This window comes from Chenopodium quinoa, unplaced genomic scaffold (genome assembly GCF_001683475.1).
Source record: "Chenopodium quinoa cultivar QQ74 unplaced genomic scaffold, ASM168347v1, whole genome shotgun sequence".
Lineage (NCBI taxonomy): Eukaryota > Viridiplantae > Streptophyta > Magnoliopsida > Caryophyllales > Amaranthaceae > Chenopodium > Chenopodium quinoa.
This window is the reverse complement of record NW_018745684.1, coordinates 8,915,433-9,045,685: the sequence shown is the minus strand read 5'-3', so window position 1 is coordinate 9,045,685 and position 130,253 is coordinate 8,915,433. Positions and strand designations below refer to the sequence as shown.

Below are 130,253 nucleotides of genomic sequence, written 5' to 3'. Positions count from 1 at the left end.
TGGCAAAGAGTGCAAATGTTTTTTCAACTTTTGAAAAGCCGCCTCTGCATTCGGCCCCCATTCGAACATAGCCTTCTTTTTTATTGCTTGGAAGAAATAGAGACATTTGTTGCCTGACCGACTGAGGAATCTCCCCAATGCTGCCAGACAACCTGTTAATTTCTGAACTTCCTTTACAGTGCGGGGCGACTGCATGTCTATAACCGCTTGTATTTTTTCAAGGTTCGCCTCTATCCCTCTTTGGTCAATCAGAAATCCGAGGAACTTTCCAGACTCAACACCGAAAACACATTTTTTAGGATTTAGCATGACATAGTGCCGCCTGAGTGTGGAGAATGTTTCTCGGAGGTCTGCCAGGTGGTCCGTTTGAAGTTTGGATTTGACTATCATATCGTTGATATACGCTTCCACATTCCTTCCAATTTGATTAAAGAAGACATAATTAATCAATCTCTGGAAGGTAGCAGGCGCATTCTTCAGACCAAACGGCATCACAGTGTAACAAAATAGCCCCTGATCAGTGACGAAAGCCGTCTTTTCTTGTACCTTCTCCCATAGGGGTATTTGGTGGAAGCCTGAGTAGGAGTCCATAAAACTCATCAAGGCATGGCCGGCTGTAGAGTCGACCAGGCTATCAATCTTTAGGAGAGGATAACTATCTTTTGGACATGCCTTGTTCAAGTCGGTGTAGTCCACACACATGCGCCAAGTTCCATTCGGCTTCTTTACTAGGACAACGTTGGCAACCCAGTCATGGAAGTAGCATTACCGAATGAACTTAGCTTCTAAGAGTTTTTTAACCTCGGCGGCAGCCACCTGGCTTCTTTCCTCACCATGGTTCCTTTTCTTTTGCCTTACCGGCTTCTTTCCTCACCATGGTTCCTTTTCTTTTGCCTTACCGGCTTCTTTTTGGGATCCACAACGAGTTTATGTACGGCAAGATCCGGGCTGATGCCTGGCATCTCGTCCACTTCAAAGGCAAAGATGTCTTTGAAGTCCTTTAAGAGTTGGTGCAAATTTGCACCAAGTTCAGCAAAAGCAGTCGTCCCAACCTTAGTAGTTCGGTCAGGACGAGAGTCATCTAGGACAATGTCCATGTGTTCTCCAGCCGGCTGGGGACGAAGTTCATCCGGCCTCTGACCGGGCAGTGACTGCTATTTGTCTTTTTTCTCGGCCACCAGTTGGCTGACCTTTCTCTTTTTGCCGGCTGTTGTTGCAGCAGGCGCAACTTCTTCACTGGGGCCGACGACCGCAGTGGTCTTGACATCAGAGAGATAGCACTCCCTGGCCATTTTTTGGTCTCCTCGTAGGGAGCCGACTGTTCCATCATCCCTCTCAAACTTAAGAAGCATTAGAGATGGAATGAGCACCGCTTTAGATTGATTAAGGGTAGGGCGCCCCAAAATCATGTTATAGGCCGTCAGTTCTTCCGACCTACCGAACCACCATGTGTCATCCCTTTCCCTTTTCGCCCAGGCGGACGAGTAGGTCTATCCGACCTACCGGATGTACTACACCACCCCCAAATCCCACTAAGGGATGAGAGACTTGGTGCATACTTTCAGATTTGTACATGAGCTTGGTCAGGCACTTGAGACTGATAAAATCAGAAGAACTCCCAGTATCAATAAGAATGCGGGCGACTCTTTGGTTGGCCACTTTGCATTCGATGACCACGGGGTCATCATGCGGTCTCTTGACCTGTCCCCGGTCCTCTTCAGTAATTATGACTTCGGGGAAGGGGTCCTTGGACGCCTGTCCCTCGTCTACTGAATTAATATCGAGGCCCCGGATGTAGTCCTTGTTACCCCGAACGGTCAGGCCATCTCCAGCGAAACCGCCTGCTATTGTAAAGATCGAAGTTTCATCCGTATCTGAACTATTAGCAGAACTGGGCTTCTTTTTAGGAGGCTCCCTAGAGTTTGTTTGTAGGGTAACCTTTGACCTCAGTACATAAGACTTTAGTACCCCTTTATCAGCCTGTCGGTCCAACAAACGCTTGAGACTATAGCATTCGTTGGTGTCGTGACCGATATCCTCATGAAAGTGGCAATATTTATTCTTGTTCTGATTTTTTGCAGAACCTTTAGCCGGCTTCTCAATGGAGACCCTGTCCTTTATCTCCATGAGGATGGAGTAGCAGTCCTTATTATATTCGTACTTTGGGGAGTACGTCTTCCCTTCTTTCTTTTTCTTCTGGGATGGCTGTTCAGAAGGCTTAGCCACCCAGACTTGTTTTCTTTTCAATTCTTCTTTTTTAGCCGGCTGCTGAGGCCGACTCTCTTTCTTGTCGAACCTCTTTGAGTCCGACTGTTTTCCGACATTGCAGAGCTCGGTCGCCTGTATATAGGCGTCCGTCTCTATCAATGCCTCTTGGAGGGTAGCAACCCTCTTCCTGACGAGGTCGAACTTGAAGGCCGACCCGTCCTTCAGACCCTTGAAAAAGTCTGTGTAGGATACCTCATCAGACAACCCTTGAATCTGAATTCTCATCAGATTGAAGCGCCTGATATACGAGCGCAACCCTTCTTTCTCTCCCTGTTGTATGGTGCCCAAATCAAGGCTCGTTTTCTTAGCAGGGATGTTCGTTGAGAAGTTGGACGCAAACAGGTATGCAAGCGTCCTAAAATTATTGATGCATCCGGCTGGAAAGTTGCCGAACCACTGCTGGGCGACGCCCTTCAATGTGGCCGGGAATCATTTGCACCAAGTGGCGTCGTCCAACCCTGTAGATACATAAGGTTGGTGTAAGCCATTAGGTGGTCCTCAGGATTGGTGGTACCGTCATAGGTGCCTACCAATACATTTTTTACCTTGGCCGGCTGTGCGGCCTCTGTTATTTCTTTGGAGAAAGCCGTAGGCTGTTCCCCAAGTCTCTGCAGCCTAAGCTACCAGACCAGAGGCTGGACTGTAGGTGCCGCCTGTCCCCCAAAAAGGGTAGGCTGCACGTAAAATTGTCCAGACGGCCCGTATGGCTGTTGGGGCACATACGGGGCCGCCTGGTACATTTGAGGAGTGGACTGGGCGAACGTGCCGCTTGTCTGACCCCTCTGGGGTAGATTGGAATACCTCATTGAGGTATTCTGAAAACTATCATTAAAGTTTGCCGTGGAGGCCGACTCTGATAGTTGCGTATTCTTCTTTTGCTGGATTATCATCCGAGCATCGAAATATGTTTTCTTGGAACCATCCGGCTGAATATGTCGGATAGCTTTTCTGTTTCCTGGCGCAGGAATTTGAAGTCCGGCCAAGATTGTCGAGGGCTTCGGCCCTACCCTTGGCTTAGGGTAAGGAGTGGGCTCTCGGTCCTTGACTGGCTTGCTTCTCCCGGAATGAGAGGTCTTTTTGACCGACTGTTCCTTGGTAGAAACAGTCGTCCGTTCAGCAATGAGATCCTTGATCTCCCCTTTGAAACTTGTCATGAGATTCCTGAGCTCGTTTCTAGTAATGGGGGTGGATCCCTCGGCCTCCTGGGGAACAGTCGGCGGATCGGCTGTTTCACTGGGCCCTGCTTGGCTGACGGTCCGCTCCCTCCTTTCAGTGGGGCGGACGCGCCGAGTCCTTAGGGTCCCGTCAGGTGTCGTGTGAGTGACAACTTCAAAATCGTCATCTGTGTCCTAGTCTGAGGTGACCAGGACGTCGACCAAGGGTCGCTTCTCACTTAGACTCGGTACAGGTTCTTGTGAAGCCATCTTAAATGTACTCTCCCCACAGACGCCGCCAAATGTTTCGGGGTTTTTTTATGTACTGCGGGAGAGTTACAAATCCAAGACTGACCTCTAGAAGCCTGTACCTACAAAATAACGGAGACTCCTGTTGATGGGAGCTCCGCCTCCGACGATCAAGTTAGAACGTGTTTGAGGAGTTTAAGTGCGGAAAGTAAAGTCTTTCTTGGGGTCCAAGAGAGGATCTGCAATGTGAATTGCTCAGTTTTGGGGTGTCAGGTGTCTGACTAGTTCTCTGCTTTGAGAGTAAGAGTAGGTGTGAGAGTCAATCAGGGTTGATATGAAGCTCTCTGTATGTGTTTGAATATTTCTGAATAGGTGTTTCCCCCTAAGGAAACACCTTATTTATAGTCTGGAAGACTGTGCCCAATACTAGGTTCCAGGAAAACCTAGGACTGATTGGGCTTGCCTGGGAAGTTGGGCTGTTGCAGGCTGCTTTTCTTGACAGGATTTTCTGTCTTCCATGTGTCGTGGCCTAATAGGTCCACTTTGGACCTCTTATGAGGTGACACGTGGCGGACCCTGATTGGTCCACGTGGAGGACACGTGGCAATGCATGATTGGTCCACGTGGTAGGGAAAAATCCCCTAATCTTATATATCATAAAATGTGGTCAAAGTTATTTTATTTTGACCACATGAATAGTAAGTGAGTCGAACTTTCAGAAACGAAAGTAGTATTTTAGATAGATAAATTAATTAAACAAAAAAAGTCACACAGGTGCATCAAAGATACGTTTAAAACAAACAACCTTCATCACAAGAACTCAATCAAATTTAATTCTTCAACCACTACACTCATGTAAGACTTCTTCCCATAATGCACAAGCTGCTAAAAGAAGTAGAGGAAAACCAATTTTATCCTTCGCATTGTCATTGCTCAAACTCTAACAATATGTGCCCCTTTAATTTAAGAGGAAATTTAAATTTTTAAATGGCATGAGTTAATTAAACTTATAAATAATGGATAAATTATCTCAACAAATAGCTTATCTCATACTTCATCTATTTTAAAACAATTTTGACTCTTCTTTTTTGATTGTTGTAAGATAATTGACATACTATCATAAATGGTAAGAACTCGACCATCATTTTTATATTATGTATACCATATGTACTAATTACTATGATCCACTAACTTTTCATACTCTCACATGTTTATATTTTCAATAATAAAAAAATTCGCTAACTTTACTTTATACTCTATACGAAGTATTAAAGAACTCATTTATTTCCCCTTTATAATTTCTTAAACTATAGATGTCCAACAATATTAACCTCATAATAAACTTAAAAGGCCAAGAGAAAATGCAAAAGGGTTCTGTCCCTCGCTCTAGGGTTCCTCGTTGACTTGGTGCCTCGTCCTTGATTAGGGCTCTGTTCCGTTAGTAAGGTAGTGTTTCTCTGTTCGTTTTTCGATTTCCTTCTCGCTTTGCCGTACCATAGAGTCACATTTGCTCAAAGAATGGGAGAAATTCAAATTGACCGATGAAGAAAATGTAATTGTAGGAATTACGATTGATAATTTGAATGAGAGTGATGTGAATACTCAAATTTCCCTAATGCTGGTTGGGAAATTATTGACTAATAAACCTTTTAATGTTGACACTCTGAAACGAACCTTAATCTCAGTGTGGAGAGCAAAAGATGATGTAGCGATTCGAATGGTTGATTCTAATCTATTTGTTTTCCAATTCTTCAGTGTGGAAGCAAAGGATCGAGTTATACAGGGTAGCCCATGGTTTTTTGACAACAAACTTGTTGTTCTTAAAGAGATTTCTGGAGAAGAACAGCCTTCGAAGGTCTCCTTCTTGCACTCCCCCTTCTGGGTGCATCTTGAAGACGTTCCCTTTAACAAACGCATTGCTGTTGTTGCTACAGAGGTTGGAGATTGCCTGGGAGGTTTTCTAGAATTTGATGATACAGACCCTATTGGCTGGGAGAAAGTTACGCGAATCAAGGTTTTGCTTGATATTAATAATCCCTTGCGGCAAGGACTAAGAATTGTTACTAGTGTATCTACATCAAAGTGGGTGGGGTTGAAGTATGAGAGGCTGGCTGATTATTGCTATTTCTGTGGCAGATTAGATCACACTGAGAAGGATTGTTAATTTCTTGATTGCAGTAATGCACCAAAAGAGGAAGTTGTTTTTCAATACGGACCTTTTCTTCGTGGATCACCTCACAAAAGGTCGCTCACCTCTCAGAACGTGCTAGAGAGGCATTACTTTTAAAGACGATTAGAGAGCAACAAATTTCCAGGTGCCCTAGCTACAATGATCCGGGAACTATTAAGCTAGGGTCCCCTGGGGCTGCTATAAAGCTACTCTTTGAGTCCCCGCAACCAGCAAAGAGCATCAAAAGTGTAGGGAACTTGGCTTTGAAGATAACTGAAGGTAACATTGTTTAGCAGGGAGAAACAATTGCTACAACCTTTGACCCCGAGTTGAATAATGTGGAGAATGAAGAACAAGTCCCTCTTCTTGAAGGTGAGCAAACCACCTCTGAGCTGATTGAAGAAGAACAACACGCAACTATGGAATATGATGACACACCGGCTGCAAAGCTTGGTTTGAGAAAGTGGAAAAAGCTCACTCGAAACAAGGAGCAGAGTACTTCTAGTACAAAATTTTGTGAGCAAAGTGGTCGAAAGAGACTCCATGAAAATATTAGTGATGTTGAGAAGATTTTACCAGATCATGAGAAGAGAGCAAAGCTTGATATGAAAATTCTCATTGACTCTGACTGTTTTAAAGTAGCGGGAGTTGGCGTTACCCAACCCCGCGAACAGCAATGGGTTGCTTATGTTGGAACGTTCGGGGATTTGGCAACCCCTGAGCTATTCGTGCACTTCATAGGTGGTGCAACTCCCTTGCCCCGGACCTTGTCTTTCTTTCTGAGACAAAGATCGGTAAGTCTGCTTGTGAAAATAAAAAGACCTCTCTTGGTTTTGATTGTGCTTTTAGTCTTAGTAGTGTTGGGTTGTCAGGTGGTTTGTGTTTGTTTTGGAATAGCAATAAAGTGAATTTTTCTTTAGTTTCGTTTTCTAATAATCACATTTGTGGCGATGTGAGCTCGATAGAACTAGGTAGTTGGAGGTTTGTTGGTGATGATGATTTAGAGTGTTGTATGGTGTGCGCTCGCGCCCATGTTAAGCGCGCCCGCGCAAGGTAGGCGCGGCCGCGATGAGAGCGCGCCTAAATCGCGCACCTCTTTGGAAATCAGCATTTTGGATGAAAGTGGGTGGTGCGCCCGCGCGGTTGTTGGCGCGCTAGCGCGGCCTGGTGGCGCGCCCGCGCTGTAGGCCGCGCTAAAACCGCGCCCCTCACTGACTTCAAGTTACATCTCGCAGGTTCTTTGGAAGGAGCGCCCGCGCGGCCAGGAGGCGCGCGCGCGCCGATTTGTGTCGTGCCCGCGCTGCTTTCTATTTGCTAACAGTTATTTCTTTTATTAAAAGGATGGTTGAGAGATCAGAAAGAAACATAGAACATTTTTACTTTTTCTCTCCAAAAAGGAATTCTCCACATTTTCTCTCAATCTTCTTGCAAACTATTGTGAGAAAAACTCTTGAAATTTAGCCTTCTTTGTGAATTATTCATTGTATGTCAATTTTAGTGCTAAGAACGAAATTTTCTGTTAATTATATCTCAAAGTGGATTTTCGGTTTAACCCAAGCACCGTGTGGGGGAAATAAACCTCTTTAGGAAAGTGTATACACGCCTTTGATAGTGTATCAAGGTTTGAGTCTTACGGGACATCATTATTCTCATGTTCATGCATGTTGTCATCAGCTTGGAGGAAAGGCAAGTTTGATCTTTTCACACTAGTGTAATCTTTGTAAATTTCTGTAATTTCTTAGACTTTTCTAATACTTGATTGAAATACATTGTGTTGTATTTGTTATTTACAATTTATATTGTAATCATATAATTAAGGATTTGTTCCCACACATGTTTTTCTTCATTGAAATCAATGTAATCCTAACAATCTAAAGAGGTTTATTAGAATTTAATTAAGTATGTCTAGTGTGAAGGAATTGACTACTAACTTTGTCAAACTTAAAAAGTTTGATGGTGTTGAATTACGAAGATGGAAGAAGAAAATGTATTTTCTTCTTACTTCTTTGAATGTTGCCTATGTGATAAGTACTCCGAGGCCGGGTGAACATGAGAATGAAACCTTAGAATCCGTTCTGGAGAGATCGAAGTGGGACAACGACGATTTCATATGTCGTGGTCACATTTTGAATGGGATGGGGGATGATCTTTTTGACGTCTACCAAAATGTAGCATCGGCCAAGGAGCTTTGGGAGTCTTTGGAAAGCAAGTACATGGCGGATGATGCTTCAAGTAAGAAATTTTTAGTTAGCAATTTGAAGAACTTTAAATTTGTTGATGGTCGGTCCATTATGGACCAATTTCATGAATTGCAACGTATTTATAGTAGCTAGGAACAACATGGGATAGCCATGAATGAGTTATTTGTTGTTTCAAGTATTATAGATAAGTTACCCCCTAGTTGGAAGAATGTTAAGCATGATTTGAAACATAAAAAGGAGGACATGACACTGTCCGGTTTGGCCACCCATCTTCAAATTGAAGAAGGAATTCGTGCCATGGAAGGTGCTAAGGATGGAAATCCTAACACATCTACCGTTAATATGGTAGATGAAGGAAGAGCTAGTGCATCTACTAGTGGAAAGAGAAAGAATGACAATTCTTTCAAGAATAAGTCCAAAAAGAAAATGACAAGTAACAAGTTTACTTGTTGGGAATGCGGTAAAATTGGTCACCGCAAGAAGTACTGTTTTTCTTTTAAGAAAAGAATTGAAAAATCCAAGGAGGGCCGTGCTACCGAAAGCAAGGACCCATCCATTAAAGGTAATCCTTTTCATGAGGTTGAATTTAATTCCGGTTTGGACTTAAATACAATGGATCCTAACATTTTTATGGTGCAGGATGATGACTCACGGTGGATTGATTCGGGGGCTTCAAGGCACGTGTGCAAGAGTAGACATTGGTTCAAAACCTTTTAAAAGGTTGTTGATGGAGAAAACCTCTTCATGGGGAACAACTCTACCATCAAGGTTCTTGGAAGAGGACAAGTTGAGCTAGTGTTTAGTTCGGGGACTGTAATTATTCTAGGAATGTTTTGTATGCTCCTGAAATTAGCAGGAATCTTGTATCTGGGCCTACCCTGAATAGTCTTGGCTATAAGCTAGTATTTGAAGCTAATAGATTCATTATTACTAGGGGTGTAACATTTGTTGATCGTTGCTATTTGAATAATGGTTTGTTTAAACTCTCATTGAAAAATAGTGTTGTTTTGGATAATTTATGTTTGAATGTTGATGTCAATGATATTCATGTTGATTTGAATTTGTTTGACTTATGGCATTCTAGGTTAGGACATGTGAATTATAATAAAATGTTTTTCATGTCAAAGCAAGAATTGATAGCTTCTTGTGATATTTCTCCTAATAAATGTTCTACTTGCATGTTGAACAAGATTACTAGAACTCCTTTTAAGGGAGTTGAGAGAAGTTCTAATATTTTAGAACTGATCCATAGTGACTTGTGTGATTTTCATAGTATTCCTTCTTTGGGGAATAAAAGATACATGATTACGTTTATAGATGATTATTCTAGGTTTTGTTATGTGTATCTTTTACACTCCAAAGATGAAGCTTTAGTAAAGTTTGATATTTATAAAAGGGAAATAGAACTGCAAGTAGAGTCATTAATTAAGAGAATAAGAACTGATAAGGGAGAGAAATATTATGATCCAGTTTATTTCCAATCTTTGGGTATAATTCATGAGACTATAGCGGGTTATGCACCACAATCAAATGGTGTAGCTGAAAGGAAAAACAGAACTCTTGAAGAAACGGTTAATTCCATGTTATCTTACTCTGGTTTGAGTGAAGGGTTCTGAGGTGGAGCAATGTTGACAACTTGTCACATTCTTAACCGGGTTCCCACTAAGGGAAAACAATCTACTCCTTATGAACTATGGTACAAAAGAAAGCCAAACTTGAAGTATCTCAAGGTTTGGGGTTGTAGGGCAATCGTAAGAGTGCCTGGTAACAAAAAGAGAAAGCTCGGTGAAAGGGGCTTGGATTGCATTTTTATAGGTTATGCTGAGCATAGAAACACCTATAGGTTCTATGTAATAGAACATAATGACTATATATCGACTCATTCGGTTATTGAGTCAAGAGAGGCAATTTTTGATGAAAATCGATTTTCATCGATGAGTAGACCGAAAGATCTACAAATCAGTGCCAACAATAGGGAGATAGTAGAGTTGAATGATTAATTTGAACCTCATGAAGATACATTCGATAATGAGAATGTTGAAACTCCTCAAGTTAGGAGAAGTACTAGGGAAGAAGAACTAGGAACCCTCTTGATGACTTTATAATATATTTAGTTGAAGGTTCTAGGGATGTCCTTAGTTTTACTATTCCATATTGTTTTAATGTGGATATTGATCCAAAGAGTTATAGCGAGGCCATATCTTCTCAAGATAGTGCATTTTGGAAGGAAGCTATAAATGATGAGATGGATTCCATCATGGGAAATAATACCTAGGTCTTAGAGGATTTACCTCCCAGTTGCAAACCTCTTGGTTGCAAGTGGATTTTCACTAGGACAAGGAGACTGGATGGCTCCATAGTGAAATTTAAAGCCAGATTGGTTATCCAAGGCTTTAGGCAAAAACATGGTGTTGATTATTTCGATACCTATGCACCGGTTGCAAGAATTACCTCCATAAGGTTATTGATTTCAATGGCTTCAGTATATAATCTAGTGATTCATCAAATGGATGTCAAGACGACATTCCTTTATGGAGATCTAGAGGAAGAAGTGTATATGAAACAACCCAAAGAGTTTGTTTTGGAAGGACAGAAAAATAAGGTGTATAAATTGGTTAAGTCATTGTATGGACTTAAACAAGCACCAAAGCAGTGGCATTGGAAATTTGATGACACAATATTGTCTTTTGGATTAAAAGTGAATCAAGCAGATAAGTGTATATATAGAAAATTTGATGACAAAGGTCATGGTGTCATCATTTGTCTATATGTCGATGATATGCTTATCTTTGGTACAAGTTTACAACAAGTAGAATTGACCAAGGAATTCTTATCCTCATTTTTTCAAATGAAGAATTTGGGGGAGGCAGATGTCATTTTGGGCATCAAGATTATTAAGGACAATGGTAGACTTATTTTAAGTCAATCTCATTATATTGAGAAGATGATCAAACAGTTTAATATGTTTGATAAGTGTCCCGTGAACACCCCCATGGAACCTAATGTTAAATTAGTCAAGAATTCAGGGAAAACGGTTTCCCAATTAGAATTTTCAAGGATAATTGGATCCTTGATGTATGCCATGACAAGTACAAGACCAGATATTGCATTGGCTGTAGGGAAACTTAGTAGATTTACTAGTAACCCGGGTGTACAGCATTGGTTTGCAATTCGGAGGGTCTTAAGGTACCTTAAGGGTACGTTAGACTATGGTCTGACTTATAGTGGTTTTCCGTCGGTTTTAGAAGGGTTTTCAGATGCTAGTTGGATCATTTACAAAGAGGATGACTCTTCTGTTAGTGGTTGATATTCATGTTTGGGGGAGGTGTCATTTCATGGTCTTCCAAGAAAAAAACTTGCATTGCGGATTCCACTATGGAAGCGGAGTTTATTGCTCTTACTTCAGCTAGTAAGGAAGCTGAGTGGTTGAGGAATCTCATGATAGAATTGCCTTTATTGCCAAAGCCAATGCCACCGGTGGCAATCCATTGTGATTCTAATTCGGCGTTGATAAAAGCCTATAGTCAAGTGTATAATGGTAAGTCTCGGCATATTTCACTTAGGCATAGCCTAGTGAAAGAGCTTATCAATGATGGGGTCATAAATCTTGACTATGTTCTAACAAAGTTAAATTTGGCGGATTACTTTACAAAGGCAATGCCAAGACATTCCATCATATTTGCTATGAATGGAATGGGTTTATGTCCAAAAACACGAATTTGTGAAACCCAATCTAACGCTTGAAGAAACATCAAGTCTTAGATTCAATGTGGTTGAATTGCATCTTTGTTGTTTGTTAGCAATGTTTGTGACCCATATTGCTATGATACTTGTGATGTTAAAGGTAGCGTCTATTAAAGTTCTCAAAGATTTAGAGTTGAGAAGCTCTAAATGAAGGTGTCTTATCACAAGGGCACTATTACGTATATGAGAACCTACCTATATAAGTTCGAGGTTTAGCCGCTTCAAGAAGTCTAAATGGACATATAGACTTTGATGAACTTATGAAAGATACGGACACATGGCTGTTTAAAACTGTCATATGATGATTAATTCGATTAATCTTGTGTGTACTTCACCTTCGAATGGTTGGATATATCCGTGTGATTCAATCCGTATGGAAATCATGGGATATGATCATCGTAAGTGTGTTGTACTAGGTGTCAATTCATTCGTAGGGACATTGGCATTGATGCATGAGATGTGGCTAAATTGATAGAAGTGGAGAATGTTTTAAAGGAACAATCTAAATGGGGGAGGATTGATGATGATTTAGAGTGTTGTATGGTGCGCGCTCGCGCCCATGTTAAGCGCTCCTGCGCAAGGTAGGCGCGTCTGCGATAAGAGCGCGCCTAAACCGCGCACCTCTCTGGAAATCAGCATTTTGGATGAAAGTGGGTGGCGCGGGCGCGCCAACAACCGCGCCCCTCACTGACTTCAAGTTACATCTCGCAGGTTCTTTGGAAGGAGCGCCCGCGCGGCCAGGAGGCGCGCCCGTGTCGATTTGTGTCGCGCCCGCGCTGCTTCCTAGTTCTGCGATTATTTGCTGACGGTTATTTCTTTTATTAAAAGGATGGTTGAGAGATTAGAAAGAAACACAGAACATTTTTACTTTATCTCTCCAAAGAGGAATTCTCCACATTTTCTCTCAATCTTCTTGCAAACTATTGTGAGAAAAACTCTTGAAATTTAGCCTTCTTTGTGAATTATTCATTGTATTTCGATTCTAGTGCTAAGAACGAAATTTGTTGTCAATTGTATCTCAAAGAGGATTTCCGGTTTAACCCAAGCACCATGTGGGGGAAATAAACCTCTTTAGGAAATTGTATACACGCCTTTGACAGTGTATCAAGGTTTGAGTCTTACGGGACATCATTATTCTCATGTTCATGAATGTTGTCATCGGCTTGGAGGAAAGGCAAGTTTGATCTTTTCACACTAGTGGAATCTTTGTAAATTTCTGTAATTTCTTAGACTTTTCTAATACTTGATTGAAATACATTGTGTTGTATTTGTTATTTACAATTTATATTGTAATCATATAATTAAGGATTTGTTCCCACACATATTTTAAGTGTTTTTCTTCATTGAAATCACTGTAATCCTAACACTTGGCTTATATGGCTGGCCGGAGTCCTCAAATAAACATAAGACATGGTTGTTGATCCGTGATATTTGTGAGCAGTATCAGGGACCCATTCTCATTGGTGGTGATTTCAATGCAATTTTAAGCTTCGAGGAAATTGAAGGGGGGGCTGATATCTCTAGGAGGGATATTACTGCATTTCGGGATACCTTTAATGCCTGTGATCTGCGTGACTTGGGGTTTGGTGGGACTTGGTATACTTGGGAACGAGGGAAGGAGGAAGGGAAGGTTGTGCGGGAGAGATTGGATCGTTCTGAGGTAATACCAGTTGTGTTCTTTATTCCCTGAAGCTCATGTTGAACACTTGGTCAGGTTTAAATCGGACCACACCCCGATTTTGGCCCGTCTCAAGCGGCCAAAACGCAAGAGAAAAAGTGGCAAGAAGTCCTTCAAATTCGAAACCGGGTGGCTACTTGATAACACATATGACACAACTGTGAGAAACGCTAGGGATGAGTCGTCTGGATTGCTAATGGAGCAGAGGCTAAAGCTGCTAATGGGGGCTTTGAAGAGATGGAGTAGCAAAAAATTCGAGAATTTAGACAGACAAATCAATGACACGGAGCTGCTTTTGAAGGAGGCGCAGGGTAGGGCAATGAATGATGAAAATCTGAAATTATGCTCTTCTTTAATGGCAAAGCTCGATGATCTGTTCGATAAGCAACAAGCGTACTGGTACCTTCGATCCCGTGTTTATGAAATCAAAGATGGTGATAGAAACACCAAATACTTTCACCATAAAGCTTCTCAGAGAAGAAAGAAGAATGAGATTAAAGGGTTGTTCAACAAAGAGGGCGTATAGTGCGAGAATGAAGATGATTTAGAGCACGCTGTAACTGATTTTTATGAGGAGCTTTTCACCTATTCAATGCCTTCTCAGGAGGGGCGTTCTAGGGTGCTCGAGTCAGTTGGTGAGGTCGTTTCTGAAGAACAGAACAGTGAATTACTCCGGCTTTTCTCCAAAGATGAAGTTTTTACTGCTATCAGTGCGATGCACCTCTGTAAAGCCCCGGGGCCGGATGGTATCCATGCCATATTTTATCAAAAATTTTGGCACATGTCGGCGATGATGCAACAAATTAGGTGTGCGGGATTTTGCATGGTGCCTGCTCTCCGAAGCCGATAAATAAAACGAATATTGCTCTCATTCCGAAGGTTAATTCCCCCACTTCTATGTCTGAGTTTTAGGCGATTGCATTGTGTAATGTTTTATATAAAATTGCTTCAAAAGCAATTGTCCTCCAATTGAAGAATATTCTCCCAGGAATTATTTCAGAAAAAAATCAGAGTGCTTTTGTTCCGGGTCGATTAATTACCGACAACGCTCTCATAGCTCTGGAGATCTTCCACACTATGAAGAAACGGAGTACGAGTAGAAAGGGGTCAATTTCTCTGAATTTAGACATGAGTAAGACATATGACAGGGTGGAATGGTCTTTTCTTGAGCAATTATTACTGTAGATGGGGTTCTCTTGGTATTGGGTTAGAGTTGTTATGCAATGTGTGACTACTGTTTCGTACTCTTTTATTATAAATGGTGCAGTTTATGGTGATTTGACCTCTTCCCGAGGACTGAGACAGGGTGATCCGCTTTCTCCATATTTATTTATTCTGATTGCGGATGCCTTATCAGGTATGATTTGAAAGGTTGTGGAAGATAGATCTTTACATGGTGTTCATGCTAGTAGGAATGGGCCGGTGATATCTCACCTCTTTTTTACAGATGACAGTTTACTCTTTGTTAGAGCCAACCGAGTGGAATGCAAAAAAAATTGTTGATATTCTCAACTTGTATGAAACATCTTCCGGGCAGAAAATTAACTATGAGAAGTCGGAGGTATCTTTCGGCAAAGGCGTGTGTGAGTCGAAGCAAAAGGAGTTGACTGATCTTATGGGAATGAGAATAATTGATGCACATGAAAAATACTTGGGAATCCCTACTATCATCGGAAGATCTAAAAGTATTTGCAGCATTAAAAGACCGAATATGGAAGAAACTCCAAGGGTGGAAGGAGAAACTTTTGTCAAGGGCTGGGAAAGAGGTGCTTATAAAATAGGTGATCCAGGCAATTCCAATCTATCTTATGGGCGTTTATAGAATTCCCTCTGGAATTATAGATGAAATTCGTTCCCTCACGGCAAAATTTTGGTGGGGGAGTTCGGATGGGAGGAACCATGTTCATTGGCGTAATTGGGACTTTATGTGCTCACCTAAATGTCTCGGGGGTCTTGGCTTTCGGGACATGGAAGTTTTCAACCAAGCTTTACTTGGTCGACAAGCATGGCGCCTAATTCAAGCTCCTTCATCTCTTCTTGCTCGGGTGTTAAAAAAAACTCGTCTTTTCTTGATTCCTCTTTGGGTTTGCTTGGTAGTTATTCTTGGAAGAGTAGTTGGGGATCGAAATCCTTGGTGAAGGAAGGTTTGATTTGGAGGGTAGGGAACGGGGTTGCCATTGACATATGGGATGATCCTTGTATGACGGATGATAAGGACGCTATATTACAAGTGAAAGAGTTGACAATGTCCAAAAGGTGTGCGATTTGATTAATAGTGAAGGTAAAGAGTGGGATTATGACCTGATGACTTTTGTGTTTAATGAGAGGGATGCGAATTGCATTATGTTTATCCCTCTTAGCTCCTGCGAGACAGAAGACTCTTTGACCTGGGCTTTCACCATGGATGGAGTTTACTCCGTCAAAACCGCATACCTCCGTGGTAAATCATGCAACTTAGATGATTTCCACAATGCTTGGGTTATGATTTGGAAGCTTGATACTACCCAAAAAGTACGCCATTTATTGTGGAGGTTATGTACTGCTTCTTTCCCTGTCCGAGCTTTGCTTAAGAGAAGGCACATGATTGAAAATGACCCGTGGTGTGATAGCGAATGATAAAGTATTCATCGGGATCGAGATCTCGCACTTGGCCATTATTGGCAGAGTTCAGAGACTTATGGCTGATTACAACAAATATAATGCTAAGATATATGGCAGTATACCTAGAGCAAAAAAGAGCAGCTTGAAGAGGTGGATTGCTCCTAGCAGTGAGGTCATCAAAGTGAATTGTGATTCCTCTCTTGCGATTGAAGGCTGGATTGGGCTTGGGGTTTTGGCAAGAGATGAAAAGGGGGTTGTTTTGTTTGCTGGTTGTAGGCGCATGCGTGGGAGGTGGCCTGCTATTGTTGCCGAGGCGATGGTGGTGCGATTCGCTGTCACTTTGGGGCGTAGATACGGTTTGAAGCATCTTGTTGTGGAGTCAGATTATCAAGGCATAATCTCAAGGCTTCAAGCTACGTCTACTTACTTCTCCGACTTTGACAAATCCTTGATGATATTCTTGTTTCTAGTATGCATTTTGATTTCATTAGTTGGTCACATGTTAAGCGCGAAGGTAACTATGTTGCACACCATCTCGCGAAGTTAGTGCCGTTTGGGGTTCAGCAAATTTGGGAAAATCATTGTCCTAGTGAAATTGCCCCGTATGTACTTATGGTCTCTTTGTCCTTAAACCATGATTAATAAAGAGCACTAGCTTTCTTTCAAAAAAAAAAAAAACTATAGATGTCCAAAAAAAAACGTGTCAATTATTCTAAAACAAAAAATATATCGTCAACTTCAGTATGTAAAATTGTATTTTGTATATTAGTCAGCTTGTTCAAACAAATTACTTTAACTACAGTGACAAGTTATTCGATTTGGAATGATTTGGTTCAGATTATATTTACGGAGTACCATTTAACCAATTTCGGATACCGTTTAGGTCCGAGTCCACTATTTCGACACCGACTCAGCTAATCGACCAGAGTCGTCATAGGACAAATCCGGCACCTTCCCAAATTAACCGGTGCATCAATTTCAGTTCTTATTTTCTACAATTGATACCAACGTAAGTAAAACTTTAAACAATGCCCAAAACTATTAACAAGCACAAGAACAATTTCATCATCAACTGAGAGGTCAATTGCCCCAAAAATACCAAAAAATTCTCAAAATTGCAGAAAAAATGGAAGAACAAATGTGCATAGATTGCCTTAAAAATCGAATTCAATCAGATTTCTCCGACAAATTATTCTTCTCTTACGCCATTTCTGATTCCGCTCTTCCCTTCGCTTCTAGGGCTGTTGTTCAAGTAAATTTTCAATTTTCCTTTTTTTTTTTTTTTTTTTTTTTTTTAATTTTTTTTTATGATTTTGTGTTTTGGGTGCTAATTTTTTTGTAATTTGTGATTTTCTAGATGTCGAATTCAAGTGGGGAGGAATCATCTAAATTTATGCTGGTGTATTTACCTCGGCAAGAAGATGACTGCATCACTAAATACGTGTAATTCTCTACTCTTTACATTTTATACATATATATTAATGTGTTTTTGCTATCCGTCTAGAATTAATTGTTACTCGTGTGCTGATAGTGTAATCTGAACTAGTAATTTGATTGCGAACCAGGACGGAGTGAGCATGAAAGTTGGAGGACACAAAATATGAGTCATTTTCTCTTATCTAGTTATGCTTTGCTGCTTTAGATTGTTGGATGATCATCCATGTTATGGAACTTATGTTAAGGATTATACTTTAAAAGCTATAAAATGTGGGATTTAACTTGAATGTGATTATGGGTTTATGGCTATATCAATTGAATGTTGTAATAAGTTTGATGTTAGGTGAATTGGGCTTTTGTCAAAAGGGATTTATTTCTAACTTTATCTTTGTCTTTGTGTGTCTGGGATACTCCATATGTCCCAGATACTCCTTCTGTCCCAAATATTTGCAACATTTTAGTTAGACACGCTTACCGATGCGTAATTTTATATTAAATATATATTAGTAAATTTTTTTTAAAAATTAGCATTTGGAATATACATTATGATAGATCCAACAACACTTTAAATACATTTGCTTTCATAAATAAACAAAAAAAAAGGGTCAAAGTAAGGTGTGTGAAAAGTGCAAAGTCAAAACGATGCCAGTATTATGGGACGGGGGGGCTATAATATAGTTATGATGAAAGAATTCTTTCTATTACTGTCTATATTCAAAAGCTTTGGTGGGATGAAGGTTTGAATGGCTGAACAACGGCATCACTCTACTAGATTTGATATACTACATAGTAGAAGTAATAAGTTGTTACATTTCCTTTGACTGTTTTGTCCTTAATGGTAGTTAAAGTGCTTCTTTGATATAGTACAAAGTAGAAGTAATATATTGTGTCTGTGTATGGAATGGAGCCTTTTTGTTTCCGGGAGGGGGGGGGGATTGATCTAGCTTAAGGGCTCATTCCCAGTTAATGAGAAGCTTGGTGAAGGCACTGAAGTTTACTTGGTTGATATAAGATGCCCAAGCTATGGGTTTACTCATGTTCTTGTCACAGCCAAACATTATTTTATTTTACTTATATTTTCTTTCCTTGTGTCTCATCTCATGTGAAGTCTTGATATAGGGATGATTGTATTTTGGATGACGATGAATGCATTAAAAACGTAAACAATGATCAAAGTAATGACATAGAAGTCTCTGGCGACAACAGCTTTTCGCTGTCTTCTCCTATGTGTAAAATGTCCACCCCATTGTTAAGGACTGGAATGAAGACTGGAGTCTGCAGTCTTTATTGTGAGAACTCTTCTTGTCACTATTCTGGTAGGTTATCTTGCTTAAGAACTATTACTGCAATTGCACCATGTGCTTTTGTTGGACATTGTACCTTCTCTGCATTTGAGAATATAGCTTCCAATTTTTCATCTGGATGGTTGGAAGATGACATACTGTGTTCTCTCAGTGTCATGATTGAAGGTAAAGCAACATGTCGTGCTAGTCAAAATTTTCTTAGATTACTTGGAATCCCTTCATTTTGTGATGATCAAGTCCCTGGTTGTTTGAGGCATCCAAATCTGGTACCGGTGTTGGGAATGCTAAAGGTGCCTAGATATACCATTGGAGTTTACCCTAAGGCTCCTTATACGTTGGAAAACATTCTCCATTACAGTCCTGAAGCATTGAATTCTGAGTGGCATACAAGATTTATGATATACCAGCTACTCTCAGCCCTCTATTATATCCATGGTTTAGGGCTTACCCATGGCAACATCTGTCCCTCTATGGTGATGTTGTCAAGTTTTTCATGGACCTGGTTAAGCATATGTGATAGACCTCACGTAAAGTATGTATTAGGTGAAGATGATGAAGAATCCTTGGCCTCACCCCTCATAGGAAAAAGTTGTTCCACTCCTGATTGTCTTTCTAATAGCCTTTTTGCTGATCTGAATCTTTCCTCATCAGTAGATTGGCCCACAGAATTTTATAAGTGGTGGAGGGGAGATCTCAGTAACTTTGAGTATCTACTTGTCTTAAACAAACTAGCTGGAAGAAGATGGGGAGACCACACATTTCATACAGTTATGCCGTGGGTAATAGATTTCAGTGTCAAGCCTGATGAAAATTATGCTGTAGGGTGGAGGGATTTAAGCAAAAGCAAGTGGCGTCTGGCAAAAGGTGATGAACAGCTGGATTTTACATATTCAACATCTGAAATTCCACATCATGTTTCAGATGAGTGCCTTTCTGAATTGGCTGTTTGCAGCTACAAAGCAAGGAGGTTACCTCTGAGTGTCCTGCGTTTGGCTGTACGTGCAGTGTATGAACCTAATGAATATCCTTCCACTATGCAAAGACTATACCAATGGACTCCTGATGAGTGCATTCCAGAGTTTTATTGTGATCACCAAATCTTTTATTCTCTTCACTCTGGTATGAGTGATTTAGCAGTGCCTTCATGGGCTGGAAGTCCGCAAGAATTCATAAAATTTCATCGTGATGCACTTGAGAGTGAGCGGGTTTCACGTGAAATTCATAACTGGATTGATATCACCTTTGGATACAAAATGTCTGGTCAGCCAGCTGTAGCTGCCAAGAATGTCATGCTGCCGTCATCACAACCCACAATGCCAAGGCCAATAGGGCGTCGTCAACTATTTACTCAACCACACCCTGTTCGCTGTGGCAATACCAAGAGAAATAGAGTCAGTTCTACTGTTGGGGGGGCTGTCTCTATACATCATGAGAACTTAGTTGATAACGAGAAACCCTCATTCGATGGAACTGATTACTTGAGCAAGATAGAAGAAGCTGCTGCATTTTGCCAACATTCTAGGCATTTAAGTCCCATATATTCAGAGAAAGTTGTGAAGAGTTTCTCTGCTGACCAAGAGTCATCTAATCAGGATAGCAAGTGTCATGTAAATGATGTTACTAAAGCAACTGACAACAAATCCAGCTTTTGTATGTTGCCTAAAGTGGATTCCAATAATATCCTTGAGTATCTTGAGGAAGATGATAGTTCTAAAGGATATCAAGAGTTGTTGCTTTGGGCTCAACAATCTTCCCGTCAGAACAAACTCTCAACATCTGTTGCAAAGGATATCTTTTCTCTGGGCTGTGTTATTGCAGAAGTTTACTTGAGGAAGCCTCTATTTGATTCAGTTTCTTTATCCACATACGTGGACAGTGGTGCTTTACCTGGAATTTTGAGAGAACTTCCTCCACATGTGAAAATTTTTGTTGAAGCATGTATCCAGAAGAATTGGAGAAGGTACACCTAATTTATGTTCTCAAATACAACTTAGAGCTAATCAGATAATGACCTTATTGTCTCTCTCCACTCTTAAAATCATTCATATTATTCTAGCGCAAATCTCTCTTTTATTCATCTAATTGTCTTCTATTTTTTTTTTATTTTTCAGGAGGCCTTCCGCCAAGAATCTTCTGGAATCTCCATTCTTTCCAGTAACAGTCAAGTCCACATATATTTTTATTGCTCCCCTTCAGCTCTTGGCAAAGGATGGGTCACGTCTACATTACGCTGCTAATTTTGCCAAGAAAGGGGCCTTGAGATCCATGGGGACGTTTGCTGCCGAAATATGTGCTACTTATTGCTTACCTCTAATGCAGAACTCTTTATCAGATGTTGAAGCTGAATGGGCTTGTGTACTTTTTAAAGAATTTCTTAGATGCCTGAAACCTGAAGCAATCAAGAGATTGGTGTTGCCTTCCATTCAGAAGATTTTACAGGCTAGTTATATAATTTAGTTTATTTAAAATTGCAATTTGTCAGCATTTTATTCTTCTGCTACTGATATGCTTATTTCAGGCAACAGGCTATTCACATTTGAAAGTTTCCCTTCTGCAAGATTCATTTGTGCGTGAGGTATGGAACCATGTTGGGAAGCAAATATACCTTGAAACAATTCACCCTTTGATCATATCAAACCTGCTTAATTCTCCTCATAAAAACTCTGCATCTGCTGCGTCCGTACTATTAATTGGGTCCAGTGAAGAGCTTGGTGTACCTATTTCCATTCAGCAGGTTAGCTATAGAATTTTATTGTCAATCTTCTCATTTTATGGACATTTTGTTATTTAGTTATGCAGAACTGAGCAATGGCTGGTTATTGCAGACAATCTTGCCTTTGATGTCTTGTTTTGGCAAAGGACTTTGTGCTGATGGAGTTGATGCTCTAGTTAGAATTGGTATAAAATAGTTAAACTTTGGAAATAGGTGCTTGATTATGCTAACTGATAATGGTGCCTTGACTTCTGAGCTTGAGATGTCCTCTGATTTTCAGGTGCTGTTTTGGGCGAGAATTTTATTGTCTCACAGATTCTTCCGTTGCTGAAAAATTTTGTTCGTTCCTGCGTTGATACATCTTTTATCAATAAGCCCGAGCCTGTGCAGAGTTGGAACTCTTTAGCTCTTGTTGATTGTCTATTTGTGTTAGATGGTTTGATCGCATTGTTGCAGAAAGAGGTGGTGGTCAAGGAGCTGCTTGAAGTACTGGCCCTTTCTTTATAACTAATTCTATATTCGTTCTTGATTTAATTTTTCTCTCCTTATTAATCGTGTTTGCGTGCTAACATTCAGGGCCAAAGTTGCTTGTTTGTTGTGATTCTTATGCGAGGCAACCTGGAACTTCCAGTACTTCAGGTTTTTTATCTGCAATTTTACTTCAATTCTAAGATTTTTGCACGAGCAAAATTTGAAGTTAATGGTTTTGTGAGAGTGTGTTTAATGTCAGAGAGGGGCAAAATAGTTTTTTTTTTGGAGATGAGAACCCAATAATCTTGTTTGTATAACAATTAAGGTTACCACTATGCTATACTTGCAGCAGCCTTGATTATCAAGGAATCTGAGAGCTAAAGTTTTTGGTTAATTATTACGACCTTATGTACGGAATATTTCAATGATAGAACTTTTGCATGAGGTTTTTGGAAATTAGGATCCTGTTAGAGAGGAACTTGAAAGTGTAGCATGGTACAAAGAAACATTGCATAGAGTGCTTGGCTATGTGGCACGCAGCATATTTCCCTTGATAGTCATCCCTTGAACCCTACACAATTCCATACTGGAGACGATACAACAATTTACTTCATAGCTTGTTGTGCCCATTGTTCTGTCCCTATCCCTGTTCCCTTTTTTTTTTTACCCTGTCCCTGACTTGGTGCAACCAACATGTTAGGACTTGAGTGGGGAAATGAAAATTTGTTTATCTGTATAATTTTCTTGTGAATTTTTCTTAGGATGTGTGATAAGGATACAGAATTCCAATGACATGGAAATGGAACTAATCCAATGGTTAACAAAGCACATGTTCAGTGCTTGTTTTTCTGTGATCCTTATGTTACCTAGTAGCAAGTTTTTTTACTGTATCATATATAAATTTCAACTCTCTCCTTTTGTTTTTCTTTTTAAGCGGCTCTTCCAAATTTTAGTAGAAAAATCACCCCGGGTCTCTTGTTATATTTTTATTTCCTTCCGCTTTTTGGAGAAAGCAAGATATTTATTAAAGCGAATTCCTGTATTTCCTTATGGTACTGGCCTTCCATTTATGAAGATACAACAACCTTGTTTTTATTGATAAACTCTGCCCTGCCTTTTCTTCAAATATTAATTGCCTGGACAAAGGCTATGCCAAACACAAGGCCTTTGCCTGCTTCTTAAACTTTGGTAGTTGGCAGGATTGTAAAAAAACAAATTGATAAGATTGAGGTTTCCTTATTTTACTAGTTAACCCTTGTGATAAGAATATGGGCCAAAAGATTTTTTTATTTTTATTTTCAAAAGTTTGTATTATTCTGTGGCTTTTGTCAAACAACTATTTGGAGCTGCTTAGTCTTTGCCCTTGTTACTCTAGCAAGTTGAATGATATGCCTTTTTTGACGTTGTTTCATAGTCTCACACTCAGTACCAATAAATTAATATGTCTCGTGCGTTGTTGAGGCATTGAGGAGCTCCAGTGGCTTGCCGATCATATTATTAAATGGGTTCAGGAGCTTACTTCTAAGCCCTCTTTGAGATGCTCTTTATTTGATAGCTTATGGAATTGATACAAACTGAGCAGTTAATCCTGAAAATTTTCATTACCTAAATCTTTACGTCTCTTTTTGTGAACGTATGCATTTAAATACGCATGCTCCTCCTATATTCTTCAGCTTCTCCATCTAAATTCTCATACTTGGTTGTATTAGGCTTTGTGTGGCCTGCATTTCATTTTCTATGTATGAGAAATAATCCTTTCTTGCTTTTTCCACTATTGTGTTCTTTTTTTCTGAAGTCCTGTATGCATTTTGAGTGTCAAACTTCTTGTTTATGTGATAAATTGTTCTAGTCTGTTTCCAGGCTGCTGCTGCTACTCTCATCACTATTTGTCAGCAGATTGGTCCAGACTTAACAGCTTTGCATATCATACCTCAGCTGAAAGAGCTGTTTGATGAGCTTGCTTTTTCTCGTGAATCATCTAGTTCACCCCCCTCTCTGGGAAAAAACTATAAGATCTCCAAACACAGCTCAGACAAGGAGGCACAAATTGAAAGCCGCATGGATCTAGCGTGGGTGTCGAGCACTTCTCCATTAAACACTAGTGCTATTTTTAGATATTGGAATTGTGGTCTGCTTATTGTTGTTTTAAGATTTACTTGGATGTATGCAGGTTGCTTTTATATCCTTTTCTTGCAACTCTTCTTGGCATAGAGAGACTGCGGCAATGTTGTGCTACGTGGCTTCTGCTTGAAAAATATCTCCTTAAGCATTATAACTGGAAGGTGGGGTTATTTTTTCCTTGTATGTTTGTATTTCCTTTGTCAAGTTGATACTGATTTCATGGTATACTTACATTTCGTTTTTCTAAATTCATTATGATTTAGTGGGAATTTACAGGAGATTCATCTAGGAGCAGTTCAGGAAACTGTGATTCTAGAAAAGCCTTGATCAAAGAAAGCGTTAAGTCTAAGTACAATCCAACCAAACTGCTAATGAACGGAGTTGGATGGGCAGTACCACAATCTCAGGGAAGTAAAGGAAGCAATGATATGGTACTTCATAAACGCTTTTACGAAACTCATCAAAACTCAGCCGAAATTAACTCAGAAACTTTTAAAGTTGGCAAATGTGAACCATGGTTCTGGTTCCCTACTCCTGCTACTACTTGGGAAGGGCCAGATTTTCTTGCCCGTGCTGGCACTTCAAAAGATGAAAGTCCATGGAAGATTAAGGCATCAGTAATACACTCTGTCCGTGCTCATCATGGAGCACTGAGGTCTTTGGCTGTGGATCAAGATGAGTGTACTGTATTTACTGCAGGAGTTGGTCCTGGTTTTAAGGGAATGGTTCAAAGGTGGGACTTGTCAACTGTTGATTGCGTGTCTGGTTACTATGGGCATGAAGAGGTTTGCTTCCTATTAAACTTTTGCATCATTGGTGGTTTTCCCGTTTTGTTCACTGTTTATTCAACAGCTCATTGGTAGAAAGAGATGCCCATCTTGATAACTTGAGAAGGATATATGACAGATTCAAACAATGATGTTGATGTAGAATTCATAGGTCTAGAATAACACATTCTGTGAAGTTCATATTTGGTGTTCTCTGGTCAGTGGACAACTTGAGTATCAAATTTTGTCCATTGTCCTAGATTTATTTGATTAATCAAGATGAAAGAACTGATAACCGGGATAATGCGGCTTGATTTTTTATGGTATATACGTCCCCTTGCTCACAATGAGAGCTTAATTTCAAAGGATTTACATTAGACATGAACATCTTGGACAGACTTATCAGCTGTACGGAGTAGTTTAAGCTGTTTGACTGAATAAGAAACAAACAAGGATTTGATCAAATCTCAAGCTATTTGGCTGACGAAGTACCTGTAAATAAGAATGTGCATGGTCTATACTTGTAAAATAGAATTATGCATAGTATTTTTGCCATTTTGCACAGCTGGACTCGTGGATTTATCAAGTAAATTTATAAGCATCAATAACTGCAAGAGCTTAATCATAAATTGCAATTTTAAAATGTTCTTACAAGGCATCCGTAAGATCTATTTCAAGCTAGGAATCTTTCAAATTTGCCTTATTAGGAAGTAGTGAAAACTGGAATAATATCAGCACTTTTCCGTAGGATGTCATCCAAGACAGTTATTGAAATATTGTTGTTGAATATTTTTTTGCTGTATTTTTTTTCCTTAATCATATAGTCTTTCCTGCTCTTTCTTTAATCTATACACTGTATGTGACTTTTCAGCTGTTTTACTGAAGCTTGATGAACTTGGATGTCTGATTGATATTTTCTACTTCCAGGTGGTGAATGACATATGTATCCTTCCTTACAGTGGGAGGGTGGCATCTTGTGATGGGACCATACATGTTTGGAATAGCCAAACTGGAAAAGCAATAACAATAATTTTTGAATCATCTGCCAATATGACTCAAACTTCTGGACTTCCATCTTCTGCAGTGAGGGTCAACACTGACCAAGCTAGTATGCTGAACTCATACCCACATTCTGGTGGAATTTTTACCAGCATTGATAGTACTTTGTATACCTGCATGCATTTCTTAGAATCTATGGAAAAGCTGGTAGTTGGTACTGGAAATGGTTCTCTCAGGTATAGGGAAAGTGGAAGTAGTTTCCATCTTTACCAAATCTCTGGACTTTTTCCTGGTTATTGAGAGTCTTTTGCTAATATGCAGATTCATTGATCCTGCTGTCGGCGAGAAGCTTCATATGTGGAACAGTGAATATGCGAATTATGGATTCCCTTCCCTTGTTTCTGCCATATGCTCGTGTGGTTCTGACAAAATGGAATATGCTTCTTCTCACTCTTGGATTGCGGTGGGACTGGGTTCTGGTAATTGCAGGCTGCTTGATGCCAGAAGTGGCAATGTCATTGCCTCCTGGCGTGCTCATGATGGATATGTGACAAAGGTATTTCTTGGTAGAAAATATGTCTCTTTAGATTGCAAATTACTTATGTGAATGACTTGTTCATGCAGCTGGCTGCACCAGAGGATCATTATCTTGTTTCCAGCTCTCTGGACAAAACCTTACGAATCTGGGACCTCAGAAAGTAAGTCTTGAGTTGGGTGGTCTGTGTTGTATTACATTCAAGTGCTATGATGCCTTCATGTCGTTCATGATATGTAATTAGCTGCACTTGCTTAATTTGCTTTTTTTGGGGAGTTAGACCGGTTGTACTTTTCTCTAATATAGGCTGCTCAATTTTTTTTATTTTTATTTTTATCTTGTACGTGTGTCATCTATGAATTTTCAACTGAGGTGAAAGCTGTATAAATATAATTTTGCTCATGAAATTATAATTACAATTATGCATTAAAATAAAGCCTACCAAACATATTTTTCAAAATCTTGTATGTCAATTCTTAGGAACTAATAATAGGACTACCAAATCTTCCTCTAGCTGAGACAGCAGTTCTTCTCCTATGCTAGCACCTCAGGTCTTGATTATTGATTCAGTGTGGGATGAAATCATACCTTTTCAGTTTGCTTTCACTCATTCTCTTGTCACTCCGTTCTACCTCTCTTTCCATTTTGTGTAGGGTAAGTGTTAAATGTTGTGTGATTGATTGTGTAGGGTAAGTGTTAAATGTTGTGTGATTAGACTTTGCTTCTATCCTAAAAGAATCCAACTAGTCTAGTTGAATATAAGATAAAATCTAAAGCAATACAGAGTGAAGATTGTTTATTAAGATCTTTCCAAGTCCCAAATGAGGAGATAGACTAGCACCTTTTTGGTGGATTTTATGCCCACCCTCATACCTCATTGCAGGCTGGCCTTTTGTAAATCTGTCTTTCCCAAGTGAACGCCCTTGAAATAGGGATCTGATTTGATTGGGCTTTGAAAAAGAAATCCTTTCTTCTAGGTAAAAAAAAAAAAAAAAAAAAAAAAAAAACCCTTGTTGAAGATGGTAGAATGGAAAAGTTATTATTTGAGATGTCTTGTAGTTCTGTTCTTCCTTAAATAATAAAAATTTAAAAATGCTTAGTGGGCTTATGAACTTGGCTTTATTTCTTTATACAGTAATACAGTAGCATTTAGAAAAACAAGAAATGAAACAATGAATTAATCTTAATTAATGCTATGTAGTTCATCATTGCAAAATTCACTGTGGTTGATGAACTACATACTGTATATCCATTCTGCTTCATGATTTGAATAAATTATAAATTAGGGAACCATGCCAACATGGATTATCTTGAGATTTCATCTTAATATCACATATATTCATCTTCAGAAAGGTTTGCTTCTTCCTTGGCGTGCTATAGGATTGGTTGTTAACAATCACATGGCTCAAAAGGGTTGGGCTTCATTCCACAAGAGAAGCTTCTTGAAGCAAAAACCTCTTTCCCTAGGCTAGGTAACAACTTACAGCCTGCTAACTGACAAAACTCTCCCTCCCAGATCTCCCCATTGTGCTTGATGCAAATATCACCTTTGTTTTGAGTTATGTTTTGAAGTCCCTTACCTTTGTGTTCACTGGCCTTGAATTCAGCGTTCTACTTAATCTCCCATCACTTGCATCCAGATCCCATGGAAAAAGAGTGACCATGAGACATCAAATTTCACATATCCCTGGTGTCCTAGATTTTGTACAGTCTCAGACTCTCAGTTCCCTCATCGGCTGATGCTATTGGGAAGTTAGAGCCATGGATTTAGCATGACTAGTTTTCAAATTGTACAAGCACGGCATGGTCAGCTTGCCTTGAAATGATTGTTCATCTAAAAGCGTTACTCTTGTTTGTGGACACTGTTAAGTGCTGCATTATACTGAACTGCAGCTCATTTATTAATTGCTGGATTTGCTTTCTGTTTTGCAGGAGTTTGCCGCCACAACCCATTGTCTACAAAGGTCACAGTGATAGTATATTAGATTTTTCTGTTTGGGGCCAAGATATAGTTTCAATTGCCAAAAATAAAATTGGACTCTCCTCTCTGGCTGGAGCTGTGGATGAAGTAAGTACTAAAACTGTTTTAACTATTGACATACAACACAGACTAAGGAATATATTCAGAGTAGGAGACTGGACTGTAGGCTGCAATTTCTTGTACTTCATACATTGTGTATTAAACCAAGCAAGCTTGGTGGAGTTGGTGAGAAATTCACCTTGTAACTTTAAAGTCACAAATTCAAACCCCACCAACTACATTTGCTTGGGAGTAGGGGGTTCCCTTACCTCCCTCCTCTACTCTCAATCGTTAACCTGCGTAGCTAAGTTGGCTTAATTTGTGAGAGGTGCTGGTTTAGTAGGGCCATATTTTTTTTTTTCCTGCTAGTTTGTTGAATTTTTCTTTTCCGCAGTATGGCCAGCATCGTATTGTTCGTCAGGCTCTACATATAGCAGACCGAGGGTTCCAAAACATGTCTGTGTTGTCTAGCATAGCTATTCTTCCATTTTCACGACTTTTTCTCGTCGGAACAGAAGACGGTCAGCTGAAAATTTGTTCTTGAATTGCTGTTTATGGCTCTGCTAGTTTTACACAATCGAGAGCTAGATTCATCAAGGACGAATACACCATGAACAACACACGGATAGGAAATAGTAAATTTACACCAAGATCGGAGTTTGCATAATTCATTTCAATTATTAATTTTTTTGTATAGCTTGCTTGTATCATTCATTTGTTTGTTGTTTCCCTCTCCATTTTGTTGTGTTGGGAGTTTTTAGGGGTGGGAGAACGGTAGATGGTTTTTGGTTTCATCAACATTTTTGGTGTGTTTTAGTTTATTACTTATACCAGTATATTTTTACTTTAGAGGAAATTTACAGTAACACGTGTATCCTTACGTTTTCATTTAGTGTAAATTTTGTAATTTAATTATATCATTCTTACATCTATTTTTTATTTTTTATTTTTAATGTCTTTATATTGAGATTTGCTTTAAATTGTCTGCATGATACTCGAGTTTCCTCACTAAACCTGACATATTCCTTGAATGATGAACATTTATTCCTTAACTGCTCTGTCTGAATTAGCATTAACAACCTTAGGGTGGAGGTTTCACGTTGCATAGGCCGAGGCGTGTGAAGAAACTCACTGAGTCTCACAACTCGCACTTGAAGAAAATCTCCCATGTCCATTTTCATTCCTTTCAAAAACACACTTTGCCTTTATCTTTTCACTAGGTTCACATTCTTCTCATTATATAATATGCATTGCAGAATTGATGGTGAATTTTCCTTTCAAACAACCTTCCAAGAATAAAAGGTCCAAATTTTGGGTTGAAAGGGATGGATTTGCAGATTACATCCCATTTCAACCCAAAACCAACCTACCACATCTCCTGCTATGTGGCTCCTTCAATCTCTGGAGTTCGATCTTTTAACAGCACCCCTTGTTCTAGGTGATATATTATTACTTGCCTTTTAACAGCATCCTTTGTTCTAGGTGATATGTTATTACTTGCCGTATCACCATCCTTTATTCTCCCCTTGTCTACAAATAGTAGAATTTTAACTGAAACATACTTGTAGTTACTAACCGAAACATAGTTTTCTGCACTGAAATATCCCTGTAAGTACATTCTCAAACGATCATGCACAATGATAATAATTATGCATAATACATAGAGCATAACACTCAACTATGCACAATGTAAGAACTTGACCAACTAATTCCTACACTACCCCATTTTGCTTAAAATTGTTAAAATCTTCCTATTAATATAAAGACCATATATGTCATCTTGCTCTTCTTCAAGAAACAAAACTGCAAGGTCGTTCAACAACCGGAAGAAGATACACCACTAGGAATACTAGCTTCCAAAAGTGTGTAGGCCCATTACTTCATCTGTTCAACCTCATTGGCATTTTCTGCATGATTGAAGGACCTCCTGCATCGTTGCAGTAACTGAAGAGATGTTTTTGTGGTCATAAAAACAGGATGACAGCAGAAGGAATTCCTTTACTTGGGAAGTATTGCAAAAGCCGAAACCACATTTTGAATATCAATCATATAGTCTTCAATCAGACATCACCCACAGGGTCCATCACTTCACTTGAATCAGAAACCATCTTTTCTCTTTCCTGCTCCAAGTCATATATCTTGTCGCTCATACCTTCCTTCCTGTAAGCCTCTATCATCACAGTGAAAGTATCGTCATCTGGCTGGCAGTGTTTCTCCTTCATCCTCTTATAAACCCTCTCCATTTCCATTAAATCCTCAGCCTTTGCACATGCAAAAATAACAGCATTGAAAAACGATGTGTTTTCTGGTATTTCCAGTCTTCCAGCCAACTGAGCAGTACTCACAACTTTATGAAAGACACCTGCATTGGCATATCCCCGAACAAGACAACAGATAGTCTTAGTGTCGGCTTTCATGCCCTCAGCACGCATTTGATCGAATGCAAATTCCATGTTTTTCAGATCTCCTACATCAGAAAATGCCTCAATCACGTTATTGTAAGTGGAAGTTGTCCAAGGGAATTCAAGCTTGCGCATGTATTCCATCACCGTAGACATTTTATCATACATGCGCTTCTTCCCATAAGCACCGATTAGGATGTTAAAAGTCCTAGTTTCTGGTTCAATCCCAAAATCCCTGAACTTCTCATACCACCTTTCCATCATCTCAATCTGACCCATGTTTCCAAACAAGGCAATTATAGTGTTCATAGTCCACACATCAGGTTTGCAAGTGGGATTATGAAGCATTTCAGACAAAATCTTCTCCATTAAATCAAATCTCCCAGCTTTACCATATCCACCGAGTACAATGTTCTGAGTGACCGTATTGGGAATTACTCCTCGGTCATTCATCTCCTTATAGAGGGACTCAACTAAATCAAATTCAGAAGCATCAATACAAGCCTTAATCAAAGTACTGTAAGTGAAAACATCAGGCTGACAGAGAGGAAGCTCCTTCATCTTATTAAGAGTCGCAAACGCCTCATCAATCAAGAAACTGCGGCAATAAGCAGCAAGCAAGGCAGTATATAGCTCAACTGTAGGTTCAAGCCCTTCTTCTATCATAGTAGCAAAAAGTTCCTGGGCTCGTCGTGGTTGTCCTGATTTTCCAAGCAGTACAAGGAGTTTCATGTAGGTTCCTTCTTTTGGTTGATAGAATGATTGTTCTCTCAGCATCTCAAACACCTAATCAGTTCAAAATTTCAAACCACCTCTATAATTTCCATTCACAAATATGATATCCTTCCTTTCCTATTGCTCATCAATAACAATCATTCATGCAGAAGAATTATAAAACAATTCAACCAAAAAAGTTAAAAAATCAACTAGACTTCTTCTTAGTCACAATAATAATACACACTACTCAAATCTAAATTAAAGCATTAACACAATGTTAACTGTCATATGTAAAGCTAAGTGACAAATAGAATGTTCGGATCGGGTCATATCAGGTCAACAAACTAATAGTCATGTGGGGTTATTTGGTCAGTTTTTGACAGCTCTAATTACACGTTCTCCAAAGTCGAAAAGCAGTAAAAGTAGAGGAGAGAAAAGAACCTGAAGAGCTTGAAGCCATTGTTTCTTAAGGATAAGGTCAGAAAGAGCTTCAGTAACAGTATTAACCCAAGCCTTAGCTTTAGCCTTACGATCAAGCCTCTTCTTGACATTCTTAATCTGGGTTCTTCTCTTTGGAATTGAACCCTGAGAAATTGCTGGAAATTCCCCTTCTTTCCAAATTTTCTTCTTCTTGTTTTTGGGTTCGGATACTCTTGAGCTGCGAGAGGTAGATGAAGCAATTGCGCAGCGGATTATTATCGGGTATTTGGTTGATAAGTTAGTGGGGTAAATGGGTTTTTGTTGAGGATGTAAAGGAGTGAGAATGAGGGAAGATATTGAGGAGAGAGAAGTTGTCGCCATTGCTGCACTTGTACAATGTTAATTTCTTTAAGTTTGTGGATTTTAGTATTTTTATGGAGTTGTAATGGTCGGCTAGTCCGGGATTTGACTCAACTCGACTCGAAAAAGTAGTGGTTGTTTGGTTATAATATAAGAAGTGAAAATTTCTCTAAACTTTTAATTTAGGAAATTTTGACTTTTGCTACCACAAAAAGTGTTGACTTTCACTTTTGCTACCTCTAAAATTTTTTTATTTATTTTACTACCACTAAAATTCACTGTTGTTAAAATTAGCTACCAGAAAACGAAAACTGTTACATTTGCCGTTTTTGGGCCCCACTATAGCTACCCAACTTTCCTTTCTCGTCTTCTCTCTCCTAGAACCCTTTCTTTGTCTTCTCTCTCCTAGAACCATCTCCATTGAATGCTCTCAACAACCTTTCTGAATTCACCATCTCCATTGAAGTGTATTTTACTATCACTACAGGTCACCATCTCCATCTCTAACATTTCTGAATTCTGCAAATTGAAGCGCGTGGAAGGTCTTAGTGAAGCTGGTGCGAGGAAGCGTCATCTGCATTGTGGGAAGTTGAAGAGTTGCCTGAAAACGACTGTTGGAAGGTACGCTTAACCTAGTTACTTATAGTGGTCCAACAATGGTGGTTTTTTCGCAATAATGCATTGTAGTTGGTGTATTTTTGGTAGAATATGCAATTAAACCTAGGTTACTGACATTTGATTATTTAAAGCGTTGATTAAGTAATTTAAAATTGATGCTTTGACATTCATGTGGTAGGGTATGTGTTTCGGGGTTTTCTGATGTCCTGCGGGAGAGTTACAATTCCGAGACTGGAACCGGACGCCTGTACCTGCAAAATAACGGAGACTCCTGGGAGCTCCGCCTCCAACGGTCAAGTTAGTACTTGATTAAGGAGTAATTAATGCGGAAATTAAAGTGATTAGGTCTCTCTAGGTGAGAGTGATTAACGTAGGTAATCTGCTTTGTTAGCGAGATCAGCCGGTTATTACTGTGTGTAATTAATGTGTTTTTTTCCGCAATATTTCTGTGTTCCCCCTTAATGAGGATTAAGGGAGGTATTTATAACCTTGGAAAAGTGCCCATCCTAGGTTTAGGTTAACCTAGGGCCGATTGGGCTTCCCTCGGAAGTTGGGCCTGGGTGGCCGGTTTCTCCATTAGGCATGGAGTATGCCACATGTCGTGACATAACAGGTCCAAGGTGGACGAATAAGCGCGTGCCACGTGGCAAGCCCTGACAGTTCCAACTAGGGGACACTTGGCAGGTCCTGATTGGCCCACGTGGCGCATTCCGATTGGTGGGAGCAAAATCCCCTAATCATTTGCCCCTCACAGGTGGCACGTGATTGGTCACGTGTTACCTGTGACAGGTGTCGCACTGTAACAGGCAGCGACCTTCTACAGGTGTCAGTCGGCCAAAGGACGAGAGATTTTCCCGCCCAAATTTTGAATTCTGAAAGTGACCCTTCGCCTTCTCACTTCGCCTATATAAGGGAGAGTTGTCTTGAGTCATTTTCACACTTTGAGAACTTTTTGAGAACATTCGGACCCCTGAACTTGCTCTGACATTTCGGACCTTTTCTGCCTACCGCCTGTTCTGACAAGCCGACTGCATAGGATTTTCAGAACTTCATCAACCGTCACTCGTTCAGGTAACTCAGTTCTCTTACTCTTAATTTTCTTTTTATTTTTTGAAATGGCACCACGGAAGCACACGACACGACCTAGGTTAGTGATCAGCCGGTCACCGGGGACGGCTGAATCTAGGACTAGGAGTGCCGCCTGCCCTTTTCCGGACCCATCTTTGCCCTTTATACAAAGTCCGACTGTATCTGTGTCTATGCAGAGCAGGATGGCCAGAACGAAAAAGACAGCTAGGATCTCAAATTCAGACGGCTCCTCCCACAGGGTGCCGCTTAGTGAAACATCTGACCAGGCGCCAGATGTGGAAGTGAAACAAGGCGGCCTGGATGCCGGCAATTCTGTGGGGGGAGTCATAGTGACCCCTTCCCATTTAACAGTTAACAAATCTGCTCCTTTTCAAAGAGAGGAGGCGGGCCCCTTCGGGAGAGGGGAGGAGTCGTCCTCTTCAGACTCGTCGGAGGACGATTCCGAGTCAAGCTCTTCTGGCCATGCTTCTTTGGGTACATAAGAGAAAAACAGCCGCCTGCAAGAGGCGAGACTTTCTCACGCAGTTGAGAAGGGGGACAATTGGGCGGAACCATCCGCCTCTTACCGAGAGCTAAATACCCCCTACTACTGCACGGTACCTCGGGGCCGAATCACAGCCATGCAAGAGAAAATGGAGAGCTTTATTGCAAACCACACCATGGGCCCCGACTTTCTAGTGTTTGTGCCAGATCCAGAAGACACAGTCGTCTGGCCGGCTGGTTCCAGTTATGAAAGCGCCTGCTTTGGCTGCTACGAGGCGGCCATCAAGGCAGGGCTGCGCTTCCCATTACATCCGGTTGTTCAGCGGATTTTGGATGGGTATGAGTTGGGGTTATGGCAGTTAGCCCCAAACTCCTGGGTCAACGTACTCGGCTATGTGGCCGGGTGCGAACTGCACGGGGTGGAGCCGAGCTTCGAGGCTTTCGCCCATATGAACTATCTCAGCCGGACCCCTAAGACAGGCGGTACCGGCTGGTATCAATTAACAAGCCACAGGGGATACCTCATGACGAGAGGTAAAGCAAACAAGTGGAAGGACTGGCGGAGCACCTTCCTCATCATTGAGAGTTCAGACATTGAGCTGAACAAGCGCTTCAATAGGTGGAACAGGAATCCGCCTCTTCTTGCAGGCGGCCGTAGCATGCCGCCTGTTCCCCCCAAGGCTAAGAAAGAGATCCTTGATAAAGGACTCTTTAAAGTAGGGTCGAGGGTCGACTCTACTTCAGGGGTACGAGAGCAAGTACCCCTGCACTACGTCCCGAGCTTCAAGTGGCTCTATGACGAGTACTTTTTGGCCGCCTGTGGCCTCAGCAATCGGTGCTCAAGAGGTAGTCGGCCTATCGAATACTCTGTTGTTCCATACATTTCTTGTTATGACTTTTATTAACTTTGCTGTTTGTTTTTGCAGCTGACGCCATGAGCAAAATCACCGCCTCCAAGACTGCGGCGGCCATGTTGCGGGCCTCCATCATGCAACAAGCTTCAACCGACTCCCCCAAAAAGGGGGCACCCTTGGTGAGCTCCGAACCTTTCACCCTCTTTTTGGAGTGTTTATGCATATACTGACTTTTTTCTTCTGTTTTAGACGGGTGCTCCAAGAGCTTCATCTTCCCAACAGCCGGACCCCAAGGCCCGGAAGACGACTGTTGGGAGCTCTCCTGGTTCTTCCAGGAAACAGGTGGCGGCTGAGAAATAGCCGGCCACTTCTTCTAAAACTCCAGCTGGGCCGCCTAGAGGTATGAAGTTGTCCTTGTAAATTTTAGACTTGCCCCTTTTTTACTAAGTCTAATCCGTTTGTTTATGCTTGATGCAGCCGGCCCCCAGGAGCCTGACTTGGTAGAGATGGCCAAGTCTATGATCAGGGCAGTTCCTCCAGCCGAAAGGGAGGCGGTCAGGGGTGTCGGCACCCTTGACCTTGACGGGATTGCAGGGGTCCTTGCTGAGGTATACTTAGCATATTTTTGAGTATTTGAATTTCTGGACGCCTGTTTTGTTTTTTGATTGGAAACTGACGCCTGTTTCTTTGTACTTAGGCCCTGCTCCGAGTGAACGGCCTTCGCAAGCCGCTTGATCGGAAGAACAAAGAGGTAAAGGCTGCAAAAGCTATGGCCGCCTCTGACTGTGATAAGGCAATGTTTCAAATTGCCCAAAATGAAGTACTGACCATTGATATTATTTATTATCAGGCGCAGGCTACCGCCGCTGTTTGGGCTCAGTTAGAGGCGGCCCAGAAGAAGAATGACGAGCTGGAGGCGACCATCACAAATCTCAAGGCCGAGCTGAAACCTCTTCGCCTGAAAATGTACTCTTACGATGCCATGGAGAAATCCTTGGCCAACGTAAAGGAACGCCTGGTGACCCAGGAGAAGAGTCTTACCCAAGAGCTCTCGGAAAAGGCCGAGCAAGAGAAGAAAGAGCTGGTCCGGGAGATGATGGAAGACTCCGCTCAAATCCAGCGCATGACCTGGGGCCGCCTCTTCCCCAGTGCCGACTTTGCCTCTTGGGAAAGAACGTACCGCTAGTGTTCGGATACATATCATCAAGAGATCCTGGCGGCTGCTGAAGAAGAGGCGTTGGGGGAAGCGTTGGAGGAGGAGGAGCCGGTAGTGGCGCTTGTGTCGCTTGGGGGTAAGGCATCAAAAAAGGATGCAGCTGAAGCCGAGTCCAGCAAGAAGAGTGCTGACCAGGCGGCAGCTGCTAATACTGAACTGCCCCCTTCTTAAGCTTTATGTATTCTTTCCACGGCTTGCGTGCCGTTTGCTTTGTATTTACCCGGCCAGGGGGCCGGGGCTTTGAATATTTTGCTGGTCTTTAATGACCGGCTTATTTTTAATGAATTTTTGTTTTGCTTCAAATTTGTCTAAGTATTCCATATCTAATATCCAATTGTTCACTAGACCGACTGTTTTACATGGCCGAATGTTGCAGACAGGTACGGAGAGTTAGTACGCCGCCTATGCCCCTGGACGACTGGTTGTCTGTTTCCAGGATAGACGATCAGTCGGCCATTTATCCAATCAGTATTCGAACTATTTTGTCTGGATCCTTTTTAGGCAAGCGGTCCTGTCATTTGTAAATTTAACCAAGTAGGAAAGTGGTCTGACCAAGTAAATAGAGCATTACCTAGTTGCCAAGGAACTGAGTAGTAGAGATAACAAGCGGTGGGTACCGGTTGTTTCCCTTTTTTGCCAATGTTTGTTGGCTTTTAACTCATAATTTGTTAACCTAGCAGGAGTAGTGGTTGAGAGCCCCTGTTTGTTAAAAACAGGCGGACGACTCATACCTTTTAGGCTCCATACTAAGTTTGAGTGACTATTAAGTTAACATAGGAGTTACTTAGTCTTCGTCACAATCTAGATTGAGTAGTAGAGGTACCAGGCGGCGGAGGCCGGCTGATCCCCTTGATTTGCCGATGTTTGTTAGCTATTAACTCAATAGGTTACCTAGTAGGAATAGGGGTTTGAGTGCCCCTGTTAGCCAAAAAACAGGTGGTCTACTCAAACCTTTTAGGTTCCTTACCAAATTTGAGGGAGTGACTATGAGTTAACGTTGGAGTTACTCAGTCGCCGTCACTTTTGCTTGAGAAGTAGAGGTACCAGGCGACGTAGGCCGGCTAGACCCCTTGATTCGCCAATGTTTGTTGGCTATTAACTCAATAGGTACCCCCTGCATTTATCCCAAGTAATACAGGCGGTCATCTGACTCAGATGTCAACTGCTACCACTGGTTTGGTTAGTGATAGAGTTATCCTTGTCTCAAAAACGACTACGTGGTTGCCCTTGGGGACAGTCGTATAGGTGTCGTGTAATTAGTTTATAGAACAATGTTCCACCCAAAAGGGAGCTGCTCTCTGCGACGAATTTCATCCGGAGGGATGCCGTCGGACGCCTGCTATGATGTTGGGACAGGTCGTATTAGTTTTGTAGATTTGATCAGTTGGCTTGGCGCCTGGTCTGATCATTCGGCCTGTGGCCTTGGTAAGTTCTTGGTGAACGTATGTGCTAAGTAAAAGGAGGGTAACCGCCTGTTAGGCACAGGGTTGGCCAGGCCCTAATCTTTTTAGCTAAGTATTAGGGGGGTGGCTATGTGTTTGGAACCAGTCGGCCATCTTCTTATGGAGAGTAGCCGACTATATGCCCAGACGACATGCCCCTATTGTGAGTAAAATACCCAATGGAGAGTAGCCGACTGTAAAGTTACAGACGGCATGCCCCTCTGAAGATAGAGTGAAAAACTCAATGGAGAGTAGCCGACTGTAAAGGTACAGACGGCATGCCCCTCTGAAGATAGAGTGAAAAACTCAATGGAGAGTAGCCGACTGTAAAGGTACAGACGGCATGCCCCTCGTAAGTAAAATTAAACACGGAGAGTAGCCGACTATTTGTTAGTAAGCGTGCCCCTCTTAGTACAAATTTGAATAGTAAGTGCACTTTTATTAAGTAGCTCTTGACTATTTACATCATTCAAAAGAAATATTTCTTAAGATTATCTACATTCCAAGTTCGAGGCAACGGTTGTCCGTCTGGTGTTTCCAGACGGTAGGTGCCGCCTGAGTGTGGCGAAAGTTTCTCGGAGGTCCGACAGATGATCTTTCTGAAGTTTAGTCTTGACAATCATATCATCAATGTATGCCTCGACGTTTCTCCCAATCTGATCAAAGAACACAGTGTTTATCATTCGCTGGAAGGTAGCCGGGGCATTCTTAAGACCAAACGGCATGACCGTGTAACAGTATAACCCCTGATCAGTGACGAAGGCCGTCTTCTCTTGATCTTTCTTCCATAAAGGAATTTGATGGAAACCAGAATAGGCGTCCATAAAGCTCATCAAAGCATGGCCGGCTGTTGAGTCGACCAGGTTATCAATTTTAGGCAGAGGGTAACTGTCTTTGGGGCACGCCTTGTTTAAGTCTGTGTAGTCTACACACATTCGCCAGGTGCCATTCGGCTTTTTAACAAGCACCACATTTGCAACCCAGTCTGGGAAGTAACATTGCCGAATGAACCCTGCATCAAGTAATTTTTTCACTTCGGCGGCTGCCGCCTGACTTCTTTCTTCGCCATGGTTCCGTTTCTTCTGCCGTACCGGCTTCTTTTTTGGATCCACAACCAGTTTATGTACCGCCAGATCAGGACTAATGCCTGGCATTTCATGGACTTCGAATGCAAAGATGTCCTTGTATTCTTTCAAGAGTTTGTGAAACTCGTCACCAAGGTTTCTCAGAGCAGTCGTCCCAACTTTGACTGTTCGGTCAGGACGTGAGTCGTCTAAGATAAGGTCCGCATGCTCACCAGCCGGCTGAGGGCGGAACTCATCCGACCGCTCCTCTGCCAATGATTGCTATTTTCTGTCTTTTCTTGCGGCCCCTGTCTGGGATGCCTTTCTCTTTTTGTCGCCTGCTTCTTGAACAGGCGCACTCTCCTTGACATTGTCAAGGTCTGTTTTTTCACCGCTTGACCCAGTAGCCATAACAGTGGGCTTGACATCCGAGAGATAGCACTCTCGGGCCATCCTCTGATCTCCCCTTAGGGAGCCGACTGTTCCATTATCCCTCTCAAACTTGAGCAACATAAGAGACGGGATTATAACAGCCTTGGAATTATTCAGGGTAGGTCGACCCAGAATCATGTTGTAGGCCGAGAGTTCCTCTACTACCAGGAACCGGACTACCATGTGTCGTCCTTCCCCTTTTTCGCCCAGGCGGATGGGTAAATCTACTCGTCCCAGTGGGTGGACGACTCCTCCTCCAAACCCTACTAAAGGGTGGGAGGTCGGATGTATGCAATCAGTCTGATATTTTAGTTTCGACAGACATTTGCTACTGATGAGATCTGAGGAGCTTCCGGTATCTATGAGGATTCGGCCAACTCTCTGGTTGGCCACTTTACATTCAATAACGAGAGGGTCGTCATGCGGCCCCCTTACCCCTCCTAGATCTTCAGTGATGACAATCTCAGGAAATGAATATTTGGACGACCGTTCTTGGTGAACGGAATTTACATCTAACCGCCTGATATTTTCTTTGTTGCCCCTAATAGTGGGGCCGCCTCCTGAGAAGCCGCCTGCAATGGTGTAGACGACTGCATCATCTGTATCAGAGTTGTCGGCCTGCTGATGCTTTTTGGCCGACTGCTTTTTTGAGGAAGTGTTCCCCGTAGATTTCTTGACATAAGTGTGAAGATCACCTTGCTCAGCCAGGCGGTCTAGATACCGCATGAGACTGATGCAGTCATTGGTGTGATGACCAACATCATCATGATAAGCACAGAATTTATCTTGGTTCCGGTTGTTTGCAGAACCCTTCATGGGGACCGGCTTCTCAATTGAGATCCGTCCCTTGATTTCTTTTAGGATAAACTGGTTATCCTTGTTAAACGCATACTTTGGGGAGTATGGTTTGAATTCTTTTTTCTTTTTCTGGGTCGGCTGTTTAGAGGAATCAGCCGCCCAGACCTCTTTTCTTTTCTCATCTTTGTTTGACGACTGTTTCTGTCGTCCTTCTCTTTTGTCGAACCATTTCCCGTCCGACTGTTTTATCGTACAAAGATCAGTCGCCTGTATATAGGCTTCTGCTTCAATCAAGGCCTCTTGAAGAGTCGCCACCCTTTTTCGAACCAAATCAAATTTGAAGGTAGACCCGTCTTTGAGACCTCTGAAAAAGTCAGTATAAGCTACCTCATCCGGTAACCCTTGAATCTGTATCCTCATCAGGTTAAACCGCCTGATGTAAGAACGAATCCCCTCCTTCTCGCCCTGCTGAATTGTTCCCAAATCAAGGGTCGTTTTCTTCGCAGGGATGTTCATTGCGAAGTTGGAGGCAAATAAGTAAGCAAGCGTCCTGAAGCTATTTACACAACCAGTCGGCAGGTTGCCGAACCATTGCTGTGCGATTCCTTTGAGAGTCGCTGGGAAACACTTGCACCAAGTGGGATCATCCAACCCTTGAAGATACATCAGGTTGGTGAATGCCATCAGATGGTCTTCTGGGTTAGTAGTGCCGTCATAGGCGCCTACTAGTACATTTTTCACTTTGGCCGGCTGAGCGGCTTCAGTAATTTCCTTGGAGAAGGCCGACGGCTGTTCACCAAGTCTAAGCAACCGTAGCTGCCAGTCCATAGGTTGGACGTTTTTTGCTGCAGGTCCACCAAACGGAGGTGGCTGCAAAAAATACTGTTGTTGCGGCACAAATGGTAAGTTTGGTACCGCCTGGTCGCTATGAAAGCCGGACTGACGGGAGGTGCCGCCTGACTGACTCTCATGATACGACTGAGTATGCCTCATCGAGGCATTTCACAAACTGTCTTGAAAGTTTGAAGTAGAGGCCGACTCTGACAATCGGTCACTCTTCTTCTGCTCTAGCAGTAGCCGAGCATCTGTGAATGTTTGCTTCGACCCGTCCTCCTGAATATGACGAACAGGTTTCCTATTTCCTGTAGGATAACGGAATTTTGTGAAATCAAGGGCAGGTGGCTCCCGCTTCCTAGATTTAGGATGAGGAGTCGCCTCTCGCCCTTGAACTGGCTTCCTCTTCAGTGAAGTGGAGGGTTTCTTGGCCGACTGCTCCTTGACTGGAGCAGGCGGCTTCTTGTTGATCAACTCTTGAATCTCTCCCTTGAAGTCCCTCATGAAGGTCATGAGTTCGTTCCTTGTGATGGGAGCAGACCCATCAGTCGGCTGTTGCCGAACAGGCGGTGCGCCTGCTGGCTCGCTTCCTGTTTGAAGATGCTCCCGTTCCCTCCTTTCGGTATGACGGGTACGTCGGGCCCTTAGGGTCCCGTCTGAAGCTGTATGAGCTTCAACTTCAAATTCACTTTCGGTATCATGGTCCGACTGAACTTGAGGGTCGTCTAGGGGACGCCTCTCTTCAGGAGTCGGTACAGACCTGGATGCCATCTCAGAAGTACTCTCCCCACAGACGGCGCCAAATGTTTCGGGGTTTTCTGATGTCCTGCGGGAGAGTTACAATTCCGAGACTGGAACCGGACGCCTGTACCTGCAAAATAACGGAGACTCCTGGGAGCTCCGCCTCCAACGGTCAAGTTAGTACTTGATTAAGGAGTAATTAATGCGGAAATTAAAGTGATTAGGTCTCTCTAGGTGAGAGTGATTAACGTAGGTAATCTGCTTTGTTAGCGAGATCAGCCGGTTATTACTGTGTGTAATTAATGTGTTTTTTCCGCAATGTTTCTGTGTTCCCCCTTAATGAGGATTAAGGGAGGTATTTATAACCTTGGAAAACGTGCCCATCCTAGGTTTAGGTTAACCTAGGGCCGATTGGGCTTCCCTCGGAAGTTGGGCCTGGGTGGCCGGTTTCTCCATTAGGCATGGAGTATGCCACATGTCGTGACATAACAGGTCCAAGGTGGACGAATAAGCGCGTGCCACGTGGCAAGCCCTGACAGTTCCAACTAGGGGACACTTGGCAGGTCCTGATTGGCCCACGTGGCGCATTCCGATTGGTGGGAGAAAAATCCCCTAATCAGTATGGGAATACAATAAGAATGCTTTTTTTGCTTTATTGAATTGATTTAGTTACAGTGAATAATTAGCGTACCTTCCAACAGTCGTTTTCAGGCAACTCTTCAACTTCCCACAATGCAGATGACGCTTCCTCGCACCAGCTTCACTAAGACCTTCCACGCGCTTCAATTTGCAGAATTCAGAAATGTTAGAGATGGAGATGGTGACCTGTAGTGATAGTAAAATACACTTCAATGGAGATGGTGAATTCAGAAAGGTTGTTGAGAGCATTCAATGGAGGGTTGTAGGAGAGAGAAGACAGAGAAAGGGTTCTAGGAGAGAGAAGATAGAGCAAAGGGTTCTAGGAGAGAGAAGACGAGAGCAAAGGAACGTTGGGTAGTTATAGTGGGGCCCACAAACGGCAAATGTAACAGTTTTCGTTTTCTGGTAGCTAATTTTAACAACAGTGAATTTAAGTGGTAGTAAAAAAAATAAAAAAAATTTAGAGGTAGCAAAAGTGAAAGTCAAGACTTTTTGTGGTAGCAAAAGTCAAAATTTCCTTTAATTTATGCGAATTAAAGGCTAAAGCCTGTAATCAAATTTATAGATTTTTTTAAAGTTGTTTGACTGGTCACGAAGGAAGTAAATTCTCATAGAAATTTCAACTTATCTAAGGATACTAGATGAGTAAATTCCTATATTTTGTGGCTATTGAAAATTCCTACTTCGTAGGAAGTTCTATTTTCCCATTTCACCAAATTTTATTCAACCAAACACCTTATTCATTTTGCAATTTCTAAGAACTCCCAATTCCCATGTCTTTTTATATAAATCAAACAACAATATAAGTTTATTATTATTATTATTTAAAATTTTTGGAATTTAGAGCGTGCTGTCATCATTTGACAATTAGAGTGTGTTCGGCAAAATTAGTTGTTGTAATAGATAATACCTATGTGAGTGGGTGTTGTTATTCGTCGCTCGCAATTTACCACCCGTCGCTCGCTTTTTGTGCAATTTTTTCCTAATTTGCCCCTTGCTTATAAATAGTCACGAAACTCACGGACTTCACATTTGACGCTCGTATTTATCTCTCTAAAATTCCTATTCTTTCTCAAAAAATCATAATTCAAAATTTTGTTTTTTTAATTTTTGGAAAAAAATAGTTTGTGAAATTTTAAAAATCAAAACCCAAAAAAACAACAAACCAACAACAATCCGAAAGCACTGCAATGGCTGACGGGCGGCGGATTCGGCTGACGTACGGCGGTCGTGGCAACGGTAGCGGCGGCGGCGGCGGCGAGCAGGTAAACGTCGTTTTTTTTTTAATTTTTTTTCTGGAAAACAGGGACATGGGACATCCGGAAATTTCAGGCGGATGTCCCTGTTTTCCAGATTTTTTTTTTTATTTTTTGTTGTTTTTTTTCTCGGTTATTTGTTATTCATTTTTATAATTCCAGAATTTAATTTGATGTTGTTGTTTATTAAATTTCTTGTTGGTGTTGTCGTTGTTTTTAAATTTTTTTGTTGTTGTTGTTGCTGTTGTTGTGGTTGTTGTTGTTGTTGCTGATGTTGTTGTTATTTGTTGTCATTATAATGTCATTATAATTATTATTGTTATTAGTATTGTTATTATTAAATTTAGGCTTTGTAATTAGGATTATTAGTGGGTTTTTAGCGAAATATTTTAGTAGTGATGTTGGTATTTTTGTTTGTGAAATTTTGTTTTTATTGTAGGTTGGTATTTTTGTATTTTTTTTGCGAGTAATTTTTTGTTTGTGTAATTTGTTTTTGTTTGTGGTTCTTTTTTATTGTTTGTGTGTTTTATTGTTGTTTGTCATTTATTATTGTTTTTTGTTTTAGGGTTATTTATGTTTTTAATGTTTTTTTTTTTTGGGTTGTGTATATTATTTTTGTTTGTGATTTTGTTGATTTTGTACGTATTTGCTATAGATTGAGGGTTCGGAATCTCGTCACGCAATATCTAGACATTTGAATGCGTCAGTTAGGCGGGACTCAAGCCGTTTAGGAAATACGGCCGAACCGTTTGATCACAAGCAACAATATGGGTCCGCTGGTAACTGGTCGGGGGAGCATCAGCCACAAAGCAGCCTCCCCATGTACTCGTCAGGTGGAGTGCCTACATCTGATGATGAGGACGACGGGCGGTCAAGTCAGGGTGACCGCGATTCAGAGTATGACCCTCTGGATTATCATACGGTGTATAGGGGTCAGACTGGGAGGTTTGTGAGCAGTAGTCAAACCAGTCAGCCTTCCACCAGCGCAGCAAAGGCATGGGTAGTGCACGGGCCGATGCCAGGTGGTCTTGAGGACAGGACCGTTATCCCTAGTTTTGGGGGGCACGTGGCTGCGTATATATGGGGCGGGCAGGAGCGTAATGTTTTGCGCTGTTTGAGCAGGACACAGTTGTGTTCTGAATTGGTCACCTGGCGAGGTCGTCTTGCGCAGGAGCATCTGGAGCTGATTGACGATAGTGGTCTGTCGCACCTGCCTGGGATCATGTTCAGGGGTTTTGACTGGCCATTGATATCAGCTTTTGTTGAGAGATGGCAGCCTGATACGAACACATTTCATATGCCATTCGAGGAGATCACCATCATGCTACACGATGTGTACAACATTCTAGGGCTTCGTGTAGATGGTGGCCTGGTATCTGCTACTCCGGGCACAGACATCCTACGGGACCCGTATCTCGGTTACCCTGGACATGATAGCAGAGAGCTGAACGAGAAGCACGGTACGAAGACCATTTGGCAGGGTAGTGGGGTACTGACCGAGAAGATTTTAAAGTCGACCTTGGAGGCGTAGAGGCCCTTCAGTGTCCATTATACTGCGAACATGTGGTTACTACTTGGCGGTTGTCTATTCTCGGACAAGAGTGGTAACCGTACGCATCCGTCCCTCCTCAGCGAGCTTGTTGTTGATGAGATGTCGGTGACTGACTACTCTTTGGGGCTCAGCGAATCTAGCGTATTTGTATCGGCAGTTGGGTACGACATCTAGAAAAGATGCCGATTCGATCGCCGGTTGTCTCACGCTTTTTTAGGCGTGGATCTACGAGTACTTTCCGTGCTTCCGGCCTCAGCAGGGTATCTTTACTAGGGAGCTCAGTGTTTCGCGCGCGTCTGCCTGGGATGTGGGAGCAGGATGCCCCAACAAGAGCATGGATCGCCTCCTCGCCTTTCGGTCTAGGTTAGATCAGTTGACCGACAATGAGGTCAACTGGCTCCCCTATGGAGTTGATGCTGCACGACGCGTGCCCGCCACCTTGTTTATTGGCTGCCTCCAGTATCGATCTATCATTGAGCCATACATGTCTGATCGAGTGATCCGGCAACTGGGGTTTGTCCAGGACATTCCGAGGACTATTATCAGACCTGAGAAGGCTAAGAGACCGACGAACTTGAAGATGTATCGGGTTGAGTTTCCAACCGAGATGACATCGGTGATGTGGTCTCGGTTTGTCCCTGGGTCGTCGTTCAGTGTTGTTCTAAGTGCCTTGACTAGACTCGGCGGTGGAGGTCCTACGGTCGCTCCTGGTTACATGCAGTAGCTGTATCAACTTTCCCATCCTCGTATTTCTCCGGGTGGGTCGTCATCTGATAGAGGTCACCGACTTCCAGAGAGGACTAACACGGACTATGTAAGCACTTGTGTTTTATTATACTTTAAATGTCATATATACAATTGTGGTTTATATACTTACTGTGTTCTTTTCTTATTTGCAGCGGATGGGTCGGTCGATGGAGGTTATATGTCGGTCACTGGATGAGCCTGGTAGCATGACGCGTGACACCAGGGCAATGGCTGAGCAGCTGGTAGAAGACTGGAAGACGATGATGGGGTTGTGATGACACTTGTCTTTGTTTTCCTTTGTATTTGGGACTGTAACTATTTTTATTTTATTTTTTGGATTGTGATGACACTTTGTTGGATTTTGTTGTTATTTTGTTGAACCAATTTTTTTTGTTGAATTTTTGTATCATTACTTTTATTTATTGTTTTATGTTACATAGTGGCAACTCTTCAACATAAGTTCATAAATCTTCTTATCATAATTACATAAAGTTGTTCAACGTAAGTACATAAATCTGGTTAACATAAGTACATAAATCTGTTCAACGTAAGTACATAAATCTGGTTAACATAAGTACATAAATTTGTTCAACGTAAGTACATAAATCTGGTTAACATAAGTACATAAATCTGTTCAACGTAAGTACATAAATCTGGTTAATATAAGTACATACATCTGTTGAACGTAAGTACATAGATCTTTTCAGCTAAATAGTGCATCCCACATGTTCCTTCGAGCCTGATATTGCTGATCCCATCCATGAACACTAGGCTCGTGGTTCTGTATCCACCATCTTGCGATCGGGGGAAGAGGTGAGTTCTTTGCAAGCTCAAGACAGATGAAGTGGGAATCCTCAACAATAGCGATCGCAAATTCCCGGGCGGGTGCTCTGACCGTGTTCAGTGCACGCGGCGGTAAGATAGTGAGGCAATGGTAATACCAGGTCGGTACGGTACCGACACCCAGAATAATAACCATTGCGTTGAATCAAGTAGCAATAGGAAATAAATCTTGAATTGCAACCATCCAGTGCCGTGAATCAACAACCCCGCCTTCCCATCGGATACGTTCCACATTCAGTAACACCCTTCCTAACCCGTATATCCTTTCGTACAAGTTTCGGTGAGCGCCGACCTCGTTCGCTATAATTTCCCAAGCATCATACCAGCGCGCTTGATCACCGAGGAAGAAGTCGGCCACACAACGAAATCCACAGTTACCATCGCCAATGACATCCTTCCATGCCGTGATGTAAGGCAACATCGGTCCTGGAAGCAAGTGCAAATACCTGCATTGGCTGATGTCACCTTGATCTTCTGTTCCTGCACAAAATTTTATGTTTTCATTATTAGTACGTTACAAGTTAAAGTACGTGTAAATCACAAAATTAATAGCAAGTCGTACCTGGTTGTTGCGCACCAACTTCAGTGTTTCGACGATCCACATGTTCGAAGTAACTGAGATTACATTTGGTGTCGTTGTTTCTTCGGCGACCTCGAACATTGAGGTTTACTTGTGGTTCTTCGAGGTTTGTATGGTCCGGATGCAGCTCCTCCTCGATGATGCGAGACACATTTCTAAGCACAGCACGATCACTACCGACGACCTCATCAACCAGGGAACGGAAATGTGCAGCTTCCTCGTTCGAGTCGTTAACAAACTCCGGTTCATTAACACTATCGCCAATAACCAACGTCTTCCAGAACGGATGAATTTGCCTTGTGTACAAGCCTGTTTCGGCAACCAGCGATTCATGTATCTAGCAAGCACAAGGAAAACCATGGGTCACAAGCATTGCACATCCACAGCGCTCATGCACCTGGTAACTCAGCTCTCTCATCCTTCTCATCTCGCCATCCAGAACTTTCAAACGATGGTGAGACACCCTGCTGTTAATACGAGACAGTGGCAACTGTCTGTACATCTCACCAATCTTCGACCTTGACACCTCCAAAGAATTACGAATGGCAATATGACAATGTACTCAGGCCCATACGGTATCCAAAGAACCTGCCAATGATCAACATTATAAACAAAATCGTTAGGATTTACCAATATTAGAACTACGACGAAGCAAATGCGACAACTATGAAATTCAAAAAACAAACCTGTCGAGGATTCAAACCACATCTTAACGGCCGAATGTTGACTCTCAACTCTGCAAGTGCTCGTGTTACCGAGGTGCATAACCTGGTTCGTCCCAAACGTCACAAATTTGATCTTATGACAAAGCCAGGTTCTCTCGACATAACTAATCACATTTGGGAAACTTGCCCACCGAGTTTTCATTCTATCTACAGCTGAGTTATAATGCGCCTCGGTCGCAGCATCCATGATACGTTTCCAAGCACCGTTTTTGAATTGCCTCCCAATCTTCTTGTTCTTGAACATATTAGTGACCCGAGCCTCCATATCTTTGTTAATGTGCCATCGACAAAGCAAATGCGACGTCCCGGGAAACACTTCTCTCAATGCAGCACAAAGACCCAGCTCACGGTCTGTCAGAAATACCGACGGCTCCTTATCATACCTGATCAGCTCTCTCAATCTCTGTAGAACCCACCGGTAGCTTCCCGTGCACTCGTTGCGCATGAACACATAACCCACAAGGAAATTCTGATTTGTGGGTGTCACCCCAACTATCTCAAGGAACGGCATCCCGTATCGGTTGGTCTTGTACGTCGAATCCATACCCATCACATGTGGGTACGTGCGTAGTATGTTCACCGTGATCGGGTGCACCATAAACGCATGTTGCAGAACGCCGACATCATCAGACATGACCCAGTAAAGGTATTGGCTTTGTCTCGCCAAATGCAAAAATTGTTGAACGCCTCCTCTCCCGTCGAACATCTCCGCCCTCAAGTCATTCCGGTAATTGTAGATATGTCGGATGTTTGGATGATCGTTGGGAAATTGCTCTGCAATCGTCGCCATGATGTTACGCGGCGCAACCTTCGACTTCGTCATGTCGTGGACAACCTTCTTCCCATCCGGGCTGAGGCCACTAATCTTACGATGACCCTCCGGATATACAATCATTGGGTGATTATGGGTCCTAGTTGCATCGTTTTTTGCCCGGATCCTCCAACTATCGGTCACGAACACATAGTAAATCTTGATGTAGAACGGACAACCAATAGCTTTGGTTTTTGTGTCCCTCCGATTTGCGTTCTCGAGATCCCTCGGCTGGCTTTTTCGGCCCCTATCACACCTCAAATACCGGTAAGGCCGACCATCTCTGATTTTGCAATTAGACGATATAACAAGAACAAATCCCAGATTTAGGGCAACAGCATCCGCCCAGTTAACGGCATCATCGAAAGTTGGAAAAACCGTGTCCGTGACAAAATGCTCACTATAGTTCACACATTCGGCGCCGTCTTCGTACTCCGAACCCTGTAATGATAAAAAAAACCAATAATATAAATAAGGGTATTTTCATTTTTACCACCTTCAAATAATGACTTTGTCGAATTTACCACCTCCAAAAAAAAACATTTACTTTACCACCTCATAAAAAAATTAAACATCAGTTTTACCACCTCATCTGAGCTCAGGTGACCGAAAACGCTTGTGGGGCCCAGTTAACTGTCACTTCCCTCCAATTTAATTCTTTTAAAATCGATTTCCCTCTGTCTCCTCCTTTTCTCACCTTCCACCTTCCATAATCAATGCCTCACCAAATTTTCACTTCCTCATCAATTTTCGTCTCTCTTTCCTTTGATTTTTCTTGATTCTCATTGTAACTGCTTCTCTCTCCTTTGAATTTTCTCTTTCTCTCTGTAAAAACTGAAACCCTAGATCAATTTGGGTGGTTGAAATCGAGCAGGAACCACAAAATTGCAACACATCAGCTTCTCTTGTCATCTTCCACAGGGTGAGGGGACCAAAAGCTTGGTAATTTGCTGACAGAAATCGAGATTCCTGACTACAAGAGGTACTTTAAACCCTTTATTAGTACATTTCGTTGGATTTATGGTTGTCAATTGGGGTAAAGTATGCCTTTTTGGGGAATCTGTGAATTAAAGTATTATAAACCCTAATTATGCGAATCTTTGACTGAATTAGAGTGTGCATTTGTTAAATAATTAGTTAATTAGATTTACTTGGTTACTGTTAATTTAGTGCATAGTCAATGTGAATTGCTTTTACTTGCTGTAATTGGTGAATTGGTTTTTGTTGTTTACTGTAATTACTGAAATTGGTTATTGTTGTGTGTGCTTTTGTTGGTGTTGTTACAGAATGGACACAGTGGACTTAAAAATTACAGTAGGGGGTGCCTTTATACCTTCTTTAGCTGGTAAAAATAGGAGGGTGTTAACTTGGGATGGTGGGTGGGTTTATTGGATGAGAAAGGTGGAAAAAAATAAGATAGATGTACACTTTTTGAGGCAAGCAGCTATACATGGGTTTGTGTATGTGAATGTGAAGGTTCCTAGGGGGTATAGTTGCTGGTATAAACAAAAGGGCAAGTCTTGGGTGAATGGTAAAAGGGAGCTTGTTGATGGTGAGGTGAATGGTTTCCTAGAGTCGGTGAACAAAGAGGGGGCATGTGAGATGTATGTTACCAGTCATGAGCCAATTGAAGGGACTAACAAAACACCCTTCAAATGTATATCTGGGAATGAGCTAACCCCTGCACAAAGGAAGGAACTGAAAAAGAGGTTTGGTGGGCCTAAAGTATACAAACCCAGCCCAGAACTTAGTAAGCCCACTGAAGAAGAGCCATTTAGGAGAAGCCCTAGGTTAAAAGGCATTGTTATACATGACAGAGAGGCTGAGGAGAGGCTTCCTAGGGCAGAGAAAGTGAATGCTAATACACATAAAGGGAAGGGTAAACTCACTGCTGCAGATAAGGGTAAGGCTAAGGTTGGGGATGAGACTGGAAATTTTGCTAATTTAGTGAGAAAAATAAAAGAAAGAGTGAGGAGCTTAAGGGATGACAGTGATGTGTTTAGTGATGAGGATGGTGATACAGAGTCTTCTGATTCTGAGTTGAGTGATTTTGAGTTAGAAGTTGATGAGGGAGAGGAGGACTTATACTCTGATGATGATGAACAGTGGTTGAAGAAAAATGTAGACCATATTAACAGTGAGGTGAAAGGCAGTTTGAGGGGAGTTACTGAAGGAGGGGATCAAAGTGATGATGAGGACACAGGGTTTGACATAGAAAGAAATCTACAGAAAATTGAAGTGAGGGTTGAAGAGGAGGCAACTTGTGATTCTGATGAGCTAAAGAGTGTGGAAGGTGATTCAGATGATGATCAGGGTAGTGTTACTTGGTTTAACCCTGAGACAGACTTTGAAAGGGCTATCAAATTTGTAGTTGGTCAAAGGTTCAGTGATGTGCAAACAATGAGAAAAGCTTTGAGACAACATGCAATTGAAAATAGGTATGAGTATTACCTTCTTCACAATGATTCAAAGAGGCTAACAGCATATTGCAAAAGGAAATGCAAGTGTGTGTATAACAAGAACAGTTGTAGGATAGTGAAGTGTACATGTAGTAAGGGTGTTAGGTGTAGGTTCAAGTTTTATGCAACAAGGCTTGTGAAATCAGAGGCTTGGCAAATTAAGACACTAAGGCTGAAGCATAGGTGTGTTAGGAGTAAAATGAACAACAAGGTGACAGCAGAGTTCCTTGCTGACAGGTACTTGGAGGAGTTCAGGGGCAACCCCAGATGGAAGATTAAACAGATTCAGGACAGGGCCTTGAATGACTTGGGGATCAAAATTACATACTCCAAGGCTTGGTTGGCTAGAAGCAGGGCAAAGCTTATAATATATGGCTCTTCATCAGAGCAATACTCAAAGGTTTGGGACTATGGGAAGGCACTGCTGAAATGGAACCCAGGGAGTGAGTGTAATGTGGTGGTGGATGATATTAATCAAATTGAAAGACCAATTTTTATGAGGATGTTTGTGTGCTTAGTTGCACTTAGGGATGGATTCATTTCTGGTTGCAGACCAGTAATTGGGGTGGATGGGTGCCATCTAAAAGGGGCATACCCTGGGCAGATCTTGGTTGCAGTTGGAAAAGATGGCAATAATTCCATCTTCCCAATTGCTTGGGCAACTGCAGAGATTGAGAACAAGGACAGCTGGTGCTGGTTTCTGGAGAGCTTGCTCAAGGCACTTTGTGTGTATGACCAAGGAGATGGCTTGACTTTTATGTCTGACAGACAGAAAGTAAGTGGGTTGTGTTTGTGTTTAAATTACTTTGCTTTATTTGAATTTTCTGTACACTAACTTGTTAGTTTTGCCTTGTGTGTAGGGTCTCATAGAAGCATTTGCAGATGTGGCCCCCAAAGCTGAGCTCAAATTTTGTGTGAGGCATATTTGGTCAAATTTCAAACTGAAATTTCATGGTGCAACTTTCAAGGAATTGTTCTGGGCTGCTGCTAGGGCAAGCACTCTGGTAAGCTTCTATTTAGGTTCTTTTATGTCAGTTTTATGGTGAGCTATAATGTATGCTAGGAACATTTAGTTTTGCACATATTTACATGTCTTTCTATTTTGTGAAAACTGTATGCCATGTGTCTATGTTGTGTTGAATGGTTGTCATGTGTGTGGTTGTATCAGTTTGAGTTTGAAGTTGCTATGGAAAGTATCAATTTTTTGGATGAAGAAGCATACCAGTGGTTGTCAAACATTGACCCCGAGCACTGGTCAAGGCATGCTTTCTCTACAAACTGCAAGTCTAACATGTTGTTAAACAACATGTGTGAGACATTTAATGCAGTGATTAGAGATGCCAAAGACAAGCCTATTCTAACTCAAATGGAATGGCTTAGAAGATATATGATGAAGAGGAGTAATGACAAATAGGAGGCAGCAAAGTCTTGGGAAGGTTTACTAACCCCATTTGTCAACAAAGTCTTTGATGGGTTGGAGAAGTATGCCATGACATGTGAGGTTACAGCTTCAAGGGATGAAATTTATGAGGTGAAATACAAGGATGATCAGTGCATTGTGGATCTGCAAGAGAGAAAATGCACTTGTTATAGATGGGAGTTGACAGGAATACCTTGTGTCCATGCATTTGCTTGCATAATGGACAAAAGGGATGATCCTGAGTTGTATGTGCACCCACATTACTATAGGGTGACATACTTGGCTGCATATGAGAACCCAATACAGCCAATGCCTGGCCCTAAGAATTGGGAAAAGGTCAAGCTCAGACAGCCTTTGCCACCTATGCTGAAAGTGCAGCCAGGAAGACCTAAGGCAAATAAGAGAAAGCTTGAACCAGGGGAGGGCACTTCTGCAGCACCTGAGGGCAAGAAGCCAAAGGTGATGAAACAATGCAAGAACTGTGGTGGGTTTGGCCACTTTGCCAAAACATGCAAGGCTGAAGCAGCACCAGAACAGCCTAACCCACCTGCAACAAATCCAAAGGGTGGGAGGCCACAGATGCAGAATCCTTGGCTTAAGGAACAGAGAAAGAAAAGTGAAGAGAAAGCAGCAAGACAGGTATTTTGTGTATTTTGTGACTTGAGTGTATTTAGTGGCTTTGTTTCTGAGTCTTGGCATACTGTGATTGCAGGCTGCACTGAAGTTGCCACAATATCAGCCTCCAACAACAGCACAGGCTGGGTCAAGTAATGCTGCACCTGCAACTGCTGTGTCAAGCTAGCCTGCAACAAGAACAGAGCCTTTGCCAACTCAGCCTGTTACCAGGAGCAACAGGAGCCTGAGTCAGCCCACAAGAGTGCCAACAACTACTCCTCCCAAAGTCAAAATACAGACCAGGTCCAAGCTTCATGTAATGACAAGCAAGAAGGACAAGGATCTCAATCAACTGTGACCCTAGGTCTACTCATTAGTATTTTGTAATAGACAACCAAGTTTATTTGGTAGTTGAACAATGATAGTTGAACAATGATTTTGCACAAAGGTGCCTTAACTTTTGTCTCAGCCAATGTAAAACAATTTCAAACATTGTGTTGCAAGTACTAATACGAATTGTGATATGTTTCTACCAAAAAGTTCCATTTCTCATTTATTTTGTTAAAAGTAGTACAAGAAATGTCATCCCAACATCCACACATAATAATTCAACAAAACACAACATAAGTTGGGGATTTTTTTTGTTTCTAAGCATTCCTAAATGAACCTAAGATCTAAAATACATAGCCAGTACCAAACCAAAACAACAAAACACAACAATAGCATGTACTGTGAGCATTTTCTTTGTTGTTGCATTGCTGCCATGCACTTCCTTGATCATCTTCTTCCTGTCTGAGCTAAGAGCTTTGCATTTCATCTTCAAGCTGTCAATCTCATTGAGCAAGCACCTCCTTTGTCCACTAACATCATCAACTTCCCTCTTCATGTCATTCAGCTCTCCCTTCATTAGTTTCTTGTCCAGCAGCAAGTTGTTAATCACCTCTGTTTGCCAAGGTGTTCCATCTGGTTGATCCACCCACTCAAAAGCTTTACACCCCCTTGACTCAGTCACAGGATCATAGAATTTGCAGGTCCTAAACTTGCGTCCTGGGTTCTCCCTAGTCCAAGCAGTCAGCCTAGACATTGGAACTCCACATTGGCATTTTTTCTCCTTTGAGGGTGACATGCTAACTGAAGACATTCCCTTCTGAAATTCAGTAAGAACAAGAATGAAATTAATTGTATTTGAACACAATCACCATAATATAACTCTAATTTCAGTAGCCAATTCACATAACAAAAACCCCCAATCTAATTTAATCTAACATGAATCCTAAGTATTTTAATTCAAATTGGGGTTTAATTGACCTCACAAAACGCCCAATTTCAATTACTCTTAGCAAATGCAACATAATCACGCAACGAATTGCCAAAAAATTACAACAGAAATCACGAAAATTGCTAGAGAATTAACGACAATGGCTTACCTATTTGATGCTTGTTGTCGAGGAGTTCAATTGATTGTTTGATAATTAGAGGGTTTGGGATTGTTAAGGTTGCCCAAAAATACTGATTTGTGAAGAAAATCGCAAAAATTAATCTCCAATCTGCAAGAATTTGGTGTACAAATGAAGAACTAGGTTTAAATAAAAGGGAAATCGAGAGAAATTTGGGAAAAAATCAAAAACTAGCCGTTATGCTGGGCCCCACAAGCGTTTTCCGTCACCTGAGCTCAGATGAGGTGGTAAAACTGATGTTTAATTTTTTTATGAGGTGGTAAAGTAAATGTTTTTTTTTGGAGGTGGTAAATTCGACAAAGTCATTATTTGAAGGTGGTAAAAATGAAAAAGCCCTATAAATAATCATAACAACAATAATAAAAATAACCATAAAAATAATAACAATAACCATAACAACAATAATCATAACAACAATAATAAAAATAACCATAAAAATAATAACAATAATCATAACAATTCTAAAAAAAATAACAACACTAATAATAATAATAATAATAATAATAATAATAATAATAATAATAATAATAATAATAATAATAATAACAACACTAATACTAATATTAATAATAATTACAACATTAATAATAACAACCATAATAATAATTTCTTTATAACAACACTAATAATAATAATAACAAAACTACCATTAACAACACTAATATTACTATTAAAACGAAAAAAGCAAAAAAAAAAAAACGGTTATTAAGGACATCCGCCTGAAAAATCCGGATCCTCCATGGAAGATTCGGAAATTCCAGGCGGATGTCTAGATCCGCCTGGAATTTCCGGATCTTCCATGGAGGATCCGGAATTTTCAAGCGGATGTCCTTCGAACAGAATTAAAATTTTTTTGCAAACTTATGGAATCTTCCGACGATGCCTCCGGTGTGCGAGCGTTGGCGTCGTTCCACATATTCAACCCAGAGATTAATGAACGGAAAACAATTGTGAAAAACAAAATTCGATTTCAAGTGAAATCGCTCGGGAATTTTGAGGCTCGGGGTTTTTTTAAAAGAAAACTAAGAAATATAATGCTCGGTACTGTTTTGAGGAAGCTCGTGTTTCATTACAACAAGTCGGGGCATCCTTAAATTGAAAAAATCGAGCAAAGGGCAAAATGGTAAAATCACTTTAATTTGCGAGCGATGCCCGGTAAAAAGCGAGCGACGAATAGCAATCCAGATGTGAGTTGATGATAGTTAAGAGAGCAAATGTTAATTTTCAGCTATTGTTAAAATTAGTATGTGTGGTTGAAACTGTAAGATAAATTTTAATAATGGTAATTTTAAGGTGAATTTGGTAGCTTTTGACAAACAACATTCTAAAAGCTATCCTCTACCACTACTTTTTCAAACGATATTACATGAGTTAAGTAATGTTTTGGCTTGGTTAAAACACTAAAAGCTAATCAAAAGTAGTTGTTGAACATGCCCTTAGAACAAAACGAGATGTCAGTGGTACATTATGTCGTAAACTTTTATGATGTTTCATTTAGCTTCTGTCAATTTTTATGGGATTGATTAGCCTTATAAGTTTATGTGTAATTTGGAATATTTTAGTTGAATGGTCTCAGTTTCTCAATTTTTATGTACAATCAATAAATAACTTTTCATGGGCTTTTGAAACTTTTTCTTTGTTAGGTTCAATTGGTACAGTTTTAGTCAAGTTCAAATCGGATCAATTTATTTCCAGTTTTAAATCTAACGAGAACAATGATTGAAGAATTTATGACGGTATTAGCTAGTTTTGAATTTTGATGACAATAATCAGTGGCAATGGTTGAAGACGTGATGTGAGGGGGAACATGGAGAGAGTTAGAGGGAGAATGTCTAGGGTAGGATATGTGGAGATTGAGGTTTAAACTCATTTTCTCCAATTTTTTGTATGCCAGTTCCATGATCAAATCCCAGACAAAGCCGAACTCTAAGCTTGTATTGATCTCTTCAACCAATTCAAACAATATTGAACCAACACATCAACTATTACAGTGAGCTTCTCAGCCTCGTCTCTTCTCTTTTCTACGAAAATCATTCAGTCTGAAACTCTGAATCAATCTCCTATTCAACTGAACCAACAAAATAACAACTGAAGCAAGATCCAAAGAGCTATTACGACTAGGCAAGTAGGCAACAGTTCATTTATAAATAATTGTCTTTTACATTACACTTTTTGGTTAATTAGACGTTTGAATTCTATCTTCACTTTATAAATGCAGGGCGAAAGATAAGATTACATGTACAAGGAGTGTAATGCTCATACAAGAAAATATCTGAACAAACTACTAATTAGTCAGCTACACCCTCTTTTTTAGAAACAGCCAGTCTCCCACTCCTAACTTTTTTTCACAAACCTCTTTAACACTATACAGCCGAATGTAAGTAAAACTACATTGCTCCATATTTCAGCGAGTCCCACCTGAATGGCACGAAGACATAACAAACTCGAGGCATACTCTTGAAAAGCAGAGCTGTACAAACACAAACTACAGCAATGGTAACAAGAGACATCACTACTGGCCTACATGTCAGTGATGTTCCTCTGAATCCATAATTTGGCCTCTGCTCGCAAAGTTTGCAGTTTTGACTGATTTGCCGCTTCTCAGTGTATAAGCTATTGAACTTTGCAAGTTTGAGTTCATCAGACGGCTTTTGCTTGTATTCTAAGTTAGAGAGTCCAAGGATATCCACAACTACATGTTTGCCAGATGAATTTTTGTTAACTTTACTCTGGAATAGATCAATGTAATGGTTATGACCTCTAAGGTACGCATAATCTTTCGGGGTCAATCCTGTGCTGTCTCGGGCGTTTTCCCAAGCTCCAATACCAACCTAAACAAGAGAAACATATTAGAATCGAGAATGATCATTAGTAAACACAATCACTATTTATAAAGCCACAAACCCACACAGCTTATTTGGTATTTAGAATGGTGATGAAATATATTAGAGCAATTCTTACATGAAATGTCCAATTATCAATGATCAAGGTAATTTCGATGATATTGCAACACTTCCAATCAACACATATTTTCATTTCCGCTCATACTCACATCTTTAGATGGTAACACGTAACGATGATAATGAATGAAGAGAAGGTTGAATAATGGGGATTCACAAAATTAAACGAGAACTTCATTAACAATTCCTTAATTTATTACCTAATAAATATACTTCAATAATAGTGAATAAATCAAAGCAAGCTTCAATAATTTCATTACCATTCCAGGATCTTCAAGCAAGGCATCTAACATATTCTCGAAACCAGCACAACTGGCAGCTAAGTGCAAAGGGGTCAACCCATTGGAGCCAGTAACATCAGGTCTAAATAAGAAGCTGCTGGGTAGTACATAATGTGACTGCTTCTGTTCCAAGCCTATTGTATTTTTAACTTTTTTGGGTATGTATCTTAACAAAAATTCCACCATTGACCTGCTATTTCTTTGGACGGCAGTGTGGAGGAGAGAAATCTCTGACAATGCATTTTCAACAGAAGCATGATTTCCAGTATCTACAATTCCACTGAACAGCAAATCCAAAAGTTTTCTTAAAACAGCACACCAATCATGGTTTATTGAATAATCTATTAGCCACTTTAGTCGTACAAAAGGGAAGAGGTCCAAGTGGATATTAGTTTGGCCTGACATTGAGCTTAAACGATTCGTATGTAGCAGCCAACCCATCTCATGTATAAACTCTAAGGCATCGTTCCTTCTTTCAATACCCTCATCTGTACCAGCAATCTCCATTACTCTTTCAAGCATGCAAATCTCAGAACAAATTTCAGGCTCTGCAACTATAAATGGAAAGAAGCAACCACTGAGGCCATAATCTTCCACCTGCATGAAAATAATTACCAGAAGTATCTCAGGGGACAAAAAGTAACAGGCTAATCCAGACACATTGAACAGATTACTCTAAATTTCTAAAACTCTGAATTACCAAGTAGAAACTGTGTGTACCTAAGTACATATCTGAATGTCTTAAACACATGGCTCAAAATTCAGGGTAAGAATACTTAATCTAATAACTGAATATACGAGGTTAACACATCATTCATGTCACTTTTTATTATATTCCAAATCCTAGAAGTCTTTGGCAATCACCTTTCATGTCAAGTTTTAAAGCAGAAACAAACACAATTATGTCAGATTATTTCACTTGTTTGCAAATGAGTTATGAGTATACATAATTTTGATCTCAAATTGAAGCAAGCATATCATGCACCTATCTTGATGTCCCCTGTCCCACTTTCTTAATTTGTTTCTCTACTAATTCAGGGTTCAAGATAACATCACATTCAACTGTAAAGAAGTGCAATAAATGGATTCCACACCCATATCCAAGTGCCAAATATCCAACACTGGTACTTGTGATAAAATGAAGTCAGGGTAAAGTAGCCTATTGATGGACAATAATGCCAACATACAACCAACCAAATCATTTAAAACCAGAACTAAAGTAATATTTGTGTCAGCACCAATTTCTAATTCCAAGTAGGAAAGCTTCAAACGTTGCAGGCATCAGATTGGGATCGCAAGATATTAAAAGACAACCCTTACCCAAATTTATTTGGACACCAAAAGAACTAGATCGCAATACATTGGTACATATTGTGAAAAGATATGATAGTAGAACGTATTAGTAGTTTGTATTCATCCTTTATGTACAAGAAATCAGCTTACACAAGAGTGAGACACCGGAGGGAATGCAATGACCGAGTAATTAACCAAGAAACATGAGATAGCATTTACCTCAATAAATCCTCTCCCAACAACATTTGGTATAGAGCAATGAAAGCTAAGAGACTGAATCTCATTGTGCTCAGCAGCAGTACTCTCTACCAAGCTATAACAGCTATCTTGGACCAAATACTTCCCTTCTATAGCACAAAGTAACCTATAGGTAGTAAATTGAGAGATCAAAAGTTATCAACTGCTAACCAAAGTCTCAAATGTAAGCCTCAAAATTATTTTACAGAAATAGATAAATTCTTTTTGAAAAATTTATGTATTCCGCACAGAAAGGTAACAATAAGAAGTCCACTCTCAAAAATGAAAACTGAAGTAGCTTACAATAACATGATGGTTAAAGTACCTAGAAGTTGGCCCAGAGAGATTAGAACCCTTAACAACTAATTGCACTGTCTCTGCAGTAGGAACCGCAATGGGACTGATGCTTGAAATTCTACTGCCACGGCTTTTGAAAGGTAGAGGAGTATCTAGAACAACACGACCTTCAGCACAAGAAAAAAGAACTGAATTGGCAAGGGTAAAAAAGGCATACTGACAGCTATGTGACTCTTAAAAACAGATCACAATACTCTAAGTGATGAATCTGGTAATAAACTAACTTGTGATATTTCAAACATTAATACAATAACAAGAAAGCCTTAGTCCCAAAATGATTTGGGGTCGGCTAACATGAATCATCATGAGGAATCGTATGATATACAGAAAAGGACATAACAAAATAATCATTTGAAAAAGTTTGAAAAAAGGTGAGTAAAGTGAGCAAATGAAAGAGCATCTAAGTGATGATATTTCAAGCATTAATCTAATAAAAAAAAAAAAAAAATCTGGTGAGGGGGTGTGAAAACCAACCATCACAAATAAATGCTGCACTTTGCTGCACTCTGGTATAGATCCATCCTGTCTTCCAAAATGGATCATCAGACAGACTCAGGAGCCTACTCAAACTGGAGCTCATGTCATAGCAGAGCTGAAAAAATAATAGGAAAAAAGAGTCAGCATGTGGCCTTCATAAACTAGGCAATCTACCAAGTCAAGGACAAGAAGAAAACCTCTTCCCATAAGGACTTGTTCAAACGAAGATATACTGTCAAAACAATGCAGCCAGGTCTGATGTACCCTTCAATGTCCGAAGGTTTGTGGGACAACCAATCAAGAATCTGGAATGCACAGATTTAAAATACCTCAACATTTTGAGCACGAGACAATTGATCAAACAATGGCCTAATCATAAGAAAGAGAGCAAAATCATTACCTGTGTTCGCAATTGATTAGGCAAGTCATTTGGATCCTTACCAAACAGCTTGAAAACAATCCGATCAGTTCGGCCCTACAAAATTTAGAATAATAAGGACAAGAGTAAAGACAAAGTGACAAAACACAAGAATGACAGAAGACCCAAAGCATGTTTCCTGAATGGCCAAAAAGATTTCTGACGAGTGGAACAGGACATTGCCAGCTGAATCATGTATAGCGCCCCCTCCCCCCCCCCCCCCGCCTTCTTCTCTCCGTAAAAGAATGTAGTATGAGAAGTACCCTTCCCTTTACACAAAACCTTGGAATGTTGATGATAAAGCAGGTAACAGCATTATTAAAGAAGAATAGAATCAATGAATAATTAAAAACATGTCCACAAATTCTTGATGAGATGCATGCAGCTTTTCCCAACTTAAAACGCTGACTACTCTTGGATCAATGTCCCAGTGTCATGTTCTCAGTCAAAGTGAATGCTAGAAACCAAAAGAAGGGGGGGGGGGGGGGGTGGACAAATCTCACCTGCTTTTCTTATAGGAATAACAACAGTTAAAATGCTGAAGTGCCAAGCATCTATCCAAAATATGTGTGTGTAAAAGAAAGAGGGGGTGTTCCAGCCAAATAAATTCTAGTAAATTGTAAGCTCTAGAGGCTCTGCATGAAGAGGAATGTACCTGTGAATCACTACCACTAGAACTAGAATGACCAGAATTTGAATCGGAGTTTCCACTTGTTTGAGGTAGACTTGATTTCTGTAAATGTTCTGACCTGAATGCACAAGCAATAGAACCATGTCCATTTCCTGGAATATCTACACATTCTTGAGAGTCATCATAAACATTATTCAAGTCAATGCCAAGGTAAGCCCCAGGTACACTTCCTTTTGTAGCTATGGAACCATCAGTTGGATGGAAAATGCCCGGTTGTGAAGCACATTGTGTTTTTTCTTTCTGATGCTGATTTTCCCTTGTCAATAATCCTATACGTGCTTCTGCTGAAGGCACAGCTTGACATAGTTCTTGTGCGCTAGAAGGGTTCTGAGGACCAGAAAAAGGATTAGAGGCTTCATGAAAAAGAAAGCTAATTTGCAAATAAACGATCAGCAATAAGATCTGACACCTTTTCTGGAACACCGATAGATATTCCTGCATTATGTAAACTCTGAGATCCTTGCTGTAGTTCAGGCAGGTTGCTTCCACTAACTTGACTAGCAAGATTTCTCAAAAGATGAGAAATCAGATCTTGATCTTTTGTCTCATCAGAACCATTTGCTGCAATTCACATAGAACTTTTTAAAATCAAGCAAGAAGGATCATTTCCACAGAGACAAGATACGACAACTTGATTACATAACCAACTCCTCTAGGCAACAAAATTAAAAAGCAACGTAGCTTGTACCATATCTCCAATTAGGGGTGCTTATGAGACAAGACAACTCGCAAGCTACTCGAGTTTGACTCGGTCAAAACTCAACTCGAGTGAGCTCGACTCGAGCTCGAGATTGACTCGAAATGTTAATGAGTCGAGTCAAGTAGCTCATTACTCGACTCGAAAGCTCATAAGAAGCTCGAATTCCTTTGTATAATATTATATTTACTAATAATTAAATATTTTGATAAAAAAAAAACTTTATGTTACATTAATAATTAATAAATAAACATTATTTATATACTCGCATCATCATATGTGTATTTCTCAAATGACAAAATTAAGGAGAATGAAGAGATGTTACACTAAATAGAGAGTTCTACTAAGACGGATCAAGTTGCAAGCTACTCGAGATCGACTCGGTCAAATTTGGTCAAAGCCCGACTCGGTCAAAGCTCGCTCAAACCTCGACTCGATTAAGCTCGACTCGATATGTTAATGAGTCGAGTCGAGCTACCCCAAACTCGAACTAGACTCACATCTTAAGCACCCCTATCTCCAATCATTATTTTGCTTGTCTAAATAATTACTTCTAAACTTGCCAGTGTCCGCATTACTATAACAGTAAAGCGGGATGACACTTTAAATCAGAATTGCAATCACTTATAGCAACGTTAATTTAAACTTCTGGTGGAATGAAAGCTCGGTAATACTTGGTGTATGGGGGCAACCACAGGCACCTAGCTAAAACGGTACAGATCTGAATAGATATAGACAAGAAAGAGGAATCTGAGAAAAGATGATATGCCTTAAAGGCTTAAAGTACATCTATAAATACCCCCATTCAAGCCCTAATGGGTCTTGCTGTCTCGGTCTGACATTTTTGGTCCTTTACAGTTACACTCGGCTAGGCACTGACTTAAGCATCAGAGGGAGTTTTCCTCAGTCAACCCCTGAGGGTAGCAAATCTTGGTTTTTGTTGTTTAATGAACTAGTTATATCTTTAATCAAAGATTTAGCACTTTTAATTTATTGTAAAGTAACATACATATGTTGCATATCGATTTAAAGTATACTGGAAACAACCTCTCCATTGTTACTAAAAAAAGATTGCATACATCCAACTTTCTGTTTCCCTGCAGTGCAAAAACCACTTTAAAGGTGTTGGTGCAAATGCATTGTTGATGTTGAAATAAAAGTATGAATCAGAGGGATTATGTCCGTCAGAATCGGCGTAGAGTTGATGTAAAAGGGATCCACCTCTTACCAAAATGACAGAAGTGAAAACATATACACTGTTTTTAAAATAAGATAATGACAATAAGTAAATATACCAAAGGTCTTTTCGAATTCTACAATTGAGATCATTCGCTAAATATATTACTGAATGCAACAATAGATTTCCTTTATTCAACATGTTTGACTACAAACACACGGTGAACTGAAGATAACAACTTTAAGAGGTGATGGATGAGAAGCAGACAAGTAAACCAATGCAGTAACAGTCCAAAGTCCAATTTAATTAAAAAAAAAAACACATAGCAATCAACAATGTCCATCATCAGCGTCCAACTTGCATTTAAAAAGACACAAAATGTAAGTAATTTGTACTTACAGTGCAGATTGGACAAAATTCTCAGCAGACTAACTAGTAGGTAGCCTGAACTCTTTTCATCAGTCAAGGAACCAACATTAGGTGAAGTTTCAGGAAGTGTTTTTCTTCTCCTCTTATTATGCCCTGCTAGACGTCTACGACAGCTTCTCTTCCCTTCATCAAATTCTGGCAGAGCATGGAACCTGCTACACTGCTGACAGAACCGTTGAATAACATTTCCCACAAAAGCTTCACTGACCTTGGAGTGCACTTCACAAACTTTATGACGTCTATGGTAATCCTTGGCATTACTAAGATCAGCTGTACAACCTTCTACCTGACAGGCAGGTTGGGAAGTTCCAGTTCCAGCAGACTTACTCTTTTTCACACTCTTCCCTTCCAATTTATCAGCTTCGTCTTCTGCTATAGGATAAACCTGCTCACCCAACTTCAAATTCAGTGGTCTACCTTCATCATTCAGCTCCTCATGAGGAACAACCACAACCCTCCTTCTCTTCTCCATTTCCCTCTTTTCTTTCTCATTAGTTTTATTACTCTCTTCGGAACCTACATTATTATTCGATGCAAGTTCTGGTCCAAGGGGAAAAAGCTGTTTACTTCTACAATCTAAAGGTGTATGAGTAGTATTTAATGGAGCGGCAAGAAAAAGATCACCATCCCATTTCCAATCATTCAAATCCCATTCCAAAGTCTTCTTTCCTACTGCTTTCGGGTCAGACACCGGCATCACCGCCGAACAATAAACATCAGTTTTCCCTCCCATCTCAGCCTCCATTGTTTACAGATATAACCCTCTAAACAGCACAAATTCCAATTATATATGCAACTTTAATCTTAAACCCTGATTCCCTACCCAATTCCATCAGATAGAGAATGCACCAATTGAACTAAGCTCCCTTGAAAACATATAACAAGAATTGCTCAATAAACCCCTCAAAAACAACAAACCAGCTTCTATGCATGAGCAAGAATTAAAATTTATACTAACAAAGCTACCAAATTACCAGTTCAACGAATCAAAACCTTCACAAATAAATTTAAATCGAAAACCCACAACACATTTCACAACAACATCAATAAATATCACTCTTTTACAATACCCAGTTCTTTGTTAAAGTAAATTCAACAGACAGTTGAAGTGCAAATATATATATAAATAAAAAAATACACTGTGTAACTCAAAACATTGAATCTAACCTTGATTTTGGCTTGCGAACCAAACGCAAGATCTGTAAACAAAAATTAAAATTATGAAGAAAAAAGAAACGAGAACCCCAAAATGTAGAGAGAGGAATATTGGAGGACGATGTTGAATTTGTCAAAAAGCGAGATAAATTGAACCAAAATTGAAGGGAGGCATGAAAATAAAAAAACCCACTATAGAAAACAACAAAAAAAAAACCGAGTATCGTACAAAAATGTTATCTTTATTTTTTTTTCTTTGAAAAAAAATTGGGGTTTTCTTTTGTAATTATATTTAATTTTTCTTCATCTAAAAAAGTAATCTTGGACTATTTGGTATTGCAGTACAAAAATTGATTAAAGTATTATGAAAACCGCTATCTAAAATCTATGGCAGTTAGGCGAATCTACCAAAACAGGGCCACAATTATGGGCTATTGATTCTCTCTCATCAAAAAATATGTTTCGAAGTCTAAACAACTAAAATAAGAAGATTGATTTTTGCACACAAATTTTGCTCCCAACCAGATACATAGTACTGCTCAAATGGAGTGGACCCTATTTTGCAACGAAAAGTTTGTGGGATGTATGTCAGCATCATTTTAGTTAGGTTATTCTTTTTTATGCCTTTTTTTAAAAAAAAAATTAACTTCTTGTAAATACTTGGAGCGATTTCCATGGATGATGTGAGAAGAGAACAAAATTCCATAAATACGCTACATTTTAATAAAATTTCTGATGTACCGTCCACGTCAGCAAGTGTAATTATTAAAAAAAAAATTCGCCAAATTTAAAACAAAATTGCTAATTGAGGGCTTGTTTGGCATTGTTTTTGTTTTCAGTTTTTAGTTTTTTTTAAAACCAAAAACAGAAAATAAGAAAAAGAAATTTTCACTTTTCTGTTGTCAGTTTTCCAAATTATCATGATTTTGATAAGTTTGACTAATTTTTGATTCATTGTATGATATATATCACATGATTTTGAAAAACAGAAAACTACAGCGATACCAAACGAACCCTGAATTAACGGTTTCATATAATGTAATACCGCTAATTGAATTAGCGGTTTTATGTACTGTAATATTGATTGGCTTGCTCGAGTTAATGGGTGCAAAAATAAACCGCTAATTGAATTAGCGGTTTTTTCAAGCTTTTTATTTTTTTTTATAAAAAATCAAGTTTACAAAAGATGACGTGAACGGTACGCAGGGAATTTTATTAAAATGTAGCGTATTTATGGAATTTTATTCTCTTCTAACATTATCTATGGGTATCGCTAATACTTGGGCATGTGTCTAATTTGATTTTTTATTTTTTTGAACGAGAGGGGCAAACCCTAAAGAAATAACAAGCTTAGAAGAAACTAAAAAAAAAAATCAATACGACTGAAAGGAAGAAAAAGAAACAATTGTCCTGGCTTCTCAGGCACCAATCTCAGCCAAGCCACTACGCTAAGATCCTCTAATAATACAACATGAAGATTCTTAAGGACCGCTTTATATAACACGAGTTTTTGTTCCGAATTAAGTTCATAATTAGCTGACCAATCCACTGCTTGATTAGCTGCCCAATTAAATAGTTAAAAGCTCGGCTTTTGTACAAGTGTAAATGCCAGAATACAAGGCAAACAACTTATGAAGCTCTCAACTGTTATCTCTAATCAAGCCTCATGCCCTTGCCCTTCCTAGGTTACCCTTTGCTGCACCATCTGTATATAATCACATTCACCTAATCTGACTGCTCAACCATGACTAATAAAGAGCACTAACTTTCTTTCACCAAAAAAAACAAATAAAATAAAATAAAATAAAATAATAAAATAAAAAATCTAACTGCTCAACCAATTAATATGTACTTATTTTCTTTGTGATCTATTATGCAGTATATTAAAATCTCACTTTTCATGGCTATTTTGATTGTTACCACTAGAGCAAGCTTTCTTGGTTAGTTGGATTATTAAGATTAGCATAAGAACACCTCTTGTTTTGCCTTCTCCATAGCCACAACAAGGTGCCTACAAAAACTCTCTCCCATTCGCTTCCTAAGTTTGCCTGCTTTTATGAATCTAGTCCCTATGCGGAATAGCATTCACAATCCTAATAAAAGTCAATCTTAGTGATTAAAACCGATCTTGGGCTTCAACCATAAAATTAAGCTTTTGGTTGAGTGGACCTCTATCATGGTATATTATAGAACCTTTATGACAAATAGGTCATGGGTTTTAATTTCAACCACCCCTCCTTTCATGGGAATATTTAGCATTGGGCTGGGTATGAGGAGTCCCATGTTGCATCCACATTTGAAATCTCATAGATTCTTATGTGAGGGAGCGTGATAGAGAATAAAAACCAATCTTGGACTTCAACTATGAACTTAAACATTTGCTGATCGAGTTGGTCCTCGAACACTTAGTTTCTATCACATTAGGCAAGTAGTTTTCAAACTAAATTAAATTCAAATTATGATTCAAAACATAAATCAAACTCTCTTATTGCAACTTGGAACGTAAAGGTCCAAATTAAACCAAACAAATATCTAAGGGCTCGTTTGTCTTCATTTTATGTAAAATAAAAAATAGGAAACGACATATATAAACTAATTTGGACATTAATTTTTTTGTCGGTTTTCAAAATTATGATGATTATGATAAATTTGACTAATTTTTAATTTTTTTTTTATGAAACTAGGGCGACTTTGTGTTATAGCTAGCCATGTCCAGGGAGCTCTTTTGGTTTGGCTTTATGTCACAAATTTAGTTGTTAGCATCATTAATGAGGAAAAACAAATATTTATATGGACATAAATGTCCGCACAATATTCTTATGAGTTTAAAACAAAAGAGACAGTTAACATTAATGAGAACAATAAACAAACATTTTTAGGGGTATAAATGTCCGCACACTATTCATAAGTGTGTGTTTGAGCGTTTAAGAGGTAAGGGTATAGCATATGATTTTCAAAATAAATAAATAAAAAAAAAACCAATAAATTTTAAACCACAATGATGTCAAACGAATGCTAAATTCAATAACCCAAAAATCAAATGTATTTTAAACAATAATCCACATAAATGATACCAAAATAAACTGTTTAAGAAGAGTAACATGATACAAATAACCTTCATCACTCAATCCCAATATGTTATTGATAATGCAGCTGTTGTTGGAGTTATGACAATAGTAATGCAAATCGGAGGAAGTTATTACCGTGTTATCTAGGAAGCTATCATTCTCCGGGTGACGGCACGGCCGAGCTATAGCTCACTGGTGAGATAGCAATAACTCGGTTGCACAAGCTCGTAGACGAGGGAGCGATAGCTCAGTTGCACAAGCTCGCAGGCAAGCGAGTGATAACTCGACAGCTCGCGTGTATTTGGTAGGGCCGAGCTATAGCTCGGCAGTTTGTGTGCGCGTGGAGTGGAAGGCATGATATTTCTTTTATTTCTTGTTTTCGTCTACTCCTATACATACTCTCTTAAGTCCCCATATGCTAGATATGAAATAGATTAAAACCCTAAACACATCAAACACAAACCAACCCTTTAATATCTGAACAATTGTTGTTGCAATTTCATCCTTCGAGTTCAGGTGCACGGATTACGAGAGAAGTTGTGTTAAACTTGAGGGCGCGCATCACTAGGAATGTTGTACCATTGGTGGCGTATTTCACTTCTAAGGCAATGGATTATGTTTCATAACGTGACAGTGTTATTGAGATCTTCAATCAAGTATTTTTTTCTCTTTTACCCCCTATTATTATTAGAATCAACACGTATTTTTACCAACAGCTACTACTTGTAAATCTTCCTCGTCTTTATTATTAATCTTGTTGTGGCTGCTCACCAATTATTAGGTCATCGCAAGGCCAATATAAAGGCAATGACCACAAACAAACAAAGCACAAAATCAGTAAAGATAAATAATACACACTAAAAGGAAATGTAAACATACTAACATACTTCATCCTAGAATATTAATCTTGTCATGGCTGCTCACCAATTATTAGGTTGTCGTAAGACCAATAGAAAGGCAATGACCACAAACAAACGAAGCACAAAATCATTAAATATAAATACATACACATTAATAGGAAATATACACACTAACATGCTTCATCATAGAATAATTAATTCTTAAATCTTGCAGGGCATTACACATTATCTAACCTCATATTCAACATTTTCTTCAACCTCGCCACATACTAGACATCTAAGATCATCGGTAAGTGTTCACAATCATCAATCATCCTTGGATCGCTAGCTAGCCATAAGAACAAACGAATTCATTGTGGCACAAGTACTCTCTAAATATCTTTCCAACCTCATACCATGTCTACTGTTATAGCTTCATCACCCTTAATAGAGCGTGTTCAGCAGTATCTTTTAGTGGTTTGACTTATCCAAAACCATTATTAAATAAAAAAACATGAGTGTTTATAGTGGTGGGAGTATTGTTTAGTGGTTGAAATAGCTTATATGAAAAGTTAATATTATTAGCTTTTGAAGGTTGAAGGTAGTTGTTGTTGAAATTTTTCTTTTATATTTTTAGAATTTCATAGCTAATAGCTAGTCAACAATTATTTTACCAAACACTTATATTTAATTATTTATTTTCACAGTTAACAGCTAATAGTTACACATACAACTAACAACTATTACCGCAGCTAACAGATACCTATACAACTACATTTTGCCGAACATGCCCATAATCTCAAGGGCAGACCTTATAGTAAATCCCTCAAATAATAGATGGTGCAATTGGAAAGATACACTTGATTAGGTTGTATGTAGATTTCCATGTAGTTGGGTAAAATTTAATATTATGCTGTACTTTAATTAATTCCTCTGTTTTTCTTTTACTTAATTATATTTCGACTTTTAAATTGCCCTATTCACACATTCACTTTTGATAATCTATTTTGACTTTTGAATTGCACTATTCACACATTTACTTTTGATCATCTATTGTGATTATTTATACGTAAATATTCATGTGAGATCTCTTATTTGAATTGTCTCAATATATATAAATCATATTATAATATTTATTTGTTATAATTTTTACTTATTAAATATCTTTTATCTATTTGTTATAATTTTTACTTATTATTAAATATCAAATATATTGATGGTTAGATTTATGAATTGGCAAACGAATCAAATAAAATAGGTCAAGAAAAAAAAATGTTGGAAGTATGTTATTATTAACTTAATTAAGTGTTGGTTTTTTTATTAAAATAATGTTATGAGTTTTTATGATGTTTTTTTAACCTCATACACCTTACTCTTTCTCTCCACACGTATAATTATACTATTCCTCTCATTCTTCCTTAAATTTTTCACATACTTTTTATTGTATTCTATCATTCTTACCTTATTCACATTTTCTATCTTACACTCACCCACATTTTTCAACATTTTCAGAAAAACAAGAGCATACATTCAATACAATGAATGGAGCTTTTTTGAAAAATGAAGAGAGTATATAGAAATTTGAAAGCTTTCCAATATGATATTAAGGATGATTATTATAATTTAAGCCCATCCATACAACTTTCTCTTCAATTCCTTATTCGAAATATAACTAGCTAAGCCATTGGAAATAGATCAAAATGCATACGTTTTAAAGTAAGATCCATATACCAATATACTTGTACAATCTAATCTCCTAATTTAAGAAGATTATGAAGAAATCAATGACATTATTATACAAGTATTTTATAGTTCATGTTGTATATACCCTATATAGTATATAAATTTAAATTTAGTATAATAACATTATTTAAATCTAAATTTAAATTTTAATTTAGTATATACCCTAATGAGTAGATGTGTTGGCCAATAATGCACCATTATTCATACAACTTTGGGAATTTTGGTCTCGTCGTTGGCGTTGGTGTTGTGGGGGCTCAGTGGCTCACCAACTGTCAAGTCTGCCAACAATAATACATAGATGGACTAGTTTTGTATTAATGTACACTATACTTTCATTAATAATAATAATAATAATAATAATAATAATAATAATAATATTTATACTTGCCCATTAATTTTTTATAGGTTGTATGACTTTGTCTATTTTTGAGAAATAATAATAATAATAATAATAATAATAATAATAATAATAATAATAATAATAAGTATCTTTGTGGGTTGGAAAACCTCATAAAGTAGCATAAACGGAATATATTCAAATATTTATCATTATACAAGTTGCATTATGAATTCCCTTCGTACAAGAATGAATATTCGCACGAAATTTATCGACTACCCTTACTGTAAATAAACTTACAAAAACCTTATTAATAAAAAGTAATTCTACTTTTTTTTTTTTTTTTTTGGCTCTTAACCCATCCACACTTTATTTTTCATCTATAGAGCATTTCCAATTTACTTTTCCACATCAATATTAAGCTACATACTTTTTAGCTACAAACTTACAAAGTAATGGTTTGCAACAACTGATTATACGATCAGTAGCTTGCCAAAAAAAAATGATATTAATAAAATAATATTATTTATACACATGTTTGATTTTAAATGGAGCTTATTTTTCATTTTTTCACTTGTTTTAGCTACAAGTCTACAACACTTTGTAGCTACACAATTTATTTTAATTGCAAGAAAAAAAAAAAAAATAATAAATAACTATTGGAGTTGCTAATGCTCCCAATATTTTCTCTGCACCATTTTTCACCCGTCCTACACATTTTATAACCGTTGTTTATACCAATATATTTTACGTTTGGGCGATTGTTTATGAATTTATAGTTACATAGTTTGTATGAATCAAATAATGTATTGTTTCATAAGTAATAGTTCGTACTATATACTATATTTGATCATGAGAATTCATTGATAATAAATTCTGTATAAGCGATACACTTATCTCTATGTAAAATTTCAAAATATTAACTTTTTATAATTTCTAAAACTATGTAGCTAAAATAAGAATAATTTGTAAATGCTCTCTAGATGACCATCATCTTATATAAACTAAAAAAATAGAAAAATAGAAGCATAAAAAAAAAAAATTAAACTTGAATGACCATCATCTTCACCATATAAATTGGATGTCAAGTTTAATTATACGCAAATGTGCAAATCAGTTTTCCTCTTATTACACATTACTTGAAGAATTTATTCATTTTGTGCAAGCAAATAAAATTAAGCGAAATGAGCGAAGCATGTAACCGACTCATTTTTTTAACTGGCGAAATATATACTTCCTCCGTTATTTTTTACTTGACCCGTTTTGACTTTTACACTATTCACCACCCCTCCTTTACGTCTTTTGTGAATAATATATAAGGAGAAACATATTCATGTGGGATCTTTTTAAATTCGTCTCAATAAGTGATATCATAATATATCACTTTTATAATTTTTACTCATGGAGAATTAAAGTTATTGATCGTTAAAGTTTAACATTGGCAAACGTGATAAAAGAAACGCATCAAGTAAAAAGAACGGAGGAATTATGAAGTCAAGTAACATAAACTTCGTATTACATAAAGTAAGGTACAACTAATTGTATAATACAGAGTAAAAAATAGTCGCGATAAATACAAGTATGCGGCATCTAATCAATCACTTGTTGTGAACATACCATAAAGGAAATTTTGTCTAGAACTATCCGTAAGATAGGGTTATTTGTGAACAACTACCCATTTTTTTTATTTGCTTAGAACTACCCGCAAGTTTGAAAACGTTTGGGTAGCACTACCCATTAACATTTTTCGTCCAGTTTACACGTTATTGGGACCCACTTTTTAACTTTTCCCACCCAATTAACTCCCCCCCCCCCCCAAACTACCTTCTCTCCTCCTCTCTCCTCTGTAATTTTTTTTCCCTCCATGGTCACTCAAAAAATCCGATTTCTCTCCATTATCACCCTCTTCTCTCACCTTCCTCATTTGACCTTGATTCTCTGACCTAAGCAGCGAATCTTCACCATCATCTTCCTCTCCTTTTTAGAAATTTGGCAGCCTTACCATCCCTTTCTTTGTTGTCTCTCTATCTTCCAACTCATCTTGTTGCTTTTTTGGGTAACTCGAAGTAAAAGAGTGAAACTACAGTAATGGAAAAGGGGGAAGGTGAAGTAAATACACAAATTATTGCAACACAACAAGGACGAACAAGGTACATTGGTGTAATCACCTTAAATTTCTGTCATTTACCTTAAATAATGTAAAAAATGTGAAAACCCTAAACATTTAAATACTTGAAATTGGAACCCTAATTTTGTAATTGACAAAATTGACTAGACAATTAAACAATTGTAACACTTTATCACATAATTAATTAACAATTGAGGCTGCTGTTGAGCTTAGATAATTGTGCATTACTTGCTTGGTTGTTATGCCCTGCTTATGTTATGCTCTACATGTTGTTTGACTGAATATTGTTTGACTGAATGTTGTTTGACTGAATTTAGCCACATTGTGATTGAATCTTTACTGTTATATATCAATGTTGTAGGGAGCTTCCATCTTATGTTGATATGAATATCTAGGTTGGTGGGGAATTTGAATACAGAAAGGGTAAGACAAAAAAAAAGAAAAAAAATAGGGGGAAGGATGTTTATGAGAATGAGTTGTTGGTTGAAGGAACTTAATGTTGGGACTTTGAGAAGGTGGGTGATACAAGCATATGATTTAGTGTGTAGCTAGGTACCCTAGAATTTTCATTGTATAGTACAGGTTACATGGCAGACATTTGACTAATGGAAGAAGAAAGGTTGAGACATTGGATGACATTATCAATTTGGTCAACAGTAGGGATAAATTTGATAGAGTGATATTTTGGGCCTTACTTGAGAAGTCAAACCCAGTCCGACAATTTGAACAGGGCCAAGGTCCAAGGACAAAGAACTGTAGCTTTGTACCTACTTTCACACCTAAACCAGAACCCCCAACTACTTCTTTCTTAGCTTTAACCAGCACAAAACTGAAGCCCATTTAAAAAGAGGTTCAACCTATTAGGTGGAGCTTAAAGTTATCTCCCAAAAAAGGCATAATACATGATGATGATGATGATGAGGAAGTTGTAGTGATTACCCAAGCTGAGTATGATAGCCATTTTAGGCAGGCAAAAAAGCCCAATGTTATCCTCACAATGCTCAGAACCTTATTAGCCTCCTTGTCCACAAAAAACAAGCCAAGAACAAAACCCTTTCCTAAATTCTTCTTCTGTACCTTCTGTGAACCCTAGCAGCCCTTCCCCTCTACAAAAACCTACCCCAAGAAAGAAAACAGTTGCTCAAAAGGGGAAGTCAAAGAAGAGTGTAGCTTCAAAGGGAAAGCAGGTTAAGAAAGAGGGTACAAGAAAGGCTGATTGAAAGAGAAGTTCAAAGAAAGTGACTGAACTTGGGGTTGATGGTGAGGACTAGAGTGGGGAGGGTGAGTGGTCTGATGAATCTGAGTGGTCAGATCTTGAAGTTGACTTTGGGTTTGGAGGAAAGGACAAGTTAGAAGAGGAAGCTGATCAGAGAAGTGTTGAACCTGAGATAAGGAAGGAAGCTGCCAATGAAGGTCATGTGGAGGAGGTGGAATATGACTCTGAAGAACTAAGGAGTCTTCAAGGCTCAGATGAAGAAGTAGATCATAACCCTTCTTGATTTCAAAAGAAGCATTAACTTTGTGAAAGGGTTGAAGTTCCCAAATGTTGAAGGTAGTTAGAAAATCAATTAGGTGTCATAGCATTGAAAACCATTATGACTATTATTTTTTGCATAATGGGAAGGCTAAGGTTAGTGTGTACTGTAAGAAAAAGTGTGATTGTCCATGGGAGAAGAAGCATGGTAAGATAGTGTGCACATGTGTATCTGAGAACAAGTGTAAAAATACTCTTAAGGCAGTTAAGAATGGAGGATACACTGCAGGTGAAGAACTTGAACTTAAACCACACATGTGGCTTTCACCATGAGAGTTTAAAGGTCACATAAGAGTATTTAGTAGATAGGTATTTAGATGAATGAAAATCTAATCCCACTTGGAAGCTTAAAGTGTTCATTGACAGGGTGTACAGGGATTTGGGGGTTCGTATTGGATACGATAAGGCTTGGTTTGCCGGGACAAGGGAAAAATTAATTCTGTATGGAGATTCTACTGAGGAGTATGCAAGAGTGTTTGATTATGGGTTTGTTGTGTTGAAATACAACCTAGGATCTTCAGCAATTTTTGTAATTGAAAGGGTTGAAAGGCCTCCACCCATTTTTCGAAGATGTATGTTTGTTTTGAAGCCTGTAAAGTTGGATTCAAAAGAAGGTGCAGGCCTGTTATTGGAGTAGATGGGTGTCATTTGAAGGGTGTTTTCCCTAGGATGATACTTGTTGCTGTGAGTAAGGATGGCAACAACAGCATCTACCCAGTAACTTGGGAAGTGGTGGAGGTGGAGAACAAGGACACATGGATTTGGTTTTTGGAGCTGCTAATGAAGGACATTGAGAAACCAAGGGGAAAAGGGCTGACATTGATGTTAGACAGACAAAAGGTACAAAGCTGATTTCTTTCTTTTTATTTACAACTACTTGTGTTGCTTAATAGAACTCTCACATGTCAACCGCTTCATATTGTCTAACGCAGGGATTGTTGGAAGCTTTTGCTGTTGTGACTCCAAATGCTGAAATTAGGTTTTGTGTAAGGCACACTTGGGCTAATTTTAAGCTCAAATTTGGTGGTGAGGCTTTCAAAGAGAATTTTTGGAAGTCAACAAGGTCAACTACAAGGGTATGTGTCTTACATTATCATTTGTTTAGTAATATATCTCACCTTTGCATAGTCATCTAAATTAAATCATTGCATTCATTGTTAGGCTAATTTTGAGCTTCATATGGCAAAGATCAAAGAATTATCTCCAGATGTATTTCAGTATTTAGATTCAATTCCTCCTAGGCATTGGGTTAAATATGCATTCTCCACATATAGCAAGTCTGATATGCTGCTAAACAACATATGTCAAAGCTTTAATGTTGTGTTGAGAGATGCAAGAGACAAACCAATGATTACATGCCTAAAATGGATTAGGAGGTATGTGATGAAGAGAAACACTAGGAAATGGGATGCTGTGCAAAGTCATGAAGGCAGATTTATGCCTTATGTTGCCAAGGTTTTCCAATTTGTGTCACAATTGGCTAGCAACTGTAATGTAATTCCTTCTAGGCTGGACATTTGGGAAGTGGACTACTACCATGACAGATATGTAGTCAATTTGGGGGAGAGAACATGTAGCTGCTTCAGATGGGAGCTTACTGGGATCCCATGTGCACATGCTTGGGCTTGCATTATTAAGAAAAGACTCAGGCTAGAGGACTTTGTTGATGATTTCTACAGCAAGGACAGATACTTAGAGGCATAGACACCATGTATCAGACCAATGCTTGGCATGAAACAATGGGAGAAAAGGCCTGATATGATGCAACCCATACCACCTGTAATCAGGAAAATGCCTGGCAGACCCTCCCACAAGAAAAGGAAGTAGGAAATTGGTGAGAGGGAAGAAGCCGTGGAGTGCCAAAGAGCTAAGAAACTGCCAAAGTGCTCAAACTGTGGACAACCAGGGCATTATAAGAACAAGTGCAAGAATCCACCTCCAGCCAAAGAGATTGACTTAGGTGGCAGACCCCCATAATGAACCCTTGGAATGTATAACAAAGGCAGAAGAATTGGGAAAGAGTTGTGGAAAAGGTATGTGGGGACTCAAGCTGGGTTGTATCTTTTAAGTTTAATAAACCATGCTCTAAATGTGTTATAATTTGTTTTAATTTTTTTTCTCAGGGTAAGATTAACCCTCAAACTGGCACATCCACATCACAAACTGCTCATCTCAGCAAAGCTCACAGGGTGCAGCTTCTGGTCCACCACTTCCAATTAAGTCAAAAATGAAGAATCAGCCTGTGTGGGAGCCATAGATTATGATGTGATTTGGTTATTTTCTGTATTTTGTGTTAAGAACAATCCTTATATATTTTGTGGGGCTACATGTACTTCAACCTAATATTACATTGTTGTAGCCTGCATTTTATTAAGTATTGATGAACAAATCCACTTTGGCCTTGTAATTAATTTGGATGATGAAATGCAAGGCTTTTTCAGTATGAATGTGCTCAAAATTTATGCCTTAAATTGCATTGTAAAGGTAGTAATCAAAACACCATTCCATTTCATTGTCACGACAATATTACAACCTAAAATTGATAAAGGTCAGCAATTGCACTTTGTTTACATACCAAAATCTATGACATATGCCACTAATACAGTGCAAATGTAATACCAATCATTAACTAATTGCCTACTACATCAATGTCCTTCCCAAATACACTAACATCATCCAATAATAACAATTTTCACCACCAGAATCAATCTTGATATGCCATCCCTATCACCTGTCTTTGCCTTCTTCATAGCAGCAGAAAGTGTCTTGCATTTCTGGTTAAGTCTTTCTTTTTCAATCTCCACCCTTGCCTTTTGGTCTTGAAGCAGGCAAACCTGTTGTTTCAGTAAAGCAATCTCATTTTTCATCAGCTTTTTGTCCAACACAAGTTGATTAACAACCCTCTACCACTCAAGTATTTCTTCATCAATCCATTTGAAAAATTTGCATCCTCTTCTACCAGATGCAGCATCATAGAATTTACAAGCCAAAAATCTTCTCCCAGAGTTTTTTGCAGTCCACGACGTCTCCAATTTTGGTGGAATGCCACAATTGCACTTGTTTGGATGATATTGCATAGAGGAGTGGTATGAAGAGTTGAACATCCTACCAATTACAATGTCAATTAGTAATTAAAATGCTTCAAAATTCAATCTCAAATACAAAATAGCCGATTCCTAGAACTCAATTGAACCCCCAAACCCTAGAAATCAAAACCCACGAATTTGATTGAACACATAAACCCTAATCTGAATCAGTAATTTAAACCCTAATTCTTTTAATTGCATTCAATTAAAACTTGTAAACAAATGCGAAATACAATGAATTAGAAGGAAAGTGTGAAAGATTACCTGAATTTGTGTTCAATTGCTTGATTTCTTCAATCGGATTTTTTTGAGTGACAATGGAGGGAAAAAAAATTACAGAGGAGAGAAGGTAGTTCGGGGAGTTAATTAGGTGGGAAAAGTTAAAAAGTGGGCCCCAATAGCGTGAAAATTGGACAAAAAACGTTAATGGGTAGTGCTACCCAAACGTTTTCAATCTTACGGGTAGTTCTAAATAAATACAAAAAAATGAATACTTGTTTACAAATGACCCTATCTTGCGGATAATTGTAGAAAAAATTTCCTACCATAAATAAAGGTCAAAAGTGGGGGCCTGAGCCTGAGAGGTGGTAGTTAGTGGTCAGATTAATAAAACCAGACCAAATCCATTCCAAAATCATTCAACTCAATTCACTTCTCTCTTAATTTTTTTCCGAGAAAATTCTAAAATTTGCTGTTGCATAATCTTCTTTTTTTACTTTACTTTTGCTGCTAAATTCTTCCTCATCCTACGCGTTTCTCTTTCTTCTTACCCGCAACTTTCGCTCACTCGCTTTCTTTCTTTCTCACCCTTCCTACTTTTTGCTAATTCAAGCACACACCTCAAAACCCTGTTAATATCTTCATTAAATTCCCCCATTTTTATTGATTTTTTTAGATCAATCTACAGTTAACCACTTGATTCTTCATCAAATTTTTCTGGGTATGTTTTATTTTTGAATTTTCATTACTTTTTCACTCTAATTCTGAGCTCCACTGTTACTGATCTGAAGTAGTTTTTATCTTAATTCTGTTATTTTACATTAATTTGATGTGTGGAGTTACTTGGGTTTGATAATTTAAGCTTGATTTTGTGTTTTTTTGATTATGGTAGTAATTGCTGTTGAATTTCTTTTTTTTTCTTGCTTTTTTTTCTTTTCCTTCTGGGTATTTGTGATCAATTAGTAATTGTATACCTGCGATCTAATATAGATATTGGGTTTTAATTTTGATTCTGGGTTTATTTTTGTAGATCACTATAATCAATGGTCTAACTTATGCTACACCCTTTTCTCGGTGGAAATTTAAATTATTAGCGAATCTGATATATGCAGTTGTAAGTGCTAACTATTAGCATGTTTAAAAATGTGTTGATCGGTGTTATTAATATTTGATTTAAGGTTAATGTGTCTACTTTTAGCTTATTATACTTCAGTCCATATTTTTCTTTTGTTTGTTGAAAATGCATTTTGATGAATTTAATCTAACCTGTGATTGTAGAAGCTGGGATTCTGGTTTCTAATTAGTTTTGTTGAATGTACCTTTTTTATTATTTAATTTTCGATTATTACAACCTTAAGCTTACTGTTTTCTGGTTGGAATTGTTTATGCATAAATGCAGTTATTGAAATCCATCGTGTACTTAGTATACGGCATCTTGAGGAGCAACATGAGCTGTTTCGGCTGCTGTGGAGATGATGATTATCAGAGAGGAGGTGATAATGGGGCATACATGACAAATAATCCAGCTGGTAAGGGTTTGTTGAGTATCTATGTACACTGAGTCGCCCCGTTTATATGCAGATTGTTATTAATAAAAATTGATTCATCATTGTCGTGTTGAACAAATGAATTCTATATATAATTTCGTGTTTATTGATCACATGATCTGTTATGATTTCTTGAATTTTCTGTGTAAATATATAAGGGATACAAATGTAAGTTAGCCGTCATTCATGACTCTGCACAATCTGTCTTTAGGTTGAAAATAGTAGGTTGACTGAAAAGGCTATGATTTTCAGGCAATCATGCAGCATATCCAGCAAGAGAAGACAAGCCAAAGGATACACAAACCGTAAATTTTCAGCCTCCTGCGGTTTCTCCAATTACCGTGGATGAATTGAAAGAAGTTACAGATAATTTTGGAACGAAAGCTTTGATTGGTGAGGGATCTTATGGAAGAGTGTATTTTGGTACACTAAGAAGTGGACAGGCTGCTGCCTTGAAAAAATTAGATTCCTGTAAACAACCTGACCAAGAATTTTTAGGACAGGTAATGCCCTCAGCGGCAAGCATTGTCAATTCCTTGACAATTTTGGTGTTCTATCTAGCTAATTAACATCCTGATACACGCCACAGGTGTCTATGGTTTCAAGACTTAAACATGAAAATGTCCTTGAGCTTGTTGGCTATTGTCTTGATGGCAACTTTCGGGTCCTTGCATACGAGTACGCTGCAAATGGTTCCCTGCATGATATTCTTCATGGTAAGTTGTAGTTAATTTCTTTATTCTCTGTATTTCCAATTCCGCTATCACCTGTCAAACAGCCTCCAAGCTTTGTCCTATTATTCTATCTACTGCATCCATTAATATATTAGTTCATTCCTTGAGCTTCTAAGTTGCTTAGTACAGGATAAATTTTACGGAGTAGTTCTGCAGATTATGTTTTGACAGTTAGCACAATCGATGCTGTTTCATAAACTTCATCTTTACTGTTTCTCACTGTGAAGCGACAGTTTAAAGCAGTTTAGATTATGCATGCTACCGTAGTAACTAGAAGTAATACTAATGCAGAATTGCTTGTTACTTTATTAGTAGTAAAGCCATGTGCTTTGTCTATTTCGTCTGTTATCAGTCTTATAGTAGGTTGCTTTATTACCCAGGAGCCTCCTAACCTTGCAAAGACTTGAGTGGTTTTTGAGATGCCCTAATTATTGATTTTGTGAATTTTTTAAAATTGAATTTGACATTGGTGGTAAAACAGAATTATACTATAGTAGACAGTGATCCTACTTTCTAGCGTAGGAGTCCTTGTGATGCCGGAGATGTCATCCTTGTCTGCATCTTAAAAATCATATTTAATACTATATTATTCAGGATCATGCAATTGTTTATTGATTAATCAGGTCCACCTTTTGACTTCAATTGCTTATTACTCCGTAAGACCGTAACTGACACGAAGAAAGGGCAATATGGAAGTTGATTCTTCTTCATTATTTCTTTTACATGGTAAATTATACTTATTGACTGGCATGAAAGAAAGGGCAGTTAGCAAATTGGAAGTCCACATGTACTATTTTTTCTTTGTAATGCCTTTCCCCTCGAGAATTAAAAAATTAAACGAAAACAATAAATAATAATATTAATAATGAAAAAGACAAAAAAGGCCTAATTGGTTTCTGACTTTTCAGCTGAGATGTTTGTGGAATTCCTATGGAGGCATGATGTTCTGTTGCTCATATCTTTGTGATGCTCACTAACTAATGGAATGGTGTTTTTGTACATAGGAAGGAAAGGTGTCAAAGGAGCACAACCCGGTCCTGTCCTCTCATGGGCACAAAGAGTTAAAATTGCTGTCGGGGCAGCCAAAGGCCTTGAGTATTTGCACGAGAAAGCTCAGCCCCATATTATACATCGTGATATTAAGTCCAGCAATGTACTTTTATTCGACGATGATGTTGCAAAAATTGCTGATTTTGATTTATCAAATCAAGCTCCCGATATGGCAGCACGTTTACATTCCACACGTGTTCTCGGAACTTTTGGATACCATGCTCCAGAGTAAGTCTCATTGTATTTCAATATTCATAATTCTATCTTGCCTGTTGTCAACAGTAGTAATTAAAAGTAATGCCTTAAGCTAAGTTCCATAAGATGTTGATAAAACTATAAAAGTAGCCAGGCTGTCGTGTATATAATTGTGATCTTTCTATCAGATGTTAGACTCGACTACTATTGTCGGATTTGAGGTAATTACCAAGCCACTATCAAATTTGGACAGCTTATGATAATTTTCTATCCTTTTTCATCCAATGTAAAGGGTGAAGTGGTCATACCCATGACAGAGTATCAATTATCTGACACAGGTACTTGAGTTGAACCGATGAGTAACGTAGGTTTATCTGGGGAAGTTGATTTGCAGTCCTCTTTTGGACTTCAATTAGCATGTTCTTTATAATCTTATATGACTATTTTACATTCAAAGTAACAAAATATTTCTGTCTCACTATTAAAATCATTCACTCGTGTCAAAGCAGGGTGCTTCTCTCTATTTTGTTATATTGTTCCCGTGTTATCGGGCCTTGAAGTAACAGTATTTTCTTTACCTCTCTTATTAGATATGCTATGACGGGACAATTAAGCTCAAAGAGTGATGTCTATAGCTTTGGTGTTGTTCTCTTGGAGCTCTTAACAGGGCGCAAACCTGTAGACCATACTTTACCTCGTGGACAACAGAGTCTTGTGACATGGGTAAAGTTTTGATTTCCTTATCCCTTTGTTTTTGTAATGGTTTTTCGTGTTATCTCACTCCTAGTCTTTTCTTCTTCCAGGCAACTCCAAAACTTAGTGAAGATAAGGTAAAGCAATGTGTTGATCCAAGACTGGGATCAGATTATCCTCCCAAGGCTATTGCAAAGGTAATCTATTGTACTTCACAAATCATACGACTTGTGACAAAAATCAAAACCTAGCTTACTATTGTTGGACTCTTAAAAATATGAGCTAAACTTAAAATCTCTCTTGCTCACTATTGTTGAACCCAGATGGCCGCTGTAGCTGCTCTCTGCGTGCAGTATGAATCCGATTTTCGTCCAAACATGAGCATAGTTGTCAAAGCACTTCAACCTTTGTTAAGGGTCAATGAAGCTTCACATGCGTAAAATCCCCGCTTCCCAAGGAAATGAGAAATTTGTATAAGTATATTACATTGATTTCTTTCATATGTGATTCAACAATAGTGAGATGTATTCTGTTAAAATTGATTCTTGTAAGCTGCTGTAACCTGTAAGTCTGTAATGCATAGAATATTGTTCCTATAACTTAAAAATCTTCCACCTTTAGGTAGTGTTTTCTCATTTTATGTTTGTTGAAGGGGGTTATTCTTCTTCTTAACCATTCCTTTTGTTTCCCTCTTTTTCGCAAAGCGAAAATGCTATGTTCCTTTTAAAAAAAAATAGCTTTTGATCTGTAAAAAAATTATGATTAAACGATTGCGACTTGAAAGAACTCACACTATCCAAAATACAGTGCAAAATTACGGTCAAAATCATCAAATAAAAACTACGATTGTTCTATTAAATAAAGCAAAACATGATTTTACAAATCTGAGGCAAGATAAAACAAACCCCACTGGCCACTACCCAAAATGAGTTGAATCCTTCAAATTTTGACAGAACGAAGCCTTCCCATTTCAAAGTTGGGATGATGATGCACTCACATGTCCCCTTTATGCCTTTGTGGCTTTGTCATTTGTCAAGCTTAGGCGCCTTTTTTTTTTTTGGTCTTTTTTTCGTCAAGATATTTTTGCAAATTCTAGTTTTTGTGAACTGGTTATGCTATTGGATTTTTTAGGTGCAGATTGTTAATTCTATTGTAATTCTAGTCAATCTATATACGGAGTATATCTTAAATATTCATATCTATCTAGATTTTTTTTACCTATCATTTATCTACATTCACAGTGGGTACATATCCTAACATCCATACCTTATATTATACTCCGTGGTAAAAAATTACATTCTTATTCGTTTCGCAACCCCTATGTATATCCAATTTTACCTAAGCAAATTTGGTGAAACGGGTGGTAACTCATCTTGTGATTTTAAGGTTATAAGTTTGAGCCTCACTATATATTTGCGCTTGGGAATGGAGATTTCTTTACCTTTCACCCTAAATCAAGGATTACCGTTGTGTAGTTGAGCAGCATATGACCCGTATATACCCTCTTGGGAATTGGGAGTTGCATATTATTAGTGCTCCTTAGGTTCACATGGGAATTTACATTTCATGGAAATTTTTTCCCTTATGATTTTCCTAGGAATTAAGCTAAATTGTTTGGTTGACACTATAGGAAATATCCTAGGAAATTCAACTCACCAAGGGAGGAGTTGGTGAGTAATTTCCCATGGGTTGTGGGAATTTGTATTTCCCTTGGAATTGCTATTTCCCATGTTTAGCTTATTTCCCTCTAACTGAACACACCTTCATTTTAATACTTCCTAAGAAATTTCATCTCTAAGGAAATTATTTTCCAACCAAACAACACCTTACTACTAGTTGCTACAATTGTTTGTAAAAACAAAAGTTATTTCCTCTGTTTTTCATTAGTTACTACAATTTTTTGTAGTCATGTTTGCTAATGCATTAAATCAATGACTAGTAATTTAAATTAACAATATAAAAAGCTAATAAAATTTGAAAAAGAAAAAACACATTGAGACAAATTCAACGAAAACCTCACATGACCTTTTTTTTTTTTTTTAATTTGTTTATAAAGATATCATTTTAGTGAATTGCTTGAATGGTATATGAAATAAGAAATGTAACACTAATAAAAAAAATAAAAAACAGGGATAAGGTCCTATTTGGAAAAATTAGTGGTAGTAGGTAGCTTTTAACATTCGAGTAGCAGGTATCTGTTAGAGTAGCGAGTAGCTGTCAATTAGTAATGGGTAGAGGTTAGCTGTCAATGTAGCGGTTAATAGTATGAGTGTTTGGTAAAACTAGCGGTTGAAATGTTAAAATACAGTAAAAATACATGCATAATATTTATAAAGTAAATAAAATTTGTCAAAAGTTACCCGCTACCTTTCAAACGCTAATATTATTAACATTTGACAAAAGCTACCTAAATGCTACCTCTACCGCTAACCGTTACATGAATCGCTACCTTACCAAACACACTTATTTTTTCCTATTAGTGTTTCGACTTGGTCCAAACGTTACTGCTAAATAGGGCCTAATATTAGATAGTTTTGGATATAAGGTGGTGATCAACCAAGTAGCGGATATGGCACAAGCGGTTGGATGCAAGATGGGGCAAGTAAATATTGGGCGAGTATGATTTTAAATCACACTTATCCACTATTTAGATATGACATTTAATATCCATACTTGCCTACTACCCACTAAAATCATACCCATACCCGCTCCAACAACTAAGGGCAAGTGCGATACGAAATTCATGAAATTATACCATTACCCACCATCTCTACCATATTGTACATAGGAGTGGATCTCAGTCATCTCAAAATGCATCCACCAATTTCTAAGTACCCAGCTCATCATGGTTAATGTTGTACAACATGTTTTGATTGTCAGCATAGCAAGCAAGATTTCCAAATGTCATATTCTCACAAGTCTCATTAACATTTTATACAAGGGAAAACAGCTGCTCAACTGCAGAGAAATATATTCTAATTGAACTCTTTCTTTACTCACCTAACTGATCAACTTGGAATTGTTCTGTTCTACCATTTATTTATAAATAAGAATGATTGAAAATTGAAAAAAAAACACATGTTAATTGATGTTCAAACACACCTCATCTAAAATATTAACAATCCCATAACTTCTCTATATTTTATCCATCAAATATTCTCTCAAGTATATCAACAACTCCTCTAGCCTAAAAAGGCCTGTACAAAACAATTCTGATTGCTTAAGCATAACAGAAAATGCCCAAGACTACTTATACAAACCATATCTACTACAATACATAGTACTCGTCGCACCAAAAATAATGAAAAAAGTACTCTGTTAAACCCACAAAAAAAAAAAAAAAAAAAAAAAGAAGGGGGAGAAGAGGGGGGGGGGGGGGGTGGCCGAAGGCCAAAATGACTATATATATATATGCGGATTCAATTTTTAGCACTCAATCTCAGCACAGATCACTCACATACTTCGACTGTTTGAAGCATGCAGTTTCATCTGTTAACTATTGGCTTCTTACATGTTGAGGATGTTTTTTGTCCACTTAGGCTTACTGATCTTTAGATTGCGTTCAAACTAAGCCTTGGAGATTCAGCCTCTCCGGGTTGAGCTCTTCGATGCCTCCGATCCTGCAAATTCAAAAACATAGTCTTAAAATAGCTTAATTAAAAACTTTTTACTGCCTTTGTACTGAGTATGATTCTTTCTTTTAGTTTCTTATACACAAGGATTAGAACAAGTATAGTGATCTCATTTTAGTATGCTAGTTTGAGAAAATTAAAATACCATCCATGTTTAAGAAGTAGAATCGATGGAAGAATTATGAGAAATCTGAGCATAAATGTAATGACTTCGAATTGAAGAACATGTCTAAATTATAATGATTATGATTCCATCTTATGCAATCAGTAAGGTTCAGGAGTTTAAGGAACCTTGAGTAAAAATAAAATACATTTCTTATTTCTCTCAATTAAGCAGCAAGTGTTTGATGCATAAGACAGGGGTAAATCTAATTTACAGCTAGTAAAACCTTGAAATTTTGCAGCTGAAGATTTTGACGCTTTTAAAAGTTAACAGGGCCAATTTAATCTATGTATAAGGCTGGTTTAAGGAAAATATACCTCACGAGGAACAGGATATTCCTCGGACTCAAGCATTCGAGCAACTTGACCCATCCTTGGCCGCTTTTCAGAATCTGGATCTACACACCGCAATGCAGTCAAAAGTGCTCTCTTAAGAGCCCTCGTTGAAGGTCTAGTGTCCATGTTGGGATCTACTACCTCTTCTGCACGCCTGTTACCAACCATAGTTTTAAGCCAGTCCACCAGGTTTACCTACAGCCACACAAGGATGATTTATACTTGCTATCAGATTTTACAGAATGTTGAGTTCTTGCTCTAATATCAACCAATGACAATGCTGATTCAGACCAGAAAAATTAATTTTTTTTATAAGCTTCAGCTGGAAGGTTTACTTAAAGAATAAAACAACAATGGCTTCAGTGTAGTTTAATATAGTGTAAACTTGTCATAGTTGCATGATCTAGAACACAATATCAATCATTCTCCCTCAGATTTGAACTAAACAACATTTAAGTGTCTTGTTTTTGAGCTTTTCATACAGTAAAACTAGCAGAATTTCGATAGGCTTTACCTCGTTCTGGGGACGAGCGTAATCTACTGGGTCCCTCCCAGTAATAGATTCCAAGAGAACAACCCCAAAACTGTAGACATCACTTTTCTCGTTTAGAAGGCCACTATTGGCATATTCTGGAGCCACATACCTGCAAGATAGCAAAAAAGCAAAATACAATTCAATTATTTACCAAGTATATACGTCGTCTTTTTAATTATTTCATAATCTTTTATTTCAACAGTGAAATGGTTTTATGGTAATTATAGACATGACGAACTTTGGGCGCAATTAGAGAGCAGAGGATCAGCTAGAAGTTAAAAAAAAAAGCTCTTACCCAAATGTGCCCATAACTCTAGTAGCAATGTGAGTTTTTCCAGCACCCAACAGCTTTGCCAAGCCAAAATCAGACACCTTTGCATTGAACTCATCATCTATTAGTATGTTACTTGATTTGATATCTCGATGCACAACCTTAGGCTCAATGGCTTCATGCAAGTAAGCAAGGCTGTAATGAATATTAGTATTAGTAATCTCAGATACATTAACTTTGCACTTCATAATGTCTTGAAGTTTCATTTATAAACAACTTACGCCTTAGCAGTGCCAATAAGAACCTTCATGCGAGCTTCCCAAGTAAGATTTCCATATTGGTGCATTGCACCATGAAGCCATTGTTCCAAATTTCCATTATTGACATACTCATACACCAGTAACCTACATAACATTTTCATTTTGTATTAGTCAGCACATCTAAGACATGTTCTGTCTACAATGAACTCAACCAATTAATGTAAAAAAAATTATCTAAAGCACTATTTTAATTTAGGTACTAAATTGGGATATCTTGCTATTTAAATAACCATACAATGAAGTCTTAATTAAGTATTTTGATCGTTTACATCTCTCAAATTCATTTATGAGTGAAGGTTTTGCTTTTAAACCTACAGCAAAAGCAAAAGCATTTACCTGTGAGTTCCTTCAATGCAGTATCCAAGAAGTCGAACTAAGTTTTTATGTCGAACATGACCAATAGCCTCCACTTCTACCCTGAATTCCTTCTCTGCCTGTCCACTGCAATGCAATTATCAAAATCATTACATAATCATCTTGCAGTCCATGATATCATAGAATCAAAACATAAACTCAACAAGTAATGAACACCGAAGTAAGCTATTTTTTTCACCTACAGGTTGTTAAGAAGCCTCTTTATTGCAACCGGGGTCCCATTAATAAGCTCACCCTGGTAAACAATGCCATATCCTCCCTCACCAATGACATTCTGTTTGGAAAAGCGGTCTGTTGCAACTTCAAGGTCTCTTAGGGTAAACCAGTGTCCCCAACCAAGACGAGATATTTCAGGAAGTCCAGATAGTGGAGAAGGAGCACTTATCGGATGTGAAGAAGGCTTATCCCCCATTGGAGACCCAACACTATCATTTTCGAAGCGTGTAAAAGAGCCTGAATGCTTTCCATTTTCTTCTGTTTTTATTTTATCGACACTTGGATGAACTAAAAGCCTGTCTGAATCCTTCTCTTTCAATTTCTCTACAACACCATCTGGATAACTACCATACACATTTTGGGAAACATGGTCCACTCTGATTTCACGAATTTCCTTAGAAATCGAAGGAATTTGGGTAAGAGGTAAACTGGTGTTAGCTCTTCGAGATTTCTTCCTAGCAGTAAGGCACAGATAGAGCAATATCGAAAGGATAATTACAATCAAAGCGCCAATGGTTACTCCTATTAATTCCCACAGCCTCACACCAGCAACTTTTTTGGACATTCCAGCATTGAGTTCAGACGCCATTTTAGTCGAAAATATCGAATAATGTCCTACAACACAACAGCAGTATAAGTGGAAACACGGCAATACAAGCCTAAACGTATAGTTGCACACTTCTATAGTTCTATATGACAGTTGACAATTTGACATCCCATAATTCAAGTCATTTTTCAAAACAAAAACAACACATATACCACCAAAACTTATCCTTTTCATAATCTCCCACAATAAATGCAAAGTTCTACATTCACATAAACCTCAACCTGAAAATCTTCATAATTTGATGACCAAGAAATGTGACAAATAATAGGACAAAAACAGCATAAGAACAAACAAAATCTTAGCTAAATAATTTGACCTCACTCATAAATAATGCAAACACAAGACAAATTGCAAAATACTAAAGCAAAATTCTGAACATGTTATACCTTTTTATCAGAATTCAGCCCCTCCTAATATGAACAAAACTCAAATTCTGGATCTAGTACTGCAACAAAACAACAATCATTCTGAAATTTAACAAACACCCAGATGCCAAAATCACTCCCATTGATCAAAACTCAATGAAAAAATGCAAAATTCTTGAAATTATGAAATGGGTAATTGAAATCTGAACTAAAAAAAAGTGGGAAAACCCAGAAATAATGAGAAAAATGAAAAGGGTTAGTAGCTGTTGGAAAGAAAAATTGTAAAATTTGTGAATGTGAGGAGGTGGTGGTGAACTAGGTTGTTGGAAGAAGGTTTAAAGAAGAAGGCAAAAGAGTAATCAATGGTAGGTTGAGTAGAGAGAGAAAGTGATTGTACTTCCTTCCCTTTATTGCCCCTGCCTTCTTAAGTTTGCAATTGCATATAGTAAAAGAGAAGCATGAAAATGGAAGCTTCCTCCTTTCTCTCTCCTCTCTTCTCTTCTGAAAATCAAAAGAGGAAAAAAAAAGAAAAAGATATTGAGATCTCAATTCTCTATTCATGAAAATGATTGCTAGACAAGTCCTCCAGTTCACATTCCATTATACACACGCGGGTGTACCTGGAGTTAGTTAACACCTAGTTAATTCAGTATTAAAACACTTGAATGTAAAATAGATACTTTTGTAATTTCGTGTTAATAAAATGAGATTAAAATACTAAACTCGATAAAAGTTGTAAATTTAGAGTTAGATGACACCTAAATAAACAAGTAATAATATACCCGAATGTATAATAGATATTCATAAGTGGTGATAATATAATGAAACAAGCTTTAAAATATAAAACTAAAAGGTTGTGTCGGTTTAAATTGATTAAGTAAAGATGGGGTAGTTGTTTAATCTTGTTTAGGAGTCAAACTATAAAAATCAATACTACCTGAAGAAGGAGGATTAAATAATAATAGTGTAATAATTAAAGAAAAAGGGAAGAGTATTAAATGTAGAAAGAGAGAAGGAAGGTGGTTCCGTTACAAAAATGAATTGTTTAAATGAAATCAGGAGAAGGGTTTACCTGAAGAATAGACTTATTGCCCCCACTTTATTAAAGAGCACTAGTAGTACTATTGTATGAACTTAATGCAAGTATGCATCTCAGAAAAATTTAAATTTTGTTATTTTAATACAAAGTACTACATATTATGTGTTGACTTACATTAAAATTACTTGTTTAATTCACTTATTTTAGTAAAAAAAAGAAAGTTATAAGAAAAAAACATAAGTTTTAATAAAATTGATTTTTAAAGAATTTTTTTTTCATGGTAAAATCACTAATTATATAGTTACCTTTACCTATTATGAGTGATTTTAAAATGTAACATTTTTGCAAAGATAATAACTTATCAAGTTATCAGTATAAAATGGAAGTGCCAACTTTACACAGTGAATTATATTGGGTATTGTTTGGTCATACAAACGTAATTTTACATATGAGTTTTTTTAGTTGTGTACTTGTGGCAACTTTCGAACACTATTCATTTTAGATATATATGCACGTTATGCATACGTAATTTTATACACAGAACATGCAACCCATTTTACATACTTTCTCGGCCCCCTTTTATAGTGCCCATTTGGGCTTTTATGTATGTCAATGTAACACTTTGACCATAAATATCGTTAGTTGTTTATTACTAAAAAAATAAGAATTGAATATTAATAATCTATTCATCGAGACGAATCAAATAAGACCCAACATGACTATATTATGTCTTATATATTAAGAGTAATTTAGAAGATTTTCTCACATTATGATTAGTGTCAAGATTCCAAATGGAAACTATAAAAAGGGGCGAAGGGAGTACATTTGCATGGAAAAACATTAAATTTTAAAAGTGAATAGAATTATAAATAAGTAAGATTGTAAAATTATATTAGGTAGTTTAAGTGGACACCAAATCAAATTAATCAAGAGTTGACTTGCATTATAGAGATCAAATATTCATATTTGACCATCTTTCATCTTTGACTATATATAATATATTCGATAAAAATGTTACGTGAGCTCTTATTAGATTCTTCCCAGGTCCTAGCATATACTATTCAAATTATATATATATTTTTATGGTATGTGCGTTTTTTAGCATTTACTATAGATAATATTCAAGGAGATTAATGTCAATGACTACTACTTCAAAAGAAAAAGAAAAAAAAAAAACCCTTATAATTTGGCCTTAGAGCTACATTTATTATCAAAAATGTTGCAATATATAGTTACGTATGCTACGTATGGACTTCATGCAGAAAGGTTATTTCACTCCTTTACTCAACCATAGCATTGATAGCAAATATGGACGTGTTGGATTGGTTTAAAATGACTAGTAGGCAAGTATACATTGATTCTCACTAATTACAAGTACTTTTCTTTTAATTAATAATTTTGGATTTGGAAAAAAAAAATGAACAACAAATAAAATTTAAGTGAAATAAGGAAAGTGTGCGTACGTGGATGAGCTATTTTACATAAAATGAAATTAAAGTTGGCAAAATCTAAATACTAGTAAATTTCCCTAGTATTAAAGATCGAAAAAGAGTTGTCAATTTGAAAATTCAATCATGTATATATCACGACTATTTAGTAGGATGATAAGACAGTATAATCTAACTCAAAAGAGTTGCTTGTTGAAACACCATTACAATTTTCTTAAATGCTTGATTAAGTAATACAATCACAATTTTTCCAAAATAAGTGTATTTTATAAGATCGAGGTTTAATTTTTAGGTTAATTGTGATCTCTTTACGCATAAGATTGTAGTTCTCCCCGTTTTTGTATTTCACTTGATCCACCATCCTCTATATCTTTGGATAATAATGCATGATCTAATACATAATAGAGATGAGAAATATCCAAATTTGATTTCTAGGATCAAGGAGAAAGGTAAATGTAATGTGATTATATTAGTACAAAGTATAAAACATATTTTTGAATTTCAATCATTAGTTTAAGCTTTTGGTTGAGGTGGTCAATAATATGTTTTACTAGTTTAGGGCCTGTGCAAATGCACAGACTCATAATGATAAGATCGCGTAAAAAAAAAAAAAAAAAAAAAACGGTAAGATTGATTAACAATGACTTACAAGTATGTAACTCTTTTTTTGTATATCCTTAAATTTCTTGTTTGTTACATAAATATTTTTTTATTTTAAAGTAATATCATTTTTTTTATACAAATTCATTTAAAAACAAATAGCATTTTGAAGGGAAAATTTTTCATAAATTTGTGCTAAGTATCCTATTTGGTGATTACTTTAGTATGCAGTATAAATACTCTATCATTCATGACACATCTTCTTTGCATTGGAAATTTTTAGTAAAATGTAGATTACATATAACTTATATATGGTAATGAATTAAACCACCTGATTTTGGTTTAGATTGAGTAATTCCAAAACTCAAATTATTTTGCTAAGACCATTTAATTATGAAAGTCAAATCGTTTATTTAAATTAATGAAGGGGTTACTATTATCAATATTTTCATTTGATAAATTTTATTATCTATCACATCAAAGTAGTTAGATAGAGTTATTGAATGAATTTTCCTCGCTCAAATAATAGAAAATTTCTGTACTTCAAAAATGAACTCGAAGCTATTACATGAGATAGCAAATTAATGTGTAATTAAATTAGCTTAAAGATAAGGTATTAGCTTAGTGTATGTCTATTATTCAACAGCTCAATATTGTTCAAGTGACCATCATTTCCTACACGTAGGGGCAAAGATCGAAGGTGATATAAGTTAGCACATTGCCCTAACAACTATTGAGATTGACATCTCACTTTCTTTTCTTATAACTTCATTAATAGTGAAAGTGATAAAGACTTGTTATCTTCTAATAGAACACATATAACATAAACTAAAAGAGCCTTATCTATCATTGCTTACTCAAAATACTACCAATATGGACAATTGCTACTTTTATAAATTCAATTCGTTGGTGATTGAAAGTGCGTTTTATTCGGTTGATGATTTTTGCTTATCTGACTTATTTTGAACTTACATGTTTTTTAAACAAACTTATTACATATTGATTTTAGATGTGAGTTAAACTTAAAAAATACATATTTTTCATGAATCTAAGTGATATTAACTTATTTTTAATTTCATGATCCGAGCTTCTTGACACTTTGGGGTTGTTTGGCAATCGGCGGTTGGCTTGTTTGTTTGGCTTGTTTGACTAGCTGATAGTATTAGCTGTATGGATTGACTTTTTACTGTTTAAGCCGGCTGTTTACAAAAGTGTTTGGTAAAATTATTAATGGGTGTTAGCTATTTATTAGTGATAAAGTGGGCAAACAAGCCAAAAGCTAATAGAAAAAGCCACTCCTATTAGCTTTTGGCTTTTGACGGAAAAGCCTACTTAAAAGCCAACAAAATAGCTAACTACCAAACATATTTTTTGGTTGTTTGACCAAACTAAAAAGCCAAAAGTTAGGCAAAAAGCCAATTGCCAAACACCCCCTTTATGTCTTGGATAGAAATCATTTTTCTGAACTATTGAATACATCGATCGAAACTTATATCAATCAAGACTTTTTTGAAATGATTTTTAATTAATATATTGGAACTATTTTTGAGTTTTACTTACTTCATATTTGGATAGTCTGATGTTAATAAAGAAGAAAAAAACTTATTTGAATTGTCTGATGCTAATAAGCTGACCAAGTAGATTTAATCAAAAAACAATTTAAGAAAAAGTGTTATGTATTAGGTCATGATCTCTTCACAAGCCATAAGGAAAACAAATACTTTTATTTGTATTCAATAATATTTTAGTTCAAATTCTCTTACAATTTGAACACAATAAACAATACTCCACTAAATTTAATTTGTAGCAACATTAATCCGTTCATGAGTGCCAAATAGGTCCATATTTGATGGTATTATTGAATATTTATTTGGATGATTACATCATTGATTACAAGATGGTGTAAGTGGTAACATTAATTACGGAGTCCTAAATTTGCAATTACTCCTAAAATATATCCTACTACATTATTTTATCTCAAAGTACGTATTAATGTTGTACTTCGTATATTTATTACGAGTAAATTATTAATTATGACAAAGTGACGCATATACGTATGATATCACATAAATTTGTATGAGAAGATGAGTTGGGTGTGTATTTGCACATGCAATACAACTACAAAGTACAAGTTGTTGAGGAAACTATTAATCTTACGCAAAATCCCCGTGCCCCTGCCCCTGTAATTATCGTCCACAACGTGCCTCTCTTTGCGCCCTTCTCGACTTCAAGTCTTCCCACTTTTTTTCATTCAAGGTCTTCAACATCATATGAAAATATTATTGTTCTCTAGAGCTTGCGAAAGTTGACCCAATCTGACTTCACAACTTAAGTAATTTCATATTAATCGAGGTTGGTAATTTTCTATTCTTATGATAAACAGGCCTGGGCTATACCCGTCATAAGTGTTCACTTTATAACTAAGGAGGTTCCACCTCAAAACCATATTCCACTTACATGTGGATTTGCTCATGAGCTCAACACTCCCCCTTACATGTGAGTTGTCCATAATACTGGCCAGATCACAACACAACCCAACCTGGGCTCTGATACCATGATAAACGGGTCTGGGCCACACCTGCCACAAGTGTCTACTTTATACGACCAAGGAAGTTCCACCTCAAAACCATTTGGCAATAAGGGGAGTATGTAGCCCCTTAGCCTTATAAAGTGGACACGACTTTCTATTTTCTTCAATGTAGGATACACATCCCAATATTCCTCTTCACTTTTATACTCTTTTAATGTGAACAACACTTTCACTCACATGTGATTTTGCTCATGGACTCAACATCTTATTAGATTGATGGGAATTAAAGTAATAATTTTTTTTTTATTCTATCTAGTAAATCACTCATATTGTAGTTGTTAAAACTATACATTGACTTGACCGATGAATTACATGGATTTATAACTTACTTTGTATATTGTTTTCTAATATGAAGTACATATTGTGACCAAATTCTCCCTCCACAATTTTAATCCCACATTTAATTCTTTTATTGTATTGTGTTTTATTATGACTTGTTATAGAAGGTAAAGTATGACACTGGAACATTAATACCATCACAACTCTAGTCTCTTGACGATAGAACCCTAATCATATCATAACTAAAATTTCACTGCAAAAAAAAAAAATAAAAAAATAAAAAATAAAAAAATAATTCACCTTGCCCCTATTCACTTCCTTGTGGTTCACTCAACCATCGATTCATATACGATCAATAACCTTAAATTTAGGGCAGACATGAGCTGAGTGAATCAAAACTATCATTTAAAGCAAAAAAGTCTTACGTCTTAATCTATCACTTTGTGCAAATTAATACAGATCAGTAATCGACAATGCATGTTATTGGTCGACTGGTGTATGTTTTCGCCTGTTCTTGAGTATTTGAATATTTAAATTGAGTGACAATTTTTATTGTACTGTAAGTATATTTTTTTTTTTATTTTTTTTTATGGGAAACAATTTGAATGAAACTTGATTGAGCAGACTGACACAAATACACGATGACACACAATTTTCCAAGAACTTCTCAATATTTGGAGCATCAATGCACCATTCCAAAAAACAATTATTTTGGAGTAGGATTAACAATTTCATAATTAAGTACAAACTACAAAGTACATGTAAATAGTGCGTGTTAATAATTTGGTCAGTCTGTAGTTCTGTACCCTGTGTCTTGTGCCTTTACCTCGTAAACTAATCACATAATTAGTATGTTGACTTCTCATCAACCGACCGACCCATGCCATAAATTAAGAAATTAACACAAGACTTCTTAAACAGAATTAACATTATTAATTAAGAATATTGCAGGACAAAGATCTACTACTGTAATTTATTATAAGGATGTATTTATTGCATGTTTAATTTTTAGGGTAATGTTATATGTAGCTATAATGGCTATATATAAGTATTAAATATACTCTTGAAAATTGCATAAAATTAGGAATTCGTGACAAAAACACGCGTAAATCAGTGTAATTAGTGTTTATATTTTTATGATTTTCTAACTTTATACGATTTTCTAGTGTGTATTTAATGCTTATATGTAGCCCTAAGGCTATGTATAGCATATTCCTTAATTTTAAAGTTGTAAAACTTTGCCTATTGCTAATGTACTCCTTATTATTACTTCATTACTCCGTTTTTTTTTAAGTATTACTTAGTAACTTTTTTGATATGTCTTGATGATTCTATCTCTCATTATCAATTAATTTTATTATTTTATGACTAGATTAGTCTCGTGCGATGCACGATTGAACAAATAAAATTTTTGAAAAAATTAGAAACAATAAAAATTTCCGAAACAAATAATACATCACATATTAAAAAAATTTAGAGCTCATAAAAAAAGTAAATGATCAAATAAGTATAATAAAGAGTTACCACTACAAGAAAACAGCTTGTTTCCGACGGAATTTTTCCGTCGGAAACATCGAAAAATCTGTCGGAAAACAGCGTTCCGACGGAATTCCGTTGGAAGCAGTCTGTCGCAATACCCTTCGTAGGAAATCCGACGTTTTCCGAGGGAAATTCCGTCGGAAGCCACTATTCCGACAGAATATAGCTGGTTTTGACTTTAAACGAGAGTCCGTCGCAATTTTCCGACGAAAATTTTTCCGTCGGAAAAGGACATGTTCCGACGAAATTATTCGTCGGAATCTTCCCACTTCCGACGGAAAATTCCGTCTCTACTTCCGATGGAAATTTCCGTCGGAACATGTCATTTTTCAACGGAATTTTTCGTCGGAAGTGGGAAAATTTCGACGAATAATTCCGTCGCAAGAGGTGAAAATTCCGATGAATAATTCTGTCGAAAAGTAAGATCTTCCGACGGATTTTTCCGTTGGAATTAGTCCTGTTTTTTTAGCAAATTAAACGATTTAATTTGGATTTCGTCACCTATATATCCTGCACCTAATTTAAGATAAATTTGAAGTTATGATTTAATTACAAAAATATTTTTATATATTTATTTATAATAATGTATACATTGTGTGCAACTATACAACATAATCTAAATCTAAATATATGTACATACTATATAAACAAATTCTAAGCTACATCCGGAGTACCTTGCCCTGCACCGCCGCTACCCGAGTCGTTCGTGGGGTCTCGACGCTGATGTGGAATGTTGGAACATGGGTCGTTGCTGGAGAATCGACGCATCATCTCTTCATACCTCTCTTGGTTTCTCCTTTCTTTTTCGGCCAATCGAGCCTCCATCTCGACTTCCATTTCACTCCGCAAAGCTTGCACCCTCTTCTCCACCCTCTGCTCCACCCTCTGTTTCACCTGATCCTGCATCTGGGAAAGAAAGGAAGGCATGTACTGGTGGGAAGACTTGGAACCTGAACCCTTCCTGTTGCCATAATATAGCTCTGCACCTTGCCAAGCCCCTTCACACGACCCTTCTTATTGCGACCACCTACAGTTTCCCGGTACAACTCATTTGGACTCTTCCGAATCCCTTTGGTGCTTGCTTTTTCAACTTTCTTCTGGTAGGCCTCCTACAATATACACATATGAAAAGGTGCACACAGATGTAAGTTAAAATCAGCTTTCTGAACAAAATAGAACCAAGTAAGGCCTATATGACCTATTCTTTGCCCATTATCTACATTTCTTACCAAACGAACCATTTCTTTCTCATAACATGTCTATTATAGGTAGTTTTAGATGTACATGCCTTGAAATCACAAAAACAACCAACTAACTAAGTTTTGGGAACGATTTGGACCAAAATAGGACCAACTGATGCCTATATGACCTATTCTTTGCCTATTTTTTTTACATTTCTTACCAAATGAACCATTTATTTCTCATAACATGTCTATTGTAGGTAGTTTTAGGTGTACATGCCTTGAAATCACAAAAAAAACCAACTCCCTAAGTTTTGGGAACGATTTGGAAAGTAATTCATGAAATCTATAAATAAATTCAAATCCTAAGTGTTATTGAAGTTATTACCGCAATATGATGTGCTTTGGTGTTGGCTGGTACTGTGCCTTTCCAAGGCACTTCCTTGAAGTGCATCTTCAGAAACAGCTCATGGGCTGTTGGGAGCTGGCCTTTATTCTTCGCCGCCTTTGATTATACATGCAGAAAATGATAAACTTTAAATGTTAGAGCACCTGTACATAGTAATACACAATTCTCTTCTATTTTATCTGCCTATTCAACAAACTTACCACCCGTTTAGCATGTTGTACAGCTGACATCGAACCCTGATAGTGGGTAGCTTCAACCGCATTTTCCATTAAGCCGCCCCTCCTGTTCTTCTTGTTTTGGGCCGACCTCTTCTTGTAAGTTGGATCAGTGGCAACAATATCCATCATTTTCTTGTGGACGTCCTCATTGAACCAGCCTGGCTTGGCGCCTCTCATCTTGTGCGTGACTGTGTAGAACATGTCACGTAGCCGAGTAGCAAACTTCTTTTCAAAAGTGTGCTTCACATCCTCGATCAATTGAGGTGTCTATGTGAATTCTTTCTGCAAATGATAAACTTTATAAGTCATATACTCAACTTCATCTCATACTTTTCATAAAACATGTGTTAATTAAGTTTAAAATAGCTTACGCTGAATAAGTTCCACCAGTGTTCATCCACCTCTCCGTAATTCCTCCAAGGCTCTCGATAGTACCCGATTAGCGTCCCGGAGACCGCATTCCTCACCTTGTTGTCGTCAAACCTACATTTAAAGACGAAACCACAAAGTTAGATGATCAACAACAAAAAAGTAATATAAAACTTGTTACAGGTAATAAATAGGTTAATTTCTCAAAATTAAGAATATAAAACCAATTCATTGAATGTATGTACGTACCAGAGCATAGTAGGGTCTAATACCGGCAATTGTGAATGCTCCTGTGTCTGATCTCGTGATGAGCTGGAAGTGGGCTCCTAAGTAGCACCTAAATCATGTGCATCCGCATCCGCCATGTCCTCATCGGAGGAGTCGAGCTCCATTGTCCGTTAACCTTTGTCTGTACCGCCTGCCATGATCACCTGAAATAGTTGTTAATAACATGACAGCATATTAAGAATGTCATTCCAGTAGTAAGTTTTAGGTGTACATGAGTGCTAATAGAACAATGTCATTCCAAGCATTGGGTTGCTCAAGGTGCACCTTTAGAGCAACAACCCCCCTATTGACTGTCCAAACAATCCTAGCAGCCCCTCATTAGCAAATGAAATCAACACAAAGTTATTAAGAAGCAGCACAATCATAATTTATCTTCATCTCAACTCAAACAATGCAATTTTAAATTCCTGACAAAACGTGATTAACAACAATTCCCTAAAAAATCAAGACCTGAAATTCAGCTATCAGAATTTCAGCTATCATAGTATACCTGAAATTCAGCTATCAGAATTTTATAAAATTAAATCATGCTCAAATATAGGAGAATCAACATCTAATTCAATCAAGAAATCCCTAAAAATAACAATAATTCTAAAATTTTAACAAGCCCACCCATTGACTATCCAAACAATCACAGCAACCCCTTCAAACACTTTAAGTGCCAACAACATCTTCTCCACCACACAGCACCGCCAATACGGCATCTCTTTTCCCACCAATCAGCACCGGTTAATTCATGGTCATCCTACTCATCCAATTTTCAAGCCAACCTCGTTCAAATTCACTAAATAATTAATCAATTTGACTTAGTTAATTCACTAATTTTCTTACACAAATGAGTCAAAATTCCAACCCCGTTACGGAGCGAATTATTTCCTATGCATATAAAGTCAATGAACTTTCACCACAGGTTTGCATAGAGAGAGCCACTTTATCTTACATCACTAAGGCAATCCCACATAAATACCATCGAAGAAATTGTTCTGTTTAAGCATACAAAACGATTATTCAGATAGCAAGTAGTTTATTTGAAATTTTATTAAAAGTAATGATTTATTAAAAGACCAAGTCCATTGTCTATTTTACAATAACAAGCAAATTCAAAGAAGGAGAATAACAAATTCAAAGACGGCTGGTGATAGTGGTGAAATCCGGTGGCTGTTGACATGGTGGTGGTTAGAGTTTCACGAAAAAAAAAGAAAATGGCAAAGAAACTTACTAGACGGCAGTATTGGAACAGCAGGGGATGGAGGCTTCACGGCTGGTGGTTGTGGTGAAACCCGTGGTGGCTGTTGACATGGTGGTAGTTAGGGTTTTGCCGAAAAAGTTTGATTTAAAAAAAAATAAAATAAATACACTTACCAATGGCGGCGGCGTAGTTGAGGCGGCTCGGTGGTGGTCGGTGGAACGGCAGTCGCCGGCAGGATCTCCACTTCTCTCTTTCTCTTTCTCTCTCTTCGTGTTTCTGAATCTGGGCAAAGAAGGAGCTTTGACTTTTTTTTTTTATTTTATTATTAGTTCTGACGGAATTATTTCCCTCAGGGAAAAAATTTTCCAATGGAATATTCCGTCGGAAGCAGTACATTTCCGAGGGAAAAAAAATCCGTCGAAAAAATTCCGACGGATTTTCCGTTGCAACATACCTTTTCCAATGGAATTTTCTGACAGACCCAAATTCCGTCGGAAATTTTGTCTGTCAGAACAATTCCGTCGGAAAACGACCTATTTCTAGCAGTGTACTTTGTCAGCATAATAAGAATTACTCTATCAATGTTATAGAGGTTACTCCATTTTTTTACTAGCCCAAGGAAAACACGTATTAAAAGGAATATTTTTAAAATTATCAAATCACTTTTTAAATAGAAATAGTTACTCTTGTCTTACAGAATATTCCCTCTGTTCTCTTTTTTTTTTCTTATTATTATTATTTATTTTTATTCTACTTTTCATTTTGATATGCTATTTTTTTTTTAATATTATCTTATTACTACATTTACTTTATTTCTTTATACAATAGTCAAGAAAATTTTCATTTTATCCCATCTTACCTCCACCACATGGTTCACATAAACATATACGAAGTGTAATAATACCAATGTTTCTAAACGACTTTCTCCCCCCCCCCCAAGATAAGTTTAAAAAAAAATTAAAAAAGCACCTTTTTTTTATTCTTATGACTTCGTTTTTAGTTCTAATAGAGGCTTGTCAAATTGCACTCTACAATCGATGGCTCCTGGGAGAAAACAAACGGAAGATGCGGTTTTGGATGGTCTGAAAGGTGAATGAAGGGGACTTTTTTGATGCAGGAGCTAGCTTTTGGCTAGCAACCTCGGCCTTGCATACAGAGGCTCAAGCGTGTCTTGAGGTCTTGAATGGTGCTATATAATGGGCCTCTCAAAGGTCCTCTTATATTTTGACTCGATGAACTTGGTCACTTATTATATGACAGGAGGACATACATGATTAGGGGTGAGCAAGACCGGGTACCCGGTCATATTTGTAATACCCGGATCCGGAACCGGTTATAACCGGGTCCCAAGAATTGGAACTGGTCCCGGAACCGGTTAATACCGGATCCAAATTTTTTGGAACTGGTCCCGGACCCGGTAGGAACCGGTTCCAAAACCGGGTACCCGGTATTATTCAACGTAGTAACATACTGTTTTTTTCTTTATAATTGTTATATAATATATTATTATATATAATGGAATTTTGCAGGCTAGTTATATTAACATAATAATATCCCTAAATTAGTTTTGGAGGCTAGCAAAATACAAATATTTCAAAATACAAATATTACAAACTAATAAGCCAAAAAGTACCAATTCAACAACCTAAAATATCAGTACAACAAACTTCAACAATGCTGCAAAGTCCAAACATCCAAACATAACCAAAACAACTACTTAAATAAAAGTTCAGAAAAAAAAAGGGAAGAAAAGGAAGGGCAGCAACAGGCAGCAGCTGAGCACACCATCAGCAGGCAGCAGCTGAGCACACCATCAGCCAGCAACAAGACCAGCAGCAAGTCAGCAACCATCTAAGCAACGGAGAAAGACAGCATACAGCAGACAACAAAGCAAAGAGGCAGCAGCCAACAAGGAAGCACAAATTCCCTATAAACAAAAGCCAAAATGTCCTTAGAATATTTGTCATTTGATATCTTTTCATACAATATAATTAAGAATACAATTATACAAACCTTTGTCACATCAATTATTTCCAACAAATTCATTAACTTGTGTGATGCCAGTGTCACTACCATCCAATTCTAAAAAAAACAGTAAACAATATAAGTAATAAACTTAGAGAAATAAAATAGATAAATATACAAAATAATAGAAGTATTAGTGTATTACCTTCTTCATATTTTTGAACATCCTCAAGGAAGCGCTCAATATCAATGCATACATTTGACGCCCTTAACCAATCTTGAGTACAAACTAAAGCTTCCACCATATTTGGCCCCAAACTACTACGAAATTGATCAAGTATGCGACCCGATGTACTAAATGCGGATTCACTAGAAACCGTAGAAATTGGTATAGCCAAAATGTCCTTAGCCAATGTTGACAATACTTTGTATTTGTCACTTTTTTCTTTCCACCAACCCAAAATATCAAACATTTCCCCTTCAACCCTTCTCTCCCGAGCTTCTTCAAGATAATAATCCAATTCACTTTTTTCAACAATAAAATCACTTTCTTCCTCATCAAAATCATCATAAAACTTTTTCATTTGCTCACTATTTGAAGAGCTCAAGTTTTCAGAACCATTATCCACATTGGCAACATTAATATTACGATTATTCTTGAAAGAGGAAGAAGCAATAATAGCATCATAATGGTTAAATAACTTTTGAACATTGTCATACAAATTGTCACAAATAACATCGACTTTGGCAAAGTTGTTAGGATAAAGTTTTTTAAAAGAATACTTCAAAAACCTAAGCTTATATCGAGGATCTAAAACAACCGCAACTAACATCATGATATTAGTTTTACCGAGATCCCCATAATACTTATCAAACTTTTCCCTCATTTGTCTACCCATAATACGAATATCCATATTTGTAGAGTTTTCCCATTCTATCAAACAACTTAACACCTCCAAAACCTCGTGAAAATACAAGTTTGTAGTAACATATAAACTACCCGACATTTTCTTTGTAGACTCATAAAATAATTTCAAACACAAAGACAACACTTTAGCATTTACCCAATCTTCTTGTGTAGGTACTCCATCCTTGAGTTCCCTACTAAAATCAGGATCATCTTCCGCAAACCTATTAAAAGCTTTTTCAAATTTCAATGCGGTTTCAAGCATGAGAAAGGTAGAATTCCATCTAGTTGCCACATCAAGACAAACTGAACCTTTACAAGAAACTTTAACCAACATAGAAGAGTGTGCAAACAATTTAGCTCTAGAAGGTGAACTCCTCACATATCTAACAGCAGCACGAATTCGAGCAATCGAAGACTTCACACTAGATAAACCATCTTTCACAATCAAATTTAGAACATGACAAGCACATCTCATATGAAAAAATGAACCCTCCAAAACAAGTTTATCATGAAAATGTGTTTTCAAATATCCAACCGCCACATCATTTGAACTAGCATTATCAACAGTTAAAGAAAACAATCGATCCTCAATCTCCCATTTAAGAATACATGCCTCCACAACTTTTCCAATTTCCTTACCTTTATGACTATCCATTAATTGAAAATTTAAAATTCTTTTATGCAACTTCCAATTATCATCAATAAAATGAGCAGTCAAACAAAGATAATTAAAATTTTGAATGGAGGTCCAACAATCAGTTGTTAGTGACACTCTCGATTTCAAACACCCAATTAATTTCTTTAATTTTCCACTTTCACAAACAAATATATTCTTCACATCTCTTGCAACTGTAAAACGTGAAGGTATATGAAATTGAGGTACAGCAACACTACAAAAATACCTAAAACCTTCACGCTCAACAATAGAAAATGGTTGTTCATCAACAATAACCATTCTTGCCAAACCAAGTCTACAAGCAGTTTCATCAAATTTCCAATTAGAGACTATAGTAGCATCAGATTCAGGAGACTTGTAGACAGAAATGAGTTTTTGCTTTTTGTCTACATTTGGAGGGTATTTTGAACATGCACCAAGGTGTTTCTTTAATGAAGAAGTTCCATTATTAGTATTACCTGTTAGCATTTTCTCACAATATTTGCATTTGACTTGAACAATTTTTTTGGTTACTGGATCTCTAAAATCCCAAAAATGGTTCCAGTATTCAGACTTCCTCTTGTCACCAACCTTGGTTGATTTGGTTGTTGCATTCTCGTTTCCAACCTCACTTTCATCATCCATAGGGACTGACGAATTGTCGGTATTGCTCATAGTTCTGAAATAGGAACAAATTAAACTTTAATAAGACATAAACATTACACAAAGTGAGAGTGATTATATGCATTACACAAATACATACAACAGTCAGAACTGATATTGTCTCACTCACATAAACACAAAGAAAGAAAGGAGAGACAATATGCACAGATCCTAGTACATCATCTTCATGAAGAATACAAAAAGGAATTGGAACTTAATAAAGAAAAAATGGTAATTAATCTTATGAAAAGAAGGTTCCTTTAGTTGTTGAAACACTTTCTCCTCTATAAAAACCTTTTAAACAAGCAGAATTCTACATAGAAATCCAACTGTAGTTCCTGCACATGCATCACCATCTACATCTTTCTCCACAACTACAAATTTCAGAAAAGACCAGCTCAATAAAACAAGAAATAGATCTGAAAATCTGAAAAAACAAGGTAAACCAATATCATGATAACTAGATTAAAAAAAAAAAAAACACTATTGCAAAGATGCAAGGTGAATGTGATCAGAAGATGGGATTGTAGTGTAGTGTAGTATGATTTTTTTATTTAATCATTCAGTCAGGAAAAAAATTCAACAAAAAATTTTTGAACTTTGGGAAATATCTCCTCTAAAGCAATTTTTCCACTAATCCATCGCAAGTGGTAAAAGCCAAAAGATAGAACATTGAGTTATTGACTCTGTTCTTCCAATGTTTTTAACTCTATCAGGGAGAATGCAAGCAGCAAACATAACATCATTAAAACGAAACCCCAGTATACCCACCTCATGTACTGAGATCAACACCACAATGTTAACAGCCAAACAACAACTTCTATAAAAGCAATGACTGAACTAAACATGTACAACAACTAAAAATGGTACCCACCAATTAATACTCAATAAGAATCTATTCAAACACCCAGAAATTGCAGAAAAAGACTATAAGTGCAGTCAATTTGTACCAATTCATTGATTTCAGCATATTAAACACTCGTAACACCCTCAGAAATTGAAGAAAATAAAAATTAAAATTAACATAAACACTCTAACTATCTCCAAAGAAAATGCAAGCAGCAATAAACAGTACCAGAGATCTACATATGCAAGATGAAACAAAAAGCAAACAAAGTGAGAAAAATACTTACGAAAGAGACAGTCGTTCGGTGGCTTGATGAGAAAGAAAGAGAGGATGAGATTTTGAGTACCAAGAGAAAAATACTTACGAAAGAAGACCGAGAATCAGTGAATTGATGAGAACGAAAGAAGACAAGATGAGATTTTCAGAGGAGAACAGAGAAGATTGAGAATGAACAGAGAAGAACAAAACCCTAGCAAAAATGAATTCAATGAAATGAGGAGGCTTAGTGGCTGACAGAAACCCTAGCAGAAATGAATTGGATGAAATGGGCCTAATGTTGTATTGGACTGTGGATTGTTGGGTTTTTTTAAAAAAAAAAATAATTTTTTATAACTAAATCAGTACCGGTTCCGGGTACCCGGATTGTCTGGATCCGGGACCGGGTACCCGGAACTGGAATTGGTTTAAACCGGGTACCCAGTGGGTACCGGGTCCGAAATTTTAGGACCCGGTCCCGGAACCGGTTACAACCGGGTCCGACATTTTGGACCCGGTCCCGGAACCGGTGGGACCAGTTCCGGGTCCGGACCCGGCGGATCCTAACCGGTTCCGGGTCCGGTACCGGGTACCCTGGGTCTTTGCTCACCCCTATACATGATATAAGCATCTTTTGGACTACGCAGAAATTAAGAAGCTAGGATTGCGTTTTCAATGTTGTAATATTCTCAAAGTAGACAAGAAACATGTGCAAAGGGCAAATCTGCTTGAATTGCGAATGATAGTCACAATAGTTTAATTTTTTTTTACGGACACTTTGTTTGTGTTATGCTGATATCAAAAATAAATAAATAAATAAATAAAAAGAATTTATATGAATAACAAGGAGGAAGATTTTTTTTTTTTAAAAAAAAAAACGGAGGGAGTACTAAATTTATTTATGATGTCATAAATAATGATTTTTATAAGTAACATTTTTTTTAAAGAAAAATAAGCAACATTTCCTTTTCAATGCATTTACCTATAATTTTTTTTTATCCACAAGAACTAATTCCACAGTATAATTAAAGATAAGTAAATAAATAAAATAAAATAAAAACTGTAAAACTAAGCTTAAAACAACTTAAGTGATATCTAGTGTGCCTTTTGTACTTAGAGTTGCCCCAGCTGGAGGATTTCCTGAAGCGTCCAACAAAGTGATGAAATTTGAGGATAAATCGAATTGCTAAAGATTAAAGGCACAAACTATAACACCTTTAAATTGTAAAGAAAAATTACATATTGTATGTGAAGATTATTCGAATATAAAAAGTGGGATGTAAGAAACACATGCATGCAATTTTTTTCAGCCTCCTTGCAATTACACGTGATTATTGCATCATTCATTGATTTGATTAGTTGTATAACTTGTATTTGCATATCGTTCGTAGTTTGCTAATTTCTTTTCCTTGATTTGATTTTAAAAAGATATATTCTTTGTATATCTAACATTGTGTTTGGGAATTGACTTTTATAAGAAAAACTATATACGAACTATGTAGTAATAATTAATGTGTAAAAACGTATGCAATAATAATGCTCAAATTTATCATGTTTGTTTTAGTAGATAAAAGAGGAAGGCCAGGATAAGAGTGTTTTAACAGATGTGAGAAAGAAATAGATAACAGTTGTAAAATTAAACAAGAAACTCACACAGAATTTACGTGGTTCATCAACAATGTGTTGGCTATATTCACAAGCATGCGACACGAGATTAATGGTTTTATTAATATTAAGGAAAAATAGATTACAAATTCGATCAACAAAATACAAAATGATCGACAAATATCAATTCAAATTGTCAGACATATTGTTTTCTCTCTATGAACGTAGATAGTCTAATGACCTAGCAAATTTAACGACTCTTTAAATTTTTCTGAATGATACAACGGCTAGGAAAAATCTAAATATATAGTGCTCCCTAGAATAGGAAATATATATCCCTCGTGAAACCGATCTAATTTATAAATATGCCCACTACGCACACGGGCATGCCATACAGGGCATTGGCTCCCTCGATATCAAGGCAGAGAGCTCAAAGCTAATTTCGTTTCCTCAACCTGGCACGAGTGTAACACTGCAAAAATTGGCGAATCTTCATGAATTTTTTGATGAGGCACGGGCGTGCATGCATGCCTCTCTAAGTCATGGCCGTGTGCCTCCCTACACTTTTCCTAAACATGATTCTAAGGCATATTTCTTACAGGAGGAAGGGTTTTAGCTGAGGAGTTTGGACAGTATATACTGATCTATTTATTAATTTCGATAGGGTAACAATGTGACTATACTACTAATTAATACTTGTATTAGACTACAAAGGTTCAAAATCTTCGCATATGAAGATACTCGATTTACTGGCCGACCTGTTGTGGGGCATCTAAATTTATTTTATTTATTAGCCTCGTTGGTCTTTTGTTTTAATAGCCTTAATCAAGTTACTAGACATAGAGGGGCCTTGTGACCATACTATAATTAATAATGACATGTTGTATCCTCACCCATAAGTCCCATATGTAAACCCAATGGTCATGTAAATCGTCATTAATTCAACATATCTTAACCAATTTTAAACATATTGCTCTCATTGTCCGATCCGTACAACTAATTATGGGGTGTGGCCGTGTGGGTGTGGGTGTGGGTGTGGGGGGAGGGAAAAGGGAGGCTTACCATATAAATGTACAAAATAATATGGGTGGGTGTTCCTTTGTTCTCCGTTTCGACATCGTGTTTTGCCTGCTCAAGGGTTTTTAATAGGGAAATTTTTGGGGATCATGCAGTGTCCTGTGCTAGGATGGTGGGTATTAAAGATCGGCAAAATATTGTTTATGATACCCTTGTTGATATTTGTTTTCAGTCTGGGATTTCTGCAAGAAAGAAGGTTGTTTATGATATTTGTTGATATTTGTTTTCAGTCTGGGTTGATTGGAGGGAACGACGGGGCTCTTCGACCTGCAGATGTGTTACTTTATTCCCGAGGCAAAGGCCTTGATGCGTGTGTTGACTTGACGGGGTTTTCTCCTTTAACACAATGTAGGTTGTCTGACTTCGTTCCAGGACGTATTGTGTCAATTGCAGCTCAGGGGAAGTGGGACAAGTATGGGGCACGTTGTAGGGTTGTTGGCTATGGTTTTCTTCTTTTCTCCTTTCATTGGGGGAACTAGAGAAGGAGGTTGTTGCGTTGATGAAGCAGATTCTGGCATTTGCTAAGATTTAGGATATTGGTGCTCGTGCAGCTGCTCACATCTTCAGCAGGATCGGATTCGCTATATCTAGAGGGGTGGGGGCCCAGATTGTATCTTGGCTCCCCACTAATTTATTGTAATTTGGTTAACTTTGTAGGTTTTTGTTATTTTTCATAGTAGTAGTAGTAGTAGTAATAATAATAATAATAATAATAATAATAATAATAATAATAATAATAATAATAATAATAATAATAATAATAATAATAAAGGAAAAATTGCCTAAAATAATCCGACCTTTGCCTCATCCACCCAAAATAATCCCAACTTTCGATTATTTTTTAATAATCCAACCTTTATACCCAATCCGTTCCTAACGGTCCCAAGTGACCGGTTACCTGATAAATAAGTAAATTTTTTTGGGGTTTAAAGTACACGTGTCACCGTATATAATTTGTCTAAAATTTTAAATAAAAAAAATTGAATCTAAAAAAAAAAAATTGGCAGCTACCCATCACTCTTTCCCACAGCCCCAGCCACCGTGAGATCGGAGCAGTAACCGTAAGATCGGAGCAGCAACCGTGAGAACGGAGCTCGCGGCGCAAGATGTGTCGCCGTCATGCTATTGAGGGTGGTCTGGGCGGCCGAATTTGTTGATAATTTAGAGTGTTGTATGGTGCGCGCCCGCGCCCATGTAAAGCGCGCCCGCGATGAGAGCGCGCCTAAACCGGACACCTCTCTGGAAATCAGCATGTTGGATGAAAGTGGGAGGCGCGCCCGCGCTGCCTGGTGGTGCGCCCGCGCTGCAGACCGCGCTCAAACCGCGCCCCTCACTGTCTTCTGGTTTCATTTGCAGACTTTCTGGGAGGAGCTCCCGCTCCAAAAAGAGGCGCGCCCGCGCGTCCAAGTGGCGTGTCCGCGCCTGTTTGAGGCGCGCCAGCTCCTGTTGTGGCGCGCCCGCTCCTATTTGTTGTGCGCCCGCGCCTGTTTGTTGCGCGCTTGCGCTGCTTCCTAGTTCTGCGGTTTTTTGCTGACGGTTATTTCTCTTATAAAAGAGAATCTTCGTGAACAACGAAAAGACACAGAACATTTTTCAATCTTTTTCACTCCCAAAAAATATTCTCCACATTTTTCTCTCAATTTTCTTGCAAACTATTGTGAGAAATCTCTTGAAATTTAGCCAAATTTGTAAATTATTCATTGTACTTCGATTCTAAGAGCTAAGAACAAAATTTTCTGTCAATTGTATCTCAAATAGAATTTTCGGTTTAACCCAAGCACCGTGTGGGGGAAATAAACCTCTTTAGGAAAGTGTATACACGCCTTTGACAGTGTATCAAGGTTTGAGACTCAAGTGGTCATCATTTTCTCATGTTTATTTTCATCATCTTCAAGGCTTGGTGTTGAGGCAAGTTTGGATTCTTTACATTAGTGTTTTATTTGTATTTTTCTGAAATACTTTGTAGTCTTGGTGCTTGGTTGTAATACTTTTAATAGTATTTGGTTTGTTGTATAATTGATTGTTATTATACACAATTTAGGTTTTGTTCCCACACAATTTTAAGTAATTCTTTGCAGCCACCCATCACTCTCTCCCCCAGCCCTAGCCACCGTGAGATCGGAGCAGTAACCGTAAGATCGGAGCAGCAACCGTGAGAACGGAGCTCGCGGCGCAAGATGTGTCGCCGTCATGCTATTGTGGGTGGTCTAGGCGGCCGAAATTAGGGCGGGGGAAGGTGAGGGAGGTCAAACTTGAGCCGGGGGAAGGGGAGTGAGGCCGGAATCGGGACAGGGAAGGCTGGGGAAAGGTGCTGGAATCGGGACTGGGGAAGGGGAGGGGGTCGGGATTGGAGCATAGAAGGGGTTTTCGAGGGTGGGGAGATGCTTTTATGGTTCGTCGACGGTGCTTTAAACGTTGCCTTATTTTTGTAAGGGAGGGAGGCGGATTGGTGGTTCAGGGTAGGGGTTCAGGAGCATCATCGGCGCTGGGATTGGGGGTCTGGGTGGTCGGAGCCACGGGGCAGGGGAGTCAGGGGCGGCGGGGAAGAGTTGGGCTAGTGGTGGTTTTTGAAATAATTAATTTTATTTATTTTGTTAAAAAAAATTAACTTTTTTAAAAAATTTATTTTAGTTTAATTTTATTTTTTTGACAAATCATAGGCCGACGCGTGTCAAGTATATTGTTATAACAAGTTACATGACCGGTTGGGATCATTTTGAGCGAATTGATATCAAAGGTCGGATTAATAAAAAATAATCGAAAGGTGGGATTATTTTGGGCGGATGAGGCTAAAGTCGGATTATTTTGGGCAATTTTTTCAAAAAAAAAAAAGTATCTTGTAAATCAATCAATCAATAACATATACTAAAATAGACACCGAGAATGACACATGTCGTTTTCTAGAGTCGTTTTTTCCCTCCAAAAACCATTTTCCAAAAATAAATATATTCTAACTTTATTTTTCTTTTTATATCTTATCAATTGACAACTTAATTAAGTCTGTAAATTATACTCTGTATATATTTAATTTAGATATTATAATTGAAATTAAAGATTCTTATTACTAATATTAATATTACTTGTATTTTTTTTCCTGATATATTACAATCACATGGATTTAATTTATAGTACGAAAAAAAAAATTAGGTTATATTGCATCAAATTGACTTAAATACATAAATCTACTATAACTTTATATTATAATAAAGGTGAAACTAAAAATGACATATGTCATCTACTTTTAAAATAATTTCACGCCAAAATAATTTTTTTTTCTTTTTTTCCAAGGCTTTTTTTTTTTGAATAGTTTGGCAAAGCTTCTCAGAGAATATTTAATATTATGCAATAATATTTCCCTTACTATTTGGTAATTATATTCTATCTATAAACATCCAACAAAATATTATTTGTTTATTTAAACTATGCAATAATAATTTCCTACATATAACTTTGTGATGTAATACATAATTTTTTTATTGGTCATGCATGTAATACTCCCACTATTTTATTTAGTATGATATAATTTTATTTTTATATTTGTAATTACGAATATTTATCTTAATTTGCAATTTGATAATTATTATAAATAAATATAGTGTTAAACTAATAATAAATAGTAAAATTACCGTGCATGACACGGGACCTAATCTAATTTTAGTATAAAAAATAGTTAATTTGTACTTTTAAAAAACTCATACTTACAAATATTTAGGAATTTCATTTCGATACACATTCTTAAATTGGATGTAATTAAAGTTCTAAGTAAAAATAAATAAATAAATCCTTGCACTATACATTTTGAAAATTTTTGCAAGCAATATATATAGAGCTGTTAATTCGGGTAAACGAGTCGGGTTAGTGTGAGTCAGGTCAACTCGGATCGGGTCAATTCGAGTTAATGTCGTAACCTATGCGGGTTGGGTTCGGGTTGGGTCATGCTTGAGTCGGGTCACGTCGGGTCATACATTTTATCGGGTTTGGGTCTGGTTTAAGTCGGGTCAATAACAGGCTGGGTTCCATTCGGGTCGGGTGACTGAAAGGTCGTGTTTAATTCGGGTTTTAACGGGTTCAGACGAGTTAGGGTCATTCTCGGGTTCGAGTCAGGTTCGATTCAAGTTAATAATTTGTGGGTTATAATCAGTTCGGGTCATTTTCAGGTTGGGTCATGTTTGGGTTTGAGTGTCAAATATTGGGTTAATCTGGGTCTTGGGTTTATTTCGGGTCGGGTCATATTAGGTTCGAGTACATTTTTTAGGTCATTATGTTAACCGTTCATGTATTGACGTTCACGTTTAATCATTATCAATTTCTTCATTTATTGTAAGATTTTATTATTTCAGATAAGTTCATATTCAAGCTAATAATTTTAAACTACATTTTTTTCACTTATTTTAGGATAAATAATTTCATATAAGTTCAAATTCGAACTAATGAGTTCATATAAATTTAAGATAAGATATAATAAGTTCGTATTAATTCTGGTAAGATATGTTAAGTTAAGATTTTTGGAAGATAAGTTCAGACCCTATTCTAATCTATTTTTCATTATTTCCACTCATTTTAGGAAACAATTGTAGATTAGTCTATATTCGAGTTAATAAGTTCAAATAAGTTTAGATAAGATATATATAATAAGTTCATATTAATTCTAGTAAGCTAGGTTTAGTTTAGATTTTTAGAAGATAAGTTCAAACCCTATTCTAATCTATTCACATTGTTTCCACTCATTTTAGGGATAATAATTTCAGATAAATTCATATTCGAGATGACATGTTCAAATGAGTTTAGATAAAATGCAATAAGCTCATATAAATTTGGATAAAATAGGTTTAGTTTAGATTTGTCAATTTGAGTGTTTGGGTCGATCAGTTAACTCGCTTCGGGTCAATTTGAGTTAATTGCATTACTATTCTAGTCGGGTTACCTTAGGTTTGGGTCGGGATAAAAACATATCAGGTTGAGTTCGAGTCGGATTAGTAACAGGTTGGGTTGAATCCAGATCGGGTTGAATTCGGGTCAGGTTAGTAACATGTCAGATTGATTTCGGGTTTTAACAAGTCAAAAAGGGTTTGGTCAATCTCGGGTTCGGGCCGGGTTCAGTTCAGGTCAATAATTGACGGGTTATGTTAGGGTCGGGTCATGTTCGAGTTCAAGTCACAAATCCTAAGGTTAACTTGGGTCTCGAGTTGGTATCAGGTCAGGTCCTATCGGATTTGGGTCACCAATTTTTCGGGTTCAAACAGATCAGGTGATGTTTAGGTTTGAATAAAATTTTCGGATCGGGTCAGCTTTTTACAACTCTAAATGTGTAGGCAATAAGGTTAATTAATACTCCTTTTTTTGACTTCCTGCTTTTCAACAACTTTTCTTAATTTTTAGTTGGCAAAAACGCATTTTCTTATTGATATCGATTTAGCAATACCTTTGTTTTGTGAATATCTACGAGCTCGAGCATAATCATGAGAGCTAGGAATTGAAGACTATTGAGATAAGGCCTCAAAGATGTATGAAAAGGACACAACCAACTGTTTAAGGTCTACATGAACGTACAAATTAACATTAACTAAAGGAAAAATTGTTCGGAATAATCCGACCTTTGCCTTATTTGCCCAAAATAATGTCACCTTTCAATTACATTTTAAGGTTTTAATAATCCGACCTTTTATGTCAATCCACTTTAAATGTTCCCAACTGGTCATGTAACTTGCTACCGGTCATTTAACTTGTTATAGCAAGTTACATGGTATGTCGGCATCTGATTGGTAAAAAAAAAATTAAATTATTTTATTTAAAGAAAAAATAAAAAAATTATTACTTAATTAATTAAAAAACCACCCCCTCCAGCCCAACCACCCTCACGGCCGCCCACCCCAACCAGCCCGACCCCTTGCCTAGCCCCAAGCACCAGAGTGCCGCGCCGAGCTGATGAGCACCCTCCCCCTCCCCCTCACCACCAACCACCCTTGAATTCCCTTCCTCGTCTCGATCCTGACCTTCCACTCCTACTCAACCACGTTTTCGGCCACTCTCCTTCCCCTATCTCTTTTCCTGCCCCCTCTCCTTCCCCAGTGCCGGGGCTAAAATTGCAAATTATTTATGGGGTCCTGTTCAACTTTTCAAAATGGGGCTTTCTACTCGATAAATTTAATACCCAATATTTTTTTGATAAAAAAAATTCATTACATCAGAAAATTCGTCAAAATTAAATTAAAGTCCTAGAAATCACTTAAAATCCTAATAATCCTAGAAAATCACCAATGACAAAAGCTTCGATTGTTCAACTTCTGCTCCCACCCACAAAATTCAACAAAAAAAAGTTAATAAAAATCAGAAAAATGCACTTTAATTAAACAACTGGAAATAATTCAACATACCCAGATATTAAAATTTAACAAAAAATCGTATCCGAAGAGGTTTGTGATGAAATTTTTTCCGATTACTAGCTATAGCCTATACTCACAATACTTGCAAAGAATTTTGGAATTAAGATTATCCTAAGGATTTCTTTTTTATTTGTAAAATTGAAAGAGTGAATAAAAAGCATATATAGGAAAATTTGGGAGATTAACAACGGTTTAATAATTAATTTCATCTTAAAATTGAAGATTTAACCGTTGAAATTATGAATTAATATGGGAAAAATAATTTTGGGAGATGAAAAAATTTGAAAATTAATTGAATAATTGAAGAAAATGAAGATAATAATAGAAAGTAAATAAGAAAATATAGAGTTTTGAATAGAGTTTTTTTTGGGAATTAGAATGGTAGATTGAAAAAAATTTGGGAAGAAAGATATCTGAATTTTTGGGAATTTTTTTTGGGAATTAGAATAGGTTTGCTGGTTTGGACGGAGGTTTCTAGAGGGAGGGTACATTCAATGTATTTGGAGGTTTCTAGAGCAATGGTACATTCAATGTCAGCTGTCCAGCTCCTAAAAAAATTAAAAAGTTGTATCATTCATGGCTCAAACCCAAGATCTTGGACGGTATACTTACTCTAACCATTACTCCAACTACAATTTCATGATATTATACCAAACTTAATTACATATATCTAGATTTTGGGGCCCCTCAAATTTGGGGGCCCTGTTCCGTCGACCACCTCGCTCCAGCCCAAAACCGCCCCTGTCCTTCCTTTATCCCTTTTCTGGCCCATCTCCTTCCCCTCGTCCCAATTTCAGCCCCCCTCCCCTTCTTAGCTCGCACACACACTCACCCTACCATCACCATCACCACCATTGTTTTGATATGGGTGTGGTAGGTGGTTAAGAGGCGACAGAAAGGGGTAGGGGAAGGGCAGCGACTAGCGTAGGGGAGCTGGGGTCTGGGTGCGGCGGGGCTAGCGGCGATGGGCCTAGTCTGGGCCGATGGTGGGGGCGGGGAGGTGGCCCTAGGGCTAGTGGTGGTGGTTTTAATTTTTAATTATTTTTTAAAAAGTTAGTTTTAAAATAGTTAATTAATAGTTAATTAATGTTAATTAGTAATAATCATTTCTTAAAAAAAATAAAATTAAAACTTATTTTTGACCAGTCACGTGGTGACACCTGTAAATTGAACTTAATAAAAAAATTACCTACTCAACCGGTTACAAGTCACTTGGGATCATTTGAAGCGGATTGGCATTAAAGCTCAGATTATTAAAAAAAATAATCGAAAGGTGGGATTATTTTGGACTGATGAGGTAAAGATCGGATTATTCCGGACAATTTTGCCTTAACTATAAAAGTAAATATAGCTTGCACGACCGAGATATACAAAATAATTACAAAAAACATTCTAAAGATCATATGTATATTATAAATACTTCTTCCATTAAGTATTAGTTGTAACTTTGGAATATTTTATATCTCACAAATAATATCCTGCAGTTGCAACTTATATTTAATGAAGGTAGTAGGAAAAGAAGAAGAATAAAATTAAAAAAAAAAAAAAAGGAATTATCAATTTTCATGCATAATGCATTAATATTAATAGAGAGCTATCAACACCCCAAAGATGCTAAGGGATTAGATTTGAGGCTAATTAAAACATTCTTAGAATTCTCAATAATTCTTTTCGTCCAATTATACATGGTTGTATGATCGGTTGGACTCCGACAATGGTATCCAAAATGTTTTGTAGCTATAAATTTATGTCAACTAAAAGTTAATAGATTTGTAGTTAGTCATTTGAATGCTAAATTGTAGTGTACTCCTACTTGACAGTGGTTTCGAAATGTATTTTCAACAACACATGATTGCAACTAAATTTAGAAAACAAGGGACTTTATGAGAATGAATTTTCAATTTCCTTTAATGTATTCATCACGAAAATGTATTAACTTATGATCATGGTCTTAAGATCAAGAAAGTACGTTAACTACAAGCTTGGACCAAGAGAAACAGTCCAATTCACAAGTTCAAGAAGATCAAATCCCAAAATTATATGCGAAGAATACCCTCTTAAGTCTTAACCTTATTATAAAGTGTTCTAACTATCTGTAATTTTATCAATAAAACAATCACATGTGTTATATAAGAAGAACATACATCAACAAACGTGGTTAACTTTTTCGTTCAGTTATTTTCTATTAAATAATATTATAGCTGTAAGATTTGAAAGTTGATTCAATTCTCTATATTAATCTTTAATGCTTGCAATGCCTTCCTTCTTGTAAAGAATCTCCCTTGCAATTTTCGTGTTAATATTTGATAACTAATTTCTCATAATTATAATGAGATGGCAAAATATACAAAGCTTGAAATTTAATAACATATACGTTGAACATTTTTATATAAATTTAAGGTCATATATGATATACAAACGATTTAGTGAGGATATAAACAGTTGGTTGAGGGGTTACCATATTGAGGGTAATTTGAATTTAAATGTGGTAAGTTTAAAAACTTGATCAGATAGGAGAGCTTAGAATTTTCTTCTATGTATTTACGAAAAAGTTTTAAGTAAAATGATGACATCGATTAATCTCACAGATATGAACAATAACTATTCGATTGAAAAATAAGCGAGGAGATAGTTACCATACCTAGCTTGAGTATTTGACGTGCCCTTGGATAAAGGGTATGAACATTAATTACAACCTGTAATCAAATTTGGAGTGGTACCAATTTTAAGATCAAGACTGCCTTACCTATTTGTTGCGATTGTTAAGTGATAAAGACAAACGTTGAACGTTCCAATTTGGACTTTAGTTATTGAAAGAAAGAACAAGAAATTGAAATTTCCTGAGACTTAAAACAAAGACATTTGTGCTGTTGGAGAGACTAATTATTATAGGATAATATGGACAACAAAATTTCGGCGCCTTCATGTACACAATTTTATTTGGCTAATCAAAGACTAACCAAGTTAAGACAATAGCAAACATGCGACATGGGGTTCTAAGCATCTGGTTAATTAAGTTAAATCCCGTATAAAACACATGATTATGACATGTTAACGAAAACATAACATCGGTTTGTGACTTTTTTTTTTTTTTTTTAATCTATGCACCAAAACAAATTAAATCTTTGATTTCAAATGTCCAAATTTGAGTTGTATCGTAATCTCAAATGGGAAGAAGTTCTCCCATCAACTATAGCTACGAACTTAAACTTGATCTGATAAAGATATAATGGCTCCCTTACCGGCTGATCAAAACATAAGTAAAATGCCGTGTTTAAATTTTGGTAACAAAAGAACATTCAATGCATGTAATGTTTATGGTTGGTTATAACATAAGATCATAGCAAATAATTATCAGTTGGACCACCATTATATTGTCTCATCCTTATCTAATAATGGTGTTAATCAAGTGAATTATTTAGTCGATCGTTAGGTTGTTACTTAAGATTGCAAAGAACAGTAGTTGTGAATACTGATTAAGAGATCTTAATGTGATATGGCCTTGTCTTATGATGTCAAATATAATTTCGATGATCGAATGAGGGAAATCATTAATAGTTAGAGTACTTTTGTATTTATTGGTGTAATCTTCTGCATGGCATATATTCAACTACTAATTTTGGTGGATCCAGAAAGTATACTTAACGAGATCAAATAACATTTTACAAATTTTAATGGGATCAAGTGAGTAATTTTTATGGAAAAAAACTTAATTTTAAAGGGAAAAAATTCCTTCTTCCATGTTCAAGTGGAGTCCCTTGACCTCATTTAGTTGTATGTAAGTCCGCCATTGGAGTAGTTTTTATTTTTCTTTTAATATTGGGAGATGTTTAACAACTTAATTAGTTCTCTAACTTGCATTAGCTTAGAATTTGTTTACACAATTACCATCTACGTAGATTGGTTTGCAGCATGTGTTTAGACCAAAATTGTTACAACGGGTAGCTATTTCAAGTATTGAATCATAATATTGGTACATAACTATATTGTTTACCCTCACTAAGTAGTGATTCTTATGCCCTAATTAGCTACCGAGTATTAGTTTACTCATGCATGTGAGTTCGTTAAATTGTTTCGATGAATAGTTTAAATGTGTCAACCTTTTATTTTTTTAATAATATGTATGATTGTATGAAGATGTTTATACTTAAAATTAAATATTGTATTAGAAATAGTGTAAAAATTGAAATAACACTGTTAATTATAATGTATAAATGGAGGGCTTGCTCTTACCTTAGTTACCTTTCAACAAACGAGACTTGTACCAAGGACAACTCCGTTTGTTTCAACGGAAAACAATTGTTTGGGAAAACCACAATATAAATATAGTTTTCTTTTGTTTGTTTCTATGCAAAAAAAATTATAGAGGAAGGAGAAAATAGGTGTGGAAGGGAGGGGAGATGGATGAGAGGAGTGGTAAGGGATGTAAAGAGTATGGAGGAAAATGTAGCATACCCTCTTTTTTTAAACGAAAACATTTTTCACTATTGGGAGAATTATTTTTCACCTTTGGAAAAATTATTTTTCCACTTTTTACTAACCAAACAATGAAAAATGAAAATTTTCTTGGAATATGTTTTCCATCGAAACAAATGAAGTCTAAAGGAATTTGATATGAGCAATAAAGGCATTGGATATACAATGAAAATTTTATATGAGCACTAAAGTAATTGGATATACAATGGAAAATATATAATAAATAGATTGGACCAAATAACGCCTATATTCAGCAAGAATGATCGATAACTTAGGACTGTTAGGAGCGTTATATATCATGAGCTCATGACTCAAGAGAGGAACTTGGGTAGGCAACCCACATTTCAGTTTTGACTTAATTCACTCCAATTATTCATATTTTCTTAAAAAAAAAAAAATGGTAACCATTACCAAGTGGTAGTCTAGTCAACCCCCTTTTTTTCTTATAAGAAAAATGCTATATGTAGCCCTAAGGACTATGTATAAGAAGTTAAAAGAGGAAAGTATTAATAAAATATATTTATTAATTACACTGATTTGCGCGTAATTTTGTCATGCATTTCTAAACTTATACCAAAAAAAGAAAGATATTAAATGCTTATTTGTACCCCTAAGAGCTATATGTATAACATTACACTTTTTTTAAAACCAACTTATTTTTTTGGCTAAAAGACTAACTAATACCCTAATCAAATCCATCCCTAAATTAACTGCCGCAAATGCCAGTGGACTTATTTGGTCAAAGTCTTCAAGTTTGGTATGGAAAACCTTAAATCGAATTTTATAGCACCAAAAATATAAAAATATGGATATACTTGTACTTTGAATTTAGTTATTTATTATTCCCACTGTCACTTTTTAATCTTTACATTTAGAATCTTTTTATGGGAGAAAAAATATCAAAGCGTGAAAATTGAAAAGAAACGGAAGGAGTATTCATAAGGTCATATAAGAATCATGGAGACTAGAAAGCCAGGTCTATCCCCAAGGTCAACTGCCCCTCACAATGGTCAAACCGTCAAAGGCATATTTCTCAGCTACCCAAAGACAATAGTAGACATGCATTACATGTGATGTAGATAATTAGACGAGGATGCTGAAAATGTCAATAACATTGGTTCGTTCCTTCTACACACCAATGTTCACATGGTTCATATGCAACTATCATGAATTACATTAATAATGTCTAAATGATACTCTTCACACCCACATTTTTCGATGTTGACCTACGGTTTTTAATTAACATATATTGCTATAGTTTATGATTAAAAAAATAAAAATACACGCTATTTTAAGTGAAAATTGGTATTGATTCTGTATCACTCATACAATACAAATCGATGTTGAAAATTTAAATATCCACCCGGGTGAAAGTTGCACCTAAGGATATTTATTACTCATTTAATGATTGAATGAACAATAATCATCAAAAGGAGCAAAACTATACTCATGAATACACCTTGCACCCGAGTGTATATGTATATAATCTTTGCTATTTAAGACAAACTAACAATATATTTTTCATCTAACAAAAGATTAAACTCAAACCTTCCTTTTTTTTTTCTTTTTTGAAAAACTTAAATTCCTCTTATTTTGAAATGGAGTACAAATTGATAAGTACCTTCCATTGTGCTTTTGGGCAGAGGCTGTGAAAGAAGTACAAACAAACAAACAAACAAAAAAAAAAAAAAAAAAAAAAAAAACCCCAAGTATTTCCAATCAATCTATTGGAATATAAAAAATGTGACAGAGAAAAAGCATATCAACACAAATGTATAAAGAATGAACACACATTTACTGCATCCTCTAAATGTTGAGTGGCTTACTATTACACACAGGATAAAATATTGACAGCAAAATAACCTGAATGTGGATACAATGATCTTGAAAGCCGTTGCTTTTGAGGAGAATGCGACTGCCAAAAGGATAAACAAAAATCTCCTCAACATGATTTACAAATGACACAAACTCGATATGCACAAACTATAGGGGAATGGAACCAATAATCCAAACTGAAGTGTGGAAGAATCCAATGGCAGCAATCTATCCGAAATGTTCAGCTTTCACATACAAGAGCCTTCTTGCTGCAGGGGCTGGAGGTGCTAATCCTGGAATGTCCCTAATATCTTTGTTGTTTGGATTCACAATCTGCAGGCATAGCAAATAAGATCAAGATTTTCAGCACAGATCAATAGGCCACGCGGACCACAACCCAATTCAAACAATAGTAAGGCTTCTGATGCCAAATAATTGGTGTCATAAATTTAGGCACAAGATTTGTAAATAGGATCTGCTAATCAGAAGTGAAGGTATAGCCGTGCAGGAAAGAAAGATAAAAACAAAAAAAAATTAAGGTATACTAACAAAATACATAATTTTCTCCAGCATGTCTAACCGTTCATTAACAGACCGCCAAATTCCAGAAAAAGGCTATAATACCACAGACGACAACGATAACAATGTTGTCCAACTGTTTCACCGACTTCATAAGAAAGCAGGCTAGCGGACAAATTTCACAATACCATAGAAATGATAATAAATAAGGGATATACCTTCACAACAATAATGGCTATGACACCACAGACGATAAGAAAGAGAAAAAGCATGATACACTTGTCAGTGGCAACCTGCAACACAGAAAGTATTTACATCAGTCAAGATGACATGGAGCTTATAATAAAAGTAATACTTCCTCCGCTCCATTTTACTTGCAACACTAAAAGTTTCACGCTTGCCAACACAAAATTTAAACTATTAATATCTTTGGTTGCGATTTCGTAAAAATTATAAAAAGCAGATTTTAATAAAGTATGAATTAAGACAAATCCTACAAGATCCCACGTGACTTTTTCTTCCGTATAAATCACAATATGATATAATAGGAGAGAGTATGAATAGTGCCAAAATCCTTGTTGTAACTAAAATGAAGCAAAGGAAGTACAGCAATCTGAGCACAAACTATAAGTAAAAAAAAAGACAGACCTGCCGACCAATCTCCTTCACCAACTGAGATGCCTTCTTGAGTGAAAATTGAATAGTATCCAGCTCATTAACAATACGACCCATTTGATCAGTCTGCACAAATACAATTAAATTATTTTCTGCTACATAAAAGATTGAGATAGGACCAATCAATTATGAATACTTACTTGACCCTTTAATTTAGCTCCAGTTTCAGTTCCGACCTCAACAGTTTGTGCAACTACCTAGGCAACCAAACTATAATTAGAAAGCTGATACAGTAAGCAAGCCAAGAGCCGTTCACAGTAAATTTCTCACCTGTTTAGAGCGCTCAATGGCCTGATCAGTCTCATCCAAAGTCTTATTCCCAGCATTAATAAGCTCTTGATTTGTCATTGCTGCATAGGAAGGACAAATCACACATCAGATACGAGAAACACATGCAAATCAATCCATAATATTGTTGCACCTTATTTATTCTCATTCCAATATAGCGTTTTAAGAAAATGCAAGGAAGCTTAATGCTCCAATAGAAAATATTGTAAAAAAGAGGAAGACTGTGAACTGTAATGACAAGCTATTCAAATTACCTATGAAAATAAAATTGAGAAGGTGGAAAACATCACCCAATAGAACAAGCTTCTGCAGAGTCCTTTAAGATGTTGGTACAAAATGATAAATATAAATGTAAAATACACTATTTTTAAACACTAAGCCTTGGTTGAAGGCTAATAATTTGTTTAATATACATTTAAAAGAGCATGCTAAGGAAACTGCACGAGACTTCTAGAATTTGGGGTCAGAGGGTCTAGGAAGAAAAATCAAATTATGAGCACACCTCTCACCCTTTGATGGAGATGCTGATCAGCAATGTAAACCTTGAAAGTCACATATATCAATACAATAAATATATCATATATAGGTGTACCAATGTTCACACCCTAAAAGTTGAAATTCAATTATTGAATGTACAAACAACATAGATCCTTAAGTATAATGTGAAGTATAGACATAATACAACAAAATGCAAATCACTTTAATCAATTCATTTACAAGAATTTCTTGGAGAATTGACACATGATAGCCTAATAAGTTACAGAAAGCGGTACGCAAAGCTAACATTCCCACAATTGACATGACCCCCTGGTTTTCTTTTGCCCCTTTTGACAGTACCACAATTGACTCAATCTACAAAGCTCAACACAGAGGCCATGACAATATGAATGTTGAAACAAAGATCGCAAGGATTAGCAAAGAAACATACTTTTAGAATAGGAGTGAGGAGGTTATCAATAAAAAAGACAAAACATCAGCCAATATCCCCTATATAGTTCAAGATGCAAATACAAGCTAAAGAATATCTCACATGAAGCCATCTGAATATTTTCTTCAGCTGTTGGTTCACTGGTTCCTGCTCCCATGTCAAACAATTCTACCTTCTTATTGCCAAGGCTACTCATATATCTACAACATAAGCAGCCACGAAAACAGGTTCATTTGATATATACATATATAACAAGTATCACAAAAGGCCACAAGTATCACATATTTATGGTGAAGCCCACTAATTTTTAATTAGACATACAATTAACAAATATAAAAAAAATAAAAAATATCAGTAAAGTTAAAGAGGTTAACTTACGTCTTCCTTAAGCCCACAAATGAATTTAGCTCTTTGATCTGCAAAATTTTTCGAAGAAAATAAAAAAAACAGTTAAATGAAAGAAACAAAGGCAGCCTACAAATCTAGCATTAAATGGAATGAAATATCAGGACAATTTAAAAGTACTTAACAATCCTAAGTAAATCTCTTTCTCCAATATCGAATTTCAAGTGACTGAAAAGCATAAGCAAAGAAAAACTAAGGTCGCAATTACAAAGATGAGGCAGTATCCAAAATGTTGTGGACTTACAAATGAGCCAGAGAGCTTTCCAACTACCCTTGATAAATAGAGATTACGCGGCCAAGTATACACAATAAGTTATCAACTCTTTCCAGATTACAGAATACAATGTTTATTTTGAGCAGCATTCAAAGTTGGCAGGTTTATTGTTGTCATCATCTTGCCAATCAATAAGCAACTAAGTGCCCTGGTGACCAATAAAATTTATCTCAACCCACTAGGCATGGATTATGTTTTTTAACACAATTTTTTGGCGCTTCTGCAAACTTGATAACCCCAGAGCCTTGCAACCTTCTACATCGAGAGGTGCAGCGAAAGCAATAGGTTTGGTGCAAGCAACTATATTTTTCCCACTCCACATCCTCCAGAAATGGGTTAGAGTTATTGTAAATCACTAATGGAAAATAAAACCTTCACAACTTTCCACCTCTCAATTAACCTAAATCTACGTGCCCAATCTCAGTAAAAGAAACAATGTTCCGTTAAAAATAAAGTGTATAACCTTTGACAAGGCATAGTTTTCAACACTCAAACAAGCTGATCTTCAAAAGGAGAAATTTTAAAACCTTCTCAATATTTCAGCCTTAAGACTGATTACAAACCAGAACTAAAGGTTGGATCCCCCTCCCCTCCCACTCCACTTAGTTGATTAGGGTTCTTGTACCAAAGTGATCAATGAACAAAAGAACCCTACACAAATTACCATTAGTGATAATGCTCCCAAGTAAGCATATCTTACCAAACTAAGTAATCTGCTTCAAGACTCCTTGTATTGGAGTTTGGCACAAACAGGAATATGATGTGAAAGCTGCAATAATCCACTATAGACAGAGAGATTGCTCAAGTGAATCCCAGTATAAAACTATGTAATTTACAACCTCTATCTCCAACAAAAGAGAGAAACAAATCAAGGACTTTATTTCTGCCTTATTTCTGATACTTATGAATGAATTTCAATGTGTCACTATTGTTACCAAAAAACAGTTGTGATAAATAATAAGTCTAAGAGTGATATTATATACATTGAGGAATGAATTTCAATGTGTCACTATTGTTATCAAAAAACAGTTGTGGGTTTTGTTAATCTGAACAACTAATTTCAAAAAAACAATGAAGCAAACAGGACCATGAAAGTTCTCCATATTCATTGAGTTACATTGCAGCACTAGCAATGCTCCTAGAAGTTCTGTAATTACAATTTATAACTTTATATTTATGTTTTTGCCATAGAAAAATTAATCTTTATGACAGGCACACACATAAAAAGTAATTTATGAAATTATTGTTTGGACTAAGAATCCTCTAAGAGTAAAGTAAGGTTTCTAACCATAGACTGCTTCTCATCATTGAGTTGCTTGTTGACTTCAGGCGGATTTTTGGCCTCCTCGTCTTTAATTTCCCGATCAAACTCCTTAATTAATCTAAAGAGCAAGAGGAAGTAGGAATAAATAAAAACCAACACTCAAAGATATTCAATCACTACTTAATCACAGTAGAAAGGGGGAGGGGGGAGAAGAAACAAACAAACAAGAAGACAATTAAAAAAAAAAAAAAACAAACCCCCCCCTCTCTCTCTCTCTCTCTCTCTCTCTCCCTCCCTCCCTCCCTCCCTCCCTCCCTCCCTCCCTCCCTCTCTCTCTCTCTCTCTCTCTCTCTCTCTCTCTCTCTCTCTCTCTCTCTCTCTCTCTCTCTCTCTTCACACATAACGGTGTTTTGTATTTAGAGTCTCCATGGTCACGTTACATAAGGTAAGACTGTAAGAGTCATACTCCAGTTTTCAGCACCACCAAACCACAGTACTAGAATTATAAGTTATGTTAAAGATTCAAAGGAGTTGCATTATGGGAAGTAAAAACAACATTTAATGTACCTTTTACACTCCCTCATCTTCCCTGTAAGTTCTTCCAGCTGCTTGCTTTGTCTATTTGGGTCTTTGACCTTGTCCAATTTCTGAAAACCATTGCTACAAAGAAAACACAAGATCAAAATAGGGGTGAAAGACTTATATATGTGACAATCGCATGCAACCCCTACCAAACCCCCCCCCCCCTACCACCACCACAACATTACCGATATAAATTAAAGAAAACTCTCCTCAAAAAATTCAAAATGCAATATTTTTATAAGAGAAACTACAAATCATATGAAAAATTAAAATATGTCTGCAAGCAGTAAATTCAATGAATTCAAAACACAGTATTGGCTAAGAAAATAGCTACTAAAGTTGACAAGTTATCAAATCCATTGAAATTTTGACCTCCGAGAATGCTTGAGAATGACATCCCAATCTCCAATCCAAATCCTAACGATGCTCCTCTGTAATCTTTTAACACTTCTGCTTCATCTTAAATTCCCTAATTTCAATAGAACTTGCACCTTGTGCCAAGAAGTTGTCTATTTCTGGCAATAGAGTAAAGTAATATAACTCTAGCCAAAATCTAAATGAATTTCCATAAAAATTACAACAGAGCAGGATTTTGCACATAGCCACATGCCCACATGAATGCACAAAATTTAGAGCAGGGTAATATCATTGGTGCTACAACAGTTTTAAAGATTATTTATTGAGTTTCAACAACTTTTAATAATATAACATCCAAGATGCTCTGTCCGTAATACTCCCAAAGTAATTCACCACATAAGAACTTATCAGATGCCCATCACTTGTAACATTGACATTCTAAACTCATAAACTAGTAAACTACCTGTTTTCAGCACTCAAAATTCCAACCATTTAATCAGCAGACGGTATTCTCCTTTCTCAGCATTAGAACTGAAAACACATGGCACAGCTTGCCATAGCCGTAAAAGAATAGATATTTTTAAAGAGGTTGAGGGATGTATGAAATTCTATCTCAACATATGATTTAGAACCCGCTAGACCAAATCAATACCAAACTACTTCAGACCACATCGATACAAGAATGTTTCAAACCAAAACTTACTGAAATTGGATTTCCTACCCAGGCCACATATGCTTAATTTTCCAACCACAGCAGCACATGCCAAGAGGAAAAGGTATTTGGGAACATTTTAGATCTGAGTAAGAGGATGAAGAAAATGAGGCACCAAAATAATTGCCCATGCTAAGCTATATAGCTTACTATAAAGGTGGGTGGAAAAATGCTATTCAGATCCCATGAAAAGATATTTGAAAATAGCAACAAACGGCTGAGTCACAAAGGTGATCACACACTGGTTTGAAAAAGGCTGTTATTACATGATACAGTGATAGAATTTAAGATAAAAAGGCAAATTAAAACAACAAATGATTCCTCCTTGAGGAATTTCAGCTTTGATTTCACTTTTTCCGTGTTGACAGCAACAGAAATGACATTCTACTGACAGAATAAAAATCAGACCACAAACCCTGAAATAGCTCAGTACAAAAACCCTTCAACCCTCATATAGCACAGCATGAATTCCCAACATCCTCAATTAGCACAACATAAATGCCCAACATCCCTCAGCTTGAATGCCCGATATCCCTCAAATAGCACAGCACGAAAACCTGATATCCCTCGGATAGCACAGAATGAACACCAAATCCCTCATTTAGCACAGAACAAATGCCCAGCATCTCTCAGATAGCATACCAAGAAAGCCTGATATCCCTCAATTAGCACCACGAAAGCCCAAATCCTTCAAAAGTACAATGTGGAATCCTGACATCTCTTGATTGCCACAGCAAAAAAGCCCAATATGTCTGTTGTCAGTTCACTTGGAACCCACATTTCTCCGTTGAAGAGACATAAATAGAACAACAGGAATGGAAACCCATTGAAATCTGTTCGACATCACTTTAGTTCTCAGTCCTCACACTAAAACAAACAGATGGCTCAAATGAATCCCACAATGCACCCAACCAAAAAAAGGGCTAATGTTCAGTATCAACCATCAAATGTTAGTCACATGCAAGTGCAGTACGGATCTACGATTTCACTGAACCATAGGTAGTAGCTGAGCTTAGCCGAAATAGTACCCGAATAACACAAGACAATATATCCACATTGCCAGTCCTTTAAGTTACGGGCCAAAAAGTTACCATCATTTTGTCAACAATGACAATTATTCACATCATGGCGAAATTCCTTCACAATGATCAAAGAATAACGTAAACTACTCGTAACATACTACAACAACTAATCTCCAAAATTAGCAATTTGCACATCACATTTCTCTTTTACAAATAAACAAGATTATAATCGAAACAAAAATACTTAAAACTAACCCAAAATTGAACTAATCATCACTAACCTAGTGACATTGACACACAAAAAGTAAGAGAAAGGAGCTTACGCAAGAGCTCGAAAATTGTCGCGAATTTCGCCATGGATCTGCTCCATCTGAGGATTCATCGGTAAATCAGTCGCCATTTTCGCCGGAATTCAAAAAATCCGGCAAAGCTACACTCCAAATCCAAACTCTTAATAATGCTTAACCCTAACTAACGTACATAATTATCCCCAAATCACAAATTCCAACAAACAAACAGAACAGTGTGATTGTTTGAAAAATTCAAATCGAGTGACGAGCTTTTGATCTGAAGAAAATTACTAAAACTGGAACCCTAAATTGAAACCTACAAAAAAGAACAAAAATTCAAAAAAGTGAGAAGAAATTGAAGGAAAAAGGAGAGAAAAATTAGGGTTCTTGAGGAGACAAAAATTGAGAGGGTAGTGGGAGGAATGATTGAATGTGTTAGGGCGAGGGAAAGTTGGAGAGAGAGAATCAATCAATTGTTGGTTTGGTGTAATAGAAAATAGAAAGAGTATCGTGTGAATGTTTACAGGCTGTGTTCTATGACGTTTTGTCTCATTATTTTATTACTCATTTAGTTATTTTACTGTACTTTCTTTGTTTTGTGATATATGAATTTTTCTAATTTTAACATATGGATTTTGTTATAGTACATATATATATATTTATTTTTGTTTGATGTTTAGAGAGTGATAAAGGCGGAGGTGAAAATCAATCCCAAAATCTCCTGGAATCGGAAAAGAGGCTCTAACCATTTGAGTTATCTCTCACTCTCTACAGTACATACATTTGTGCAGTACTGCAGCCCCATTAATCTCCTAGAGTATTAGATAAACAAAAAATATTTATCTCAATGGCAAATTTGTAATTACATCCACTTGTTTTTGACTCAATAAAAAGGAATTTAAAATAAGAAAATAAAAGAAAATTTAAAAAAAAAAAATGATTACTCAATCCTCATCAAAATAAATTTTCATTCTCTCTGCTTTCAACTTTCTCTTTCCTCCCCTCCCATGGCAACCAATCTACCATTTCCTCTCCAATATCAATTATCTCTCTCATCCCCTCCCATGGCGACCGAAAGCTCATAAGTTGTTTTAATGGAAAAATTGTAATTGTTACTTTCTTCTCCTCCAGTCCTCCCCTCCCATGGCGACCAAAAGCTCATAAGTTGCTTCATTGGAGTAATCAGAGTACTATTTCAGAGGAGGACACTGAGCTTAGAAGGTGCTTCATTAGAGAAATTATAATTGTATTTCGACGGTGGAATTCAAAGAAAAAGCCTACGAAAATATATAAATGAGGGGAATGGTTAACCCTTTAGGGTAGGTGTTTGTGTTTGTTTGTGAGATTCCCCTCCTTCATTGAAGCTCCTTTGTGCATCCCTTCTTGAAAGCTCCATGAATTTTTGGTTATAATGGCCAGCAAACGGAAATCGTGACATAATAAATATGGTCACATGGATTTTACAAATATAACCCCATCTTGCCACGTGAATTTACAAAAACACCCCTTGATAAAGGTGATAAACTTGAATTTTCTTGTGCAAATGTAATCATGGACTTAGATGTTATTTTCATTACCTTTTTTTAAAAAAAATGTGAGCAAATTACCTTTAAAAAAATTAAATAAAATAAAATTAGATGGGTTGGATACTTGGATTAGATCACATAAAAGGTTTGAATTTCTAGATCGTTGACGAAAAAAGAAATAAATTCTATTGTAGTAATTTAGATTATGTTTATTTTTATTTTTATTTTTTTTTTGTTGGGAAGGTAAGAAAAATATAGATCAATTTCCATTAAAAAATGCCAAAAAGATCAAAATTCCTCAATTATGCCCCATTTTACAAAATTCTCAATTTACCGTCTACATCAGTGATTACAAATATCAATTTTTTCCCCTTACCTTTAAAAAAGTATGAGAACACTTTATGAATAGTGTAAGGACATTTATATCCTTAAAATATTTGT

At 37.5% G+C, this 130,253-nt stretch overlaps 11 protein-coding genes across 16 annotated transcripts; 5 read left to right on the top strand and 6 right to left on the bottom strand.

The window, feature by feature from the left end:
• Positions 1-16,863: 16,863 nt before the first annotated feature.
• On the top strand, positions 16,864-29,412 carry LOC110717911 (protein GFS12-like). 3 transcript variants are annotated; one of them, XM_021896698.1, is made up of 16 exons: positions 17,192-17,317; positions 17,423-17,508; positions 18,622-20,766; positions 20,918-21,245; positions 21,325-21,540; positions 21,632-21,704; positions 21,800-22,005; positions 22,096-22,158; positions 23,851-24,059; positions 24,161-24,272; positions 24,375-24,896; positions 25,806-26,113; positions 26,199-26,433; positions 26,502-26,575; positions 28,345-28,480; positions 28,827-29,412. In XM_021896698.1, exons 1-16 carry the CDS (start codon positions 17,192-17,194, stop codon positions 28,974-28,976), a joined length of 4,989 nt encoding a protein of 1,662 aa, XP_021752390.1. In that variant the 3' UTR covers positions 28,977-29,412. The 3 variants fall into 3 exon arrangements, with proteins under 3 accessions (XP_021752389.1, XP_021752390.1, XP_021752391.1); XM_021896697.1 differs by having other exon boundaries at positions 16,864-17,317; positions 28,345-28,920; XM_021896699.1 differs by lacking the exon at positions 17,192-17,317 and having other exon boundaries at positions 18,611-20,766; positions 28,345-28,920.
• A 606-nt stretch (positions 29,413-30,018) lies between these two features.
• Positions 30,019-32,694, bottom strand: LOC110717912 (pentatricopeptide repeat-containing protein At3g06430, chloroplastic-like). Its single transcript, XM_021896701.1, has 2 exons — positions 31,993-32,694; positions 30,019-31,620 (listed from the first exon to the last, which is right to left on the bottom strand). The coding sequence occupies exons 1-2, from the start codon at positions 32,350-32,352 to the stop codon at positions 30,493-30,495; spliced, it is 1,488 nt and encodes a 495-aa protein (XP_021752393.1). The 5' UTR covers positions 32,353-32,694; the 3' UTR covers positions 30,019-30,492.
• A 14,390-nt stretch (positions 32,695-47,084) lies between these two features.
• On the bottom strand, positions 47,085-49,967 carry LOC110718043 (protein FAR1-RELATED SEQUENCE 6-like). Its single transcript, XM_021896844.1, has 6 exons — positions 49,848-49,967; positions 48,206-49,496; positions 48,094-48,107; positions 47,917-47,983; positions 47,502-47,828; positions 47,085-47,419 (listed from the first exon to the last, which is right to left on the bottom strand). Exons 1-6 carry the CDS (start codon positions 49,965-49,967, stop codon positions 47,085-47,087), a joined length of 2,154 nt encoding a protein of 717 aa, XP_021752536.1.
• On the top strand, positions 49,566-52,928 carry LOC110718042. Its single transcript, XM_021896843.1, has 4 exons — positions 49,566-50,037; positions 50,342-52,289; positions 52,375-52,518; positions 52,683-52,928. The coding sequence occupies exons 2-4, from the start codon at positions 50,343-50,345 to the stop codon at positions 52,926-52,928; spliced, it is 2,337 nt and encodes a 778-aa protein (XP_021752535.1). The 5' UTR covers positions 49,566-50,037; position 50,342.
• A 6-nt stretch (positions 52,929-52,934) lies between these two features.
• On the top strand, positions 52,935-54,097 carry LOC110717618. Its single transcript, XM_021896365.1, has 2 exons — positions 52,935-53,573; positions 53,647-54,097. Exons 1-2 carry the CDS (start codon positions 53,004-53,006, stop codon positions 53,734-53,736), a joined length of 660 nt encoding a protein of 219 aa, XP_021752057.1. The 5' UTR covers positions 52,935-53,003; the 3' UTR covers positions 53,737-54,097.
• Positions 54,098-57,117: 3,020 nt separating this feature from the next.
• On the bottom strand, positions 57,118-65,674 carry LOC110718144 (squamosa promoter-binding-like protein 1). Of its 2 annotated transcripts, XM_021896942.1 has the most exons (11): positions 65,191-65,674; positions 63,994-64,889; positions 62,130-62,281; positions 61,685-62,047; positions 61,012-61,086; positions 60,809-60,916; positions 60,609-60,726; positions 60,103-60,241; positions 59,760-59,904; positions 58,227-58,844; positions 57,118-57,837 (listed from the first exon to the last, which is right to left on the bottom strand). In XM_021896942.1, exons 2-11 carry the CDS (start codon positions 64,766-64,768, stop codon positions 57,394-57,396), a joined length of 2,937 nt encoding a protein of 978 aa, XP_021752634.1. In that variant the 5' UTR covers positions 64,769-64,889; positions 65,191-65,674; the 3' UTR covers positions 57,118-57,393. The 2 variants fall into 2 exon arrangements, with proteins under 2 accessions (XP_021752634.1, XP_021752633.1); XM_021896941.1 differs by having other exon boundaries at positions 63,994-65,674.
• A 9,723-nt stretch (positions 65,675-75,397) lies between these two features.
• On the top strand, positions 75,398-76,531 carry LOC110718041. The gene is made up of 3 exons (XM_021896842.1): positions 75,398-75,667; positions 75,760-75,903; positions 75,989-76,531. The coding sequence occupies exons 1-3, from the start codon at positions 75,398-75,400 to the stop codon at positions 76,529-76,531; spliced, it is 957 nt and encodes a 318-aa protein (XP_021752534.1).
• A 2,001-nt stretch (positions 76,532-78,532) lies between these two features.
• On the top strand, positions 78,533-82,986 carry LOC110717480 (pto-interacting protein 1-like). Of its 2 annotated transcripts, XM_021896193.1 has the most exons (9): positions 78,533-78,853; positions 79,163-79,246; positions 79,532-79,661; positions 79,932-80,182; positions 80,269-80,395; positions 81,418-81,691; positions 82,249-82,381; positions 82,462-82,548; positions 82,675-82,986. In XM_021896193.1, exons 3-9 carry the CDS (start codon positions 79,580-79,582, stop codon positions 82,789-82,791), a joined length of 1,071 nt encoding a protein of 356 aa, XP_021751885.1. In that variant the 5' UTR covers positions 78,533-78,853; positions 79,163-79,246; positions 79,532-79,579; the 3' UTR covers positions 82,792-82,986. The 2 variants fall into 2 exon arrangements, with proteins under 2 accessions (XP_021751885.1, XP_021751884.1); XM_021896192.1 differs by lacking the exon at positions 79,163-79,246.
• A 2,473-nt stretch (positions 82,987-85,459) lies between these two features.
• Positions 85,460-89,793, bottom strand: LOC110717685 (probable receptor-like protein kinase At5g18500). The gene is made up of 8 exons (XM_021896448.1): positions 89,192-89,793; positions 88,165-88,813; positions 87,944-88,048; positions 87,569-87,691; positions 87,312-87,482; positions 86,996-87,125; positions 86,464-86,676; positions 85,460-85,971 (listed from the first exon to the last, which is right to left on the bottom strand). Exons 2-8 carry the CDS (start codon positions 88,785-88,787, stop codon positions 85,903-85,905), a joined length of 1,434 nt encoding a protein of 477 aa, XP_021752140.1. The 5' UTR covers positions 88,788-88,813; positions 89,192-89,793; the 3' UTR covers positions 85,460-85,902.
• Positions 89,794-97,203: 7,410 nt separating this feature from the next.
• On the bottom strand, positions 97,204-100,724 carry LOC110717793. 2 transcript variants are annotated; one of them, XM_021896559.1, is made up of 7 exons: positions 100,493-100,724; positions 100,350-100,419; positions 99,092-99,260; positions 98,845-98,956; positions 98,456-98,755; positions 98,235-98,351; positions 97,204-97,774 (listed from the first exon to the last, which is right to left on the bottom strand). In XM_021896559.1, the coding sequence occupies exons 5-7, from the start codon at positions 98,672-98,674 to the stop codon at positions 97,556-97,558; spliced, it is 555 nt and encodes a 184-aa protein (XP_021752251.1). In that variant the 5' UTR covers positions 98,675-98,755; positions 98,845-98,956; positions 99,092-99,260; positions 100,350-100,419; positions 100,493-100,724; the 3' UTR covers positions 97,204-97,555. The 2 variants fall into 2 exon arrangements, with proteins under 2 accessions (XP_021752251.1, XP_021752250.1); XM_021896558.1 differs by having other exon boundaries at positions 99,092-99,273; positions 100,493-100,712.
• A 20,143-nt stretch (positions 100,725-120,867) lies between these two features.
• Positions 120,868-128,820, bottom strand: LOC110717381 (novel plant SNARE 13-like). The gene is made up of 10 exons (XM_021896062.1): positions 128,320-128,820; positions 125,891-125,983; positions 125,348-125,441; positions 123,759-123,796; positions 123,483-123,580; positions 122,435-122,514; positions 122,305-122,361; positions 122,138-122,230; positions 121,708-121,782; positions 120,868-121,303 (listed from the first exon to the last, which is right to left on the bottom strand). The coding sequence occupies exons 1-10, from the start codon at positions 128,394-128,396 to the stop codon at positions 121,199-121,201; spliced, it is 810 nt and encodes a 269-aa protein (XP_021751754.1). The 5' UTR covers positions 128,397-128,820; the 3' UTR covers positions 120,868-121,198.
• Between the last annotated feature and the right edge of the window lie 1,433 nt (positions 128,821-130,253).

What these genes read in the sequence shown, in the direction of transcription:
- LOC110717381 (XM_021896062.1), bottom strand. Translation starts at nt 128,396, where the DNA reads ATGGCGACTGATTTACCGATGAATCCTCAGATGGAGCAGATCCATGGC. An exon ending in AAGATGAGGGAGTGTAAAAG is followed by an intron (nt 125,442 to 125,890) that starts GTACATTAAATG and finishes CTTGCTCTTTAG; the next exon opens with ATTAATTAAGGAGTTTGATC. An exon ending in TGAAGGAGATTGGTCGGCAG is followed by an intron (nt 121,783 to 122,137) that starts GTCTGTCTTTTT and finishes TCTGTGTTGCAG; the next exon opens with GTTGCCACTGACAAGTGTAT.
- LOC110717793 (XM_021896559.1), bottom strand. Translation starts at nt 98,674, where the DNA reads ATGTTCTACACAGTCACGCACAAGATGAGAGGCGCCAAGCCAGGCTGG. An exon ending in TACAACATGCTAAACGGGTG is followed by an intron (nt 98,352 to 98,455) that starts GTAAGTTTGTTG and finishes GTATAATCAAAG; the next exon opens with GCGGCGAAGAATAAAGGCCA. An exon ending in CCAAAGCACATCATATTGCG is followed by an intron (nt 97,775 to 98,234) that starts GTAATAACTTCA and finishes TGTATATTGTAG; the next exon opens with GAGGCCTACCAGAAGAAAGT.
- LOC110717685 (XM_021896448.1), bottom strand. Translation starts at nt 88,787, where the DNA reads ATGGCGTCTGAACTCAATGCTGGAATGTCCAAAAAAGTTGCTGGTGTG. An exon ending in CTTATTGGCACTGCTAAGGC is followed by an intron (nt 87,483 to 87,568) that starts GTAAGTTGTTTA and finishes TATTCATTACAG; the next exon opens with CCTTGCTTACTTGCATGAAG. An exon ending in ACGCTCGTCCCCAGAACGAG is followed by an intron (nt 86,677 to 86,995) that starts GTAAAGCCTATC and finishes GTGTGGCTGTAG; the next exon opens with GTAAACCTGGTGGACTGGCT.
- LOC110717618 (XM_021896365.1), top strand. Translation starts at nt 53,004, where the DNA reads ATGACATGTGAGGTTACAGCTTCAAGGGATGAAATTTATGAGGTGAAA. An exon ending in AAGAGAAAGCAGCAAGACAG is followed by an intron (nt 53,574 to 53,646) that starts GTATTTTGTGTA and finishes CTGTGATTGCAG; the next exon opens with GCTGCACTGAAGTTGCCACA.
- LOC110717911 (XM_021896697.1), top strand. Translation starts at nt 17,192, where the DNA reads ATGGAAGAACAAATGTGCATAGATTGCCTTAAAAATCGAATTCAATCA. An exon ending in GAAAGCCGCATGGATCTAGC is followed by an intron (nt 24,060 to 24,160) that starts GTGGGTGTCGAG and finishes GGATGTATGCAG; the next exon opens with GTTGCTTTTATATCCTTTTC. An exon ending in GTTACTATGGGCATGAAGAG is followed by an intron (nt 24,897 to 25,805) that starts GTTTGCTTCCTA and finishes TTCTACTTCCAG; the next exon opens with GTGGTGAATGACATATGTAT.
- LOC110717912 (XM_021896701.1), bottom strand. Translation starts at nt 32,352, where the DNA reads ATGGCGACAACTTCTCTCTCCTCAATATCTTCCCTCATTCTCACTCCT. An exon ending in AATGGCTTCAAGCTCTTCAG is followed by an intron (nt 31,621 to 31,992) that starts GTTCTTTTCTCT and finishes TGAACTGATTAG; the next exon opens with GTGTTTGAGATGCTGAGAGA.
- LOC110718042 (XM_021896843.1), top strand. Translation starts at nt 50,343, where the DNA reads ATGGACACAGTGGACTTAAAAATTACAGTAGGGGGTGCCTTTATACCT. An exon ending in TTATGTCTGACAGACAGAAA is followed by an intron (nt 52,290 to 52,374) that starts GTAAGTGGGTTG and finishes CCTTGTGTGTAG; the next exon opens with GGTCTCATAGAAGCATTTGC. An exon ending in CTGCTAGGGCAAGCACTCTG is followed by an intron (nt 52,519 to 52,682) that starts GTAAGCTTCTAT and finishes TGGTTGTATCAG; the next exon opens with TTTGAGTTTGAAGTTGCTAT.
- LOC110718043 (XM_021896844.1), bottom strand. Translation starts at nt 49,967, where the DNA reads ATGACAAGAGAAGCTGATGTGTTGCAATTTTGTGGTTCCTGCTCGATT. An exon ending in TGAGAGAGCTGAGTTACCAG is followed by an intron (nt 47,829 to 47,916) that starts GTGCATGAGCGC and finishes TTGCCGAAACAG; the next exon opens with GCTTGTACACAAGGCAAATT. An exon ending in AGTTGGTGCGCAACAACCAG is followed by an intron (nt 47,420 to 47,501) that starts GTACGACTTGCT and finishes AATTTTGTGCAG; the next exon opens with GAACAGAAGATCAAGGTGAC.
- LOC110718041 (XM_021896842.1), top strand. Translation starts at nt 75,398, where the DNA reads ATGTATGTTTGTTTTGAAGCCTGTAAAGTTGGATTCAAAAGAAGGTGC. An exon ending in TGATGTTAGACAGACAAAAG is followed by an intron (nt 75,668 to 75,759) that starts GTACAAAGCTGA and finishes TGTCTAACGCAG; the next exon opens with GGATTGTTGGAAGCTTTTGC. An exon ending in CAACAAGGTCAACTACAAGG is followed by an intron (nt 75,904 to 75,988) that starts GTATGTGTCTTA and finishes ATTCATTGTTAG; the next exon opens with GCTAATTTTGAGCTTCATAT.
- LOC110717480 (XM_021896192.1), top strand. Translation starts at nt 79,580, where the DNA reads ATGAGCTGTTTCGGCTGCTGTGGAGATGATGATTATCAGAGAGGAGGT. An exon ending in CATGACAAATAATCCAGCTG is followed by an intron (nt 79,662 to 79,931) that starts GTAAGGGTTTGT and finishes TATGATTTTCAG; the next exon opens with GCAATCATGCAGCATATCCA. An exon ending in TTTGGATACCATGCTCCAGA is followed by an intron (nt 81,692 to 82,248) that starts GTAAGTCTCATT and finishes CTCTCTTATTAG; the next exon opens with ATATGCTATGACGGGACAAT.
- LOC110718144 (XM_021896941.1), bottom strand. Translation starts at nt 64,768, where the DNA reads ATGGAGGCTGAGATGGGAGGGAAAACTGATGTTTATTGTTCGGCGGTG. An exon ending in AATTTTGTCCAATCTGCACT is followed by an intron (nt 62,282 to 63,993) that starts GTAAGTACAAAT and finishes TGTGAATTGCAG; the next exon opens with CAAATGGTTCTGATGAGACA. An exon ending in ACAAGTCCTTATGGGAAGAG is followed by an intron (nt 60,727 to 60,808) that starts GTTTTCTTCTTG and finishes TTATTTTTTCAG; the next exon opens with CTCTGCTATGACATGAGCTC.